We start from the raw sequence: 144,179 nt of genomic DNA on the forward strand, positions 1-144,179 counted from the left end.
TTAGCCACCTCTAATAAATGCTTAGTCGCTTGCTGCAGCCTCACCACTTAACTATACCTCACCCATTAAGCTTTGCTAGTATTGATACCATTGGAAATGAGATTGCTGAGTCCCTGTGGCTCACAGATTACTACAACACCAGTTGGAGGTATAGGTACAGAGTTACTTTGATGTGAGCGCTCTGATTGTGCTATTTGGAGTTTATTCTTGTTTGTCTTCTTCGATCTAGGATGGGTTCCAGGGCGGCACACTGGGATAGCAAGATTGGACGTCGTTCTTTTATCCCCTTTTTTCGTCATAGACGGACCCTGCTCTTCTTCATGATGATTGTATATTGTTTTATTCATGTGACTCTGATGTAGCTTTTCAGTACATGTACTTGTAACCAAGGTTGAAAAAAGCGGTAGGCGTAAGTGAGGCGGTTCGCCTGTGCCTAGTTCCTAGGTGGTTCATAAGCACTCTAGGCATTGCCTAGGCCGTAATATGATTTCCACTATTAGGATGTATTTATGGTTATTATATTTGTATTATCTTAATTCAAAGCATACACATAAGTTAAGTACCAGCTACTGCCATTGGAATATGACTCGTTTGACACATTAGTGCAATATGGCGTGATTGTTCTCTCGGTAGAAAGTTCCTTGCATGTCCCTAGGCCTTCACTTATTCCCTAGGCGAGGCGTTTGGTCATTGCTTAGCGCCTAGGCGTGCGTAAGCGCCTCCTAGGCACTCGTTTTCCAACAGTGCTTGTAACGATATCCATTAATGTGAAACAATGAGTTGCGCTTCTATCCCTGTCGAGGCCCTCGCGACAAAAATGAGGATAGGGTCACATCTTGGGCGTGACAAGTTGGTATCAGAGCAGCACCGACCTAGGAGCCCCCTTGATTAATCGAACTTGGCCGAGTCGAGTCTAGTGAAAAACTGCTTTGAGTCTAGTTATATATATCGGATAGTAGGATTCATTTTTATCCTATTCTATGATCTGGTGAGGAATCTTGATGTAATAATTTTAATTCTACCCCTTTTCTCACTCAAAAAAATTTAGGATCACACGGATATTTTGGAATCTATATGATGTCGATGTGACGGAGTTCCGACTTGGTGCCTCCTGCTATGTTGTTTTCATTCCGGGAATTCTTGAGCACATCGTTATCATTCAGATTTCTTACTATCTCAGGACAGAGGATGTTCAAAATTGCTTCAATTCTAGTAGTGGCGAGATAAGACCGGCATCCCCACTACTGGTGCAGATAGGTCTGGATGTATCGCCATACTTAGTATCGTTGTGATTACGAGGGTCTGAGATAGATGAGGTTCCGAGATTCTAGTTATGCGTTGACGAATGTGATACACTCGACGGGTTAGATGCTAGGAGTTGAGTGATGAATATCACCTTGTATTCATGGACCCGATTGCATGACCAAAAATTTCGGAAGTTCTTAGGTGGGAATTAAAGTAGTTACTTATAGGACAATCATCCAACAAATGCATGATGTGAGGTTGGGGTTCGACATCTAGTGGATTCGTTTGTTCACTATCGTCTTACAGCGGTTCTCATTGTGTCTTAAAGAGTCCTCGTAGCTTGCTACCACTCTGGGATGCTTCGTATGTCGTGTGCACTGCCTTGTACATGATGTCTACTGTAGGATAGAGTCCGTGTGATCCTATCCACGAAAATATCGGACGGAATCTCTATCATGTATTTGTTCCTCCTTGTTTCGTAAGCCTCATCCTTTGTTTTGCCGGAGTATGGAAGTTCGAGTTTCTTCAATGTCAAATGGTGATTTCATATCGTTTCCAAGAGGTGTTCTCATATTTTTATGGGAATGCTAATCCTTTTCCACAATCAAATTGTCTTGTTAATTCTTCTCAACCGTTGTCATCATGTCAATTCTTTTTCATCCGGTTTTCTTCTCTTCAAGTCAATTCTATCCTTTTCAAGATTTGCGAGATCAATCTCTCATTTCATTCCGGAGTTCACCTCATCTGTCCCAACTTGTCTTTGTTTTTCCCCGCCCTCCCATCCCTTTTCTCCAATGATTTAATTATCATCCAAGTGCCTTTCTTTTCATCAATTCTTCCGCTCCCTTTGCTTCCATATTGTTTTGGGCAATTCATTGTGCAGATTCTCAGGAGTTCTGAGTTCATCATTTTTCTTTCGTGTTCTCTTTTTCGGTGGATTCAGTTCAATCTCTTGGTGTTCATCATATCATTTTCATACGTTCAATCATTGATGTGTGGAAATTCTTATCCAAGTCTCTCTTGTTTATTCCTCAATCTCTTTTCTATCCGGAGTGTTGAAGATACCTCAGAGTTTCTTGTTTTCAATCCTTTCAATTATTTCGAGGTTCCCACCTCATCTAGTTTTCATTTGTACCGATGCAATAAATATTCGTAGCAATCCATTCATTTGGTATTTCTTTTAGTGGGCCCAACACCCACATGTTTTTCCAGGATCTTTCCTCACTCTTCCCCTTTTCCGAAAATCTATAATTCTTTTCTACTATGACGTAAGTATGAATTTAATCACTGATATTCCTTCTTCAAGATCAATTTGAATTAATCTTCATGATTGGCTCAACCTTTCCTTATTCATCATCCTGGAGTGTCTTAGTTGTTCATGGTGTTGTTTCGCATCATCCTTATCAGCTTGAAGATCGAAGGAGACTTTCTCTTAAATCTTGACCATTCTTTTGAAGATTTGTCATCTCATCTTGTGGTAATCCTCTTAAATTGATCTCGATCATGAGAAATTATTTCCATATCTATCTGGTGCATTTCAGTGTTGTGTTCATTTCTCGATCTTTCGAAGGCCATCATTTCAGAATATTTCTTCGTTCACAGCTTTCAGCTTTGATCCTCAATTCTTCTCAATTGTTTTCTTTTCATTCGTCTCTCAATTATTCTGTTTCATTGTTGAAGTTTTCTTCTAGGTAGATCATGATCTCTTCATTCTCATGCGTCTCCATGCATTCTTGGTATCCCTTACGTTTGAAATTCTTACCGATGTTTCTTTCAAGACTTCTACAGTTTGTGCTCCATCTCTCTTTCCACAATCTTTTTCAAGTAGAATAAGTGGTATGCTAAATCCATTGCTTGTCATCAATTTAACTTGATGAAGGATGGGAATAACATAATTCTTAGTCTTGTTCATCACGTGATTTCAATTGTTCTTCTGGAGTGGCTCATGATATCAATTATTTTCTCAAGTGCTCATCTTTTCTTTTCCGGAGTTCCAAGTTTTTCTCAAGTATCTCTTTGTGAAGCTTCATTTAAGTCTTTCAAGGCTTCACTCTTATTCTTTTCATCCTTCATTTATTTTATCATTCTTCATTCCGTAGTTTCTCCAGTGGTTCTTCATGGTTATTCATCTAGGTTTCAATTCTATCTTGAAGTTTTCTTCAACATTCTTATTGGAGAGGCTCAAATATGCTGTGTTTTGCATTCCAAGTGCAATTCTCCCTCCTTTATCATTCGAGGTGGTCTTATAGCACTCTTGTTAGTGGATGAGTCTCAAAGAGAATTTGTTTAAAGAATGAGATAGTTAAATCCACCAATTCCTTCAATCATGAGATATTTTCAACCATGGTTTCTTCATTGAGTTATCTTGGATCTGGTTTCACCTAAAGCTTTTCCTATGGATTGTCGCTATTATGATGATTATTGTTGATCCAAACTTTAAATGCTTCATCTTGGTGTAAGAAGTTTTCATATCTTGTTGCTCTCTTTGAATCTCTCGTGTCGTCTCATCAAGATCATGTTCTTTCCTTTCTCATTCCATTAACCGGAGTGTTGTGTCTTCTTTCAGGTTCTTTCCTTGCTTATTCAATTTAGTTAGTTTGTTGTGATTATTCTCAAGGTCTTTCCATCTATCAAATTTTTCCCTCTTTCATACCGAAATGTTGCCGAAATTTTGTTTGAATTCTTGTTTGTTTCTCTTATCATTTTTCATCTCTTTACAATCTTCAAGGATCGTTGGTTTCACTCGTTTGTCAAACAAGCAACTAAGTTTTACCTCTTACTTTCTTATTCCTCTTCCCCTTTCATTCTTAGATCTCAAGGTGTCGGGACCCCGATCCTAAGCCATAGGAATCCAGCCTGTAACACATCGCATCCCTTTGCGGTCACACGCACGGTTAACCCCACGGCTGCAGCCTTACCTTAGCCAGGACCGTTTGTGCCTTTTGACTCACGTATGCAATTGTGTCGGTAGCAGTCCAATGACAAAGAACCCGGATCGACATGTCTAGTCATAAACCAAAGTGGCAATTCCGCACAGGGACAGACATACATGACCCAGCAAAGCAGGTGTCGGTCACCAGCGAATGTAGATGAGTCGTAGCCAGCTACAAGGACTCCATTACAGTGTGTGACATTTCCCCAAAGGGGACAGACACAACAGCTAAGAAGGACACACGCCGGTCAACCAATGTGTCCGGAGCAGTAGCGAGCTACCATGGCTCGTTGGATCACAAAGGGGCATTTCCATCTAAGGAGTGCTACTAAAGTTTACGGCTAGGTAATCGAACCCCATACATATCAAGCATGACACACGTATGCATGGCATACCGATATGTATAGATACATGATGGCATCAAAACATAACCATAAACATACAAGCTTTATTTAAAAGGCTTGAAAGAGACACACACATAATATTAAAAGGTAGGGGTCTCACGACCCATCAAAGCAGTCATTCAGTTAAAAGCCAGCGGAAGTGTTTAAAACTATCTGAGTACAGACAAGAGAAACTAGAAGGCACATGGCCTGACTATACTACAGACCCAACCTAGGGCCAGATCGTAGCTGGGACACCAGCTACTCGTCGTCGTCGATGTCTATGAAGAACCCTCCATCAGGGTCATTACCAACCTCTGCAACATTTATTAAGCAAACATGAGTACGGAGGTACTCAACAAGACTTTAGGATAACTATCTACTCATGCAATGTATCAATAAGGTATTGTGGGGTTTCATGCGGAAAGCCAGCATTTGAGTCGTGGCTAGACAACTTGCATTTTTAAATAATTTTGACAACTTGATTTCTCGCACACGAGTCCACTAACACCACAACAATACTCCATCGTGGAATCATTCCGTCTCCATACGGAAATGCCGTCCACGACACTCATGCTTATCTTGACAATTTTATGAGTAGCCATTGAAGTTATCTATGAACAACATATGTCTCCAAGTAGTCCATATCCGCGGACGCGGCTATTCGAATAGATCATAACCTTGCAGGGGTGTACTTCGTCACACACGCTCTTGCCACTTATCGCCATGTGCACGTCATGCACCTCGGCAACCTTCAAGCGGAAGCCCATCGAGGGAGTCGGCCACGATCGTTAACCACATTAGTACCTAGTCCAGGTCTATCGCCTATCTGAGGGCAACCCGCACGGAAGCCCGGCCGAGTTTCTGCCACGGGCCCAAACGATGTGCGCAGGGTTCCCAAGCCCACCATCCGGGTGCCACTTGGTACACCGTGCCACTGCCTACCGCATCACAGCCCACCTCTCACGTCAGCACCATGCACGGCCTCCAGCATGACTATACACACCAGAAACTACTTACAACTCCTGGACCGAGTACTAAGCGATTAATAAGTCGAGCGAGGTCATGTTTCGGGGCCCAGCATGTGGTAGTATCTAGTCTTGGATTACATACACGGAACTCAGTTCCTAAGGACGGTTCCAATGAAACAACCCGCCATGTACTCCTACACAGGCTTTCACCGGTACCTTTACCAAATCAGGTTCAACACACAACCTTTGCTTACCGAAGACATTCTCACAATTCTGTTCATCTCCCAGATGAAAGATGAAAGACCATACAGAACTCTAAGCATAGCATGCATAGCAGGATAAGGCACATCATGGCTCAAGGAACTACTAGGTATGCTAGGTTGCAAGGTTCAACTATTTACTATGACAAGGATAGGTCATGCAAAGGAAGTGGGTTCAAGTAACGTGGCAAAAGCATTTGAAGCATTTGATCCTAATGCAATAAGTAACTGCAGGAGCAAGAACAAGGGATTTATCGGGATGATCAAAATGGTTGCTTGCCTTGTTGCTCAGAGGAGTGACAATATCCGTCAGACGGATATTCGGTGGAATCCGGGGGAGCGGAGCCTACCGAAAGAAATGACAAAAATCAATAAAAATCATGTGCAACAAGATGATGCATGAGCATGGCATGAGGATGCAAGGTGGTATACTATTATAGCTAACATGTATTAGGTTTGAAGTTGATTTGAATTAAATTCAAATATCACTTCAAACGAGGTATTCTCGGATACCATTTTAATTGATTCGACCTGATGCTCAGATCAACTTGCTTTTATCATGCATGGAATGACATGTTAGGTTGTTGGTTTGTGATTCGGACAGTGTTTGATCATTTCATTTCTAGTGAAATATAATTATTTTCCAAATTTCATCTCCAAAGTATTTATAAGAATTAACTTATTCATTAATCTACATGTTCCGTTTCAGTAACATTTTCAAAAATGACATATTCAGATTCCTTGAGTTTTTCTGATACTTTTTCATATATAAATTATTTTCATTGGACTTACAGATTATTTTCTATGATTTTTAGAAGTTTTAGGCATTTTCTCTAATTATTTAAAATCCAGAAATGCATTTACTGCATCAGTCATACGTCAGCATGACCTCAGCAGGTCAAAGGCGCCAGCCCAGGTCAAACCTGGCGGCTGGGCCCCACATGTAAGTGATGCTGGGTTACTGACTTTGTTTCAGATTTAAAACTTACTAATTAAACGCGTGGGGCCTCATGTGAGTGCCTCATTAGGCTAGTCAGACAGGGAGGTTCGCGCTAATGACGGCCACGTCATCCTGCCGGAGAGCTGCCGACGACGACCACATCCGACGACAGTATGTCGCCGGAATCGGAAACGGCGACGGTTGGACGCGTGGAGACCACGAGGAGGTAGCTCGCGTTGGGCCGCATCAATTCCCGTGGGTTTGAGGCCGAGGGGGTCGCCGGAGACGACATGAGCAGCGACGGAGCGGCGGCCCATGCTCGGCAAGATGGGGTCGAGGCCAGGGATGCGAGGGGGAATAATTGGGGGTGGCTACGGGTTCCTGGGAGCTCACTGAGCACGCTGATGTGCTCAGCAGTGACGCTCGGGGGGGGGGGGGGGGGCGCTAGCCACGGGTGCGCCATGGCCGGCGGCAGGAGCTCGGGCTCCATGGCGGGAGGAGGCTAGAGGAAGGGGGCTCGACGGAAAGAGGGGGGAAAGGAAGAAGAGCTCACGGCGGATCCAGGGAGATAGGCGGCTGGCTCGAGGACGACCTGTGGCCGGCGGATCGATGTCGACTTCCGGCGGCCTTCGGTGGTCTTGGCATGGGGGAGACAGACGTGAGAGAAAGATACGGGGGAAGGAATCAGGAGGAGAGGATTGGGACGGCTCTCCCGAGCTTATCTAAGCCACCAGATCAGCAGGGAGGCCAGGCAGGCAGGAGGCATGGCGCCCCTGGCCATGCACCGTGGCGAGCTTCTCCTCTGCCTTCTGGCAGGAGGAAGAAGATGCCTGAGCCCCTGGTGGGCTGGGCGAGGCGACAGATAGAGGTATGCTCTTCTTTCTCTTATTTTTTTTCTGTTTTGTTTTTTTCTGATTTGCTAACTAATTGATTTGCTATTTATTTCAGCTCCAAAATAGTTTGTAAAAACTATTTTGAACAGACCAGAATATTTGTTGGAATATATCCAACCCTTCCTAAAGTTTTCAACATTTTTGAAAACTTAAAGTTTTTGAACTCAAATTTTAAACATGAAACCAGTAGCTTTTTGCATTTATTTAAAATGCCAAAGTGTGATGACCATGGTTTTCTTCATTGCTTATTTGCTTCCCTGATTTATCAGAAAAGTTGAACTTTTCTTAAGGCCATTTTGGGTTCATTGATTTTAACAAGTTTGAAATTTCCTTTAATTTGAGAAGTGGTTAGGGGTTTTGAGTTTTCCTTCACCACTTACTTTGTTCTTGTTGAAAATTTCCTAGATGCAATGCAAAGAAGATATGAGCACAGTGCTAACTTGATTAACGTGTCAGGGATGTGACAACTCACCCCCACTCAAAAGAATCTCGTCCCGAGATTTAGAAGTCGTCGGGAATAACGCAAGATACTCAAGTCGGAGACGATCCTCTCTTTCCCAAGTTGCCTCTTTTTCAGAATGATTTGACCATTGAACTTTAAGAAACTTGAGGTTTCGACGTCGAGTGGTATGCTCAGCTTGACCAAGAATACGGACGGGGTATTCTCGGTATGAAAGGTTATCTTGGAGATCAAGCGTTTCGTGGTCCACTTCACAGATAGGATCCAAAAAGCAACGCCTGAGTTGCGAGACGTGGAAGACATCATGAACCTTGGAAAGATGCAGAGGAAGTTCAAGTTGGTAGGCAACTTCTCCTTGTTTGGCAAGAATGCGAAAAGGACCAATGTAACGAGGAGCCAACTTGCCCTTGATACCGAATCGATGGGTACCCTTCAAAGGTGTAACCCGAAGGTAAGCCTTCTCGTCAACTTCAAAGGTCACAGCCTTATGATGACGATCATATTGGCTCTTTTGACGAGACTGGGCTGTTTTCAACTTTTCACGAATAATGCGAACCTGCTCTTCTGCATCCTGGATCATATCCGGGCCAAAGAGTTGCCTCTCTCCGGTTTCTGACCAATTAAGAGGTGTTCGACATCTTCGTCCATAGAGAACTTCAAAAGGAGCTTTGCCCAAGCTTGATTGATAACTATTGTTATAAGCGAATTCGGCGAATGGAAGGCACTTCTCCCAATTCATACCGAATGATATAACACAAGCTCGGAGCATATCTTCTAGGATTTGATTCACTCTTTCTACTTGATCACTTGATTGAGGATGGAAAGCAGTGCTAAAAGATAAGTGAGTCCCCATGGCATTCTGAAAACATTCCCAGAAGCGAGAAGTAAAGATACTCCCACAGTCCGAGTTAATCTCCAAGGGAACACCATGAAGAGACACTATTCGAGGGATATATAACTCCGCTAGCTGGCTAGCTATTATACTCTCACGAACGGGGAGAAAATGAGCTACTTTGGAGAGACGGTCAATGACCACAAAGATAGCATTATTTCCTTTCTTGGTCTTGCGAAATCCGGTAATAAAATCCATACTAACTTTATCCCATTTCCATTCAGGAATAGCTAAATGTTGAAGGGTGCCAGCAGGCCTTTGATGTTCTGCCTTAACACAACGACAAACATCGCAGTTAGCAATGAACTCAGCAATTTCTCTCTTCATCCTGGTCCACCAGAACCTCTGGCGTAGGTCCTGATACATCTTAGTAATACCGGGATGAATGGGGAGAGGAGAATGATTGGCCTCCTTAAGGATTAACTGCCTTAGATGTAAGTTCTTAGGAACCACTAGACGTTTCTGGAAGAACACAACACCTTGATCATTCATGGATAATTTGATCCTTAAGGGTAGGCTTCGCCACCAGGGTAGAAAGGAATCCTTGAGGAACAATATGAAGATTCAACTTCCGAAAGTCCTCATAGAGATGTGGTTGACCTTGTTGTAGCATCAAATTGTTACAATAAGATTTACGACTTAGTGCATCACCCATAACATTTGCCTTCCCCGGGGTGTAAGTTATCCCTAAGTCGTAATCCGAGATCAACTCAACCCACCGTCTTTGCCTGAGATTCAAATCCGGCTGGGTGAAGATATATTTCAGACTTTGGTGATCAGTGAATATTTCGCAACGATTACCCAGAAGGTAATGTCGCCAGGTTTTTAGTGCATGGACCACAGCTGCAAGCTCAAGGTCATGTGTGGGATAATTATCCTCATGTGGACACAACTGTCGAGATGCGTATGTGATCACATGACGATCTTGCATGAGAATGCAACCTAATCCTTGTCGCGAGGCGTCGCAATAGATAACAAAGTCCTTAGAAAAATCTGGTGGTAGCAACACAGGTGCGGAAGTCAGGCGTCTTTTCAGTTCCTGAAAACTATGCTCACACTATGGTGTTCACTCGAACTTTTTATCCTTCTTGAGGAGTTCAGTTAGAGGCTTTGCAACCTTGGAGAAATTCTCGACAAAGCGGCGACAATAGCTCGCTAGACCAAGAAAACTCCTAACTTGCTTAACCGATTCAGGTTGAGTCCAATCAAGGACAGCTTGAACTCTCTCGAGATTGACAGCAATACCCTTACCAGAAATTACGTGACCTAGATAGGTCACTTCTGGTAACCAGAATTCACATTTTGAAAACTTGGCATAAAGGCGATGCTCTCGAAGTTTCATGAATACCAGCCTTAGATGCTCGGCATGTTCTTGTTCGTTCTTCGAGTAGATGAGAATATCATCGAGGTATACCACGACGAATTTATCCAAATACTCCATGAAGATTGAATTCATCAGACGAGAGAAGGTGGCTGGGGCATTGGTTAAACCGAAGGACATGACGGTGTACTCGTATTGGCCATAACGAGTAACAAAGGCCGTTTTTGGAATGTCCCCGTTCTTGATCTTGATTTGATGGTATCCCAACCTCAAATCCATTTTGGAGAAGACTGAGGATCCAGCGAGCTGGTTGTACAGATCGTTGATCCTGGGGAGCGGATACTTGTTCTTTATGGTGACTAGATTAACTAGTCGGTAATCTACATCCATCCGATCCGTTCCGTCTTTCTTCTTGACGTATAGGACGGGGTAAGCCCAAGGAGAAGAGCTAGGACGAATGAAACCTTTATTCAAGGCCTCATCTGGTTGCTTCTTAAGTTCGGCTAGCTCCACAGGTGCCATCTTATATGGTCTTCTGGCTATTGGGACAGTTCTCGGAACAAGATCTATCACGAACTCTACATCTCTGTCAGGTGGAATTCCTGGCAGTTCCTCTGGAAAAACATCCGGGGAGTCACGGACTACCGGAATGTCTTCAAGTTCCGGAAGAGGGTTGGCATTTAGGGAATAGAGTTGGCATTCGGCAACTCGTAGAGACATTGACTATCTCACCCGAGGGATGGGTAAGCTGAACATTTCTAGAATGAGTATCAATCTTGGCATAATGAGCTAACATCCAGTCCATACGCAAGATAATATTGATATCTGAAGATTTCAAGGCTATCAATGAGGCTAGAAAAACTAGCCTGTCTACTAGAGTTTCATTATCATAGGTTATCCTAGAGGTTTGCCATTTACTACCAGGAGTTTGGACAACCAATGGAATTGGCATATCACAAAAAGACATGTTATGCAACTGTGCATAACTTTCTGAAATGAAGGAACGAGAAGACCCAGTGTCGAAGAGAACAGACGCTGGGTGATGGTTAACAAGAAGCGTACCCAGTGTGACGTCGGGATCCTCTGCAGCTTCTTCTGCTGAGACATAGTTCACAAGGCCACTTGCAGGAGTTGGCTTCACATAGTAAGCGTTGCCCAACTTGCCTTGCCCGACGGACTTTCCGGGTTGATTGGCACCCACATTTTGAGGACACTCACGGAAATAGTGCCCTGGTTCTCCACACTTGTAGCATATCACTTGGTTGGCACGTGGTGCAGCATTGCTAGCTGGACCACCATAAGGTTTTGCTGGAGGGTTGGTCTGATTCGTCTGAGGCGCCACGTAGGATGGCCTCGGAGTGTATCTTGGCGGTAGAGAACTGTTTGGAACACACAGCCTGCGTTTTGGAAACGCGGAACCAGATGATGAGCCAAGTCACGAGAGTGCTTCCTTGTGGCTTCAAAGTCGGTATGACCAGTCTCGGCACTGATCGCCTTGTTGACCAGGGCTTGAAAGCTTGCACACTCGTGGAGGCGCAAATCACGACGAAGCTCAGGGCTCAGACCCTTATGGAATCTTGCTTGCTTCTTGGCGTCAGTAGACACCTCCTCTGTTCCATAGCGGGCGAGGTTACCGAACTCGCGGCTATAGGCATCCACGGTCAACTTGCCGTGAGTGAAAGCACATGACTCCTCTCTTTTTCTGTCCATCAGGCCCTCTGGAATATGGTGCAGACGGATGGCTGCACTGAAGTCTGCCCATGTGGCTGTTGGTTCAGCAGGACGCATCGCTTCAAAGTTCTCCCACCATAGATTGGCGGGTCCTTCCAGGAAATACGCCGCAAAGGTCACCTTGTCGGCCTCAGAGACATTCGCAGAGCGAATCTTGCGTGAAATGCTGCACAACCAGTCATCAGCGTCGAGGGGATCGACGGAGTGATGAAACTTTGGAGGATTCAGCTTCACAAAGTTGTTGAGGGACACTTCAGCATTCCTAGGCCGACGAGCCGTATTCTGCTCAATACGCTCGAACAGTCGGTTGGTCTCCCTTTTGTTTCTCTCTACCTCAAGCATAACTTCCGCCAGAGAGAGCGGGTGAGGCAGGTCTTCCTGCGACGCTTGACTACCCTCGCCTTGCTCATGAGCAGGGGCACGGTTCAACCTGGTGAACACCATCCTGACAAACAAACTCACAGCTTAGACCAACATCATATCAATACTAGCTATGGATTAAGGATGTACTGAACACACGGAATGCGGAAATTAATATCTGAACTAAATGGTAACAAGCAACTGCTATATATACACCATGGTTCATACACACCCTTACATAGTTCAGTACAACCTTAACCGAAGAGCAAACTACTGAAATTATGAAACTACTCATCGGAGGCTTACAAGCTTCCTATACTTTATTTATCTAGGCTTCCGGAATTCATTTCACATCACAGGCATACTTCACAAGTCACGCAGGACTTTGAACGTACGACTACTACCATACTATCCTTCCTCTCACAGCTCAGGCATCCGCATAGAACATCTCATAGAGATTACCTCCATGGCCTGGAAGCTCAACCTACGGATCAGGAAACACTCTGCCCTAAGATCCCTGGGATGCATAAGGACACGGATGTGGCCTTGGTCCCCTGACTGGTGGTAATAGGGGTCTCGGAAGAGGGGTGACTCCTCCTATAGCTGGCCAGTCAACGTGGGCCGGAAGATGGGTCCTAACAGGGTTCAACATCTCCATATCTCCGTACCCTGTCTGGACTACCGGTGCCAGCTGCGTCAAAGCCGTCCACACACGGGCACGGGTAGCATAAAGCTCCATGCGGAGAGCACGAGCGTCCCTGTCTCTGTTCTCTAACATCTCAACAGTGGACTGCAGTAGTGGATCCTCCATAGAAGAATCAAAATAGACTCCACTGAGGTATCCCTCTTCACCAGGCTGAGAGGCTGGAGCATAGCAGAACTCTGAATTCTGCAGCAGTGCATGTCTCGCCCTCATAATGGCCAGCATTGAATAGGCAGCATCTTGTACTGCCATGTCAACAGTGACTCCCAACCCATAGGACCAATGGATTGGCTTCCCAGCTCCAGGGTAGTCTTGAAATACCCTAACAGTGCAGATATACTGGCTCTGGTTGAAGTCTCGGTACTGTTCCTCCACTGTGTACTTGGGGTACCAGCGGTAACCGCACACCGACATCACCCTGACCAGCATTGCCGTATGACCCGGCACATCAATGCACCTGGTCAGACGTACCACCTGATGAGAAGGACGGCCATGCATCTGAAATAGAGAGTAATGCAAAAGCATTAGAGCTCTGAATGCAAAATTGGGCAGCATAACGGCTGTAAATGCTCAAAAACAAATTTTGAGACAACCCAAAATGGAATAGCGTAACCACTCAACTATCAAGTTCAATTCTCTGATCATCAAACTTACTTCCCTTTTCCTAGGAATGAAAGAAACCCAAATATCTCTTGACCCGTAGTCCTATAATCTACCAATCAGAATCACGAGCCTAGAAGAAGATGAGTAACCTAGTCCTTAATTCCCGCAAAAAAGACGAGGATGACCAGAATAGAATAACCTGAGAAGAGAACAAGAGTCTTACGTTCCCTTCCACAAACAATTCCCTTAGGTATAACTAAAGCAATTCTAGACTCAACTTCGACCAGTTTGGCTTAGTAGTCCTACGGTCAGTCAGGCTCTGATACCAACGCTATCGGGACCCCGATCCTAAGCCATAGGAATCCAGCCTGTAACACATCGCATCCCTTTGCAGTCTCACGCACGGTTAACCCCACGGCTGCAGCCTTACCTTAGACGGGACCGTTTGCGCCTTTTGACTCACGTATGCAATTGTGTCACTAGCAGTCCAATGACAAAGAACCCGGATCGACATGTCTAGTCATAAACCAAAGTGGCAATTCCGCACACGGACAAGCATACATGACCCAGCAAAGCAGGTGTCGGTCACTAGCGAATGTAGACGAGTCGTAGCCAGCTACAAGGACTCCATTACATCGCGTGACATTTCCCCAAAGGGGACAGACACAACAGCTAAGAAGGACACACGCCGGTCAACCAATGTGTCCGGAGCAGTACGAGCTACCATGGCTCGTTGGATCACAAAGGGGCATTTCCTTGTAAGGAGTGCTACTAAAGTTTACGGCTAGGTAATCGAACCCCATACATATCAAGCATGACACATGTACGCATGGCATACCGATATGTATAGATACATGATGGCATCACAACATAACCATAAACAAACAAGCTTTATTTAAAAGGCTCGAAAGAGCCACACACATAATATTACACGGTAGGGGTCTCACGACCCATCAAAGCAGTCATTCAGTTACAAGCCAGTGGAAGTGTTTAAAATTGTCTGAGTACAGACAGGAGAAACTAGAAGGCACATGGCCTGACTATACTACAGATCCAACCTAGGGCCAGATCGTAGCTAGGACACCAGCTACTCGTCGTCGTCGATGTCTATGAAGAACCCTCCATTAGGATCATTAGCAACCTCTGCAACATTTATTAAGCAAACATGAGTACGGAGGTACTCAACAAGACTTTAGGATAACTATCAACTCATGCAATGTATCAATAAGGTATTGTGGGGTTTCATGCGGAAAGCCAGCATTTGAGTCGTGGCTAGACAACTTGCATTTTTAAATAATTTTGACAACTTGATTTCTCGCACACGAGTCCACTAACACCAGAAAAATACTCCATCATGGAATCATTCCGTCCACGACACTCACGCTTATCTTGACAATTTTATGTGTAGCCATTGAAGTTATCTATGAACAACATATGTCTCCAAGTAGTCCATATCCGCGGACGCGGCTATACGAATAGATCATAACCCTGCAGGGGTGTACTTCGTCACACACGCTCTCGCCACTTATCCCCATGTGCACGTCATGCACCTCGGCAACCTTCAAGAGGAAGCCCAGCGAGGGAGTCGGCCATGACCGTTAACCACATTAGTACCTAGTCCAGGTCTATCGCCTATCTGAGGGTAACCCGCACGGAAGTCCGGCCGAGGTTTCCGCCACGGCCCCAAACGATGGGCGCAGGGTTCCCAAGCCCACCATCCAGGTGCCACTTGGTACACCGTGCCACTGCCTACCGCATCACAGCCCACCTCTCAGGTCAGCACTATGCACGGCCTCCAGCATGACTATAAACACCAGAAACTACTTGCAACTCCTGGACCGAGTACTAAGCGATTAATAAGTCGAGCGGGGTCATATTTCCGGGCCCATCATGTGGTAGTATCTAGTCTTGGATTACATACACGGAACTCAGTTCCTAAGGACGGTTCAAATGAAACAACCCGCCATGTACTCCTACACAGCCTTTCACCGGTACCTTTACCAAATCAGGTTCAACACACAACCTTTGCTTACCAAACACATTGTCACAATTCTGTTCATCTCCCAGATGACAGACCATACACAACTCTAAGCATAGCATGCATAGCAGGATAAGGCACATCATGGCTCAAGCAACTACCAGGTATGCTAGGTTGCAAGGTTCAACTATTTACTGTGACAAGGATAGGTCATGCAAAGGAAGTGGGTTCAACTAACGTGGCAAAAGCATTTGAAGCATTTGATCCTAATGCAATAAGTAAGTGTAGGAGCAAGAATAAGGGATTTATCGGGATGATCAAAATGGTTGCTTGCCTTGTTGCTCAGAGGAGTGACAATATCCGTCAGACGGATATTCGGTGGAATCCTGGGGAACGGAGCCTACCAAAAGAAATGACAACAATCGATAAAAATCATGTGCAACAAGATGATGCATGAGCATGGCATGAGGATGCAAGGTGGTATACTATTATAGCTAACATGTATTAGGTTTGAAGTTGATTTGAATCAAATTCAAATATCACTTCAAATGAGGTATTCTCGGATACCATTTTAATTGATTCGACCTGATGCTCAGATCAACTTGCTTTTATCATGCATGGAATGACATGTTCGGCTGCTGGTTTGTGATTTGGACAATGTTTGATCATATCATTTGTAGTGAAATTTAATTATTTTCCAAATTCCATCTCCAAAGTATTTATAAGAATTAACTTATTCATTAATCTACATGTTTGGGTTCAGAAACATTTTCAAACATGTTTGAAAATGACATATTCGGATTCCTTGAATTTTTCTGATACTTTTTCGTATATAAATTATTTTCATTGGACTTACATATTATTTTCTATGATTTTTAGAAGTTTTAGGCATTTTCTGGAATTATTTAAAATCCAGAAATGCATTTACTACATCAGCCATATGTTAGCATGACCTCAGCAGGTCAAAGGCGCCAGCCCAGGTCAAACCTGGCGGCTGGGCCCCACATGTAAGTGACTCTGGGTTACTGACTTTGTTTCAGATTTAAAACTTACTATTTAAATGCATGGGGCCTCATGTCAGTGCCTCATTAGGCTAGTTAGATAGGGAGGTTAGCACTAATGACAACCACGTCATCCTGCCGGAGAGCTGCCGGCGACGACCACATCCGATGGCAGCATCTCGCCGGAATCGACAAACGGCGACGGTTGGACGCGCGGAGACCACTAGGAGGTAGCTCGCATTGGGCCGCATCCATTCCCGTGGGTTTGAGGGCGAGGGGGTCACTGGAGATGACAGTAGCAGCGACGGAGCGGCGGCCCGTGCTCGGCAAGATGGGGTCGAGGCCAGGGATGCGAGGGGGAAGAATTGGGGGGTGGCTACGGGTTCCTGGGAGCTCCCTGAGCATGCTGATGTGCTCAGCAGCGACGCCCGGGGGGGCGCTGGCCACGGGGGCGCCAATGGCCGGCGGCGGGAGCTCGGGCTCCATGGCGGGAGGAGGCAAGAGGAAGGGGAGCTCGACGGAAAGAGGGGGGAAAGGAAGAACAGCTCACGGCAGATCCAGGGAGATAGGCGGCTGGCTCGAGGACGACCTGTGGCCGGCGGATCGACGTCGACTTCCGGCGGCCTTCGGTGGTCTTGTCATGGGGAGACAGACGTGAGAGAAAGATCCGGGGGAAGGAATGAGGAGGAGAGGATTGGGACGGCTCTCCCGAGCTTATCCTAGCCACCAGGTCGGCAGGGAGGCTAGGCAGGCAGGAGGCGTGGCGCCCCTGGCCATGCTCCGTGGCGAGCTTCTCCTCTGCCTTTTGGTAGGAGGAAGAAGACGCCTCAGCCCCTGGTGGGCTGGGCCAGGCGACAGATAGAGGTATGCTCTTCTTTCTCTTATTTTTTTTCTGATATGCTAACTAATTGATTTGCTATTAATTTCAGTTCCAAAATAGTTTGTAAAAACTATTTTGAACACACCAGAATATTTGTTGGAATATATCCAACCCTTCCTAATGTTTTCAACATTTTTGAAAACTTAAAGTTTTTGAACTCAAATTTTAAACATGAAACCAGTAGCCTTTTGCATTTATTTAAAATGCCAAAGTGTTATGAACATGGTTTTCTTCATTGCTTATTTGCTTCCATGATTTATCAGAAAAGTTGAACTTTTCTTAAGGCCATTTTGGGTTCATTGATTTTAACTAGTTTGAAATTTCCTTTAATTTGAGAAGTGGCTAGGCGTTTTGAGTTTTCCTTCACCACTTACTTTGTTCTTGTTGAAAATTTCCTAGATGCAATGCAAAGAAGATATGAGCACAGTGCTAACTTGATTAAGGTGTCAGGGATGTGACAACTGGCGAGATCTCTTGTTAGTGTAGGAGAATTGTAACAGCCCGAGACCGACGCTCTAGAAGATTCCCATTTTATTCCGTTGCTGTCGTGCGATTAGGTTGTCTGTCGCATTCATCATGGCGTCATGCACATCATCTCCATTGCATCGGCACTCAGTTGCACCAATTTTCAAAACCTGCATCTGTTATTAGTTGCCGGTTCACTTCATTATCGACGCAGACCATTTTGAGACTAACCACACATGCATGCGCCCGCCACATCGTTAAAATCTTGTTTTCAAAAGTGTGCATAAAACTTTCTTGGATTGGAATGAAACTTGGTGCGCGTCTTATTATTATGTAGGTAGGCCACCTGCCAAATTTCATCGCAATCAGAGTTCGTTTCATAGCCAAACGGTCGATCGTAGCGGCACCTTCGTCGGTTTATTAGCCGACATTTTTTGGTGTTTTTAAATCTTGTTGCCCGGTCGCAAACCTTCCTCTCTTCCCCACGTAGCCTACTCTACACAGCCCACCTAGCCTGAAATCACGATCGGAGCCGTTCGATCACGATCCTGCAGTCCCAATTTGGACAAAATAGCTAACCCTAGCCCCGTGTCTATATATAGACTACCATTCCTGCCTAATTCGGACCCAAACCCTAACCCTCCTCATTCCCCGTGCCCACAACCCTAGCCAGCCGCCCCTTCCAGCTCCACCCACCTCAGCCCATCTAAGGCCCGCCTCGAGCCCAAGGCTCCCGCTACTCCTCATGTTCTGCCCGAGCAGCTCGCCTCGAGCACTTGCCCCGCAGCTTGTAGCTCGCCGTCCAGCCACCCAAGGTCGCTGGAGCACGCCCTCCCCGCCAGAGCTGCAGCAGGCTGGTGCCCGGCGCCCCTCTCTCTCCCTATCCTTCTCCCCCCTCTCTCCCTCTGCCTAACTCCCCTGCATCATCTCTCTCCCTACAGGAGCCGCCGGCCGATCTGCCTGTAGTGGTGCCGCCTCGAGCTGCCATCGCCGGGAATGGGTGCCGCAGCCCAGGATCCGCTCGTGCCCATCGGGATCTAAGACCCCTCGCCTTGGAGCCGCCGGCCGAGCCGCCGTAGACCCCGCATTGCCGCCTCCCCTTCCTTTTGTTCATGCGCAATAGATGGGGACGAGGAACCGTTTCTCGCCTTGCAGCGCCCTCACGTGGGCCGCACGAGCACCTGCAGCCAGCCTCGCCAGGCCTAGCGACCGGCCCGCTTAGCAACAAGGCCCAGCCAGCCTTCGGCCTGCCCCACCCTTTCACCAGGCCAACCCAAGGTGAGCACTAGCCCCCCTTTTTCTTTCTTTCGCCCGACGAACGGGATACTATGATGCGCCATCATTTCGGCCTGTTAGTATTTTTTTAGGACGTTCGAATTTATCCAATTTCAGAAAAATGCATGTTTTCAAAATGCGCGTAGCTTTTAATCCGTTCGACGGATCGGAACAAGTCATATATGTAATATTTTAGAAATCCCAAGCATATTCAAAACTGATAACTTTGTTGTTTGCCTCGTTTTGCGTGTCGTTTCGTGTTAAAAATGGTTAATTCATAGGTAGTGATGCGTAGCTCCGTTGGAACTGAGCCATATATGTAAATGGACTAGAATGACGAGTAGAATCACGTGAACCACTTTGTCTTGCCGTTTAAGAAACATAAAATGTGGTTATGACAAACCAGGACAAATTTCAAAGTTAACGTGTGGGGTTAGTTCGGAGATGCTATATGTCGTTTTCGGCCTCATTTATTTGTGCTTCACCTCTTGCCATGGTTAACAACATTTAATATTGACGCGTACCTAAACGAGAGCGAACTAAATGTTTCAAGGTGGAGTTTCGTCAATACGCAACTCGTTGCATATTGAGCTTCACTTAATGTGTAGTGTTTGATTGTGTGAATTGCCATGCCATGCCTTGCATATTTGAAACTCACCATGCATCATATTAGGGTGTGCATCATATCGTGCATGTGTTGTGGTGAATATTGTGTGTTGATTCCTTTTTCTAGTTTGCTTCATACTGGTAGAGTTCTGCAAGCGTGTCGGAATGTGAGGATCCGTTCGACTACATCGATTCGTGTGCTTCACGGAGTCGTTCTTCTTCCAAGCAGGATCTTAGGAAAGATGACCATTTCCCTTGATACCATTACTATCAATGTCGTGCTAGTTATCTCGTTTCTTTCGTTATGTCTTGTCGCCTACCACCTATTAAATGTCAGCCTCTCAACATTGCTATGAAACCTTCAACCTTCTACAACCTAGCAAAACACTGATTGGTTATATTACCTCTTGCTTAACCATGTGTTAGCGTTGCTAGTTGCAGGTGCAGTTGCTTCCATGTGTTAACATGGGTTCCTTGTTATATCACCATATACTTGCTATTTAATTCAATGCACCTATATACTTGGTAAAAGGTGGAAGGCTCGGCTTTCTAGCCTGGTGTTTTGTTCCACCTTTGCCGCCTTAGTTTCAACTACGGGTGTTATATTCCATAATTGAGTGCTTATAACACGATCAGGGTTGTCATGGGGACCCCTTGATAATGCATCTTAGTAAAGCTTGTCTGGCAAGGCCCAACTTTGGTTTTACATTTGCCTAATAACTAGTAAATAACATAGGGACCCGCCGGCACCCGCGGATAATTAGTCAACCACCGGGCCTGTGCTTCTCATGGGTGTTGGTCCACCCACCTAGCAATTGGCGGTGCCACCTCGGGGCAACTCGAGTCGTTTGGCTATCGTCCACTATGCATAGACGGTTGTGTCCTTAGAACGAGATACGTCGCTCCTATCTGGTTCGTCGACACACCGGGTGGCCTTGCTGGATTAGTTTTACCTCTGACAAATATCATGTGCATTGGGATTCTGGTGATTCTTTGGGATAACTTAGAGTTGAGGTTTTCCACTAAGGAATCCGAGGAGATCACGAGTTTTGTGATTGAGGTTTTCTATACGGCTTGTGGTAATTTGTGATGGACTAATTGGAGCACCCCTGCAGGGTTAAATCTTTCGGAAAGCCGTGCCCGCGGTTATGTGGCAACATGGAAACTTTGTTTAACATCCTGTTCTAGATAACTTGAAGCTAACTTGATTACACCTTGCCAAATGAGTGAGTAACTGTGATTGTCTCTTTCGTGAGATCCTTCTCCGATCAAGGACACGGTGGGGTTATGTCTGACGTAAGTAGGTGTTCCGGATCATCCATTTGATCATCAGTGGTTCACGTCCTCTATGCGTAGATCATCCCCCTGTTTTATCCCTGTACTCGTAAGTTAGCCACCTCAAATAAATGCTTAGACACTTGCTGCAGCCTCACCACTTAACCATAGCTCAACCATTAAGCTTTGCTAGTCTTGAGACCTTGGGAAATGAGATTGTTGAGTCCGTGTGGCTCACAGGTTACTGCAACACCAGTTGCAGGTACAGGTAATGAGTTACTTTGATGTGAGCGCGCTGATTGTGCTATTTGGAGTTTCTTCTTCTTCTTCGATCTAGGATGGGTTCCAGGCTGGCAGCGTGGGATAGTAAGGACGGACGTCGTTCTTTTATCATTTGTTTTTCGTCCATATACGGACCCTGCTAATTTTCATGATGATTGTATATTGTTGTATTGATGTGACTCCGATGTAGCTTGTGGCGAGTATAAGCCAATTCCATATACTCATCTTTTGAGTACATGTACTTGTAACGATATCCATTCTTGAGAAACAACGAGATGCGCTTCTATCCGTGTGGAGGCCCTCGCGACAAAAATAAGGATAGGGTTGCATCTTGGGCGTGACATCACACCTTTTAAATCTAATGCTAGTACTTCTTGAGACAAGAGTCCCAAGTTCCTCTACATTCCTAAGAGCATTAGTACACCTCCTACCAAAAGAAACAAAGATCTCAAAACGATAAAGGACCCTATCCTCAAGCCTCCTATTGTTCCTATTATCCATGGTTGTGTTATCAAGGAGCTTGATGACAACACCTGAAACTATGCAGTATGCCTAGGTAGGGGCGTAAAACAATGGCGCTTGTTGGGAAGCAACCCAATAGTTATCGTTTTTTTGTCTTTTACTTTCTGTTTGTTTGTGATAACATGATTATTGCCTCTCTAGTGATTGTGTTTTTATGTGTTTGTTAGTGTTTGTGCCAAATAATGCCTTTGGCATGATTTGTATTGAGTAGAACTGATATAGTGCAAAAATAGAAACTTTGACGTCGAATGCAGAATTTCTCAGATTTTACTGGAATGTTTTTTGAGATGAATTTTTTATACTGTGTATCTATAAAAATTCCCAGGGTACTCTTAATTTTTCATAATTTTTGGACTTCATATTTATAGGTCTATTACATATTACTATAGAGTGTTATGTTTCAGTCACATTCGGTTTTTTGCTTGCATAGTTTGCTTGTTTTGATGATGCAATGGATTTTATCACGGGTAATAAGCCATAGAGAAGTTAGTATATAGTAGCTTATGCTAAAATAAAATACGAATCAACTTATAACAGTACGTGAAAGTATTTTATATGTTGCTTATATTAACGGATCTCACGAAGTTTTGTTGAGTTTTAGTGATATACGTTTTCACGTTTTGGTGTTGTCGTGATGGGCAAAGGAATGTGGAGCAGAAAAAGCCTAATCTTGTGGTTACTAAAGTTACCCCAAGGTAATATTCTAGGAAGACTCAAGTGTCTAAGCTTGGGGATACCCCGGAAGGCATCCCCTCTTTTCGTCTCAATCTATCGGTATGTCACTTGGAGCTACATTTTTATTCATCACATGATATGACTTTTGCTTGGAGCGTCATTTGCTTTTGTTTGCTTTTACTTTAAGTTTGCCACAATCATTATTTGTTGGACATACCTATTTGATAGATATAAAAAATCATCGAATACTCTATGTGCTTCACTTATATCTTTTGAGCTTAGTAGTTCATCTAGTACTTCGCTTATATCTTTTTGAGCACGCTGGAGTGTAGATTTTATAGAAATATTATGCTCGTTCTTAAATTATATTTGTTTGAGATTTAATTAAGTAGTCATGGTAATTTTCATGGGTCATAATACTATGCCAAAAATAATAGGTGTTCAATGAGTGATAATTAAAACATCATGTAGCACATATAGAGAAATTACGGGTGGATATTGATGTGGTGATATGAGAAAGGTGTGAGTGTATTATTATAAATTCAAAGATGTGTCTATATTCATATATGTTAAACTTCTTGTTCATACAAAAATGAAATGGGCATGCTGATGATATGTGAGCATTTCTACTCCACGTTGAAATCCTAGTGTTATTTTGAGTCATAGTCGCACGATGGTTAATTCCTACCAAACCTCTCCCTCGGTGCATGCGAGTAGTACTTTAATTTGAGGTAAAACTAAAAAACTTTGAAATAAGTATATGATTTCTTTATGAATAAAGTGACACCATGGACATAGGTAATCTCCCCTCATCATATTTGCTAGCCTCTCTGGTACCGTGCATCACCCATTCTCACCTTGAGGACCGATGCAACTTTCGCCGGTGCATCTAAATCCCGTGACATGACACGCTCCGGTGCACATCAGCCTTCTTATATCTTCCTCAAAACAGCCTCCATACCTACCTATCATCGCATTTCCATAGCCATTCCGAGATATATTTCCATAAAAATTCCATCATCACTTCAGATGAATAGTTCAATCATCATCATAATGCTTTGCATGATCATATAGGGATGGCATAGTATTTGTGGAAAAGCCACCATTCATCATATTTTTTATACATGTCAAGCTATATCTTTGCACATTCTGATACACTGCAAGAAACATTCATATAGAGTAATATCGTCCTATTAGTTTTCATATTGAGTTGTAAGTTAATAAAAGTGTGATGAGCATCATTATTAGAGCATTGTCCTAGTGAGGAAATAAAAATGGGGGAGGCAAAATGAGCCCACAATGAAAAAATGAATGAGAGAAAAGAGAGAAGGGATATTGTGCCTATTCTTTACAACACATGTGCCTCAAAGTGGCACCTTGTTCTTCATGTAGATAGTCTCATGTTATGTCATTCATATGCTAGTGGGAATCAATTTTTTTAGAACCTTGGATTGTATATTACGATGATGAGCTTCCTCAAATGCTCGAGGCCTTCATGAGCAAGAAAGTTGGATGCACAATCCACTTAGCTTGGGTGCATTTTTCATACACTTATAGCTCTAGTGCATCATTTGCATGATAATCCCTACTCCTTACATCGATGTCTATCGTCGGGCATCTCCATAGCCTGTTTGTATGCCTAGTTTATGTGATACTATCTTCTCCACATTTGATCACTTTGAAACCTACCACTATATTCTATTCCACCTATATGCTATATCCAATGGTTCACTCTCATGTATTGCATGAAGAATAGAAATTTGATGCATATTGATAAAGTACGACCCAATTGTGTGACTTGGACACCATGGTGCTTGAAATTTGTATTAATGTGGTGAAAATGGAGCCATGCCTTGCTAATATAATAAGATGAATGGGGTAAAACAATCTTTGAGGATCGTATACTTTGAAAGATCAATATTTTTTAAGCACTAACCTATTTTCCCACTGCCTAGTTCAAGTTTCTGTTTTGTGCATGTTTTTCACTTTTCAGGTTTACCATACCAAAAAAATTCCAATTGACCTGAAATTTTTTGGAGATTTTTTCTGGACCAAAAGAATACCAACAAGCATTCGAGGAAGGCTCGGGGCCACACGAGGTCCCGACAAGCCATCCCGACGCGGGATGGGCGACGTGCCGTGTTGGCTTGTGGGCCCCTTAAGGCCCTCCTGACTCCTTTCTATGGCTTAGAAATTCCCAGATAACGCAAAAACCCTGGAAGCAGTCTTGAAACAATTTTTATGCCTCCACAAGTATCTGTTCTGACGGAGGCCATCTCGATCTCTGCTCCGGCACCCTACCAGAGGGGGGGTCAATCACGGAGGGCCTCTTCATCAACCTTGATGTGTGGGTACTTCACCACAGACCTATAGTTCCATAGATAGTACCTAGCTGGCAATCTCTTTTTTTTTATCTTCAATACATTGATCATCGCATCTTCGCTTTGATCCACATGATGTAGTTCCTTTTGTGTGGTGCGTTTGTTGGAATCCAATGAATTGCACGCTTATGTTCAGACTATTCATGATAAATATTTGTGTTTCTGTGAATACATATATTATTCTTATGCTCATGGTTATGATAGCTTGGTAATTTTCTCCGATCTATTGAAATAGTTTGGCAAACTAGATTGATATTTCTTCGGTGAGGGAGGTGTGTCGTAGTAGGTTCAACCAGGCGAATTTCTATATCCGAGTGTCAGAAGGGGACAAGATGTAGCTTTATGTTTTTGCTTCTAAGGAAGAAATGTTGGGGTTTATTCATATTGCTTGAGTTTACTCTGTCTACATCATGGCATTGTTCTCCACGGATTACTGTGTTTTACCTAATAATCTAGATGCATGATGGATGCAGTCGATGAGTGGAGTAATAGTAATAGGTGCAGGCATAAGTTGGCCTATTTGTTTATGGACGTGATCCCTATATACACATGATTGTTTCTATGAATATCACATAACTGTCCACTTTTCTATCAATTTCCCAATAGTAATTGTTTTACGCATTGTATGCTCTTTTTCATGAGAGATGCCATTAGGAAAACTATGGTCCATAGTTCTATTCATAACATACTTAAAAAACATTCAATACCTTTCTGCCATTTACATTATATTATTTTAGTGTGCTTTTTTGCAACTATCTCAAATTATCGACACACCTCACTCGCTTGCAAATAAAAAGTACAAGGGGATTGACAACACTCTGTCCCGCGTTGGGTGAGAGTTGTTTATTATTTTGTGTGCAGCTGCTGAAGATGATTGTGGTTGATATTCCTATTGGTTCGATAAACCCTGGTTTCATAGCAGTGGGAAATACTTTCCCACATTATGCCGTGATAACCCATTCCTCTTCATGGAAAACCCAACACAGATCACTAGTATTAAAGACAACTTGGGACACATGAGACGAACTCCGGAAGGAAATATGAGGATGGATCTTGCGAATATTGGATAAAATTAAATTATCAAGAAGATAAGAACTCCGAGTTGAATAGAATTTTACATGACAACTGGATTAAGCCAAAGGATTAGAATTCCCACGAAAATATGAGAACACGACTTAGAAAAGATATGAAGTCACCACTTGACATCGAAGCAACTTGGATTACCATACTAAAACAAAAGAAAGGATGAGGCTTACGGGTTAAGCCAAAAACAAAGACATAACCCAACATGCATTTGTTTGAAGGATAATCCTAGATAACTACTTGAATTCCAACCTGGGAACTCCCGAAATATTTCTGGTTCTGAAATCGGGTCCAAGGGATACACTGAGCAATTATTGATAAATCACTCAACTCCTAGCAATAATTCTACACATCAAGTGCATCCCATCCATCAACACATAATAAGAGGTATCAGAAACTCATCTCATTAGACCCTCGTAATCAGAATGATATTAATTATGGCAGTACATGTGGACGCTCTCCTCAGTACTAGGTGATGCGAAACTCCTCTCGCCACACATAGTGTTGAAGCAATTTCGAATATCCACGTTTAGAGATACTAAGGAAACTGAATGATCACAATGTGTCGATAACCCCTTGGATCTCTACCCCTCGGAGACAGGAGGCGCCTAGTACATAATTCCATCACATCGACATCACAGAGATTCCAAAATACATGCGGGATCCTACAAAAATATGAGTGAGAAGAGGGGTAGAAATTCAGTTCCTACATCAGGATTCCTCACGAGAGCATAGAAGAGGAGTAAAAGGAATCATACTCTCCAATATATAACTAGACTTGAAATAGATTTTACTAGACTCTACTCGGCCAAGTTCGATCGATCAAGGGGGATCCTAGGTCAATATTGCTCTCATACCAACTTGTAACGCCCAAAAAGTGATCATTTATTTTGGCACGAGGGCCTCGAAAGGGATAGAAGTGCATCTTGTTGTTTCGCAAGAATGGATATCGTCACAAGTACATGTAAAGAAGAGTTGAGTATATGGAATTATCTTACACTCGCCACAAGCTACGTCATTATCATCTCAATACAATAATACATTCAATCACCATATGGAATATCAGGGTTCGACTACGGATGAAATCAAACGATAATAACGACACCCATCCTTGCTATCCCAGGCTGTAGGCCTGGAACCCATCCTATGATCGATGAAGCACAAGAAGGAGAAGCAAGCACAAAGAACAATCATCACGCTGATGTCAAAGTATTGCTTAACGTGTACCTTCCACTATTTTTATAGCAATCTGTGAGCCACATGGACTCAACAATCTCATTTCAAAAGGTACCAACACTAGCTAATCTTAATGGGTGAGGTATGGTTAAGTGGCGATGCTACATCAAGCACTAAGCATTTATTTGAGTGGCTAACTTACAAGTACAAGAACAAGAAGGGTAATCTACGCATAATGAGACATGAACTAATAATGATAAAGAAGTGATGTTGAGCACCTACATATGAGTCAAACATAACTCCATCGTGTCCTCTCTTGGAGCAGAACTCACGAGTAGACACAATCACGGTTACGCAGATGGTTGGTCTATTTTAATTGAGTTTACTTCAAGTTTGCTATGATCGGGTGTTAAACAAAATTTCCAAGTTCCCACATAACGGTGGACACGGCTCTCAGAAAGATTTCACCTTGCAGGGGTGCTCCAATCCATCCATCACAAACTAGCCACAAGCTAGATGGAAAATCTCAACCACCAAAAACCCGTAGTCTCCTCGGAATCCAGGTGGAAGAACTCAACCTAGAGATAGCCCAAAGTATCCTTTGAGTCCCATGCACAAGAAATTCGAGAAAGGTAAAACAAATCCATCAAGGCCACCTGGCGTGTCGACGAACCCGATAGGAGCCGCATATCTTGTTCTCTGGACAAGACCAGATTGTCCAATCTTCGGGTAGGCCAATCACAGAGTAGCCATTGGCGGCCGCTGATAGTTGATAGGTTGGACCAACACTCATGAGGAGCATTGACCCGGGAATTGATTAATTATCCATGTGGTTTGATAAGTCCCTGTGCAATTTTATTAGTTATTAGGGAAATATAGTAGCAATGTTGGGCCTTGCCAGAAGAGTTGTATCCCAAATAAAATCAAGCGAGTCCCCATAACAACCCCAAGCATGTTAAGAGTGCTTAATATGGAACATAACATTGACACACAAGTACCTAGGGATGCAAAGGTGGAACAAAACACCAAGCCAAAAGTCAAAGCCTTCCACCTTTTACCAAGTATATAGGTGCATTAATTTAAATAGCAATAATATTGTGATATATCAAGGAATCCATGTTGTCACATGGAAAGCAACTTGCACTTTCGACTAGCAATGTTCTAAGAAGGGTTGAGCAAGCGGTAACATAGCCAAACAAAGGTTTGCTGGGATGTGGACGGGGTTAGAGGCTTTTCATAGCAATGTTGGCAGGCTTGACATTCAAGTGGTAGGTCACAAGACATAACGACAGCAGCGAGAAAACTGACATAGCAATGTTAGTAGTGTTATGTAGGGAAATGGTCATCTTGCTATCCCGCTTGGAAGAAGAACGAACCCATGAAGTAGACGAACAAACGTAGTCGAACGAGCCATCACACTCCGAATCGGTTTTGGAACTCTATTGAGACAAAACAGTTCCGAAACAAACAACCAACACACAATAAACACCACAACATATGCATGACATGATATGCAATTAAATATAATGCATGTCCATTTAGTTATGCATGACTTGGTAAGGCCAAACAATCAACTCCTACATATTAAGTGAAGTTCAGTATGCAATGAATTGCATATTGACAGAACTCCACATTTGAATCATTTGGTTCAGTCTAATTTATTTACCTGACAATTTTAAATGTTTATTAAATATGGCATGAAGTGAAGCTCAAATAAACTACCTATCTAGGCATTTTAAATGAGATCAGAAACAACTTATAGTATTTCTGTAGCGACCCCATATGTTAAAATCAAAATTGGTCCACATCTGATCTAATCACATTTTACATTTATTACAAATTGCACGTTGTGATTCTACATGTAATTATAGTCCATTTACGTATATGTATAATCTTAAATAGAGTTATGGTCTAAAAGATATGACCAAGAGAAGATAATATGTTATTAATGCAAAATGTATGTGAATTACAACCACAAACATATTGAAACATGGATGCATCAAGATATTATGAAAGTACATGAGATTATACACAAGTTTCATATATGGCATGTTCAAAACAGGGCCACGGTTCGACAATTATAACCAACATAAGTTATAACTATAATCTGCCCAAAACAGCAAAATGTCTTTTTGCACACACCAAATGAACAAGCTATAGATATCTAAAATGCAAAAACAAGACATGGGGCATTAGTTGACATGATGCACAACAATTCATGACATAAAACAAATTGAATAGAAGCATGGATCACTAGGAAATGAGCTCACAAAATGGCAGCTTGAACATAGTTTCAGACTTAGTGAAAATAACTGTTTTTAACATTGTCGTTTTATTACAAAGGCATATTGACAACAAGAAAACATATGCTACATGAGATATAATGGCATGAAAATTTACAACATGGTAGTAGGCATGATGCATTTCATTTCATTCCATACTAGCAAGGTCTAATTATGCACACAATTATAGCTAGCATCAACACAACATGGGAATCTCAAATAAGCACACTCTCAGACTTGGTAAAAATTAGGGTAGTCATGAACAACAATTTTTATCAGGTTAACATATTTGATAGTAGAACTAACTAGGATGCAAAACTTATACTTGACAACTAATGGAACACACTAACAAAGGTTAAAATGCTTAACAATTCACTCCATTGTGCCAACCACGATGTGGTTGTAGATCAGTAGCAAATGATATGAAAACGTCGGAACAAAATATAGAAGATTCCAGAAATATTTTGACCCAACCAACGACAACATTTTTATGTCATGTTCACATGATGAAAACCATAGCTAAACATGACATTCAAGGCATGGCAAAACTTCTAACATCAACTAGACATGGGATACAACAAATGACTCCATTGGTAGACGTTCAAAAGAGGCATGGTTCGCTTAATTCGAGCTTCGCAAAATGGAAGTTAACGTAAACAGATTAGTGGTTTTAACCTGATCGTACTTTGGGAGCAATAAATTTACATGCTACAGAATATTTACATGGAAACTAGAGGCATGGCATACAAGTAGACATCACATAGAACAAATTCCACGAAGGAACCACTTGCGTAGGAGCTACGGATAGGACACAATCGTCCTCCAATGTTTATGAGTTTAATAGTTTCATATGAATACGACATGAAGCACTTTTATAACAGAGATTAGACCATCTAGATGAACACTAATATCCATGCAAATGCCATCATGATGAAGCACCCATTGAGTAGAACAATTTTCATATATAATGCATCTAGATCCGATGCGTTGTTTAAAGGTTTTAAGCACACAGAATGCCAAAATGATGACGAAAAGTGGAGACTTAGGAAAAAATCGACCTCGTGAGAGAATCGACACGTAGCGGTTTGGGCGTCCATTTGGTTGTTTGGCTCGGGCGGATTCGCTTGATCAGGTTCTCCCTGTCCAGATATGACGGAAGAATAGGCCACGACTATGGCATGGGCCGACACAGGCCAACAAGTGTAGGGCCGGCGGGATCTGGTGCAGCGGCGACCCTGGGATGCTCCGACAAGGAGAGGCGCGGAGATGGTCGTTCGGCTGTGTGGCATAGGGGCTCCGATGACCTGCGAGGCCATGGAGAGAGAGGGGGGATAGTGGCGAGCGAGTGAGATCGGGGATCGATAGGGACAATCCCGGAGCTGTCGCGAGGCAGATCCGGTCGGAGGAAGGCTTGGGGAACTCACGACGCGATGTGGGTCTCTCCTCCGGTGGAGCTACTTGCCGGCGGCGGAAGGCGGCATGGCTCAGGTGCGGCACGGGCGCTCGGGGAGCGGGCGCGGTCGGACTCGGCTCTAGCAAGATGGCGGGTGGAGGCAGGCCTGGAGGGCCTGATCTGGCCAATGTCACTTGTGGGTGACTGGCGGTGACATGGCAGTGTTTGACTAACTGTGTGATGGCTCAGGTGGTGGCATGGATAGTGGTGGCGCGATAAGTTGCGACCGGAGGGGGAGGAGGGGCTGGTCAGCGTGGAAAACGATGGATAAGCTAGGCTAGGCCATTTATGGGAGGGGATGCCTTCCTTATATAGGTAGGGGCTAGGGTTTGGAATTTTGGAGCGTTTTCGGGCGTTCCGATCGCGATCCGATGGCTCCTATCGGAGTGGGCTAGGCTGGGCTAGGTGGGTACGTAGAGGATGTTGGGCCCAGAAGAAAGGAAAGTTTGTGGCCCGTGGCATGTTTTTAGAAACCAAAATCGTCCGCGAATTAAACTGGAAATAGTGCCACTATATGTTTAATGGTTCACATATCAAATGACCTCCAAATACGACATGATTTGGCACGCGGTCTACGTACACTTTATTAAGACCGCACGCCAACTATCAATCAACTCGGAGAATGTTTTATACAAACCTTTTAAAACAATATTATAATAATGTCGCGTGCGTGTGCATGTGTGATTGGTCTCGAAACGGTCGTTGTCGAGAACGGAAAGAACCGACAACTAATAACGAATGCAAGTTTTGACAAATGACGGCAACAGAGTGACGATGCAACGTATCTGATGTGAATGATGCGACGATGAATGCGACAACAAAATAAATCACACGATGATAACAAAATAAAAGGGAATCTTCAGAAGCATCGGTTCCGGGCTATTACACTACCGCTCCAGAGATATTGATTAACCGACTTGTATCCTTCTTCATTGTTGTATCCGTCCCTACGGGGAAATGTAATGCAATGTGATGGAGGTTGTATCTCTTCCTATGACTCATCTGCACAAGTTTGTGACAGAAATGTCTTGTGTTGTAATGGAGTTTGTGTAGCTTTCAACGAATCGTCTACACATGTTGATGACCAACACTTGTATTATGAGTTATGTAAGCTTGTTCAAGTACGGTTCTTCCACTTAGTTATATAACTAGTCATGTCGACCCGGGTTCTTTGACATATGATGGCTAGCGACATATTGATACAGGTGAGCCAAAAGGCACAAAAGGTCCTGGCCAAATTAAGGTGGCAACCGTGGATCTTACCGTGCATGAGACCGCAAAGTGATATGATGTCTTACATGCCAGCTTCGTATGGCTTAGGATCACGGTCCTGACAACTTTGGTAAAAGAGCCTGACTGACTGCAGGTTTACCAAGCCAAACTAGTCGATGTTGAGTCTAGAACTTCTTTAGTTGTAAAAGGGAATTGATCGTCGAGGGGAAAGTAAGATACATTTTACTCCTTTGTGTGTCATTCATATTCTGAGCCACCCTCTACTTTAATCTACTGGGTTTAAGAAACTAGGCTTTCTCTACTATCTATCAGGATGACAATTAACTATGCTGATGAACTGTAGGAAAGCTATTGTCTTCCCGGATCGATGTCTCCATAAGAATTCAGTTATTGTATTTTCAGTTTTCATCCAGGTTGCCTCATATTTCATGCCCATATAGCAATTACATTGTCCACATTATCCAACGTTGCTAAATAATCCAATGCAATTGCAAATCCTTTCATCCTAAGTTAATGCCTTTTGGCACAAATGAATCACACTAATTATTGTGTCGATGTACTCTGTTACCTCGACATATGTGCTTGAAGTGTTAGCAAACCATGTTGTCCCGGAGAACCACCCGATACATCTGATTCTGGCCCTCATTATTGATAGCATCCCATGATGTTATTTAGTTAGTAGGTATCCAAATTTGGGTTCTTGGACCCAAGATTCATTCTACTCATTCCTGTTGATAGTGTTTGCTCGCTCCTAGATGTCTAATATGCAACTTTGTTCTTTTACACTTTATTGGCCCTCCAATTGCAGAGTTTTGTAGGACAATATCAATTTTTCCTCAGTTCGGTGACCTATGGTTTATCAATACATTGGAGTTGTAGGATGAAGATGGTCTCTCTCAAACTAGCCTGCAATCAAACACAATAAATGTCTTGTGTCCCCAACACACCCCATACAATGGAAAATTGTTTAGGTACACTAGTTTGGCTAAGCGATGGTGAATAGATATAGCTTTCTATAATATGGATAGTAGATATAGCTTTCTGTAATCTGAAAAATATAAAAACAGCAACGTAACAAGTAGCAAACAATGAGCAGAATGTTGTATAAATACTTGGCAATAAGGCATAGGGTTCATACTTTCACTAGTGCAATCTCTCAACAAAGCGTGCGACAAAGAATCACTACAAAGTTCATAAGTAGTAGAGAACATACGATCAAATTGTTGTAGGTAGTAGAAGAACCTCAAAGCTATTCTTTTTGAGCAATCTATTGAGCTATTCCTATAAGTGTCACAAATAGACCTAGAGTTCATGCTAGAATAACCCCTATGATACACATCAATCGACCCCAATGTCACCTAGATACTACAATGTCACCTCAAGTATCCATCACTACTGGAATCCAGAAATTTGCCGTCAGCCAGTTCTTTACCGTCTGCTGGCTGACGGCAAAGAACCTCTTTGCCATCAGTTGACACAATACAGACGGCAAAGAACTGACACATGGCAAAAATACTATTTAACATGTGTTGGTCCTTAGCCGTCTGCCAGCAGACGGCAAAGAGCCCCAGGGCAGACGGCAAAGGGGACGCGTGGGTCCCATGCCTGCCGTGTCCGAAATCCGGGGGCCTTTGCTGTCCGCGGGCCTTTGCCGTCTGCCATACAGCCCTTTGCCGTCGGGGGGCGGACGGCAAAGGGGCAGCCCTATAACGGCCGTTACCTCCCCTCGCTCACAGTCTCTCTCTCTCTCTCACCCCGACCACTCTCTCTCTCCAAGGCGGCGACCCCCTCCCCGCGGCAAGCCCACCCCCCCCCGGCGACCCCCTCCTCGTGGGATCCCCTCCCCGAGAGGGCACCTCCCCTGCGGCGCGCCCCCTGCCGCCGCCGCCCCCTGCCGCGCGCCCGCGCCACCTGCCGTCGCCGCCCCCTGCCGTCGCCGCCCCCTGCCGCCGCCGCCCCCTGCTGCGCGCCACCTGCCGTCGCCGCCCCCTGCCGCCGACGCCCCCTGCGGCGAGCCCCCAGCCGCGCGCCCCCTGCCGCCGCCGCCCCCTGTCGCCGCCCCCTGCCGGTGAGTTTTTCCTGTTTTTCTTTTTTAAAAAGTTAATTACTTTAGTTAGTTTATTAGGTTAGTTTTTTTATTATATATAGGGTAATTTAGTTAGTTTATTTGGTTAGATTATTAGGCTAATTAGGTTAGTTAGTTAGGTTAGAAGAAAAAAAGCAGAAGGAAAAAAAGGAGGAGAAGAAGAAGAAGAAGAAGAAGAAGAAGAAGAGGAGGAGGAGGAGGAGAAAAAAGAAGAAGAAGAAGAAGAAGAAGAAGAAGAAGAAGAGGAGAGGAGGAGGAGGAGAAAGAGGAGCAGAAAGAAGAAGAAGAAGAAGAAGAAGAAGAAGAAGAAGAAGAAGAAGAAAAAGAATAGAAGGAGAAAAAGAGGAGGGGGAGTAGGAGGAGAAAAAACAAGAAGAAGAAGAAAAAGAGGAGAGAGGAGGAGAAGAAAGAAGAGGAAAAGGGAACCCCGGCACCCCGAAACTGACCCTGGACCCCCGACCCCTGACGCCCGACGCCACTGACCCCCGACCATCGACCTCCGACGCCACTGACCCCCGACCCCCGACGCCACTGACCCCCGACGCCACTAACCCTCGACCCCCGACGCCACTGCCCCCGACCCAGACCATCGGCCCACGACTCCTGACCCCCGACGCTCGACGCCACCAACCCCCGACCCCCGACGCCACTGACACCCGACGTCAGTGACCCTGGACCCCCGACGCCACTGAACCTGGACCCCCGACGCCACTGACCCCCCACAACCGACGCCACTAACCCCCCGACCCCCGATGCCACCGACCCTCGACGACACTGACTCCCGACGCCACTAAGCCCCGACCCCCGATGCCACCGACCCTCGACGGCACTGACTCCCGACGCCACTAAGCCCCGACCCCCGACACCTCTTCCGCCTTCTTTTGAACGAGAAGGTGCTTTTCGGCTTTCCAGAGGCCCACGAGGTCATAGTTTTGTAAATTATGAGTTAGGTCACATATTTTCCGATCATGTTAATTATAAAACATCGTATTTGTGTTGATAGGGTGAATTTCAATGTGCAGTTGTTCGACGACCTCCACGTGCGTTGGACGAGCTCCGCCCTTGCACTTGTTGGTGAGCACAAATGACTTCTCCTCCTACCCCCTTAATTTGCCTTGTCCCGGTCTTTGTGCCGCTGAAACTTGCTAGCTATAGGTTTCTTCAATCATGAGTATGCGTGACCAGTATGCGTCTCCCGTTCGAAAGGGCGACATCTATAAATATGCATTTCTTTGCATATTTATAACTGCCATCCTTTCGAATTGTCCAACATTATCCATGGACAGCCCGAGTATGTGTAGATTGGGTTTGTTTTCCCGTATGCTGTGCTCCGGATCCGATGCGGAATTTCGTCAGTGCCTCCCCTGTTGTTCTCCGGGTACACATCCTCTCTGCTTATTGCCGAGACGTGTATCAGGAGAACAGCGGGGAGGTGCTGCCGAAATTCTACTTCTTCTCCTTCTTCTTCTTCTCCTCTTCCTTCTCCTTCTCCTCCTCCTCCTCCTCCTCCTCCTCCTTTTTCTTCTTCTTCTCCTCTTCCTTCTCCTTCTCCTCCTCCTCCTCCTTCTTTTACTTCTTCTTCTCTTTCTCTTCTCCTATAGTTAGCTAGGGTTCCACCTAAATGACATAATTAGCTTAGTTAGCTCCTAAATGGTCTATACTTAGCTAATTTCTCTCCGAAATAACCTATATATACACTACTTCATCTAGTATTATTTTTCTAACTTTCTTATTTGTCATTTTGCAGATTACCTTCACTTCACGGGAAGCTTGGTTGATGGAATGCTTGAAGATTATTTCTTGTACCATGGGTTGTATTGAAACTATTGTAGTATATGAATATATGAAACATTGTATGCACGTGGATGAAACTGGTGTAATATATGGTTTGGTACGGATGTAACTTCCATAATATGTATGCACTATGGATAAGAGTTATTTTAATATGGTTATGAGTACGGAAAGAAATTTATTTATGTCAAATATATATATATATCCTGATTATTGTTAAAAATGCTGGATATAACAAAAAATAAATAAAAAAGGGGCTGGTTCCCCTCTTTGCCGTCTGCCCCCACATGGCAAAGGGGGGGAGGCAGACGGCAAAGAGGGAATCTGCCCCCTCTCTCTCCCCTGTTTGCCGTCTGCCCCCACATGGCAAAGGGGGGGAGGCAGACGGCAAAGAGGGAATCTGCCCCCTCGCTCTCCCCTCTTTGCCGTCTGCCCCCACATGGCAAAGGGGGGAGGCAGACGGCAAAGAGGGAATCTGCCCCCTCGCTCTACCCTCTTTGCCGTCTGCCCCCACATGGCAAAGGGGGGGAGGCAGACGGCAAAGAGGAAATCTACCCCCTCGCTCTCCCCTCTTTGCCGTCTGCCCCCACATGGCAAAGGGGGGGAGGCAGACGACAAAGAGAGGAGGCCTGCCGTTAACACTTAACGGGGACTTTGCAATATATGATGTCCCACTTATTTTGCCGTCTGCCCCCTCATGGCAAAGATTCTTTGCCGTCCGCTTTGTGAAAGTAGACGGCAAAGAGCCTCTTCACCGGATTTTTTTTACCGTCTACTTTGCCATGAGGGGGCGGACGGCAAAGCCTTTGCCGTCCGTGGTTGCCCCCTTTGCCATCCACCTTGGCAGACGGCAAATTTCTGAATTTCAGTAGTGCATGGGTCAATTATTCAATATGCATCAAACAATTTCAGAATCATCATATTCAATACAACACAAGGAACTTCAAAGAGTACCCCGAAGATTTCTATCGGAGAAAGTAGGACAACAATGTGTATCAACCCTTATGCATAGATTACCCCATTGTCACCACGGGAATTTGCAAGTTGAGTACCAAAACATATATAAAGCGAATCAATACAACACCCGATTGTCACCATGGGTATCGACATGCAAGACATACATCAACTCATCTCAAATCCAAAATTCAATCCGACATAATAAATTCTCAAAGGGAAAGATTCAATTCATCACACCGAGATAGAAAAGGGGATAAATACCATATGATCGAACTATATTAACAAACCCCATGATACATCAAAATCATGACATCTCAACAACACGAGAGAGGGAGATCAATGACATAGCTACTGGTGCACAGTGTTGGAAAAATGCCCTAGAGACAATAATAAAATGGTTATTATTCCTTGTTCATGATAATCATTTATTATCCATGCTAAAATTGTATTGATTGGGAACTCAAATACATGTGTGGGTACATAGACAACACTGTGTCCCTAGTCAGCATCTAATGGACTACCTCGTTGATCAAAGATGGTCAAGGTTTGCTCGCTATAGACATGAGTTATCATTTGATAACGGGATCACATCAATAGGAGACTGATGTGATGGACAAGACACAACCTATGAACGTAGCATATGATTGTGTTAGTTTATTGCTATTGTTTCTGCATGTATAGTATTTTTTTCCTATGACCATGAGGTCATGCAATTCACTAACACCGGAGGAGTAACTTGTATGTATCAAACATCGCAACATAACTGGGTGACTCTAAAGATGCGGTCGAGGTATCTCCGAGGGTGTGTGTTGAGTTGGCGTGGGTCAGGACTGGGGTTTGTTATTCTATGTAATGGAGAGGTGTCTCAGGGCCCACTCGATAATACAACATCACAATGAGCTTGCAAGCAATGTGACTAAAAAGTTAGTCACGAGATCTTGTATTACGGAACTAGTAAAGAGACTTGCCGATAATGAGATTGAACTAGGTATGGTGATGTTGACGATCCAATCTCAGGCAAGTAACATACCGATGGAGAAAGGGAACTGCATACAGGATTGAATGAATCCTACACATCGTGGTTCGACCAACAAATATTTCCCTAGAATATGTAGGAGCCAATATGGGCATCCAAGTCTCGCTATTGGTTATTAAGAGGAGAGTGTGTCATTCATGTCTGCATAGTTCTCGAACCCGCAAGGTCTGCACACTTAACACTCGGTGACGATTTTGTATTGTTGAGTTATGTATGTTGGTAACTGAAGGATGCTCGGAGTCCCAGATGAGATCCCGCATGTCGCAAGGAACTCCGGAATGGTCCAGAGGTAAATATTGATATATGAGAAGTTGGTATTCAAGGTCCGGAAAAGTTCTGGAACATACCGGTTTTGTGACGAGAGTACCGGAAGTGTTGTGGTGGTCCACCGGGAGGGTCCACCTGCACCGGAGGGCCCCATGGGTAGTGAGAGGGGGCGCACGAGCCCCTGGTGGGCTGTCTGCCCCTTCCACCTAGGCCCAGCGGTAAGATGTGGAGGGCTAATCCCATAAGGGGCCGACCACCCCTTGCCTTTGGTGGCAAGGCACACCAAGGGCCACCGCCCCTCCTTGAGAGGGGAACCCTATAGCCGATCGTCCCCCTCCTCTCCTCCTATATATATATATGAGGGGAGGGTGGGATGCAGCAACATAAGCCACGACGCAGCCTCTCCCTCTGCCTCTAGATAAGTTTTCCTCTAGTTCGTCGCAGTAGCGCTTTGCGAAGCCCTGCCGGAACAGCTCCACCACCACCGCGGCCACGACGTCGTGCTCCAGGGAAACTCATCAACATGTCCAGCCTTTCTTGCTGGATCGAGGAGGCGGAGACATCATCAAGTTGTCCGTGTGCTGAAAGCAGAGGTCTTCTCCGTTCGGGGCTTGATCAGGCGTTCGCGGGAAGGATCGTTATTGGACCGCGAAGACGTTCCACTACATCAACCGTATTCTTTAATGCTTCTCTAAGCAATCTACAAGGGTATGTAGATACAATCTCTCCTCTCGTAGATCTGCATCTCCTATATTGATCTTGGTGAACGTAGGAAAATTTTTGTTTCCCATGCAACATTCCCGAATAGTGGCATCATGAGCTAGATGTATGTGTAGATGATATCACGAGTAGAACACAAAGGAGTTTCTGGGCGTTGATATTCAGATTGCTACCTTCCTTAGACTTTTCTTGAGTCAGCGGTATTGTGGGATGAAGCAGCCTGGACAAACTTTACTCGTCCACGTACGAGAGACCGGTTCCATTGACTGACATGTAATTTTGTTGCATAAGATGGCTGGCAGGTGTCTGTCTATCCCGCCTTAGTTGAATCAGATTCGACAAAGGCGGTCTTGTAGAAGGTTAAATAACAACTTGCATATCACCTTGTGGTTTTGGGTAGGTAACAATCATTCTTGCTAGATACCCATTGCATCCACAGAAAACATGCAACAACAAATTAGTGGACGTATAACTTGTTTTTGCAAGGTATGTTGTGATATGATATGGCCGAAGACATCATGAAATATATTTGATTGTTGACATGATCATGTTGTGTAATAGTTATTATCGACTTGCATGGCGATGCATACGGCAACCGGAAGGAGCCATAGGGTTGCCTTTAATTATTGTATGACCTGCGTGTCAATCATTAAGCGCTACCTAATGCTTTACTTTATTGCTAAATGGTAGCAATAGTAGTAGAAGCACGGTTGGTGCGACAACCCTGACGGAAATATGATGATGGAGATCGTGGTGTCATGTCGGTGATGATGGAGATCATGGTGGTGCTTTAGAGATGGTGATCAAAAGCACAAGTTCATGGCCTTATCATGTCACTTATGATTTCGATGTGATCTTAATCCTTTTATACATCTTATTTTTATTAGGACTACGGTAGTATTATAAGGTGATCCCTCACTAAAATTTCAAGATAAAATTGTGATCTCCCCAAGTGTGCACCTTTGCGAAAGTTCGTCATTTCGAAGCAGCACGTGATGATTGGGTGTGATAGACTCAACGTTCGCATACAACGGGTGCAAGCGATTTTTGCACATGCCGAACACTCGGGTTTAACTTGATGAGCCTAGCATATACAGAGATGGCCTCGGAACGCAAGAGATCGAAATGTCGAACATCAGCCATATAGTAGATATGATCAACATGGATATGTTCACCGTTCAAACCACCTCAGCTCACGTGATGATCGGACTTGGGTTGGTGAATTCGGATCATGTAGCACTCGGATGACCGGATGGATGTCAATTTGAGTGGGAGTTTTAAGTAATATGATTTACTAAACTCACTATCTTGAACAATAGTCCAAGTAATCTTTGAAAAATTATGTTGTAGATTAATGGCTCACGCAGTAGCACCCATGAATTTCAATGCGTTCCTAGAGAAAGCCAAGCTGAAAGAGGATGGAAGTAACTTTGTAGACTGGGACCGTAATCTGAGGATTTTCCTTGCAGTTTCCCAAAAGGCTTATGTCCTTGATGCGTCTCTTGGTGCAGCACTCCCTCCAGACTCGCCTGAAGACGCTGTGCACGTCTGGTAGGCGCGTTCTAATGACTACTCAATAGTTCACTATGCTATCTTGTATGGCTTAGAACCGAGATTTCGAAGACGTTTTGAACGTCATGGAGCATATGAGTTGTTCCACGTGTTGAAGTTTATTTTTGAAAAGAATGCCTAGATCGAGAGGTATGAAACCTCCGAGAAGTTCTATGCTTGCGAAATGAAGGAGAACAGGTCTGTCAGTGACAACATACTCAAAATTTCTGGGTATTCCAACCATCTGGCTGAGTTGGGAATTGCTCTCCCGACAAAGGCGATTGCTGACAGAGTTCTTCAATCACTGCCACGTAGCTACAAAATCTTATTGATGAACTATAACATGCAAGGGATGAACAAATCAGTCGTTGAGCTGGTTGCGATGCTGAAAGTCGCCGAGTTGGTTTTTAGAAGGATCATCAAGTGTTGATGGTCAATAAAACCACTAGTTTCAAGAAAAATGGCAAGGGCAAGAAGGGTAACTCTAAGAAGAGTGGCAAAGTAGTTGCTCATCTCGTTAAGAAACCAAAGGCTGGACCCAAGAGAGAAACTGAGTGCTTTCATTACAAGGGGACTGGCCACTGGAAGCATAACTACCCCATATATGTGGCCGTCAATAAGCCGGCCAACACCTAACAAGGTATATACGATATATATGTTACTGATGTGTACCTTACCAACTCTCATTGTAGTGCCTGGGTATTTGATACCTGTTCGGTTGCTCATATTTGCAACTCCAAACAGGAACTACAGAATAGGTGGAGGCTGGTGAAGGATGAAGTGACGATGCGTGTGGGAAATGGTTCCAAGGTTGATGTGATCGCCATCGGCACGCTCGCTCTTTGATTACCATCTGGATTAGAGATAAACATGAATAATTTTTATTTTGTGTTTGTGTTGAGCATGAACATTATATCTGGATCTTGTTTGATGCGAGACGGTTACTCATTAATCAAAGAATAATGGTTGTCCTATTTATATGAGTAATATCTTTTTTGGTCATGCAACTAGTGTGAGGGGATTATTCTTATTGAATGTCGATAGTAATGACACACATGTTCATAACATTGATGCTAAAAGATGTAGAGTTGACAATGATAGTACCTATTTCTTCTGGCACTGCCGCTTAGGTCATATAGGTGTAAAACGCATGAAGAAACTCCATGTTGATGGAATTTTGGAGTCACTTGATTTTGAATCACTTGACACATGTGAACTATGCCTCATGGGCAAGATGACTAAGACCCCGTTCTCCGAAACTATGGAGTGGGCAAGTGGCTTATTGGAAATCATACATATTGATGTGTGCATTCCGATGAGCATTGAGGCGCGCGGTGTACATCCTTATTTTCTCACCTTCACCGAGGACTTAAGTACTTATGGGTATATTTACTTAATGAAACACAAGTCTGAAATGTTTGAAAATTTCTAGCAATTTCACAGTGAAGTTGAGAATCATCATAACAAGAAGATGAAATTCCTTCGATCTAATCGAGGAGGATAATATCTGAGTTATGAGTGTCGAAATCACTTAAGACAATGTGGAATTGTTTCATAAGCGATGCCACCTAGAACACCAAAGCGTAATGGTGTTTCTGAAAATCGTAATTGCACCTTATTGGATATGGTGTACTCTATGATCTCTCTTGCCAATTTGCCACTATTATTTTGGGGTTATGCGTTGGAGACAGCTACATTCACTTTAAATAGGGCACCACCTAAATCCGTTGAGACGACGCTGCATGAACTGTGGTTTGGCAAGAAACCAAAGTTGTTGTTTCTTAAAGTTTGGGGATGCGATGCTTATGTCAAAAGGCTTGAGCTAGAAAAGCTCGAACCCAAAGAGGAGAAATGCATCTTCATAGGATACACAAAAGAGACTGTTGGCTATATCTTCTATCTCAGATCCGAAGGCAAAGTGTTTGTCCCTAAAAAGGAACATTTCATAGGAAAGAGTTTCTCTCAAAAGAATTGAGTAGGAGGAAGACAGAACTTGATGAGGTTGTTGAACCTTTACCTCAACCAGATAGTGGCGCAATGCAGAAAGATGTTTCGGTGGAGCCTACATCAGTTGAAGAGGAAGCTAATGATGATGATCATGGAGCTTCAGATCAAGTTACTATCAAACGTTGTAGCTAAACAAGGGTTCACACTACTCCTGAGTGGTACGATAACCCTGTCTTAATGGTCATGTTGTTGAAAAACAATGAACCTATGAGCTATGGGTTAGCGACGGTGGCCCCAGATTCCAACAAATGGTTAGAGGCCACGAAATCCGAGTTAGGATGCATGTATGAAAACAAAGTATGGACTTTAGAAGTATTACATGAAGGGAGAAAGGCCATGCAGAATAAATGGATCTTTAAAAAGAAGACGGATGCGGATGGCAATGCCACCGTTTATAACGCTCGACTTGTGACAAAATATTTTCACCAGCTCAAGGACTTGACTATGATTAGACTTTTTCACCCGTAGCGATGGTTAAGTTTGTCAGAATCATGTTAACAATAGCTGCATTTTTTGATTATGTAATTTGGTAGATCGATGTGAAAATAGTGTTCCTTAATGGTTTCCTTAAGGAAGAGTTGTGTATGATGCAACTAGAAGGTTTTTTTAATCCAGATAATGTGGACTAAGTATGCAAGCTCTAGTGATCCATTTATGGATTGGTACAAGCATCTCGGAGTTGGAATCGGCGCTTTGATAAGGTGATCAAAGCGTTTGGATTTATACAAGTTTATGTAGAAGCTTGTATTTACAAGAAAGTGATTGGGAGCTCTATAGCGTTTCAAATATTATATGTGGACGAAATATTGCTGAATGCAAAGAATATAGAATTTTGGGAAGCGTAAAGGAATATTTGAACAAGAGTTTTTCAATGAAGGAACTAGGAGAACCTTCTTTCATATTAGGCATTAAGATATATACAGATAGATCGAGACGCTTAATGCTTAATAGAACTTTCAGAAAGCACATACCTTGAGAAAGTTTTGGAGAAGTTCAAAATGAATCAGTCCAAGAAAGGGTTCTTGCCTGTATTGCAGGGTGTGAAGTTGACTAAGACTAAATGCCCAGTGACTTCAGAAGATAGAGAAAAGATGAGTGTTTTCCCGTATGCTCCTTCCATAGGCTCTATCATGTATGCGATGTAATGCACATCACAAGATGTCCGCCTTTCCAGAAGTATGACCAGAAGGTTTCAGAGTGATCCAAGAATGAAACACTGGACGGCGGTCAAGAATATCCTTAAGTACCTGAAAAGGACTAAGGAAATGTTTCTCGTTTCTGGCGGTGATAAAGAGCTCATAGTAAAGGGTTTTGTTGATGCAAGCTTTGACACTGATCTGGATGACTCTAATTCTCAAACCGGATACATATATATTCTTAATGGGGGAGCGGTAAGCTGGTGCAGTTCCTAGCAAAGCATGGTAGCTGATTCTACATGCAAAGCAGAGTACATAGCTACCTCGGAGGTTGCTACGGAAGGTATCTCTATGAAGGAGATCATGATAGATCTTGCACTTGTGCCCTGTGCACTAGATGCAAAAGGCTCTGTTCTGTGACAACACTGGTGACATTGCTCTAGCCAAGGAACCTAGATTTCACAAGAGTATCAGACACATAAAGCAACACTTCAATTCCATCCACGATTACATCAAGGAGGAGAACATCCATATTTGCAAAGCGCACAGGGATCCAAATGTCGCAGACCGGTTGACTAAGCCTCTTCCACGAGCGAAACATGATTAACACTACAACTGTATGGGTGTTAGATACACTACAATGTAAATCATACAGTGATGTGAGAAAGATTATTGACTCTAGTGCAAGTGCGAGACTGTTGGAAATATGCCCTAGAGGCAATAAGAAAACGGTTATTATTATATTTCCTTGTTCATGATAATCGTTTATTATCTATGCTAGAATTGTATTGATTGGAAACTCAAATAAATGTGTGGGTACATAGACAACACTGTGTCCATAGTGAGCCTCTAATGGACTATCTCATTGATGAGATATGGTCAAGGTCTCCTGGCCATTGACATGAGTTATCATTTGATAACGGGATCACATCATTAGGAGAATGATGTGATGGATAAGACCCAACCTATGAATGTAGCATATGATCATGTCAGTTTATTGCAATTGTTTTTGCATGTCAAGCATCTATTCTTTTGACCATGAGGTCATGCAACTCACTAATACCGGAGGAGTACCTCGTGTGTATCAAACGTCGCAACGTAAATAGGTGACTATAAAGATGCTCTATAGGTATCTCCGAGGTGTCTATTCAGTTGGACAAAAGGAACTGCATACGGGATTGAATGAATCCTTGACATAGTTGTTCAATTAATAAAGATCTTCGTGGAATATGTAGGAGCCAATATGCGCATCCAGGTCCCCCTATTGGTTATTGACCGGAGATTGTATCGGTCATGTCTTCATAGTGATCGAACATGCAGGGTCTGGACACAAAAGACCGGAGATTGTATCGGTCATGTTCTGTGATGATTTGATATTGTTGAGTTTTGTATGTTGGTAACAAAAGAATATTTGGAGTCCCGTATGACATCCCGGACGTCACAAGGAACTCTAGAATGGTCCGTAGATAAATATTGATATATGGGAAGCTGGTATTGGAGGTCCGGAAAAGTTCCAAAACATACCAGTTTTGTGATGGAAGTGCGGGAATTAATCCGGGGGCCACCTGCCCCGGAGGTCCCCAAGGGCTGTCAGAGGGGGCGCACTAGCCCCTGGTGGGTTGGACACTCCACCCACCTAGGCCCATGCGGCAGGATGTGGAGGGCTAAGCCCATAAGGGGCCGGCCACCGCTTGCCTTGGGTGGCAAGGCACACCAAGGGGAGGGGAACTCTAGGGCCGACCAGCCCCCTCATCTCCTCCTATATATATGTGAGGGGAGGGAGGGCTGCAACAACACAAGCCACAGCGCAGCCTCTCCCTCTCGCTCTAGATCAGTTTTCCCTCTAGTTCGTCGCGAAGCCCTGTTGGGACAACTCCACCACCACAGCCGCGACGTTGTCGTGCTACTGCGAAACTCATGTAACTCTACTCCCTTTCTTTTTGGATGAAGGAGGAGGAGACATCATCAATATGTACGTGTACTGAACGTGGAGGTGCCGATCTTTCAGTGCTTGTTCACGAGTTCGCGGGACGAATCGTAATAGGATCGTGAGGAAATTGCACGACATCAACCGCGCTCTTTAACTCTTTCCCTAAAGGATCTACAAGGGTATGTCGATACAATATCTCCTTTTGTAGATGTCATCTCCTAGATTGATCTTGGTGATCATAGGGAAGCTTTCGTTTCGCATGGAACGTTACCCAACACAAACCCTCAGCCTCGTGGGTGAACTACTCCCTCCTCGTCATGCACACCACCGGGATGATGAAGATGGCTTGCGGTGATGACACCGCAGGGTGCTGGAACATAGATCCGGATGAGTTTTCTTCGGTACAAAAGCTTGAGGCGGCAAAAAGGAAATTCTAGGTTTAGTATTGAAGTTTTTTGTTTTTATACGATTTTTCGGCATTGGAATCATGCTAATCGGAGCCATGAGGGTAGCACAAGCAAACATGGCGTGCCTAGCGGGTGGGCGCACACTGTTGTCTTGTGGCCAGCTGCTGGCCCCCATACGGTAGTTCTTGGCTCCGGTATCTCCCGTATTGTCCACAAAAATTCTTCAAAAAGTTTCGGATAATTCTGAGTAACTTTATTTTCTACATAAAAAACAACACCATAGTAATTCTGTTGAAAACAATGCTAGTTTGGGTTAGTTCTAATTAAATCATATGAAGTGCATCAAAACCATATAAAAGTATTACAAACTATTGGTGTACTAAAGATCGCGTCCCTTAGTAACCTGACTTGTGCACATACGACAGCGGCCTCCCATCCGGGAAGCCCTTGCGGAGGACAATACAATGAACACAACACCAAGCCTCAAGATTAAGCCCTCGACTTGCCGGGAAAGATGACCCGGCGGCCATCATCCCGACACGAGTGCTGAACCTCTCTGCCGCACCACCTCATTGGGCTGATTATCAACATCAACAAGGTGTCGAGCGGGCAGGCAGTTAGGTGAGCCCTGTCAGAGGCCTCTGGCAACCCCAGGGACTTGTAATAGAATTAATAAAACACATCCCACGGCGTGGCAAGAGAAAAAGAGGTAGTTGGGCAAACGGCACAGAAGGAGAGGTGATCCTTGATGGAAGACGTCGCTAGCATGCCACCTCATGGCGCATTTAATGCGCCTATCCTAATATGCCTGGGTTAGGTATTTATCACTATAGCTCTTGTCAGTTTTTTTGGCATCTAGAGGATCCACTATTCACCTCATGTAAACAACATTCTACCTACTTTGGTAGCTCCTTGACCTATAAAAGGAGGTCCATGGCTACCATTAGAAAGTTGGACACTTGGTCCATTTGCACATGTAGCTGCATCATATAATCCAGAAACACATGATGAAGGGTTTTACGCTCCTGAGCGGCCCGAATCTCTCAAAAACCCCCGAGCACGTACGAGTTTGATGATGCTCCTTGTGCATGCGCTTACCCACTCCTGAACATGCAAAAGGGGACTTGCCAAAGCATAACTGCTCCCTAAGGTGGTTTTGGTAATTAATAACAACATATATGTCATTGAAATAATAATTCTATCCAATTATATTTCATAGAAGTTCAAAGTTGCACTGGCTAAAGGATTGTGAGGAGAAACCCCTTGATGCAAGGAAAGGAACGGGATTGGCCAAGCTTCAAGCTACAAGACTCTACATTTTATATTTGTGGGAAATCATATTTGAGTCCATAGAAAAGCCAATACAATTAAAAGGGGTGAGGTATTTATGATGAATTGGTTGCTCAAGTGCTTAGAGATAGCCACCAAAAATACTCAGCCATTACCCCACAATATTTTCTGTCCAAAGCCTAAACATCAAAATCGGTGCCACCAAAAGTTTCCACTCGGCCCTACAGATTTTTCGAGAGACAGAACCTATTCCAAACCGTATAATCTCGGTACCACCTACTTCCACTTTGGTTCCATCGAAAATCAGTGACCAACTTTCTGCTCTATCGATTTCAAGATTACGAATTTCTATGTGTGGAATCGTTCTCACAAGATTTGGAAACTGACCTAGGTCACCATGTCGTTACCATCGAGATTCCTATTTTGGTCTCACCATGAATTGGAAAGTTGGCACATTTAGTGCAACTCGGTGCCACGGAGACTCATTTCGGTTTCACCGAGTTGGGGAATTATGTTGTACCAGTTAAATTATAGGAGATACCTATATATAAACATCCACCACCTCTCATTCACAGAGGATGCACTCATAACACACAAATACTTGCCATATCCATTTTTCTGAGAGGGAGCCACCTACTCATCTGTTGTGATAAAGATATTCCAATCCATACATTTGAAACATGATCTCTAGCCTCCCCAAGTTGCTTTCCACCCAATCAATCTCTTCTACCCATGCCAAATCTGTGAGAGAGTAACTGAGTGTTGAGGGGACTATCTTTCGAAAAACAAGAGCAAGGAGTTCATCGTTCTAATTCATCTTTTACATTTTGGAGGGTGGTGCCACCTAGATTGATTAGGTGTAACTTGGCAGCCTCCTACTTCATGTTGTAGAGTTGAACCCAGAAGTTTGTAAGGGCAAGGAGATCACCTACTTCGTGAACATCTACCACGAGTGAGGCTAGTCCTGTGTGGATGTAAGCCATGGTGGAATAGACAAGACCGCTTTTTCATGGACCCCTTGTGGGTGGAGCCCTCCTGGACTCTTGTAGATGTTACCATCCGTGGGTTGAAGTCTCCACTAACGTGGATGCACAATAGTAACACCAATTGGAACCACACTAAAAGTGCGTTATATCGACTAGAGGGGGGTGAATAGGAGATTTTTATAATTTCATCACTCAGGAAAATCCTAGCGAGGAAAGTCCTCAGTCATGAACTGAGTGCAACAGAAATAGTACAGGATCAGGTGTGCAAAAACGTCTACAACAAAGTACTCGATGAGATTTCAGAGATTTGATTTGCATAGTTCGCAAGTAGATAGTAAGCAGGTGAAGATAAACTCAAGTGAAGAATGTGAGGTTGAGAAAATTCAGAGATTGTCTTCAGACAAATTCTTCAAATAGTACTGATGAAAGTCTTCAATATGCAATTGACGAAATGAGAAGGTTGAAGAAATAGAACACGTAGGTTTATCAAGACAGTTGTTGATGACCCGGTTCCAACTGCTCTAGCAGTTGTACGTCTGGTTTGAAGCGGCTTGGTATTGAAAGCAAAGGACAAACAGTCCCGGGACACACAGTCCCTACTGTATTCCCCTTGGGCTAAGGACACACAATCCTCGCCCAACACTCATGGTAAGTCTTTAGAGCAGACTTCCAAACCCTGATAAACTCGGTCACCCATCGATCCACAATTGACTGCTGGACGCTCTAGACCATGACGCCTAACCGTCTGGAGGATACACAGTCCTCAAAGGTAACAAGCGTCGGTTCCACACAGGAACAACTTCTTCAGTGAAGCTCGCTCACTTGGGTTTTTGGTGAGGGTTTGGTGTTTGGGGTATTTCTTCACTTGATGATTTTCTCTTGAAGACTCTGAGGAATTGGGTTGCTCTAAATGACAAGTGTTAGTTTCTCTTGAAGCAGCCATCCAGCAAGTGGTTGTGGGGGTGGATATTTATAGCCTAGGAGCATCCCAACATGATTTGACATAAATTCCCTTCAATAAGATGACCGTTGGGTGGATAAGATCCGTGAGGTGGCGCATGGCGCAGCAACGGTTAGAACTTTCAACTATGAAAGTCCTCATGTCTCTCATATTCCTCACATTGAGGGTTTGGTAGATTTAGGCTTGGGTTGAGTATCATGAGGAAAATCATTCCGTAATTTTACCTCGACCCCCTTTAATAGTACGGTGTTCCTATGAGTCCAGTGTAAAGAAAATGAAACAGAAAGAGTAAATCTTCATGCTTCATAGTCTTCAGAGTGTTTTCTTCGGGAGACACCAGATTCCTCATCTTTAATATCTTCATGAGGAATATCAATTTCTTCGCAATTTGTTCGCAATCAAAGTCTTCAAGGAAAGACCAAAGTCTTCATCCGAAGACATACATTATTAGGGGTCAATATTCATCAGATAACTCAAACTCCTCAGCGACTTATAGAGCCAATGTACACTCACAAACATATCAGTCTCTTAACCTATAACTCTTCAAACCACCAAAATCACTAAGGGGCACTAGATGCACTTACAATCTCCCCCGTTTTGGTGGTTGATGACAATTAGGTTATGTTTTCAACGGGGATAATAATAAGGAATGTAAGTACAGAGTTTGAGGAATTTGGAGTCAAGATACAGAGAAACTCCCCCTAAGGATCTGCATATTTTGAGGAATTTGCTTTGAATAGCAGATGCACGTTGCTGATTTATCTTGTATTGATAAACTTTGAGGAATAAGCATGGGAGGAAAAATGTTCAAAAGAGTCAGAACGCCACCGGGCTTTAGTTACAACTCATTACATCAAAAACTCCAGAAGAACCAAGAGTTTGTAACTTTATAAAGTTTATAAGCCCATATATAGAATCCCTCTTGAATGTAACTCTCAGATTTCTCCCCCATTGCCATCAAGTGATGAAAAAGGGAAAAAACTGAGGACTAACGTCCTTGAAGAATTTCACTTTCGTGTTGATGTAGAGGCGTGAGCATCCTTGGAGGCAGACTTCCTTCTTGGACCATTTGCATTATCTTCTCGTTCTTCGTCTGATTCTGTAGTGCGAAATGAAGAAAATGAGGCCCAAGTGAGGAACTAGAATAGGCTTGAACCAGTCAAATTCTTGAGTGAATTCCATTTCTTCAAGTTCCTCGGGAGTCTACAGGTGATCCAAGGTGGCCCAAGTGCGATCAAATACCTCATGAAGATAATAGTTATTTTTCTTTACTGCATTCTGAGTCTTGTTGAGGGTTTCCACAATGGCGCCAAACTGGCATTTCACCCACTTGTGATTGTGATCGACTTTTTGGTGAAGATTGAGGAGAATCTCTTTGTTAGTCATCACCCTAGATGCAGTTGGGCTTGAAGGTTCTTGAGTGGCAGTGTCATCATACGAGGAATAAGAGTCAGCCTTGCGAAATTGGCCATCTAGGGGCCGACTTCCTTCATCAATCACAGACTTTCCTTTGCCTTTAGCTGGTTCAAAAGATTTGTTGATGACTTCGATAGGTGGCAGATAGGTGAGGTGATTCTGAAAGTCAGCTTGATAGTTGATGCCAGATCTGTTCCTGATGAATCTCATGATCCAAGGTGCATAAATCTACAGCTCATATGGTGACAAAGCGTTGTCAGCCAGAGTCCTAAAGAAGAAATCATGAAGATTCATAGGGATATCATGAATGACGTTGAACATGATATTCTTCATGATGCATACAACATCTTCTTCATTGTCATGCCCTTTGATAGGTGAGAAGGAATATGACAAGATTTTATACACAGTTCTGGGCACATACTTCAAATCCTTAACTAGGAATCAAGTCCTTGGAGGTTGGCCCTGAGCCAAAGGCTTCATGAGGACTTCCATGAGCTTGTTTGGCAGTTCTCTTTCATCATATATTCTGACTGCATCCTCTGAAGGAATTAATATTCGAAGAGCTCGAAGCAATTATGTGGATGGAGCTTTGTAATGAGTGTGCTGAGTCATCTAGTCCAAGACCCACGTGTTGACGTCGTTGGGGTCGCCTGCGATATGCAGTCTGGCATAGAATGGAAGAATTATGTCAGGATTTGAATCATTGATATTTGTACAGAATGGTTGTGGCCCTGCTTTGTGAAGAACATTTAGGACTGGGGCGAAGCAAGGTATTTCCTCCATGTCACTGTGAGGAATGTGAGTGTGATGAAATATCTTCTTTCTTCCAGAGAGCACAGAAGCATAGTACTTGAGTTGAGTTCTGGTTTAGAACTTTCTGTGCCAAATGCGAAGCCTATCATAGGGATTTTCTCCTGTGAAGTAATGACATTCATTAAAGAATGCTCCCTTCTAAAACTTCGGCCTCTTGGAGAAGGGCTGATGGGGCTTTGGTTGAAGATTATGCTGTTGTTCATCTTGAGGAGTTGTGGCCACCACAATTACAGTTTCAGGATTTACGACTACAATTGCAGTTTCAACATTTTGAGTAGGAGCATTTTCTTCAGCTTGAGCAATTTGTTGATCCGAGGGAGCAGTTGCTGTTTTTGGTGCTACAGTTTGTTCATCTGATGAAGTTGATTCTCGGTCTTGTGCTGATTCCTCATGTGAGCTCTTGTCTTCAGAGCCAGTCAGTATCTCAGTGGCTACAGGAGTTTGTGGAATTGGAGTTGTTCTTGGTGAGTTTGGGTGAGCCTCTTCCCAGAACTCATCATGGATAACAGGTGTGCTGCATCCAATTTCTTCATCATCCTCCATTTCTTCAGTAGTCATTGGAGGTGTTGTGACTTGAGGAATATCATGTGCTTGAATTTCCTCATCCATCAGTGTGGATGCACGAGAGCGATTGTCTGCCATTTCTTCATCCTCTTCTAGAATGATGTATTCCCCACATAATGAAACAATCATATATGATGGTGCTACATTTAAGGGAGTACCATGCACTAGGAGAGATGAAGACTGAAGGCATAGTGTTTAGGCATTTTGCCTATGAGGATTCCAAAGTAATTGAAGCTTTTCTCTTCTTAGCTTCCTTTTCATCATCTTTAGTTTTCTTCACGTCTCCTGCAGATGGAGGGTCACTTTCTTCACCTTTGAAGACTTAGGTGAAATAGGATTTTCATCGGGCACTGCTTTATCAGTGTCAGGCCTTGCAGATTCTTCAGCTGGAATATTCTAAAGAATTTCTTCAGCTGCTGGTTCTACATTTTCATCATCCTCAGCCATTTGCACAGTATAGCTTGGCTGAGGTTTTGTTGGCTTCTTTGGAGCATCAACCCTATTGTTGTATTCATCAACTGCATTAGTTGCGGCTTTGACGAATTGCACTTTGGCAGCCTTTTGATCAGCATGAAGACTTGTATCTCTGTCAGTGAGGGTCTTCAGCTCAGCCTGAGTACAAACAAGCTTGTCAGGGGATAGGTTGAGGAGCTTCTCCTTCAAGAATTTCTCCTTTTTGATCTTTGCAAGCCTAGCTTGTTTGGCTTGCTGATCCTTCCATTTTGCTTCATTTATGAATGTAGAAACCATATGGCTTACTCCAGGAGGAAGCTTCAAATCATCAATTGGAGTGTTTGGATCCTCATGCCAAAGATCAATGAAGTTTAACAATTCCTTCGGATCCTGTGCAAGGGGAATGGTGCTACCAGTGGCTTGCGTAACTCTTTCTTGCTTGTTTCTGATGATGGCTTGAAGAGTTTCATCATCATATTTTTCACTTCCTTCTAATGCAGAAGGAATGTTGACGACGTTGCCTGGACTTGGTCTGGTACCTCTATCAACACTCAACTTAGTCTTCAGCAGACTTGGTGAAGATTTTGAAGCTGAGCCAGTGGCAGATGATAGAGAGGACCTTGGGTTTTCATATTGAAATTTACAGAGCTGCTTCTGCGGAGGAGGTGCAGACTTTGCTGCAGTTGAGAATATTGCAGTAGCTGCTACTTTCTGAGGAAGTTGCTCTTTTGATACTGCTATTGAGGCTTTTGGCTTGAGACTTGGTTTCTTCAACAAGCCCTTCTTTTGAGGATTCTTTCTACAGAGGCGTCGGCAGCTGAAGAAGTGGCAGCAGTAGCTGCAACACTAGAGTCCTCATTGAATTTTGTGACAACAGCTTTAGCTTTTTTTCTGTAGCTCAGACAAATATTTGTGTCTTTCATCAGGGTAATCCTCAATTGTGGCTACGCTTGAGGGATGTGCTGCTTGTTGATCTCCCTGTGGCAACCTTTTGCAGGGAGGCTTTAGGGCAAACTTCTTGGCATATTTTTGAGTGACATATATATATTCTTTCCACTCCTTTGCCCATCTGCGTTCTATCTTTTGAAGCCTTATCTTGTCCTTTGCCATGGTCTTTGACCATTAATTTCCTCATCAGGTGTGCAGTACTCATCATAGATCTCCTCAGGGGTCTCAAAGGCAGTGTTCTGTTCCAGCTTCTTGCCACCTTTCTGCTTTCGGTCTACCTCCATTTTCTTCAATCGAGGCTTTTGCTGAGGAATTTGTATTCTTGAGGATTCTGAGGACACACGTAATGTTTCTTCTAGAAATGTTGCAAATGAGTTAAGTTGATGAGAACCTAGTGATTCATCAGCTGACATTTTGTACCTGTGAACATAGTATAGGTGCGAAGAATTTGGAGAGGTCATATGCGTACTCAGATTTGAGGAAATTGAAAAAAATTACTTGAGTTGCTGAATTTGACTAGTGAGTTGAAGAATTTGACTAAGCATTCTGATCTTGGGTTCCAGAGTTGTGCAGATCCGAAAATTTACACAACTAAGGAATCTCATGAAGAATTTAGTGACTTAGTGAAATTCATCAAGTGTTCTAGACATGAGTTTGCACAGCTGAGAGAATTTCCGAGGAAAAACTGATTTCACGAATCTAAAGGGAATAAAGAGATCAACACGGGCATTAAAATAGGATTTTATTTACCATGTGTGAACAACACGATAAATTGAAGTAATAAAAAGAGGAAGTTCTTCGGTCTAGATCTTCAGTGCCCTAACTTGGCGACTGAAGACAACTATGGTGGCGGCGGAGGAAGATATTCCTCAGTCGACGTGAGTCCGGTGACGGTGAGGGCGAGGCAGTGAAGGTTTTCCTCGCCGGCGATGATGATTCTAGCGGAGGCGCTAGGGTTTGAGCTCGAGCGGAGAAGTCGAGAGGAAGAGAGGACTTTTTACTGAGGGGGTAAGGGCTATTTATAGCTCAGGTGAGAAACGGCCTGGGCCGAAACTTTCGGACCGAACTTCCCTTGCCCCTTTGTCTCCGCATGACACGTGTTACCCATGATTGAAGCGGTGTAGATTGTGGTTATCCGAACGTGAGTAGTGGGTGCGATTACTGTGGTAATGTTAAAAATAAATTTTAAATTTTGAGGATTTCGTTGCAAAGTCCTCAGCTGACAAGGACTTAGTGAGGATTTTGAATTGGAGTCAAACAGAACGCATACAAAGAATTGAGAATAGACTGGGTTGAGCTTAACATAGAGGGGAGTCGGGTGCGATCACATTCACTTAAAGGAAATACCAAATTGAAGACTGAGTAATATGTGAATGTTGTTGAGGACATTGAAACTCATTAATATATATATATATATATATATATATTCAAATGAAGATCATAACAAAAAGTTTTGAAGAATTTGAAGATTTTGAAGATGTTGAAAATTTGAGGTTTGTGACAAAATCTCAGATTGAAGAATTTCAACTTTTAAGAATTTCCAACATGAAGAATTTCCAAGTTGGGTGGTGGCGTGACCCACCGTATAAGGATGATGATTTCAGGCGCCGCGTGCAATTGTCGTAGGGCCATGAGAACCAAATTGTTCATTGATTAGTACACACTTAGAGTGATATTCTTCATTGATTGAAGAAATTCGTTACTTTGTGTGTTGCACATGTAAGTCATCAATTTAGCATAAGTGTGAGGAGGTGTGCCTGTTTACAAGACATTTGAAGACTCTAGGATATTTAGCTCACACCGCAACTGGCAAAACCTTCTCTAATCCAAGGGTTTGGGAAGATATGTGCTAGCTGATCATCAGTCTTCACATGGTCTATGATGATATTGCCCTTGAGGACATGGCCTCGAAGAAAATGATGACGAATCTGGATGTGCTTGGTCTTCGAGTGTTGTATCGGGTTATAGGCGATCTTGATTGCACTCTCATTGTCGCAGTACAGGGGCACATTCTTCAACTTGATCACCTAGTCTCTGAGGGTTTTCTTCATCCATAGCAGTTGAGCACATCAAGATCCAGCGGCAATGTATTCAGCTTAGGGAGTGGAGAGTGATATATAGTTCTGCTTCTTTGAGGACTAGCAGACTAATGATCTTCCGAGGAAATGGCATGTCCCTGATGTCAACTTTAGATCCACACGATCACCAGCTTAGAATCAGAATATTCAACGAGGTGAAGATTTGAGCCCTTGGGGTACCATAATCCTAGTGTTGGTGTGTGAGATAGATATTGAACAATATGTTTCACAACCTTATGGTGTGATTCATTCGGTTTTTCTTGAAAATGAGCACACATGCAAACACTAAGCATAATATCTAGCCTAGGTGCACATAGGTACAATAAAGAGCCAATCATAGAACGATATATCTGGTGATCGAAATCTTTACCATTTTCGTTAGTGCAGAGGTGATCGTTGGTAGGCATGGGAATCTTGACACCTTTGCATTCATGTATGCCGAATTTCCTCATAACATCCGTAAGGTATTTCTCCTGAGATATGAAGATGCCATTGCGTTGTTGACGAATTTGCAGACCTAAGAGGAATTTCATCTCCCCCATCATAGACATTTGATATTCTTCACCCATCATGTAGGCAAATTCATCACTGTAACGTTTGTTAGTACAACCAAAAATAATGTCATCGACATATAATTGGCACACAAATAGTTTACTGTCATAGGATTTTGTGAAAAGAGTAGGATCAAGTGAACCGGGTTTGAAGCCTTTGTTCGTGAGGAATTCCTTCAATGTATCATACCACGCCCGAGGGGCATGCTTGAGGCCATAGAGTGCCTTTTTGAGTCTGAAGACTTTGTCAGGATGCTTTGGGTCTTCAAAACTTGGGGGCTGAGCAACATATACTTGTTTCTCAAGCTTACCATTGAGGAATTCATTTTTCACATCCATTTGATATAGATTAATATTGTGATGCTTAGGATAAGAAAGTAATATTCGAATAGCTTCAAGTCTAGCAACAGGTGCAAGAGTTTCATCGAAGTCAATTCCCTCAACCTGTGTGTAGCCTTGGGCTACAAGCCATGCCTTGTTCCTCACAACCTGACCATCCTCATCTTGGTTTTTCGGTAGATCCACTTGGCGTCGATGATATTGTGCTTGCCAGGATCTAGTATTTTGACGAGTTCCCATATGTCATTTAGCTTGAACTGTAGAAGTTCATCTTGCATGCGTGAAATCCACTCAGGTTACATGAAGGCTTAAGAACTTTTGTGGGTTTCGTGGTAGACACAAACGATGAATGCCCACAAAAGTTAACTAAATGTGAAGCTTTTGAGCGAGTGAGAGGACCTGGCGCATTGATGTCATGGAGGATTTTGTCAAGTTCCACTACATATGCAATCCTTGGATTTGCTGGTTGAGGACTTTGCTTGGGCTGAGGAATTTGTTCTATAGCATTTTCCTCAGGTGCACCGGCTTGAATTTCCTGAGTGTTGGGGACGACTTCTTCAACTAGGGATTTTTCCTCGGTAGGAATGATATCTTCAGCAGCTTTGAGCTTGATGGCTTCCTCAAGAGTCAATTTATCTGGCAGAGGAGGCAGTTCCTATCTTTGCGAGCCATTAGTTTCATCGAACCACACCTCTAGAGTTTGAACAACCTTGTTGTGATAGGTGTTGAAGACTCTCTAGGTGTGCGAGTCCTTTCCATAACCAAGCATAAAACTGTCATGTGCTTTAGGTGCAAACTTTGAGATATGGTGAGGATCTCTAATCCAGCATCTTACCCCGAAGACTTTAAATTACTTACATTGGGTTTCTTATCAGTGAGGAATTCATATGAGGTTTTCTTGATGAATTTGTGAAGATATACCGTTTTGATGGTGTGGCAAGCAATGTTGATTGCTTCAAGCCATAAGTGACGAGGAGTTTGATATTCTTCAAGCATTGTCCATGCCATTTCAAACAGAGTCATGTTCTTGTGTTCAACGATGACATCTTGTTGTGGAGTATAGGGAGTAGATAATTCGTGAGTAATACCAAGTTCATCAAGATAATCATCAAGACCAGTATGTTTGAATTATGTCCCATTATCAGTACTGATGTGTTTGATCTTGATGTCGAAGTTCGTCGAGGCCCTAGAGGAAAATCGTTTGAAGACTTCCTGCACTTCAATTTTGTACAGAATAATGTGTACCCAAGTATAGCAAAAGTAGTCATCAACGATAACAAAGCCATATAAAGATGCTGCATTTTTTAGAGTAGCATAATGAGTAGGTCCAAACAGATCCATGTGAAGCAATTCAAATGGACGAGTAGTAGTCATGATAGTCTTCGAGGGGTGTTTGGATCTGGTTATTTTTCCAAACTCATAAGCACCGCAGAGATGGTCCTTGAGAAATTTGACGGAATCGATGCCAATGACATGCTTCTTCTTCATTATGTGTGCAAACTCCTCATGCCTGCATGAGCAAGTCGTCGATGCCATAGCCAGCCTTCAGAGGTTTTTGCTAGTAAGCATGTGGCTGGTTGAGGACCCTGTAAAAATCAACAATAAACAAATCTCGTATCCTAAAGCCTTCGGAGACTTTGGATTTGTCAGATTCCATGATGACTACACATCTATATTTTCCAAGGATGACAATCATATCAAGATCAAAAAGCATTGAGACTGACATGAGGTTACACCCAAGGGATTCAACAAGCATGACTTTGTCCATGTGCCGTTCCTTGGAGATAGCCACTTTACCAAGTCCCCATACCTTGCCTTTACCTTTATCAACATAAGTGATTTGCTTAAGTGGTGATGGAGTCAGTGGCATATTGATAAATAAGTTTTCATCACCATTTATGAGATTGTTGCAACCGCTGTCAAGAACCCACCCTGTATTCTTGGGTTTGTCATCCTGCAGATGAAATTGTACAGCTTACCATCTCATATGATTCAGACTGGAAGAATATGATATCAATTTCATCAGATGAGGATTTCATTATAAACAGTAAATTTGAGGACGTGTGAAATGTTATCATTTCATCATTTTTTAGCTTGTGTCCAATCAAGAAATTTCCTCAGGTCTCAAGCAAATTCTTCAGATGATGACTTTCATATGGAGACCTCACCTTGCGTCCAACCACATGTGAAGTGGTGGGAAAGAGTTCATCATCCTGCGAGCACCATATGATAATGAAGGCATTGAAGCTAATGCACTTCTTTTCACATTAGGGGGTAGAGTACTCAAATGAATAGGCAGATAAATTCTTCGAGAACTTATGAGCATAATGATTTGAGCAATAATGCTCATATTAATGTGCCTTGTAGTTTCCCTGCATATCAAAACATTAGTGCGAGTACAAGCATAATTTTGACAATTTGAGTAATTTGATCCTCATGAAGACTTTGGTCCACCTGAGGAATTTGATCTGGTGTTCTGGTTCTTCACTGTTGGTGTCATGAGGACACTCACCTGAAGATTTTCCAAGCGTCTTTTGGGGACCCAGATTTTCTTCAGGGGTGGTCCATTCCTACAGTTAGTTCCAACATATCGAGCAAATACTTCACGAGATTGATTTTTGAACTATTTATAGTTGGAGTCAAATAACTCATCAAAGCAATAGGACATTTCACGTGCAAAGCCTCTTAGAGCGGATGGATCAACGGGAGGGCATTCAGCAGCAACCCATGATGTTTTGGGGTACTACTCACGTTTCAAGTATGATCCATTGATATTTAATTACCTCTCGGAGGTAATGCCTTCTTTCCTTGGGTTCATGTTCAGAATGTGCTTTTTGAGCACATCACAAAGGGTTTGTTGCCCTTTGAGACTTTTGTATATGCCTCTCACATACAATTCCTTCAACCCTGCATTTTCGTCAGTAGCATTTGTGGTTTCGTCAAGTGAAGAATTTGATACCATTGCAAAGGAATTTGTAGCAATAGAAGCATTTGATGATTCTGGTGAAGAATTAGCAATTTCATGCTCGATGCATTTCAGTCATGGTGGAACAAATTCAACCTGAGCGGTACTGATCTGTTGAGCAAGCAATGAATCATTTTCCATTAGAAGATCATCATCATTTATAGGAAAGTTTCTCATGATCAGCCAAGACTGTGCCATAACGATATTGAAGACTATTAAATCTAGACTGAATACTTTTTACATCTTAATTGAGGACTTGAGTACGATTCATTTCATCATTCAACACATCATCGCTTATGTCTAGTGGTTTCTGAAGGTTTTGAATGGCACTTTGTTGCTTAGTGGCAATGTTGGCAAGTTTATAGTAACTGGGTTTTTGATAATCATCAGGTTCACAGTCACTAGAATTAGAGGATGAAGTATGGTTTGGTAACTTTGAACCTTTTTTCCATGAAGCAATAGGTTGGAGCAAAGTCATCAGCATTTTCATGAGTGTAGATAGTGTTGTCATTTTCTTCAAGGTTGAAGATGGGCTTGCTCACAAATGTGGTGGCCAGTGCAAGACTTGCCACTCTAGACTCTGACTCCTCTTAAGAACCTTGCTCTTCATCACATTCCTCAGATTCTTCTTCAGAATCCATTGCTGTCGGTGCACTAAATAGTGGGGTCTCTAGTGCCCCGGACTAGTGTGTGGACGCCGGCAGCCCCTCTAAAGTGGCAAGGCGCGTCGCTTGAGCGTAGGGTGGAAGCAAGACTCAGAAGCCACCAAAAACAGATTGCAAGCCCTCGGCAGGCACTCGCTCGTTGGGAAGGAAGAACATACCCCGAGAGGTGCTCCCTGCCGGGGAGATAGACAATGCCACGGCGAGAGCCTCCTGCCAAGGAAGAAGGACTGAGCCTCGGCAAGCCATCCTTGCTGGGAAGATTAACAAGGCATCGGCAGGCTATCACCTCCCTGCCGAGAGGAACAAGAAGAGCCCCCGGCAAGGTAACCCTCCAAGAAGAAAGAGAAGGCCTGAAGAGAGGCGCGGGCCTAGGGCGCCTTCGCAACTTGTGAACGCCTCCACCAACGAACACGCCACCGTCGATGCATGGACCACGCGTCCACCAGCATGCTAGCGCAACACCCCGAAGTTGTAACAACCAAACCTCGAAGGATTTAGAGTCTTGCTTTACTGCGCTAGTCCCTGGATCGACTCGCTAGCACAAACAGTATAGATGAATACCAGAATAGGAAGTGCATCATTTATTACAATGTATGATCCAGAATTTATAAAGTATAACAATATGCATATCACTTAGCTATCTTTATTCTATCAAACAGTGGAAAAGTAGTAGAATAATAACGATGAGTCCCATTATAGCCCACTTTCGATGTTGAGTGAACACTCGCGACCCTAAAGGTACCTTACTCCTCGTCTGAATATCCTGCAACATGATACATTGCAGCCATATAGGTCAATACTTTGAATGTATTAGCAAGTTACACTGGAAGAATAATATAGCAGACCTACATGTACATGCATAGTATAACAAAGGAAGGGCTGGTGGTTATTTTGCATAAAGCTGATTTTATCCTCACAACTACCTAATACTCAAGTTTTAATTTGTTTGCTGCAATTAACTAACATATGGTTGAATTGGCAGCTCCAACTCCAACCTATTACCATTATTAAGTTTCGACCAAATTTTATTAAGTGTCCCATCTGTCAAGATCATCCAACAACTGTAATGGCCTAGGTGCTCAATATTGTCCATAACCGGGGACACAATTAATCATTATTAGTTTATACACTCTCCAGATGTTTGCACACTCTACCCACTAGACCCAACCCGAAGATTGAGACGAAGTCTTTCAGAAGCACACTCTACTACTCACTAAGTCTGTCTGATCTTTTTGATCCTGGGCGGCATTCCACTTATATTTAGAGGTTTGAAACCATGATGTTCTTGAAACCACCCAGCAATAGCATATTCGCCGATAGGTGTATTATATCCTTAATTACTACTCAATTTATTTTGTAGTAATCCTCACATAATCTCAATGAATACAGGAACCAATCCCTGTCTACATAGCATAGCAAAACTATATCTAACACAATCTTCATGACGAGGGGATATAGCTCAATAGCATGGCATAATAATAATATTCATATACATGCATAAATTTCATAGGGTGATATAATACTACATGCATAGAAAACAATAGGTAAAGGATGATCAACATGTAACTTCCCTTGATTCTGGTTCAAAAGGTAACACTCCTAACAATAGTTTGCGCCGCACTCCGGACAATCTACAGGTTTCAAACAATCACAACAATCAATCACCACAATCACATAACACCAAATAAAACCAACGACAAGAAAACAACTTTTGAAAACCAAAACAAAATAAGCATGGTAGAAGGTATAAAATCATCTACATGCTGATACAATCATAACGCAAAACAAAGAATTATTTTGGATGAACGGTTTGCAAAATATGGCCCCCGGAAGGTTTAAACTAAATCTGGTCCAACTCATATTTTAAATATTGCTAACCTGGAAACTATTGGTTCTATCATATTCTACTCGTCAATAGGAGATCACAGGAAAAATAATTTCCTAATTCAGAGCTACGAGTAAAAGTTAAACATGTTTCAAAATTCTACCGAGAATCTGACCGAGGTACAAACAAACCAAAAATAGGTTTAATATGGATACTGTAGAAAATATACGTGTTCATCAGATTTAGCCGAATCGGACCGTGTGCACGTGCTCATCACGAACAGCGGGGAAAAACGGAGCGGTCTCGGTGTGGCTTCTCCGGTGGTGCTCCTCCGGTGATCGCAGATCGGGGCGGCGTTGCAGCTCCTGTTCACGTGAACTTGGTGACAGCTCATGTGCGTGCTTTGAGGCGGCGGCACATTCTTCGCGAGGATGAATCAGGGCGAGGTCTCGACGAACTCGAGACCGCTCCTCGCGAATCTTGAGGCGATGTGGGTCTCTTGTTCGCGTGCGAGGCTCGGGCTGAATCGAGTCGTAGCAGCTCCTGGCTTGGCACGAGGTTGTAGCAGCTCCTTCTCGCAATATGAGGTGGAAGACTCGGGCGATACGCGGCAGCGTGGTCCTGGTGCAATACGAGCGATGTGGGGAATGAAGCCAAGCGTGCTGCTCCTGTCCGGCTCGGGACATGGACCCTGGCGAGTGGCTGGGAGATGGGGCGTGGTGCGGTGGGGCCGGCCTACCTCGGCGCGTTGGTGGGCCGGCGCTGGTGCACTACTGCGCTGGGTCGAAGCTGTGAAATAAAAACAATAAAATATATTTTTCTAGCTGAAAAAAGTACCATAAAATATATATCCTAAAATACTAAAAAAACCAGAAAAAAAATATCCAACTAATATATTGTAAAGGAACACTAGTTCCACCTAATGCAAATTTTGAAAATAATTTTTTATGTAATAGGCCACACAACAAGCATTGGAATAACAACTAAAAATAATTACGGAGTTTATAAAGTTTGTAAAACTAAATTAGGTGACTCCAAATAATAGTCTAAATATTATGAGCTTTTATTCGAAATGGAGAAGTCATGTTATCTCCTCTCCAATAAATTGCGTGCAGTTAGATAATGAATAGAATTTTCAGAAGGACAAATAATGCATAGAAAAATATGAGATGTATATGAATGATCTATTAACATCCTAATTTAAGAAAATTGCGATGTTACTGAAGTTGCCACATGTGGGTACGTTTCCACCCCCCACCTGACGAGGTCAAGGAAGTTTGTCGAAGCATTTAATACACCACAGTAACACTGTAACTGTCAGTCGGCGTTGTTCCACTCGTGAACCCACCATTCACCCACTGAGCCACTGTGGTGACCCCTTCGCCTATAAAAGGAGGCCCGAGGCTCAGTAGTAAGGACTTTTGGCTTTTTGACCAATCAAATGGCTGTAAAAGGGACAGATCTACATTAACCTAAAACGAATAACTATACACATGCATGAGTATGGTTTTACGCACCACGCGGCCAAAACCTGGGTAAAAAAGACCTTGCCGGGCCCTTACCGTTGGTTTTGCTCTTGCTGCGACCCCTCTCCCCGCCAAACTAGCAAAAGGGGACCGTTGAGACCCCATAGGTGTCGATCCTTTCACCGGCAATTGCCTTGCTAATGAGTGCCCGAGCTTTTCTGAAACTGGTCTTCTAGTGCGATGAGGACTTTGAAGATGAGGATTTTGAATATTTCTTCTTTTTCTTTGAGTCATCAGAACTTTCATCCTTGTATTTCTTTTTCCTTGATTCTTTCACCCAACGAGGACAATCAGCAATGTAGTGACCAGATTTCTTGCATTTGTGGCAGATTCTTTTCTTGTAGTCTTCAGATGAAGATTCTGATTTCCTCATATGTTTTCTTGAAGATTTGTTGAAATGGGAACGCTTTGTGAACTTCTAAAATTTCCTTACGAGCATTGCAAGTTGATGTCTAAGTTCTTCAGGGTCACCAATGGTGCAATCCGAGTCTTCTTCTTTAGATGAGGAAATAGCCTTAGCCTTTAGCGCACGAGGTCTTGAGTAGCTTGGTCCATATAGATCTCTCTTTTCTTCTCGTTGGAATTCATGAGTATTGAGTCACTCAAGTATATCAACACGATCAAGCATCTTGTAGTCTCTTTGTTCTTGGATCATCAGAACCAGTGTCTCAAATGATGGACCAAGCGATTGTAGCAGTTTCTTCACAACTTCATGGTCAGTGATGTCTCTAGCTCCCAGTGCTTGGAGTTCATTTGAGATGTCAGTGAGGCGATCAAAGGTATCTTGGCAGCTTTCATTGTCAAGCCTCTTGGAGCGATTGAAGAGATTCCGAAGAACTTCGACATGAGAGTCATGCTGTCTTGAGACTCCCTCATTGACCTTGGACTACCCATCCCAGATAAGCTTAGCTGTGCCCAAAGCACTCACTCTGCCACACTGACCTTTGCGCAGATGGCCACAGATGATATTCTTCGCCTACGAGTCAAGTTGTTTGAATTTCTTCACATCAGCGACACAAATAGTAGGAGTGATGGAGGGAATACAATTTTCCACAATATACCAGAGATCATTGTCAATTCCTTGAAGATGGTTCTGCATCTTGGTATTCTAGTAGGGGAAGTCCTTTCCTTTGAAGGTAGGACAACCTGCAGTAATCTTGATCATACCTGCGGTGCAGCGGAAATAGTACAGGATCAGGTGTGCAAAAATGTCTACAACAAAGTACTCGATGAGATTTCAGAGATTCAGTTTGCATAGTTCTCAAGTAGAGAGTAAGCAGATGAAGATTATCTCAAGTGAAGAATTTGAGGTTCAGGAAATGCAGAGAAACTCTTCAGACAAATTATTCAAACAGTACAGATGAAAGTCTTCAACATACAATTGAGGAAATGAGCAGGTTCAAGAAATAGAACCTGTAGCTTGATGAAGACAATTGCTGATGACCTAGTTCCAACTGTTGTGATAGTTGTACGTCTGGTTCGGAGCGCCTTGGTATTGAAACCAAAGGACACACAGCCGGAGACACATAGTCCCGGGACACACAATCCCTATTGTATTCTCCTTGAGCTAAGAACACAAAGTCCTTGCCTAACACTCGTGGTAAGTCTTCATGGCAGATTTCCAAACCCTCACAAACCCGGTCACCCGGCGACCCACAATTGACTGCTACATGCTCTAGACCATGACGCCTAACCGTCTGGAGGATACACAGTCCTAAAAGGTAACAAGCGTCGGTTCCACACATGAACAACTTCTTCACTCATGCTCAATCACTTGGGTTTTTGGTTTTGGTTTGGTGTTTGGGGTATTTCCTCACTTGATGATTTTCTCTCGAAGACTCTGACGAATTGGGTTGCTCTAAATGACAAGTGTCAGTTTCTCTCGGAGCAGCCAACCTGCAAGTGGTTGTGGGGGGCGACTATTTCTAGTGTGGGAGCATCCCGACAAGATTTGACATAATGCCCTTAAATAAGATGAACGTTGCGTGGATAAGATCAGTGAGGTGCCACATGGCGCGTGCAACGGTCGAAACTTTCAAATGTGAAAGTCCCCATGTCTCTCACATTCCTCACTTTGAGGCTTTGGTAGATTTAGGCCTGGGTTGAGCATCCTAAGGAAAATCATTCCGTAGTGTTACCTCGACCCCCTTTAATAGTACTGTGTTCCTATGACTCAAGTGGAAAGAAAATGAAATAGAAAGAGTAAATCTTCACGCTTTAAAGTCTTCGGAGTCTTTTCTTAAGGACACATCGAATTCCTCATCTTTGATATCTTCATGAGGAATATCAATTTCTTCACAATTTCTTCGCAATCAAAGTCTTCAAGGAAAGACCAAATTCTGCACCCGAAGACATTTTTAGGGGTCGATATTCATCGGATAACTCAAACTCCTCATCAACTTATAGAGCCTGTGTACACTCACAAACATATCAGTATCTTAACCTATAAGTCTTCAAACCACCAAAATCACTAAGGGGCACTAGATGCACTTACACACACCAAAAATCGTTGTGTCAACCTTTGCGGTCGATTTTCCTATCTCTATCCTCCACTTACATTTGCATGTCATTACTTTCCACGGAAATACTCTTAGATATACATGTGTATGGTGTGCTTGACTAGCTACAACTGCTAAAACTGGCCCACAACTTAAATTTAAAAAAGTCTAAGATTTTATTTGGTCAAGTAGTCTAATAACCCCCCCCCTCTAGAAATACTTCTGATACTACAAGTGGTATGAGAGCATTGGTATCCACTGCATTGGTTTCACAACCTAGGAGAGTATGGCGTTTTGTGAGAGAAATTACCACCGTATAGATCCATATTCTGATGGTACAAACTTTGCTACTTGGAAGCATAAATTGGAAATGCATATTCTTGGTGATAGCCCCGTTGTTTGGGCTGTTGTTAGTGTTGGTTCGCAAAGTGATTTATTCGGTGATGGAAAGGAAATGGATCACGAAGCGACTGCGGAAGAATTGAAGCTCTTGCAATATATGTTTTGACATTCCATTCAAATTCCTATGCCCCAAAGAATTCAACAAAATCAGCCGTCTTGTGAATGCCAAGAAAATTTCAGATACTTTGATTGATAAGCATGAAGGTAAAGAATCCGTTAGGGAATCTAAGTTGGATGTGCTACAAAGTTAGCTTGAAAATTTCAAGATGAAGGATGGTAAAAGACTCACTGAGATGTACTCTAGGCTAGCTCTCATCACAAATGAGATTGCAATCTTAGGAAGTGAAGATACGACCGACAAATTCATCATTAAGAAGATAATTAGAGCCTTGGATAGAAATTACCACACATGTGCACATTGATCCAAATGATCTCGAAACTACAAGGATTTCAAACCATTGGAAGTCATTGGAAGGATTGTCGCTGATGAAATGTCACTCAAGGACAAAGAAGAGCTGCACAACAAGTCAAGCGGTCGCTACTTACAAAGCTTCAAGTGATGCTCCCGCTACTTCATATGAAAACCTTGTCACCAATGAAGATACAAGCCTCATGGTCAGGAAATTCAACAAGTTCTACAAGAGTAGAGGCAAATAAAGAAGCTCTAGGTCAAGATATCAAGAGAAGTGTTCATCTAGTCGTGACGAAACTGCTACAACTGTGGAAAGCCCGGTCACTACTCGAATGAGTGCTGGGGACCCCACCAACAAAGAGAAGAGTCACCTAGAAGACACAACTCAAGGGAAGAGTCACCTCAAAGAGAGAGAAGGAGTAGAGAAGATCGTTATGAACGAAGACCTTCCCGGCGAAGTAAGGAATCGCATTAGAAGGACAGTACACCAAGAGCCGCTCAAGAAGAATACATCAAGCTCATGTTGGTGAATGGGTATCCGACTACGAGTCCGATAACTAATCCAAGAGAAGCTATCCTCGAACTCCAACTATAATCAAGAAGAATGTGTTGTCGATATTGCACTCGTATCGTTTAAACTCCTTTGCTATATTTCATTCACTAACTGAAGGAATTAGAAGATGCTTCATGGCTAAAGGACCCAAGGTATCACACCCTGAGTACTTTGACTTTAATAGTGATGAGGATGACTTGGTAGGAGAAGATGACTTGCTCTTTGATAAAACAAGTGATAATAATGAAAATGAACTTGATAGTAATCATGCTAGTCAAGATAAGTCATATGATGATGATAAAGAGATTGAACGATTAATTGAATAACTAAACACTCTTTAGTTAGCTCATGAATCTACTCTAGAAGACCATAGAGAGCTTGCAAGAAGTCAAAAGAAGCTATGCTTAGAGAAGCTAAATTTAGAGCAAGAGCATGAGTTTCTGAAGCAATCAATGATGATGTTCGAAAGAAGAGTCCTTATTATCTATCCAAACGATTACTGTTGTCTACTTTTGTTCCACAAGTTAAACCTAAGCACACTAGTAACAAAGGCAAGAAAGTTTCTTCTTCTAGTAACGACAACACTAATGCTGAATCAAATGATGTTGTTCCTAGTATCTCTCTTGATTCCACTAATGATTCTCTTAGCAAGTTTACACTTCGGCAAGCAAACGATTTACTGAAATGAGTTATAGAGAGAGGTGTCTTCAAGAGTCTTGTCAGAAGTAAGCAATTCGAGGAAATTGTATGCAAGCAAGGAGGACACCGAAAGAAGTAAGGTTTTGTCTACTACAATGCAAACATAGTTGAATGGGTAAATCCCTCATATGATCTTAGTACCGCCGATAAGTAAATCTCGGACTCACCGAGTTTCACTATCACCAGACAATTACTTTTGAAATTCAATCATGAAACTTCACACCCACAATCCCCTTTCTGTCGTGTTCTCTTCTCTAGGACAACTTTGTTCATATCCCATGCGCCCTAGCCACAGGAGTCCTCGTCATCGGCAATCTCTCCCGCCACCGTCGTTGTACAAGATCTTCACCGAAAGTAGGGTAAAGATCTCGCCCCTCTTTGTTCTTCCTAATTTGATTCTTGCGCAAATAGGTTATGTCCTTCTACAATCCATGTTTGCAATGCTCCTATCCATAAGATATCTCCATTAGATTATAGAACAAGAGGTTTTTAGGTGAAACCGTCCGCAAACGGAATCTGGGTGTCACCAAGTCACAAAAATCGGTCTGACGGATTTATGGTTTAGGGCTACAGAGAACAATCTCGATGAAACCGAGTTTGTCTTTTCGGTGAAGCCTGCGAAGTTTCTATTAAGGAGTTTGTTTGTCTCGGTTGCTCCAAAATTCTTGACTCCATGGAACCAAAATCCTTTTTGCAAAAAGTTAAATTTAAGAATTTTAGTCCAAATTTTTGAAAACTATTGTTTTTTGTGATGCTCATCCACTCCTGCTCTTCTACTTCTATTCACAGGGTCAGCTTGTTTGCTTGGTTGCTTGTGAGTATGTCAGGTTCAGAGGATATCCAGAATGATTCCAAAGATCCTAGTGTGGAAATGGTATCAGGCACTAGTCCTGAGAGGGCCGCTTCTGACCCAGGTACTACAAGCTCCCATGATTTTCCCAAGGCAGCTAGCAGGTCCAAAAAGAAGCTTACTTCAGATGAGGAGTACGATAGCTTCGTTCCACGGGAAATCATTCCCCAAAATAAAAAGGAGAGTATCCTAGTCAAGAAAACTATGATAAAGGAGTATGCGTGGACTGATTCTGTGAGAGCTCCAGAGACTGCTCAGAAAGGGATGAAACTCACCCTTGAGAACCCCTATTCGAAGCAAGCTAAGAAGCCAGGGCAGAAGAGAGCCAGGAAGAGAGTCATGCATGTTGTTGGAAGGCCAACCTCCATGTATGAAGATCTAGTAGAAGCTGCTAAGGAAAAAGAGGAAGAGGAAACTGCTAATCCACATCCTTCCAAGAAGATTATGTTATGGCAGATGCTATGCCAATTAGGTTTGCACCCAAGACAAAACCTTGTGCTCCCAAGTCTAAGAAGCCATTAGCTCCCAAGAGGAATACTAGGGATATGCCTGCAACAGAGAAGAACAAGGGATCTGCATCCAGAGATACTACTGCAGAGGAGGAAGAAAGATCTTTCTATGCCAAGGAAGCTGAGAGCTCACTTGACATTGCACAATGATGCTCACCAAGTTGATGAGGACATGAAGAAGAGAAGGATGAATATCTGAGACAGTGGAGAACAGCGAATCCCTATGATGTTAGGAGGAGACTAGTTGTTGATCCTAGCTTTCACACCAAGGAGCAACAAGATTCTAGGAGACTGTATTATTGGACAAGAGTCCTGCAGTAAGTGAGATGAGATATGTAGACTGGGACTACATCAAGGAATATGAGGACTTCTTCCCTCATGTGAGAGAAAATTTCAAGGCAATTGATATTCTAGATTTTGTTGGCAAAGGAATGACCGCCTGGAATGATGAGATGATCATGCAATTCTACTCCACTAAACACTTTTAACCAAATGGTAGCATTGTATGGATGACTGAAGGTCACATGTATGGGTCAACTGTAGAGGAGTGGTATACTATCATTGGTACCCCAAAGGCCCAAGAGGGTGACTTGGATGTGTACTCTGAGCCACAAATGAATCACAGAACTATGGCTAATATGTAGATTCCAGTGCCCCATCAATACTTGAAGACACAAAAGCTTGGCTTTGTCTACTTTCTGCAAGCAGGGATAACCACTACAAACACCATTATGAGGTACACCCTGATGCCCAAGTTAGGAAATGAGAAGATGATCAGAGGTTATTCCATCAACATGTTGCACCATGTTGACACTCACCCAAGGATTAGAGTGATGGATCTGATAGTTGGTAAAGTCACGAGGACAACTGCAGATCAAAAGAGATCATGTGGATATGCTCCGTACATTAAGATGATCGTCAATGCCAAGATTGGGAAGCATGCATATCAACTTGATCATCCACACCTTCCACTTCAGCAGAGTAAAAGGACAACTAGGTAGTGATGGACCCCACCGTCCCAGCTCAGCTACAACTCGTTAGCAAGCAAAGACAACATTAGAGGTAGAGGAAGCCAGACCAGCACCAGCACCACAGCTGAGATCCAGAAAGGAGCAGATTTGATTTCTTGTCAGCACTATCTAGTGGATGGAGAAGAATATTTATGAAATTTTGCTGAACTAGAAGAGGCTTGAGAGGATCATGGAGACTAAATTCCATGACGTAGATATCAAAGAAATGGAGTTGGTTACCACTTTAGAGCAGCTAAAGCATGAAGTTGATGCAGTGCATGTAACTAGCTCTAGCTGTGATGAAGATGATTTGTCTTCCTACAACTGCTCAGGTCAGGACTCGGAATAGGTCTGCAACAATGCCAGTTCCGGAAGCTAGACCATCATCATGATCCCAAGCATCACCACCTTCAGCTCCTTCACTCCACCAGGTCCTGCACCTCGAGTGTCAATGCCTCCACCTTAGAGGACATCCATTGAAGCCTTCGCCAACTCTCTCCTCTCGACTCCATTGAGTGCTACTAGGGGAGATCGATCCCAGAGCGACGCTTAGTTCTGGACCTTTGAACTTTTTGGTAACTGGTTGCCAAAGGGGGAGAAGTGTATAGATCATAAGGGCTTCGAGAGAGAGAGAGTTTTTCCTTTTATTCCTCTCTTTCGTTTTTTCAAAACATTTGTTTTTTGGATGTCTTAAACATTGTTCTGTTTGATCACACGCTTTGATTGTTGATACTAATACATTATGTATTTGAGCCATCTACATGATGATCATTCACTCACTTGTTTGGTGTTATGTGCATTACTATTCATTCATATCATTTATGCACATCACCAAGATGTATGCAACATGGAAGAGTGACCCATGATCCTAATTGATTATGCATTTGCATTCAAACATAAATTTTAAATAATGTAAAATTTTTGGGGGAGCTCTTGCTTTTGACATAATTCTCAAAGCAATGATGATAATCATTGTTACATCTTTGGTTGAAGCTTTGATCTATATGTTGTCATCAATTACCAAAAAGAGGAGATTGAAAGCACAATTTCCCCCTAATTAAGGTGGTTTTGGTAATTAATGATAACATATGTGTCATTGAACTAATGATTCCATCCAAGCATATTTCAGAAAATTTCAATGATGCATTGGCTAAAGGGTTGTGAGGAGAAACACCTTGATGCAAGGAAAGGAATAGGATTGGCCAAGCTTCAACATATAAGACTCCACATTTTATGAGAACTCGCATTTGACTCCAAAGGGAAGCCAGTAATATTAAAAGCGGTGAGGTGTCTAAGATGAATTGGTTGCTCGGGTGCTTAGAGATAGCCACCAAAAATACTCACACATTCTTGCGCAATATTTTTTGTCCAAAGCCTAAACATCAAAATCAGTGCCACCAATAATTTCCACTCGACCCTACCAATTCGTCCACAGATAGAATCAAGGAGTTTGTAAGGGCAAGGAGATAGCCTCCTTCTTGAAGACCTACCCAGAGTGAGGCTAGTCCTCTGTGCACATAAGCCATGGTGGAATAGACAAGGCCGCTTCTTTGTGGACCCCTTGTGGATGGAGCCCTCTATGGAATCTCCCAGCCATTACCCTCTGTGGGTTGAAGTCTCCACTAACATGGACGTACGATAGTAGCACCTATTGGAACCATGCCAAAAATAATCGTTTCAACCTTTGGGTTTATCTTCCTATCCCTACTCTCTACTTATACTTGCATGTCATTACTTTCTGCTCCAATACTCTTAAATATTGATGTATAGGGTGCTTGACTTGGTACAACTGCTAAAACTGGCCCACAACTAAAATTGGGAAAAATCTAAGTTTTTATTTGGTCACGTAGTCTAATCACCCCCTCTAGACATACTTGGGATCATACATATTTAGCATGCGAGGTAGGGGGCTCGCCTGCGCGAACCTTCATCAACTTCTGCATACCTTCATCAACATATTTATGGATAGCCATGGCTCCCAAGAAGGCCAAGGGCACTTGCGCGGCCTTCCCGTCTTCGTCTAAGCTTTCATTGCACGCGACTACATGCGATGTGGACGTGGGCGACCATCATGCTCACAATGCTGGTCAGCGCAGCCACAACACCATGCGGAGTTCCGCGAGCCGTGACCCGGACCACGTCATCATGAAGGCGCCAGAGGCGCGTGCAGGGATCGGGGACATCGCTGCGGCTGCAGAAGCTGCAGCAACAGCGACAATGGACCTCCTCTGCGTCACTCACAAGATAACTATGATCAGTGAGGAGAGGGTGATGACCCCATGCGCCGTGCAGGTAAGACCCCAGCATGCCACTCCCATGGCACGCAGGGCCAAGGTCAATGTCAACCGCCGAACGAGGGCGTGCAACATACGGTAGGACGGGAGAGCATTCCTCCTGGCACTATCGGGAGTAGAAGCGCCACTCGTTCCTTTCGTCGTTCGATGCCCAAGACTTTAGAGGAAGTCCTGACGTAGGCCCAACCATTGTTGAACTTTTCACCTCCACCGGAGAAGACGGAAGACTGGAGGGCGACGATTCAAAGCATGTTGAGCTTCGCGAAGCGTGACAAGCCGGAGGTGGTGGATCCCTCATGAACGTGCCATGGGGCTCTAGGAGGGTCCACTTCCCGGCACGATGCTTGTGGGACACCAATAATGCAGTCGCCCCACAGCAGCAGGAACTATCCCGCCGGTCCGACGTATAGGACAAAGTGTCATATGCATTGATGGATCCATGGCAGAAGCGAGACCAACGTGAGGTCTTAATGGACAGGTGCAAGGAGGAACGTGTGGCCAATCAAAGGAACGTGCAGATCCAGCCATCAACGAGCCTATGCCTACGATGCCCAATAGCCTACCTTATGAGGTAGGTTCCTCATACGTCTCCATCGTATCTACTTTTCCAAACTCTTTTGCCCTTGTTTTGGACTCTAATTTGCATATTTTGAATGGAACTAACCCGAACTAACGCTGTTTTCAGCAGAATTGCCATGGTGTTGTTTTTGCGCGGAAATAAAAGTTTTCGGAATGACCTGGAAATTTACGGGGATTTTCTGTGGAATATATAAAAAATAATGGCGCAAGAATCAACCGGAGGGGTGGAGCTGAGAGCCCACAAGCCCACCAGGCGCGGCCCCCCTGGCCGCGCCTGGCAGGCTTGTGGGGCCCACGTTGCTCCACTGCCTCCAATCTCAGCTCTATTTAGTCACTTTCGTCCAAAAAAATCAAGGAGAAGAGTTCATCACGTTTTACGATACGGAGGCGCCGCCACCTTCTGTTCTTCCTCTAGAGGGAAGATCTGGAGTCCGTTCTGGGCTCCGGAGAGGGGAGATCGTCGCCATCGTCATCACCAACCTTCCTTCATCGCCAAATCCATGATGCTCTTCACCGTTCGTGAGTAATCTCATCGTAGGCTTGCTGGACGGTGATAGGTTGGATGAGATCATGTAATCGAGTTAGTTTTGACGGGGATTGATCCCTAGTATCCACTATGTTATGAGATTGATGTTGCTACTACTTTGCCATGCTTAATGCTTGTCACTAGGGCCCGAGTGCCATGATTTCAGATCTGAACCTATTATGTTGTCGCCAATATATGTGTTTTCTTGATCCTATCTTGCAAGTTGTAGTCACCTACTATGTGTTATGACCTGGCAACCCCGGAGTGATAATAGCCGGAACCACTCCCGGAGATGACCATAGTATTAGGAGTTCATGTATTCACCAAGTGTTAATGCGTTGGTTGGGTTCTTTGTTAAAAGGAGAACATTAATATCCCGTAGTTTCCATTAGGACCCCGCTGCTATGGGAGGGATGGACAATAGATGTCATGCAAGTTCTTTTCCCTAAGCACTTATGACTACATACGGAATACATGCCTACATTAGATTGACGAACTAGAGCTAGTTACATATCTCTCCGTGTTATAATTGTTGCATCATGAATACCATCCGGCATAATCATCCATCACCGATCCAATGCCTATGAGTTTTTCCTACTGGTCCTTGCTACGTTACATTGCCGCTATTGCTATCGCTGCTGCTATTGTTACTCTTTCGCTACTACTGTCACTGCTGCTACTGTTACTCTGTCGCTACTGCTGTTACCGTTGTTACTGTTGCTATCACAACACTTTGCTACTGAAACTTTGCTGCAGATACTAAGTCTTTCAGGTGTGGTTGAATTGACAACTCAACTGCTAATACTTGAGAATATTCTTTGGTTTCCCCTTGCGTCGAATCAAGAAATTTGAGTCGAATACTCTACCCTCGAAAACTGTTGCGATCCCCTATACTTCTGGGTTATCAGTTCCCCAGGTTCATCCATGAGTTGCGGCAAGTTTGTTGGCCCTCGGGCCGATCCTTGAAGCCTGAGTTGTCGGATAAATATGACGGCACCACCTGTCCAACAGAGTTCCTTGGCGTCGGTGCACTAAAGACTGGGGACCCTAGTGCCCCAGGCTTGTGCACGGGCACGAAGGGCCCCTGCCGGCAGGGCATGGCAGGACCCAGCTAAAGATGCAACCCCCAAGTTTATCAACGCCTCGGCAAGCCTGCCTTGCCAGGAAGATGACCAAGGCCGCGCCCATTTGGTGGCCGTGATGAACTCACCAAGTACAAGACCCCGACAAGTTCCCTTGCCGGGATGACGACTGAAGCCCCCGACAAGCCCCCTTGACGGGACGAAGACTCAAGGCCCCGGCAAGCTCTGTGCCGGGATGACGGTCCCTTGCCACAGTGCCACCACCCCCAAGTGATGACGGTCCCTTGCCACTGGTGGGCAACCACCCTTGCCACAGTGCCACCGCCCCCAAGTGCCAGCGCATTCCGCACGCGCCAGCATAGCGTCCAGGTGTCGAAACACCTGGATACGAGTCTTCACCAGCACATCACTGACAAGGACAGACGTGCATTAAGTGCATCTTACAGCGGTAGACGGATAAGCACTGCCCTAGGTTCACTGTAACTCCCCGTGAACCTACCACCAAGCTCTATAGGCGACCCCTTTGCCTACAAAGGAGGCCATAGATAATTTCGAAGGAATTAAACTTTTTGGACATCAACCCATAAGACGGTCATCAACGGTCACTGTAACAATCAACAACAAAACGCTTAATACAACCAAACAAGGAGGATGTAGGGTTTTACGCGTAAGCGGGTAAAAAGGCTTGCCGGGTGCTGATTATTAGCTCTGCTCTTCACGTCACCTCTCCCTGCCCTATGATCACAAGGGTTTCACGTTAATTCCGATAGGTGTCGACCTTGCATTGCTGACTTCTTTGGCGCGCCAGGTAGGGGGTGTGGAGTTTTGCGCAAATCTGAGCAAACTCAGCACTAGATTCTTGGAAGTTTGGGCGCTGCGCCGCAGTTCCCCCGAAAACGGGGTACCGTGGCGGACGCTCTATTCTGCTATGTATTCCTAAGGCTTGCGCGAGCTCTAGGCAGGGAGGCGGAGGCTCCAAAGGCGGCACCGTGAGGCCGATGCGTCGCTCAGGGCCAACACGCAGCTGACGAGTGCGTACCTAGGAGCTTCTCAGAGGCCTCGGTGCGTACTCCAGCGGACGCATCTCTGCGGAGTAATGCATGTCGTTGAGGATGCGCCAAACGGTCCCGAAGCTCCGGCGCGCACTCCAGCAAAGTGTTGTGCCCCTGAGAGCGCCGTATCATCGCCCAAGTTGCGCTCGGGGGCTCCGCAAGGACAGCCTAGCAAGAGAAAAGTAAAGGGGTTACACCCTGGCCAACTTTCTCTCCAAGCGACGGTCACAGACTGTCGTCAAGAAGTCTTTGCCGGAGAAAAAGCTGCCGGGAGCGGTAATTTTCTGCTTGCTAGGGACCCTGACGCCCCGGCAAAAGATTCAAGGGCCATGCAACCACGTCATGAGCAGATAAGTTTCTAAGTTTAAGATTCAGATGTGAAGTAGATAGATTCTCTGTTTTCCCTTTAAAAGTTTCCAATCTTTGTGTGCGGAGTCTGCGCATACTGAGACCTTGCCTAAGATCAGTGCACCTTGTCTTTGTTTCGAACTCGTTCAAACGACCTGAACGGCCACAGAGCGGCTACAAACTGTTTCAAACTTGATCAAAAGAGAAAGCGGCTATGTAGCACCTGATTTCGTCTCAAGCTGCGCTTGGCGATTTCTATGGTTGCACTGAACGCGGCAAGGAGCCTTGCTGGTAGTTGCCGGTAAGCTCCCAGAGAATTCAAAGACGAATCATACAAAGAATAAAATCAGGAAAAGGGAAAACAGTCTTTTCATTCACTTGAATGGGTACATTTGACTCCACTTACAAAGCATTGTTATCCTAACCTAAAGACTCCGTCTTTTGACGAGGATCGACCTACGCGGAGGAGTGAAGTTCGAAAAGACAAAAAGCGGGCCTACCCCCCCCCCCCCACTTCGCGCGTCCAAGCCGCGACGTGGGGAAAAGAAACTACCAACGGATCCAGCCACGAAAGCCCGTTCACCTCTTTGGGCCTGGCCCAACAACACTTCGGATGCGTGTGTGGCCCAGGCCCGGGGCTCCTGTCTGTGTACTGAAGACTGGTGTCCCTAGTGCCCCAGACTTGAGCACGAGCGCTAAGAGCCCCTGCCGGCAGGGCACGAAAAGACACAGTCAAAGATGCAACCCCCAAGATTATCAAGGCCTCGGCAAGCTTGCCTTGCCGAGAAGATGACCAAGGCCGCACCCATTTGGTGGGCGTGATGAACTCACCAAGTACAAGACTCCGACAATCTCCCTTGCCGGGATGACGACTGAAGCCCCCAGCAAGCTCCCTTGCCAGGACAAAGACTCAAGGCCCCGACAAGCTCTTTGCCGGGATAACGGGCCTCGCCACTAGTGGGCAACCACCCTAGCCACAGTGCCACCGCCCCCAAGTGCCAGCGCATTCCGCATGCGCCAGCATAGCGTCCAGGTGTCAAAACACCTGGATACGTGTCTTTAGCAGCACATCACTGACAAGGACAAGACGTGCATTAAATGCATCTTACAGCGGTAGACGGATAAGCACTGCCCTAGGTTCACTGTAACTCCTCATGATCCTACCACTGAGCGATGTAGGCAACCCATTTGCCTATAAACGGAGGCCCTTAGCTTATTTCGAAGGAGTTAGACTTTTTGGACATTGACCCATAAGACGGTCATCAACGGTCACTGTAACAATCGACAACAAAACGCTTAATACAACCATACAAGCAGGACGTAGGGTTTTACGCGTAAGAGGCCCGAACCTGGGTAAAAAGGCTTGTCGGGTGGTGATTGTTAGCTCTGGTCTTCACGTCACCTCTCCTCGCCCTACGATCACAAGGGTTTCACATTGATTCCCATAGGTGTCGACCTCGCATAGCCAACACTTGGCATCTACACAATCATCACGCACGCAGCTGGGGGGCAAGATGAGAAAGTGTTTGCCAAATACTCCCCGTTGGTGCTCAAGCCCAATATGAAGAGTTGGCTGATGAACTTGTCGGCGAGATCCATTTCCTCTTCGATAGATATGTACACTCAGTTTGTTGATGCATACCATGGGGGTCACAAACTCCCATGACAGCCTAGCGACCTGCATTTACTTCCCATGGAGATGGAGAATCCCTCGACAAGTATATCTAGATATTCAGCCATGTGCTACACAACATCCCAAACGAACATGCGCAACCGACGGATGTGCAAAGATATGTGCATCAACAAGGCACGGGATGGGATTTCTCCTTGTTGCACAAGCTGAGGAATGAAGAAGACTCCCCATGGAGGATGCTGGCATGGAGGTTCACTCTCACCACAAAGACACACCCTTCTCCAAGGGAAAGGGAGGAAATCTCAATTGAAAGTGCTACGACAAGGAAGTTATAGTTGTAGAAGGATTTGACAAGTCCAGTGTTGGCAATAAGGCTAAGTCCAAGGGGTCCGCAAGTAATTTGTCGCCTTCTATGGAGATGACAAGGCTGGGGCAGGGGAAAAGACCGGCTGGCCAAACTGCATGATTCACCTCACCAAGGACCATGACATCACCGTGTGACGCCAAGTAGATCAACTTGCCTAAAAGAAGAAGCAAGAGTATGAAATTTGCGACAAGGAGAAAGGCCATACTAGTGCGGGTGGTTCTGACAAGATGAACGGTGATGGCCATATCGGTCGCCACGGAAAGGACATGCAGGAAAAGGATAATCCTGCTAGCCGTCGCAACAAGCAGTCCTGGGACAAGGATGGTGATGAGGACGAAGATGAAGAAGGATCAGAAGGCCAGTATTTCCACAGGGAAGTAGAATCCATGTTTGTTGACGGAGGCGCAACTTTGCACTCCTCCCATCGGCAACTCAAGTAATGGGTCCCTGAGGTCAGCGCATCAGAACCAATGGCAGAGGCAAGAAAATCCCTCAAGTGGTTTAAGACTCCCATCATCTCTGACGCTCAGGATCGCCTTGGCAGTATAACTTCCGTCAGGTGTGCGCCATTGTTGCATCACCAACAATTCCAACTTCAGGGTCACAAAGATGTTGGTTGATAGTGGGACCGGCTTGAACTTGATCTTGCCCGACGTGATCAAGTGGATGCAGATCCCCATCATGGATCTCAAGCCGATAGGGTCCTTTGAGGGCGTCAACCCAGCAAGCTCTCAAACCAATGGAAAGATTATTCTGCCAATGAAGTTTGGTAGAGAGCTCAACTTCAGGGCCGAGAGAGTTGTTTTTCAGGTCGCGAAGATGTCGCTCCCGTATAATAGTATCCTGGGTTGATCGCCATTGGAAAAATTTATGGTTGAGTCACATCATGCCTACATCACACTACAGATGACACAGCCGATGAACATCATCACAATTTACGCCGACAATAAAGACAGAGTCCTCTGCATAAACAAGCTCTTCAGGGACGCAGTAGCAGCTTTTGCCAACAAGTGTGCCCTAGAGCACAACATGCCCATTGATGACCTACAAGAGACCTTTGCTGCTAGGAGAAGGAAAATCAAATTGACCACCGTTGATACGAAGCAAATGGTTGCACGAGAGGACGAGAAGGGCGACATTTTGACCATAAGTACCACCTTCAACAACAAAAGGGAAAGCGCGCTCATCGCCTTCCTATTGGCGAATGCCAATGTGTTTGGGTGGAAGCCATATGACATCCCCGGTGTTCCCACGAAGGTGATCGATCACCACATTGTCGTTTATCCCTACTCATAACCTGTCAAGCAGAAAGTCCGTAAGCAAGTTTTGGAGCGGCAAGTGTTCATTGCCGAGGAAATCAAGAAGCAGGAGACTGCTGGTGTGATCAGATCTGTACTCCACCCGCATGGATAGGGACTCAAGTGGTGGTGCGGAAGTCTAGCCAAAAATGGAGACTTTGCATGGACTTCAAGGATGTCAACAAAGCTTGTCCAAAGGACCCTTTTCTCTTGTCTCGCATCGACCAGATAACAGACTCATCTGCTGGCTGCGACATGTTATCATTTGTCGATGCCTACTCTAGCTACCACCAGATCTTCATGGCCAAGGAAAATGAAGAAAAAATCGTATTCATTACCCCATGTGCCACATACTACTTCAAACATATGCCAGTGTTGGTTCAACATTTGCGAGGGCTGTCCAGTTTGGTTTTGGGACACAACTACACAGGAATGTGAAGGTGTACATGGATGACAGAGTCGTCAAAACCAAAGACAAGGCAATGCTGATTCCAGACTTAGAAGAAACCTTTCCAAGCTTGCGCAAGGTAACTTGAAGCTCATCCCTAAGAAGTGCGTGTCTAGAGTCCTATCCGGCAAGCTCCCTGGGTTATTTGTATCACAGCACATGATAGAATCCAACCACGCCAATATTGAAGTAATCGAGCAGATAGAGGCACTAAAATGTGTCAATGGCATTCATAGCTTGGCATGCTGCATCGCCACCGTCAGCAGATTCATTTCCATGTCTACAGAGCGCACCTTACCATTTTTCAAAATATTGAAAAAGGCAGGACCAATAAAATGGAATCCAAAGGTGGAGGCTGCGCTGCAACATTTGAAGAAATACATGTCCTAAGCTCCAATATTCATCGCGCCAAGACGACAAGAGTCGTTGCTGCTATACCCGACAACAACTAATGAAGTGGTCAACACTGCGCTAGTGACATCAAGAAAAGCCGTGGGAGATGAGGTGTCGACCCCCGAGTCAGTGACGGGGAATTGAGACACGACTCTGGCAAGCCAAGGAGCCAACAAGACAACAAATTGCACAGAAAAAGAATATGGTGCAGCGACCAATTTACTTTGTCAAATCCCTCCTACAGGGGCAAGGTCAAGGTATTTTGGGGTACAAAAGATGCTTTTAGGCCTCTTCATGGCCAACCATAAGATGCGACATTACTTCTAAGCACACCATATTACTGTCGTCACTCGGTTTACATTGCAACGCAACTTGAGAAATCCATAAGAAACTGGCAGGATTGTCGAGTGTGTGTTGGAGCTGGCTAGCTTTGACTTGAGCTTTGAAAGAACGGAAACCATACGAAGAAGGGCCTTGGAGGAATTCATCGCTGAATGGACTCCAACGCGATATTATGAAATTCTAGGAAAAGTCCTCCGAGACACTGAAGTGCCTCACGAATGGGTCATGTACTTTAATGGGGATTTCTCGCTACAAGGCACCAATGGAAGAGTGCTGCTCGTTGCGCCCACAAGAGGGCACCTCAAGTATGTGGTCCAGATGCACTTTTCCCAGGAGGTATCAATGAACAACACGATGGAATATGAGGGGCTTCTTGCCGGTCTTGGAATGGTAGTCGACTTGGTATTAGGAAGTTGATAGTCCGAGGAGATTCACAACTGGTTGTGCATCAAATCAACAAAGATTACTAGATCCCTATGATGGAAACATATGTAGATGAAGTGAGGATGTCGGAAGAGCACTTTGATGGTCTACAGATGGATTTCATTCCGCGGGCGGAGAACAGCATTGTCGATGACCTGTCAAAACAAGCTGCTCAAAAGTTGTCTATGGAATGACGTACTATTGTAATCCGACTAACTAAGCTATCCATTACACCACCACATCGGCAGGCTAAGAAAAGAAAAATACATTCAAGCTTCCATCCGTCGCCAGCAGGACGGACATCATCCCTCGACCCGTCCCTGCTGGGCTGATAGCCAATTTGCAGGCGAAGACCACCCTTGAGAAGGGGGAGCACGTTACCCTGTTCTCCTTTAAAATTGGCCATTGTGGGATTCCTTCCCGCCCAAGCAATAAGGGAAGAGGACCCGGGCCGCCGCTATATGTAGATGATAGGTTACTTCTTAGAGGGGGATCCAATTCATTCATTTTCCCACTGGGACCACACATTTGCCACCCAGCCTCTGGAGGCCCTCGAACACTGTACTAGTTCATCCACCAACCCGCACGAGAGGAAATCCACCAAAGCAAGAGTGCGTGTCGGAGCCTCCACGCCAAGAGCATGAGCCATGCCTCGACTCGGCAACTCCATGGTGAGCGCGACCACCAACAGCCGTCTGCCCCCGGCGGTGGACAACATCCGGGCGAACGGGACCACCCCTACACTCGCCAACATCCTCAGTGTATCACAGGCACCACCATACAGCCGCCACGCCAAGCGCTTCTTACACTGCGAGCGGGCGGCACACACAAGGCCCGAGCTCATAGGACGCCGCGTATGTCCGGAGGCCAACATCACCTTCGGCCCCCAATCATCCCAAGGCCATGACAGCCTCCGGGACACTTCCTATGGTATGCACGTCGACCATCCACGGAGTGGCCGTCTCTGAGACTCTCATCAACGGCGGTGCGTTCCTCAATATCCTCTCTGTAGAGGCGTTTGATGCGCTACAGTTGACCCGAGAGCAGCTTGCGCCTTTAAGGCCCTTCTCCGGGGTGGTGGCAGGATTGGTCACCCCTGTGGGACTGATTCGCCTCCCCGTCACCTTCGGCACCCGCTCCAACTTCCGCACCGAGCAGATCGACTTCAATGTCGCCTGCATCCACCTTCCGTACAACGCAATACTCAGCTACCCCACCCTCACACAGTTTATGGCAGCAACGCACCCAGGCTACAACATCGTCAAGATGTCCGGGAGCGGTGGCATGCTCACCTTTGTGGGGGACGTCAAGGATGCATCTCGGTCACTCGAGCTCTCCCACAAGGCCACAAACGTGGCCTGTGCCAACCTCGAAGGCGAGGCCATGAAGAAGAAGCAGTTGTTCTCCCTGGATTGGGTAGAAACAATGGAAGTACCGGTGGACGAGGGAAGCCCGGCTCCCACCTTCACCATCGTGGCAAACCTCCCCCAAGACCGAGAGGAGGCATTGGTGGGTTTCCTCAGGGCGAACAAGGACGCATTCGCCTGGAGCGCCTCCAACCTGGTGTGGGTCCCGAGGACGTCATCGAGCACCACCTCATGGTGTGCCCAAACACGCGCCTGGTGAAACAGAAAGCAAGAAGGCAAGCCTCGTAGAAGCACGCGTTCATCGCTCAGGAGGTGCGCAAACTAAAGGAAGCAGGGGTTATTCGAGAGGTGCGCTAACGGAGTGGGTGGCCAACCCGGTGGTCGTCCCGAAGAAGTGTGGGAAGGAGCGCATGTGCGTCTACTTCACGAGCCTCCCAAGGCTTTACCTTAGGAGCCGTTCCCGCTACCACGCATCGACCAGATCGTGGACTCCATAGCGGAGTGCGACCTCCTGTGCTTCCTAGATGCATTCTCGGGTTACCACCAGATCAAGATAGCGGTGGAGGACGTCGAGAAGACAACCTTCCGCTCTCCATGTGGGGTATACTGCTATGAGTGCATGCCCTTCGGGCTAAGGAAGGCCGGGGCGACCTTCCACGAGTTAATGCATATCGCTCTAGGACCGCAACTCAGGAGGAACGCAGAGGCCTATGTCGATGACATCGTGGTCAAGTCAAGGCAGGCAAAGACCCTGGTGGAGGACCTAGAGGAGACCTTCGCCAGCCTAAGAGAGGTGAACCTGAAGCTCAACCCCGAGAAGTGCGTCTTCTGGGTCCTGCTTGGCAAACTGCTCGGTTTCCTAGTGTCGCACTGGGCGATCGAAGCAAACCCGGTGAGGGTCAACGCCATAAACAAGATGAGCGCGCCCACAACCCTTAAGGAGATGCAAAAGTTGGTGGGGTGTGTTACCTCCTTGGGACGTTTCATCTCCAAGCTCGATGAGCAGGCCCTGCCTTTCTTCAAGATCAGCGAAAGAAAGGGGCTGTCGAATGGACCCTGGATGTCGACGCAACATTCGAGGAGCTCAAGCTGTACCTCACGATCCCATCGGTCATGGTGGCGCCACGCCGATGAGAGACTCTAGTTCTGGACCTTGCTTCTACCCCCACTCCGCTAGTATCGCTTTGGTGGCAGTAAGGGAGGAGCGAACCAGCAAGGGCGCCACTTCGGACAACCCCGGCGGGCTCCGATTCCCTCATAGACACAGGAACCTGAGGCTCAGGCCACAGGGTCGGGCCATGAGATGCCCAGTTCACCTGAGGCCCCGGCCCCTCCTCCAGATAGCGAGACGCCCGAACCTCCTGAGCTTGCCGAGGAGCATGACGCCCTGGGGGGCCACGTCCTCGTCGAGCACCCAGTATAATTCGTCGGCATGGTGTTGCGGGATGCGCGCTCATGCTATCCCATGCAGCAGAAACTCCTTCTGACGCTCCTCGTTGCTTCGGGCAAGCTGAGCTATTACTTTCAGGGGCACCAATCAAGGTCGTCTCCGCCTAGACCTTGGAGAATATCCTGCACAACCCAAGCGCGACGGAATGGTTGCCGCATGGAACATCAAGCTTCTGGCCTTCAACATCGAATTCAGCATGACCAGGGTCATCAAGGGAGCGGCCTTGGCTGACTTCATGGTGGAGTGGATGGACGCACCGGACTAGGGGTTGGAAGGGAGCCAGTCCCTTGCCCCCGGTGTGGAGGCACCCGAGGGATGGACCATGCACTTCTATGGAGCCTTCACACATGCATATAGGACCAGGGTTTGGAGTCGTGCTCACTTCCCAGACGGGAGACAAGCTCTGCTACGCCATGCAGCTCTGCTTCCAGCATGGGGAGAAGCTCTCCAGCAACATAGCAGAGTACGAGTGCCTCATCGCCGGCCTCAAGGCGGCGACGACCTTGGGGATCCGGCACCTCGCCGTGATGGGCGACTCCCAGCTTCTCGTCAACTTGTCCAACAAAGAGTACACGCCCAAGGACAAGCACATGGAAGCGTATTTGCAAGAGGTACATAAGATTGAGAACATTTTTAGGGCCTAGAGCTGCAACACGTCCCGTGTGCCGAAAACAGGGAGGCGGACGACATCGCCAAAAGAGCTTCGCGTCGTGAGGCTCAAGAGCTAGGCGTCTTCGAGGAGAGACTCTTCCAGCCTTCCACAAGGCCGTCACCCGAGGACTCGATACCACGAGGAGAGGAGCTCCCACCAGCACCGCTCTCGGGGGCTCCGGACTGCGGCCAGGCCTCGGGGGCTCGACTGCTCCTGGCCTTGGAGGTGCAGGCCGATGATTGGATGCAGGAAGTCAGGGCGTACCTGCTCCACGACACATTGCCAGGGTTGGCCGTGTGCACCATCCCTGCAGGGTTAGCCGTCAAGTTCATCAAGGGCCTCGTGAGCCGCTTCGGCGTCCCCAACTACATCATCACCGACAATGGTTCGCTGTTTACCAGTCAGCTCTTCAAGGTTTATTGTGCTAACCTATGGATGCCTGTATGCTATGCCTCGGTGGACCACCCGCGGATCAATGGCCAGGCGGAGGACGCCAACGCAGAGGTCCTGCGGGGCCTCAAGGCGAGGGGATTCAAGAAGAAGCTCAAAGGTTGCGGCCGGAGTTGGGTCAGCACCCGTCGGTGCTATGGTCCATCCGCACCACCGCGACTAAGCCCACCAGCAAAACAAAATTCTTCCTCGTGTACGGAGCCGAGGCAGTCCTTCCCTACGAGATCAAGCACCGGTCCCCGCAGCTAATGGCGTTCGATGAGGACCGTCAGGAGGCCGCGTAGGGGACGAACCTCGTGCTTGGAGAGGAGGCGCGCCGCCGGGCCTCACTTCGAGCCACGAGGTACCAGCAGGCCTTACAATGCTATCACTCTTACAACATCCGCTCCAGGACGCTTGAAGTCGGCGACCTCGTCCTGGGGCGGCCAGGGAGGGCTTGCATAAGATCTCACCCATGTGGGTGGGCCCATTCAAGGTCGTCCATGTCTCCAAGCTTGGCGTCGTGCGCCTGGAGACTCAATACGTAGTTCCCATCCAGAACGCCTGGAAGATCCAACATCTCCAGAAATTCTACCCGTAGCGCCCCTGGAACGCCTCTGCACCGCCTCTGCGTCGTCCTTCAATTCTTCCGGAACCTACATCATCCCGTGACACTCAACTAACAAAGAGCCGAAGATGTATACGCCCAGGGCCCCCCAAGGATGCGGAGGGGACCATCCCACCCCGAATGGATGACCTATGCTCTGCGCTGGTTAAAGACAGAGGCAATCAACACAGTCCGCCAATGACTGTGCCCGCAACTGGCAATGAAATCAACTCAGTCCACCAATAACTTGGGCTTAGGGACACTCGCGAGGCCAAAGTGTCCTCGTGACCTCCCAGATACACCCCCACCATGACACTCTCACATAATAACGAGCCGAGGCTTTATACGCACACGCCCCCCCCCCCCCCCGAGGACGCGAAAGGGGTCCATCTGACGCCTAGTGGAAGCCCTATGCTCCGCGCTGGGGGGAGAAGGAGGCGGTGAATAGATTATGCGCCGGGCGTGGCTTTTATTTTCTTTTATCTAGCTTGGATTTGCTGACATTTTCAAAATCATACTCGGGGCTTTCCCAAATGAAGTCTTTGCGAGAACTCGTTTTTTTGACCGTTCCTTGTAGCGCACTCTCCTCCTCTGAGTCGAGCATTCGTGTTCCCCCGCCCCCTCCCCCCACGCCCTTGTACCCCGCGAACGGGGACTCGGGGCACGGTGCCGACACCTCGGCAAGACCTTGGCGCTCGGACCCTCTCGTGGCACTCACGGACGAGTCGGCATACTCATGCCATCAAACACCCGCTCAAGATTCCCATTCACGGCTTGGCGCGTCATCCTGGAGGGGAAACAAAATTTGGTCTTTTCTTACAACAGTTGTTTCTCTTGGGACAACTTGAGCGTCTAAGGGGGCTCCTGAGCATCACGCCTGAGGGGCATCACTGGTCACAAGGCCACTTGGCCACCCTGGTGCCATCCAGGCACATTAGGTCAGCATCGGGGGTGTCAGGGCTTTGCCCCGTGAGGAATGAACTTGGTAACGGGTCGCGGTTCACGATGGCAGGTAAATGTGCGGGACCGGGACCTACCAACGCAGAGCTTCCTGAATGCATAGTAGGGATCTCCAGAAACCAGACACTTCAAAAGTAGAAAGTACAATCCCCGAGGGCCTCTTGAGCATCTAAGGGGGCTCCTAAGCATCGTGCCTCACGAGCCTTACTGGTCGCAAAGCCACTTGGCCACCCTAGTGCCGTCCAGGCATATTCGGTCAGTATCAAGGGTGTCAGGGCCTCGCCGGCCTTGGTAATGGGACGCGCCCCACGACGGCAGGGAAATGTGCGGGACTGGGGCCTGATGACATAGAGCATCGACCCACTTCACCCGCAACGAGGAGAAACCAGTCGGGCAACAAGCCCCTCGAACTCCACAACCACACCTCACAACCGAAGAGGCTCGCTACAAGCACACTGAGCTAGGTATCTAAACTAGTCAAACACAACAATACTAACAAAAACGGTGATCGCCCAAATCCATTACATGCTTGAAGGGGCCTTCCTCGTTTTCATGGATGCAGGGTCAGGAGAACGAGGAGACATATAGCGATGGAGGTCCCAAGGGGGCTGCTGCCGCAGGCGTCCGACGCTCTTGCGCCGAAACTTAGTCCGTGCCCTCCTCCTCCTTCACGGGCCCCACAAGGGCAAATGCGTAGCTCGTCATAGCGTAGGGGCCTCCCACCATGGTACGGGCGTGGCGGTGAGGGCGCTCGTCATAGCTGCTACCGCTAGTGTCGCTCGAGCTCCCTCCGGAGGGGGTGTCGCTGCTGCCGGAGGCGAGGCGTCCATCGCCAGAGGCGGGCTCATCTTCATGATCGCGACAGCCGATCTCCTCCGGGCAGCAACCTAGACGCTTGCCCTTGTTCCCTAACATTTTGACGAAGAGCATCCCCTCCCCTTCAGAATTGAAGTGAAGCTAGCGGCCCCCCTTCAGGCCTCGGGCGCCCGCGGGTGAACGTCTGCAACCCACGGTTTAGATACACGTAGCCGCGGGGGGTGACCTCATCCTCCACCCAGGACGCCCCACCTCAACAGCCGTCGGCCTGCAACCAGAGGCCTGGGAGCCCGCCGGTCGGCAAAACTGTCCCAAAGAAGTTGGGGAGTTGGAACCATGCGACTTCTGGTCTATCCACCCAAATCATGAACTCCATCACTGTGTCAGCCGAATGGATCCGCGGGTGTGGCGGCCGGGGGGGCACCATCGACCTTCCACCCCGGCCACTTCGGAAGCCTGCGCCGACCAACGCCCTGCCAACACTGCCGATGGTGATTCCAGGGAGGGAAGAACCAGGGCCGCGCCCGCCAGAGATCACAGTTGACAACACCGCATACTTCCAAGGGCAGCAGCGACCCCTCTTGGGTGGCAGGGCGGTGAAACCTTCCCCAGGAGCCCTCCCCTTCTCGGCAGTGGAATACCTCCTCACAGGCGTCATGCTGAGGGGGTGGAGGGCTCGAAGCGGAAGATGAAGAATACGGAGGCAATGTGGACCTTATCGCCATCGCCAGGTCTAATATATGGCAGGGGCAGACCGGCGTCCCTCCGCATTTCTAAGCACACCCAGCTCATGAGGAAGCGCGACCGCGTGGCGTGCACGGAGGTCACGTCCCCAAGAAGCAATAATGGCTGGCGCAGCGCCCGGGCGTCTCGTCAATTTGACCTAGTGCGTCTCCGAGCGCCTCAGGAACTGGGAGTGTTGCCACCTGGCTGCGCAGCATACGTGAATCCTGGTCCGCAGACATTTAGGGCCCGCGACGCTTCAGACCGCCATCAAGGCTTTGCCAAGAAGCTGGACGAGGCGCGCCTTGGGCCCGGGGGCTACTATCGGTGTTCTTAGAATGGGGGTACCCAGACTTGCCTGCCTGCGGCCCAGGGTTGGCCCACTTCATTGACCAAAACCAACGGGATCGACACCACTCAAGGCAAGGCCCTCGCAAGGGGCCAAGCCTCGCGAGGAGGAGCAACTTCAAGACCCGGAGGAGGCCTCCTCAGGACCCCTCCGGAGCGGCGGAGATTCCGAGCCAAGACCCAGCCTCATGGGTCCAGGGTGATGCTGGGAAAGGACAAGCGAGCAGCGGATTGCATGACGGTGAAGTTTCCCCTTTTAGGCAAAGGAGGGAAGGACGTACGCGGGTTCCCAAGGCATCTCCCAAAGGTTTCCATTCTGGTGAAACGAGGCCACCACCGCGCGCCAGCAGGACGGACATCATCCCAGGACCCATCCCTGCTGCGCTGACAGCCACTTTGTGGGCGAAGACCACATTTGGGCAGGGGGAGCATGTTCCCGTGTTCCCTTTTAAAATTGGCCATTATGGGATTCCTTCCCGCCCAGGCGACAAGGGAAGAGGATTTGGGCTGCCGCTATAATTAGAGGATAGGCTACTTTGTAGAGGGGGGATCTGATTCATTCATTTTCCCACTAGCACCACACAGAGGCCACCCAGCCTCCAGAGGCCCTCGAACACAATACAAGTTCATCCACCAACCTCCACGAGAGGAATTCCACCAAAGCACGAGTAGGGTATTATGCTTCTCAGTGGCCCGAACCTGGGTAAACTGTCTTGTTCTGTGTCTCCCTCACCATCGAGTGAGTTCTTTGCCATGCCAAGCGAGTGGCGATCCAGGCGAGACAAGGTTGTCAAGTGGCCTACGCACGCGCCCTTGTGTTTGAGTCTTTAGGGTTTTGCGGATTCCGAAATCCGACAACTGCTCCCGCGACGGAAGATATGCCTTTAGTCGTTGTCGCTGAGCCGTAGGCTCCGACATGGGCGCACCAAATAGTCCAGTACCACCAGACAGGTGAACTTCTCGAAGATCACGAAGAAGCTGAAAGAGTAGCCCGACAGTCGAGCATGTTCCAGTTCAAGCACTGAGTACAAGAGGAGACCAAATCGGGTGAAATTGAAGTGTATTACCCAGGAAGAAGGACAACAACTGCTGCCAGAGATACACATAGGGATCTATGGCTCCCACTTAGGATCACGAGCCCTTGTCGGAAAGGCATTCTGCAAGGCTTTTATTAGCCAATAGCCCTTCAATACGCCTTGGCGAGGATGACTATGTGCGAGGCATGCCAATTCCATGCCAAACAAATACATCAGCCAACACAAGCCCTCCAAACCATCCCACTCTCCTGACCATTTTGGTTTTGGGGGATCGACATAGTCGGCTCTCTCCCTCATCCTGCCGGGGGATTTGAATTCTTGTTCATAGAAATCGACAAATTTGCAAAGTGTACCGAAGTAGAGCCAATGAGGACGGTGACGGTGCAAGCAGTAGTCGAGTTCGTCAAAGGGATTGTTTGTCGCTTTGGTGTACCCAACATGATCATCAATGTCAACGGGACGCAATTCAACATCAACATCTTCATGCAGTACTGCCAAGACATCAGCGGCAAGATCTACTTCACGCTCATTGCACACCGTAGGACCAATAAACAAGTATAGAGGGAAAATGTTGAAGTGTTGCGAGGTGTTAAGACAAAGACTTTATACAAGCTGCACAAGTATGGGAGGCACTAGATTGATGAACTGACGACGGTTGTTTGGTCCATCAGAATGACACGGAATCGAGCCACCCGCAAGACACCCTTCTCCCTAGTCTATGGTGCAGAGGCGCTGCTCCCGCGGAACTCACGTACAGGTCACCCTGAGTACAAGCTTTCGACGAAGAATGTCAAGAGCAATTGTGGTGAGATGATTCCATGCTCCTCGAGGAACGCCATCTATAGGATGAACTATGTGTCGCTTGGTACCATCAAGCCCTGCGCTGCTATCACAGCGGCAGGGTTTGCGCCAGGAGAGTCGAGGAATGTGACGTTGTTCTTCGCCGCATCCAGTCCATGAAGGGAACAAACAAGTTGACACCGACGTGCGAAGGCCCTTACCAGGTGGTACATGTAACTAGGCCTAGCGCAGTCAACCTGGATACCAATGATGGCACTCCTGTGAAAAATCAAGGTATGTCGAGCATCTTCAAAATTCTACCCCGTTAAGCGCCTTTTCCGGGCTGCCCGACAACCCTTTTTCTACAAGTGATCTCGACAGGGCTTGTAATCGTCTACATAAAGCTAGGGGAAGAACCTATGAATAGTCAATAAAGCTATGTGTTCTAGTACTCTTTGTCAAAGTAAATATTTATTTTTATGTATCATACATGAGACGTTGAGATCACTTTCTGAATTGCTTAAGGCAATCGCCGAACCGCCAGGGTACCTAGCCTCCTCTAGTCTCTCTTCTTTCATTTTTCTACAAAGGAAGAAGGACCCCTCGCATACATGTCTTCCGGGGGAGACTGACGACATTGACACCTAGGGATGCATTGAATGATGGCCACCTTGCAGCAAGGAATATGCTTGCGACAAGGAATGTGATGGAGAAGCTAAGTCATAGTTTTTTCGTTGTGATCTTTTTCCCCTTTAAAGGATCCCACTATGGAATACGACGGGGATAAATCTAAGTCGAAGTTATTTTATTGTGAGATTTTTCCCCTTGAATGATCCCACTTGTATGAGAAAAATCTGCACGCAAGGAACTCTTGTCGAATCTGTGTGCACTCCTTGTTATTCTGAGTTTCCTGAACAACCCGAGCAGCTACGACAACGATGGAAAGACGATCTGGTCGGTGAACGTGTCGTTGACAAGCTACTAAATGAGCCATTCCTAAAGTGCTCGCAACAAGAATACGTGCGCTGACATGCATTTCCAATAAGCGTAGGGATAGAAAGCATACAAGTGCAAGTCTATACATAAGGGAGAATGGCCACACGGTAGGCATACTAAATGCTTAAAAACGTAGCTATAGATACCCTACAACATTCTTCGCATTTTCCACAGGATTATATAGGTACTGTTTAAACACAAAAGGATATTTGCCACTAGGATGTGACGATCGATCCAGAAATGAGGCCTCACAGATGGAGCACCCAGTCTGGACCAACCCGGCCAAGGCGTGACATTGTATTCCAAATCCTGCCACGATGTTGTCGCGCCTAGTCGGAGTCGACGCCCTCGATCTTCATGTGTAGAGAGTTGCTGCCGTCATCGCTCTCACTGAAGGTGACAAGCTCGCTACTGCTCGAGCTTTCTGCACAGCACTCCAACCGGCTGCCAGAAATCCGAAAGAACTTCATGGAGAGTGTGTCCTCTCCATCAAACTTGAATTCCAGAAGATGCCCTGGACCCAGGCCGTGGGAGAGAGCAAAAGACCTCCACCCTCGCGATAGGAACATGGCGCTTCAAGGAGCGAGGTCGACCGCCACCCAGGTGCGTCCATTGTAGCAACCATCCGCCCGACACCGCGGACATGCGGTCCTCCTACCTTCCATGACCATAGCAAAGGCGTCAGGGAATTGCAGCCAACTGCACGTACACCAGTGCATCACTACCATGAACTCATGTACTACCTCCCATGTATGGGGATCCAATAGGGTCCATGGAAAGGGCGCTCCTCCATGAGCACCTCGACACGGAGCGCCTTGCCCTCCATGGTCCACAACTTCCCTCCTGTCATGGGAGCTAGCGTTGGACCATGTTGCGGTGACTACAATGCACGTCTAGGGAGGCCCTCGAAGCTTCCACAGGTGCTCGGGCTCTCCCATGACCCCTGCCTCTCGCCATTGCAACGGTGGCTCTTTCTAGAAGGGAAGAAGACATAGGAGAAGGGAATGGTGGCTGGAAGTCCAATAGGAGAAGAGGTGAATGAGTAACGCTCCCTATGGGATCCCTTTTATTGGGAGGAGGTAGGGGGCTGGATTTTCACTACTCTGAGAAGTAACTACGTATGGACAAGCGCACCACCACACTCGCCACCCAGCTCCACCAATGCTATGCCCTGCAGGCAACACGTGTCAAAAAAACAATAACAGACGGGAGGGTGAGCATAGGAATTCGGACCAGGATGAGGAGCACCACTTCAAATTCTCACCCTTTGTTTTTTACAAGGTTTTAATACGAAGAGGCCACCTCTCCTCGTTCGACGCGATCACACTTCCCAAAGCGAACCCTGCGGGCGCCGTTTCACTCCACCCCCACGACCCGCATTCAACAAGCATCATGGGAAAACAGTGAAAATCCATCATCACAAACCGTAGTAAAAAATAAGCCAAATATCTAGACACTCCTTTTGAGCCTATCCCAATTGCATCACGAACCCTAGTATGGGCCAGGCCCGGAGGCTACTATTGGTGTACTAAAGATCGGCTCCCTTAGTGCCACACGGCAATCCCTACTATAGGAAAATACAATCAATAAAAAGACAACCCTAAAGACCAAGCCACTCACGATCCGCCTTGCCAGGGAAGAAGACCCGGCGACCATCACGCCCGACGAGACCCCTCCACCTCACTGCCACTCCAGCTCATCGGGTTGATTGTCAACATCACCGATCTGTCGAGCGATTAGGCAGTTAGGTGAGCCCTTCGAGGGGCCTCCTGGAACCCCACGGACTTGCAGAAACTTTATTGACATTTATCCCATGGCGTGGAAAGAGAATAAGAGGTAGTTGGGCGAGCGACACACAAGGATAGGCAATCCTTGCTGGAAGACGTCGCTAGCGTGACACCTCAGGGACATTTAATCCGCCTGTCCTAACCTTTCAAGGCTAGGTATTTATCGTTGTAGCTCCTATTAGTAGTTCTGTTAGCTATAGGATTCAATATTCACCTCATGTAAATATCATTTTAGCCAGTGTGTTAGCCCCATGACCTATAAAAGGTAGTCCATGGCTACCTTTAGAAACTTCGACACTTGGTCCATTTGCACGCATAGCTGCACTCCTCATGCATCCTTGTCCGGTTGTCGTGCTCCTGTACTTGGACACATTTAATCCACAAACACATGACGTAGTGTTTTACGCTCCCGAGCGGGCCGATCCTATATCAAACACCCGGGCACGTACGAGCTTGATGATGCTCTTTGTAAATGCGCTTACCCACTACTGAACATGCAAAAGGGTTCTTGCTTGTCCCACAGGTCGTCATAATCCCCCAACATCAACGTAGATAAATATGGCATGAATACTTCATAAATTATCGACAAGTTGGATCTGTATCAACATCCTCAAGCTTAATTCCTACTCATCCTTCAGTAGGTAAATGATAGAAGAAGTTATTTATGAAGTGTGAATGATAGCATAGTGTATATTTTTTATCAATGGTAGTTTCACTAACTTTTCTAGCATGATAACAAACACTATTTCTCATAAAACTCATCATGATAGAGTAGCAGTCAATTCAAATGTAATGGTTGAAAGAATGCATTCTCTTGAAACTTAACAACCTATGGTCTTAGTCATCAAACAATATCAATGCATCTTATTTTGAGAAAAGTCTATGTAATTCTCCACATATTCAATTATCATATAGTATTCAATGATTGCCAGTACTCAACGTGTTTTTTTAGAACAAACATTATCCATAAAACACAGAGAAAGATAGGGGCTCAATGTTTTGCCTCCCAACATAATTATCATGAAGTTAATTGTCAATAATAATGAAACATGATCAAATATATTTGACTGGATATATGTGTTTTGATCTTTCCCCACCACTTGATGCTTGTAAACTAATAGATTGAGGTTGGAATAAGAAGTTGACTCAACATGAAAAGTACATAACCTGAAAGTAAGTAACATGAAAAGTAGGATATAGATTGAGGATGTCGTACCATCGAAGGAAAGGACATCCCTACTAGAACACCAAGATGCAGATGCATCTTTAGGCTATTGACAATGATCTCTGGTACATTGTGGAACATTGTATTCCCTCCATCACTTCTACTATCTCTGCCGCTGATGTGAGGAAATTCAAGCAACCTGATTTTCAAGCGAAGAATATCATTTGTGGCCATCTGAGCAAAGGTCAGTACGGGAGAGTGAGTGCTTTGGGCACAACTAAGCTTACCTAGGATAGGCTATCCAAAGTCAATGAAGGAATTTCAACTCAGCATGACTCTCGTGTAGATGTTCTTCGCAATCTCTTCAATCGCTTCAAAAGGCTTGACAATGAAAGCTGCCAAGATACCTTTGATCGCCTGACTGACATCTCAAATGAACTACAAGCACTGGGAGCTCGAGACATCACTGACCATGAAGTTGTGAAGAAACTATTAAGATCTTTTGATCCATCATTTGATACTCTAGTTCTGATGTTTCAAGAAAGAGGAGACTATAAGATGATTGATCCTGATGATGTACATGATGTTGGAAATATGCCCTAGAGGCAATAATAAAATGGTTATTATCGTATTTCCTTGTTCATGCTATAATTGTAGTAACAGGAAACAATAATACATGTGTGAATAAATAGATCACAATGTGTCCCTGGCAAGCCTCTAGTTGGCTAGCTCGTTTGTCAATAGATGATCATGGTTTCCTGATCATGGGCATTAGATGTCATTGATAACGGGATCACATCATTGGGATAATGATGTGATGGACAAGATCCAATCCTAAGCATAGCACTAGATCGTATTGTTCGTATGCTAAAGCTTCTCTAATGTTAAGTATCTTTTCCTTCGACCGTGAGATTTTGCAACTCCCGGATACTGTAAGAATGCTTTGGGTGTATCAAACGTCATAACATAACTGGGTGACTATAAAGGTGCACTGCGGGTACCTCCGAAAGTGTCTGTTGGGTTGGTACGAATCGAGATCGGGATTTGTCACTCCGTGTGACGGTGAGGTATCTCTGGGCCCACTCGGTAGAACATCATCATGAGCTCAATGTGACTAAGGAGTTAGTCACACGATGACGTGCTACGGAACGAGTAAAGAGACTTACCAGTAACGAGATTGAACAAGGTATAGGTATACCGACGATCGAATCTCGGACAAGTTCTATACCGACAGACAAAGGGAATCGTATACGGGATTGATTAAATCCTTGACATCGTGGTTCATCCAGACCTCGCTGTTGGTTATTGGCCAGAGAGGTGTCTCGATCATGTCTGCCTGTCTCCCGAACCCATAGGGTCTACACACTTAAGGTTCGATGACGCTAGGGTTATAGGGAATTGTTATACGAGGTTACTGAAAGTTGTTCGGAGTCCCAGATGAGATCCCGGATGTCATGAGGAGCTCTGGAATGGTCTGGAGGTAAAGATTGATATATAGGATGGATGGTTTCGGATACCGGAAGTGTTTCGGGCATCACGGTAACGTACCGGGACCACCGGGACCACTGGAGGTGGCCCCGGGGGTGCACCGAAGGGGGGCAACGACCCCGGGAGGTAAGGTGGGCCAAGTGGGGAAGGGAACCAGCCCCTAGGTGGGCTGGTGCGCCTCCCCACTCAGCCCAATGCGTGGGGAGAGAAAGGGGGGCCAACCCTAAGCCAGGTGGGCCTAAGGCCAACCAGGTGGTGCGCCACCCCCTCCCCACCCTAGTCGCCGCCCCCCTTTCCCATCTGGTGGCCGTCGGCCCCTAGGGAGGGAACCCTAGGGGTGCCGCAGCCCCTCCCCTCGTCCTATAAATAGGGAGGGGTTTTGGCCCTTGGGAGATAGACTTTTGCCTCTCCCTCGGTGCAGCCCTGCCCTACTTCCTCCTCCTCTCTGCTGGTGCTTGGCGAAGCCCTGCCGGGAGACCTCGTCTCTCCATCGACACCACACCATCGTGCTGCTGGAGTTCTTCCCGAACCTCTCCCTCCTCCTAGCTGGATCAATGTGCGGGAGACGTCACCGGGCTGCACGTGTGTTGAACGCGGAGGTGCCGTAGTTCGGCACTAGATCGGAATCACACCGCGATCCGAATCGCTGCGAGTACGACTCCATCAACCACGTTCTAGTAACGCTTCCGCTTAGCAATATTCAAAGGTATGAAGATTCTCTTACCCCTCTCTCGTTTCTGGTCTCTCCATAGGAAGATCTGAATATGCATAGGAAAATTTTGAATTTATGCTACGTTACCCAACAGTGGCATCCGAGCGAGGTTTTCTATGCGTAGATTCTATGCACGAGTAGAACACAAAAGTTGTGGGCGATGATGTGTCAATTTGCTTGCTGCTACTAGTCTTATTCTTTTCCGGCGGTATTGTGGGATGAAGCGGCCCGGACCGACTTTACACGTACGCTTACGTGAGACTGGTTCCACCCACAGACATGCACACCGTGCATAAAGGTGGCTAGCGGGTGTCTGTCTCTCCTACTCTAGTTGGATTGGATTTGATGAAAAGGGTCCTTATGAAGGGTAAATAGCTTTGGCATATCATCGTTGTGGCTGTCACGTAGGTAAGAAGGCGTTCTTGCTAGAAACCCAAATCAGCCACGTAAAACTTGCAACAACAATTAGAGGACGTCTAACTTGTTTTTGCAGGGTTTGACATGTGATGTGATATGGCCAAAGTTGTGATGTTGCATGTATGATGTATGAGATGATCATGTTATTGTAATAGGTTTCACGACTTGCATGTCGATGAGTATGACAACCGGCAGGAGCTATAGGAGTTGTCTTAATTTATTGTATGAGATGCAACGCCATGTGCTTACTAGTTTTACTTCATTGCTAGCGCTTAGCTATAGTAGTAGTGATAGTAGTAGTTGGCGTGATGACTTCACGGAGACACGATGATGGAGATCATGATGATGGAGATCACGGTGTCACGCCGGTGACGATGATGATCATGCGATACCTGAAGATGGAGATCGAAAGAGCAAAGATGATAATGGCCATATGATGTCACTATATGATTGCATTGTGATGTTTTATGATGTTTTACATCTTATTGCTTAGAACGACGGTAGCATAATAAGATTATCCCTCTTAAAATTTTGAGAACGTATTCCCCTAAGTGTGCACCGTTGAGAAGGTTCGTTGTCTCGAAGCACCACGTGATGATCGGGTGTGATAGATTCTAACATTCGCATACAACGGGTGTAAGCCAGATTTACACACGCGAAACACCTAGGTTGACTCGGCGAGCTTAGCATGTACAGACATGACCTCGAATACAAGAGACCGAAAGGTCGAATATGAGTCGTATGGTTGAATACGATCAGCATGAACTTGCTCACCATGGTGACTAGTCCGTCTCACGTGATGATCGGACACGGGTTAGTCAACATGGATCATGTATCACTTAGATGACTAGAGGGATGTCGATTTAAGTGGGAGTTCATACTTAATTTGATTAAATGAACTTAATTGTCATGAACTTAGTCTAAAATTTGTCTTTATAAATATTGTAGATGGCCAACGTCAATCTCAATTTCAACGCATTCCTAGAGAAAAACAAGCTGAAAGATGATGGTAGCAACTATGCAGACTGGGTTCGCAACTTGAAGCTCATCCTTGAAGCAGCTAAAAAGGCTTATGTCCTTGATGCGCCGCTAGGTGACCCTCCCGCTCCCACAGCAGCCCAGGACATTCTGAACGTCTGGCAAACGCGGAGTGATGACTACTCTCTGGTTAGGTGTGGCATGTTATACAGTTTAGAAACGGGGCTCCAAAGGCGTTTTGAGCAATACGGGGCATATGAGATATTCCAGGAGCTGAAACTAGTTTTTCAAGCTCATGCCTGTGTCGAGAGATATGAAGTCTCCGACAAGTTCTTTAGCTGTAAGATGGAGGAGAACAGTTCTGTCAGTGAGCGCATACTCAAAATGTCTGGGTTACACGGTCGTCTGACTTCACTTGAGTCGACCTTCCGGATGATGCTATAATCGACAAAATCCTCCAGTCTCTCCCACCAAGCTACAAAGGTTTTGTGCTTAACTACAACATGCAAGGGATGGAAAAGACCATTCCCGAGTTGTACTCAATGCTCAAGTCTGCAGAAGTAGAAATCAAGAAAGAGCATCAAGTGTTGATGGTCAACAAGACCACTAGTTTCAAGAAAGGCAAGGGTAAGAAGAACTTCAAGAAAGACGGCAAAGCTGTTGCCGCGCCCGGTAAGCCAAATGCCGGGACGAAAAAAAAGAATGGACCCAAGCCTGAGACTGAGTGCTTCTATTGCAAGGGAAAAGGTCACTAGAAGTGGAACTTCCCCAAATACTTAACGGACAAGAAGGCCGGCAACGTTAAAGGTATATGTGATATACATGTTATTGATGGGTACCTTGCCAGCGCTCGTAGTAGCTCCTGGGTATTTGATACCGGTGATGTTGCTCACATTTGCAACTCAAAGCAGGAACTGCGGAATAAGCGGAGACTGGCCAAGGACGAGGTGACGATGCGCGTGGGGAATGGTTCCAAAGTCGATGTGATCGCCGTCGGCACGCTACCTCTACATCTACCATCGGGATTAGTTTTAAACCTTAATAATTGTTATTTAGTACCAGCTTTGAGCATGCATATTGTATCAGGGTCTTGCTTAATGCGAGACGGCTACTCATTTAAGGCAGAGAATAATGGTTGTTCTATGTATATGAGTAATATGTTTTATGGTCATGCTCCGCTGGTGAATGGTTTATTCTTGATGAATCTCGGTCGTGATGTTATGCATATTCATAGTGTGAGTACCAAAAGATGTAAAGTTGATAATGATAGTCCCACATACTTGTGGCACTGCCACTTTGGTCATATCAGCGTTAAGCGCATAAAGAAGCTCCATACTGATGGACTATTAGAGTCTCTTGACTTTGAATCATTTGACACATGCGAACGGTGCCTCATGGGCAAGATGACTAAGACTCCATTCTCAGGAATAATGAAGAGAGCAACCGACTTATTGGAAATAATACATATTGATGTGTGTGGTCCAATGAACGTTGAAGCGCGCGGTGGCTATCGTTATGTTCTCACTCTCACTGATGATTTGAGTAGGTATGGGTATATCTACTCAATGAAGCACAAATCTGAGACGTTTGAAAAGTTCAAGGAAATTCAGAGTGAGGTTGAGAATCAACGTGACAGAAAAATTAAATGTCTGCGATCTGATTGTGGAGGAGAATATTTGAGTCACGAGTTTGGCACACACCTAAGGAAGTGTGGAATCGTTTCACAACTGACGCCGCCTGGCACACCGCAGCGCAATGGAGTGTCTGAACATCGTAATCGCACTTTATTAGATATGGTACGATCTATGATGTCTCTCACTGACCTACCGCTATCATTTTGGGGATACGCATTAGAAACTGCAGCATTCACTTTAAATAGGGCACCGTCTAAATCCGTTGAGACGACACCGTATGAACTGTGGTTTGGCAAGAAACCTAAGTTGTCGTTTCTTAAAGTTTGGGGCTGCGATGCTTATGTGAAGAAACTTAAACCAGAAAAGCTCGAACCCAAAGCGGAGAAATGCGTATTCATAGGATACCCTAAGGAAACTATTGGGTATACCTTCTATCTTAGATCCGAAGGTAAAACCTTTGTTGCCAAGAACGGATCCTTTCTAGAGAAAGAGTTTCTCTCGAAAGAAGTAAGTGGGAGGAAGGTAGAACTTGATGAGGTAATTACACCCCCTCTCGAACAGGATAGTAGCGCAGGGTGGGAAGTTGTTCCTGTGGCGCCTACACCAATTGAAGAGGAAGTTAATGTTGATGATCATGAAGCTTCGGATCAACTTACTACTGAACCGCGAAGGTCCACAAGGGCACGCTCCGCGCCAGAGTGGTACAACAACCCTGTGATGGAAATCATGTTGTTAGACAACGGTGAACCTTCGAACAATGAAGAAGCAATGGCAGGCCCGGATTCCAACAAATGGCTCGAGGCTATGAAATCCGAGATAGATTCCATGTATGAGAACAAAGTATGGACTTTGGTGGACTGGCCCGATGACCGGCGAGCCATAGAAAATAAATGGATCTTGAAGAAGAAGACTGATGCAAACGGTAATGTAACCGTTTACAAAGCTCGACTTGTCGCAAAGGGTTTTCGACAAATTCAAGGAGTTGACTACGAAGAGACTTTCTCTCCCGTAGCGAAGCTGAAATCAGTCTGAATCATGTTAGCAATTGCTGCATTTTATGATTATCAAAATTTGGCAAATGGACGTCAAAACAGCGTTCCTTAAAACCTTAAGGAAGAGTTGTATATGATGCAACCAGAAGGTTTTGTCGACCCTAAGGGTGCTAACAAAGTGTGCAAGCTCCAACGCTCCATCTATGGGCTGGTGCAAGCATCTCGGGGTTGGAACATTCGCTTTATTAAGGTGATTAAAGCGTTTGGGTTCATACAGGTTTATGGAGAAGCCTGTCTGTACAAGAAAGTGAGTGGGAGCTCCGTAGCTGTCCTCATACTGTATGTGGATGACATATTATTGATGGGGAATAATATAGAGATGTTGGAGAGCATAAAGGCCTATCTGAACAAAAGTTTTTCAATGAAGGACCTTGGAGAAGCTGCATACATATTAGGCATCAAGATCTATAGAGATAGATCAAGACGTCTCATAGGTCTTTCGCAAAGTACATACCTTGACAAGATATTGAAGCAGTTCAATATGTAAAACTCAAAGAAAGGGTTCTTGCTAGTTTTGCAAGGTATGAGATTGAGTAAGACTCAGTCGCAGACCACGGCAGCAGATAGAGAGAAGATGAGTTCTGTCCCCCACGCTTTAGCAGTGGGCTCTGTAATGTATGTCATGCTGTGTACCAGACCTGATATAAACCTTGCCATAAGTTTGGTAGCGAGGTACCAAAAGTGATCCCGGTATGGAACACTGGACAGCGGTCAAGAATATCCTTAAGTTCCTGAAAAGGACTAAGGAAATGTTTCTCGTTTATGGAGGTGACGAAGATCTCGTCGTAAAGTGTTACGTCGACGCTAGGTTCGACACAGATCCGGATGACTCTAAGTCACAGACCGGATACATATATGTGTTGAATGGTGGGGCAGTGAGCTGGTGCAGCAGCAAGCAAGAAGTCGTGGCAGCATCTACATGTTAAGCGGAGTACATAGCTGGTTCAGAAGCAGCTCATGAAGGAATTTGGATGAAGGAGCTCATCACCGACCTTGGAGTGGTTCCAAGCGCGTCGGGTCCAATGACACTCTTCTGTGATAACACTAGGGCCATTGCCATAGCCAAGGAGCCCAGGTTTCACGGAAGATGAAGCACATCAAACGCCGCTACAACTCCATCCAGGACCATGTCCAGAGTGGAGTGATAGATATTTGTAAAGTACACACGGATCTGAATATTGCAGACCCGTTGACTAAACCTCTTCCATGAGCAAAACATGATCAACACCATAATGCTATGGGTGTTCGATACATCACAATGTAACTAGATTATTGAGTCTAGTACAAGTGGGAGACTGTTGGAAATATGCCCTAGAGGCAATAATAAAATGGTTATTATCATATTTCCTTGTTCATGATAATCGTCTATTGTTCATGCTATAATTTTATTAACAGGAAACAGTAATACATGTGTGAATAAATAGATCACAATGTGTCCCTGGCAAGCCTCTAGTTGGCTAGCTCGTTAGTCAATAGATGATCATGGTTTCCTGATCATGGGCATTAGATGTCATTGATAACGGGATCACATCATTGGGAGAATGATGTGATGGACAAGACCCAATCCTAAGCATAGCACTAGATCGTATTGTTCGTATGCTAAAGCTTTTCTAATGTCAAGTATCTTTTCCTTCGACAGTGAGATGTGCAACTCCCGGATACCGTAAGAGTGCTCTGGGTGTATCAAACGTCACAACGTAACTGGGTGACTATAAAGGTGCACTACGGGTACCTCCGAAAGTGTCTCTTGGGTTGTTACGAATCGAGATCGGGATTTGTCACTCCGTGTGACGGAGAGGTATCTCTGGGCCCACTCGGTAGAACATCATGATGAGCTCAATGTGACTAAGGAGTTAGTCACACGATGACGTGCTACGGAACGAGTAAAGAGACTTACCGGTAATGAGATTGAACAAGGTATAGTTATACCGACGATCGAATCTCGGACAAGTTGTATACCGACAGACAAAGGGAATCGTATACGGGATTGATTGAATCCTTGACATCGTGGTTCATCCGATGAGATCATCGTGGGGCAAGTGGGAGCCACCATGGGTATCCAGACCCCGCTGATGGTTATTGGCCAGAGAGGTGTCTCGGTCATGTCTGTCTGTCTCCCGAACCCATAGGGTCTACACACTTAAGGTTCGATGACGCTAGGGTTATAGGGAATTGTTATATGAGGTTACCGAAAGTTGTTCGGAGTCCCGGATGAGATTTCGAATGTCACGAGGAGCTCCGGAATGGTCCGGAGGTAAAGATTGATATATAGTACGGATGGTTTCGGATACCGGAAGTGTTTCGGGCATCACTGGTAACATACCGGGACCACCGGAGGTGGCCCCGGGGGTCCACCAAAGGGGGGCAACGACCCCGGGAGGTAAGGTGGGCCAAGTGGGGAAGGGAACCAGCCCCTAGGTGGGCTGGCGCGCCTCCCCACTCAGCCCAATGCGTGGGGAGAGAAAAGGGGGGAGGGCAAACCCTAAGCCAGGTGGGCCTAAGGCCCACCAGGTGGTGCGCCACCCCCTCCCCACCCTAGCCGCCGCCCCCTTTCCCATCTGGTGGCCGCCGGCCGCTAGGGAGGGAACCCTAGGGGTGGCGCAGCCCCTCCCCCTCCTCCTAGAAATAGACAGGGGTTTTGGCCCTTGGGAGACAGACTTTTGCCTCTCCCTCGGCGCAGCCCTGCCCTACTTCCTCCTCCTCTCTGCTGGTGCTTGGCGAAGCCCTCCCAGGAGACCTCGTCTCTCCATCGACACCACGCCGTCGTGCTGCTGGAGTTCTTCCCCAACCTCTCCGTCCTCCTTGCTGGATGTAGGTGCGGAAGACGTCACCGGGCTGCACGTGTGTTGAACGCGGAGGTGCCGTAGTTCGGCAGTAGATTGGAATCACACCACGATCCGAATCGCTGCGAGTACGACTCCATCAACCGCGTTCTAGTAACGCTTCCGCTTAGCGATTTTCAAAGGTATCAAGATGCTCTTACCCCTCTCTCGTTGCTGGTCTCTCCATAGGAAGATCTGAATATGGTAGGAAAATTTTGAATTTATGCTACGTTACCCAACACATGAAAGACTCAATACTCATGAATTCCAACAGGAAGAAAAGAGAGATCTGTATGGACCAAGCTACTCAAGACCTCGTGCGGTGAAGGCTAAAGCAATTTCCTCATCTGAAGAAGAAGATTCAGATTGCAGCATTGGTTATCCTGAAGAACTTGGACATGAGCTTGCAATGCTCGTGAGGAAATTCCAGAAATTTACAAGGTGTGGACAGTTTGGTCAATCTTCAGGAAGAGATATGAGGAAATCAGAATCTTGATTTGAGGAATACAAGAAAAGAACCGGTCACAAATGTAAGAAATCTGGTCATTACACAGCTGACTGTCCTTGCTGGCTGAAAGAATCTAAGAAGAAGAAATACAATGATAAAAGTACTGATGACTCGAAGAAAAAGAAGAAATCTTCAAAATCGTCATCCTCAAAGTCCTCATCGCACAAGAAGAGTAGTTTGAGAAAGGCTCGGGCACTCACTGGCAAGGAAATGGATTCTAAACAAGAATCTAAGGAATGTGATGAAGAGGAAGGATCTGAAGAAGATTCAGAGTCTGGTGTGGCAAGTCTTGCACTAGCTACCACATTCGTCAACAAGTTAATCTTAAACCTTGAAAAGAATGACAATGCTATCTACACTGATGAATATGCTGATGACTTCGCTCCAACCTATTGCGTCATGGCAAATGGTCAAAAGGTACCGAATGACACTTCCTCCTGTGACTCAAGTGATTGGGAACCTGATGATTATAAAAGCCCAGTTACTATAAACTTGCCAACATTGCAACTAAACAACAAAGTGCCATTGAAAAGTTCCAAAATCTGCTAGACAGAAGCGATGATCTCTTGAATGATGAAATGAATCGTACTCAAGTCCTCACTGAAGATGTGATAAGTCTTCAGTCTAGATTTGAAAGTCTTGAATGTCGTTATGGCACACTCTTGGCTGATCATGAAAAACTTTCCTATGAATTTATTCAAAGGAAACTTGATCTTGAGAAGTTGAAGATGTCTCATGATGATCTTTGAATGGAAAACGATTGATTGCTTGCTCAACAGATCAGTGTCACTCAGGTGGAATTTACTCCACCATGTCTCAAATGCATTGAACGTAAAACAACTAATTCTTCACCAGAATCATCAAATGGTTGTATCGCTACATATTCTTCAACTACTCCCATGGTATCAAATTCTTCACTTGAGGAAACCACAAATGCTACTAACGAAACTGCAGGGCTGAAGGAATTGTATGTGACAGGCATATACAATAGTCTCAAAGGGCATCAAACCCTTTGTGATATGCTCAAAAAGCAGATTTTGAACAGGAACCCGAGGAAAGAAGGAATTGCCTTCAAGAGGAAATTGAATGTTGATGGATCATACTGGAAACCTGAGCAGTATCCCAAAAGCTCATGGGTTGCTCCTAAAGGTCCTCCCCTCGATCCATCCTCTCTAACAAGTTTTGCATGTGAATTATCCTATTCCTAAGATGAGTCATTTGACTCCAACTATAAACTGTTCAAAAATCAATCCGGTGAAGTATTTGCTCCATATGTTGGAACTAACTGCAGGAATGGAACACTCCTGAGGAAAATCTAGGTCCCTAAAAGTTGCTTGGAAAATCGTCAGGTGAATGTCCTCATGACACAACCTGTGAAGAACCTGAACGCGAGATCAAATTCCTCGGGTGGACCAAAGTCTTCAAGAGGATCAAAATCCTCAAATGGTCAATACTATACTCGTACTAATGCTTCTGATATGCAGGGAAACTGCAAGGGATATGAATATGAGAATTATTCCTCAAATCATTATGTTCATAAATCCTCAAAGAACTTCTTTTCCTATTCATTTGTGTACTCTAGCCCCCCTGCTGTGAAACAAAGTGGATTAGCTTCAATGCCCCTTTCTCATACGGTGCTCGCAGGATAATGAACTCTTTGCCACCCCTTCAGATGTGGGTGGTGAAGAAATTGAACTAACCACTTCTGTAGGCCAGGTCTCCAGATGAAAATCATCATCTGAAGAATTTGCTGGAGACTTGAGGAAAATGCTTGATTGGACGCAAGCTAAAACTGATGAAATGATAACATTTCACACGTCCTCAAATTTACTATTTATGATGAAATTCCTATCTGATGAAATTGAAAACATATTCTTCAAGTCTGAAGCATATGGCATGATAAGCTGTAGTAATTCATGTGCAGGATGAAAATCCCAAGAACACTGAGTGGGTTCTTGACAGTGGCTGCACAAAGCACATGACTGGTGATAAAAGCTTGGTGATGAATATGCCACTGACTCCATCACCACTGAAGCAAATCAATTATGCTGACAAAGGTAAAAGCAAGGTATTAGAACTTCGCAAAGTGTCTATTTCCAAGGACAGACACATGGACAAAGTCATGCTTGTCCAATCCCTTGGGTTTAACATCATGTCAGTCTCAATGCTTTGTGACTTGATATGGTTGTTATCTTTGGAAAATACAGATGTGTAGTCATCATGGAATTTGACAGATCCAAAGTCTTCGATGGCTTTAGGAGAGGAGATTTGTACATTGTTGATTTTCCCACAGGTCCTCAACCAGCCACATGCTTACTAGCAAAAACCTCAGAAGGCTGGCTATGGCATCGAATCAGTAAAATTCCTCAAGGACCACCTCTGCGGTGCTTGTGACTCTGAAAAAATGACCAGATCCAAAGACCCCTCGAAGACTATCATGACTACCACTCGTCCGTTTGAATTGCTTCACATGGATCTGTTTGCACCTACTCATTATGCTACTCTAACAAATGCAACATCTTCATATGGCTTTGTCATCGTTGATGACTATTCTCTATATACATGGGCACATATCATTCTGTATAAAACTGAAGTGCAGGAAGTCTTCAAGCGATTTTCCTCAAGGGACTTGACAAACTTCGGCGTCAAGATCAAACACATCAGAAGTGACAATGGGACGGAATTCAAAAACACTGGTCTTGATAATTATCTTGATGATCTTGGTATTACTCACAAATTATCTCCTCCTTATACTCCTCAACAGAATGGCATCGTTGAACGCAAGAACAGGACTCTGTTTGAAATGGCTTGGACCATGCTTGAAGAATATCAGAATCCTCATCGTTTCTGGCCTGAAGCAATAAACACTGCTTCCCACACAATCAACAGGGTATATCTTCACAAATTCCTCAACAAAATCTCATATGAACTCCTCACTAACAAGAAACCCAACGTAAGTTATCTCAAAGTCTTCGGTGCAAAATGCTGGATTAGAGATCCTCACCATAGCTCAAAATTTGCACCTAAAGTACATGAGGGTTTTATGCTTGGTTATGGAAGGGACTCGCACTGCTACAGAGTCTTCAACACCTATCACAACAAGGTTGTTGACACTGTAGATGTACAGTTCGATGAAACTAATGGCTTGCAAAGAGAGGAATTGCCTCCTGTGCAAGACAAATTATATCGTGAGGAAGCTATCAAGTTCAAAGCTATTTAAGACATCGTTCCTACTGAGGAAATTGACGAAGAAATCGTCCACAACACTAATGAAATTCAAGAAGGTGCACCTGAGGAAATTGCTCCAGATCAAATTCCATAGCCCAAACAAAATCTTCAACCAGCCCATCCAAGAATTGCAAATGAAGTGGAACTTGACAAAATCCTCGATGACATCAATGCGCCAGGTCCTCTCACTCTCTCAAAAGCTTCACATTTAGTTAACTTTTGTGGGCATTCATCTTTTGTGTCTATTACAAAACCCTCAAAAGTTGTTGAAGCCTTCATGGAACCTGAGTGGATTCAAGCCATGCAAGATGAACTTCTTCAATTCAAGCTAAATGACTTGTGGAAACTCGTCCAGATCCTTGCAAGCACAATATCATTGGCACGAAGTTGATTTTCCGAAACAAGCAAGATGGGGATGGTCAAGTCGTGAAGAATAAGGCATGGCTTGTAGCCTAAGGCTACACACATGTTGAAGGAATTGATTTCGATGAAACTGTTGCACCTGTTACTAGAGTTCAGGTTATTCAAATTCAAGTTTCTTATGCTAATCATCATAACATTACTCTATATCAGATGGATGTGAAAAGTGCATTCCTCATTGGTAAGATTGAGGAAGAAGTATATGTTGCTCAACCCCCAGGTTTTGAGGATCCGAACCATCCAGACAATGTCTTCAGACTCGAAAAGGCACTCTATGGCCTCAAGCAAGCCCCTTGAGCGTGGTATGATACATTGAAGGAATTCCTCATGAAGAAAGGCTTCAAACCTGGTTCACTCGATCCAACTCTTTTCACAAAATCTTATGACAATGAACTATTTGTGTGCTAAATATATGTCCACGACATTATCTTTGGTTGTAGTGACCAACGTTACAGGGATGAATTTGCTTACATGATGAGTGAAGAATATTAGATGTCTATGATGGCTGAGCTGACATTCTTCTTAGGTCTTCAAATTCGTCAACAACGCAATGGAATCTTCATATCTCTAGAGAAATACCTCAAGGATGTTCTGTGGAAATTCGACATGCATGAATGCAAGGGCGTCAAGATTCCTATGCATACCAACGGCCACCTTTGCACAGACGAAAATGGTAAAGATTTCGATCAGCACGTATATCGCTCTATGATTGGCTCTTTATTATATCTATGTGCATATAGGCCAGATATAATGCTTACTGTTTACACTACTGGAAAATAGTTATTTGCCATCTGCTGCTTCTTTGCCGTCTGGTGGCTGATGCAAAAGACCCTCTTTGCCATCAGCTACCAGAAACCAGACAGCAAAGAGCAGGCTGATGCCAAAGGTACTATTTGCCATCAGCCAGCTCTTTGCCGTCTGCCAGCTCACGACAAAGAGCATTCAGGCAGACGGCAAAGAGCATGGGCGGCCCACCCCACAGCCCCTCTCCCCCCTAACGGCCTCTCTCTTTGCCGTCCGCTTTTCTCCTCTGTGCCATCGGGAGGCGGACGGCAAAGAGGTTGCCCCCTAACGGCCGTTAGCCCCACCCCAGGCGCATCTCTCTCCCCCTAACGGCCACCCCAACACCATCTCTCTCACCCCCGACACCACCACTCCCGCCGCGCCCTCCTCGGGCCTCCCTGCGCTGCCGCTCCTCCTCCTCCGGCCTCCCTGCGCCCCCTCCTCCACCGCCGCACCCTCATCCTCCCCGGCCGCCCTGCGCTGCCTGCGCCCCCTCCTCCACCATCATCTCCTCCACCGCCGCACACTCCTCCCCGCCCCCCCCCCCCTCAGGTGAGTCCTTTTTTCTTCTTTTTTTGCTAATTTATAGATTTAGTTTTGTTTTGTTAATTAGTGGTAGCTAGATTATTGTTAGTAGTTTTAGTGGTAGATTTAGTTAGGTTAGTAGTTTTAGTTAGGTTAGTTAGTTAGCTTGGTTAGTTGGGTGGAGGAGGAGAAGAGGACAAGAGGAGGAGGAGGAGGACGAGAAGAGGAGAAGAAGAAGAGGAGTAGGAGCAGGAGGAGGAGGAGGAGGAGAAGAAGAAGAAGAAGAAGAAGAAGAAGAAGAAGAGGAGAAGAAAAAAATAAGAAGGCGAAGAAGAAGAAGAGGAAAATAAGAAATAATAAGAAGGAGAAGAAGTAAAGAAGAAGAGAAGAAGAGAATAAGAAAAAAAATAAGAAGGATAAGAAGAGAAAAAAGAAGAAGAAGTTGATTTTTTATTGTTTGGTATTTAGTGGTAGCTAGATTCTTTTTTATTTACTTAGTAGTAGATTCTGTTTTTTTGCTGTTTAGTGCTATCTAGGTTTAGCGATAGGTTTAGTTAGCTTGGTTAGTTAGGTTAGTTAGTTAGTTAGCTTAATAGAAAGGATAGGAAGAAGAAGAAGAGGAGCAGGGGGAGAAGAGGAGAAGAAGAAGAAGAAGAAGAAGAAGAGGAGGAGGAGGAGAAGACAAAAATAAGAAGGAGAAGAAGAAAAGAAGAAGAAAATAAAAAGAGAAGAAGAAGAGAAGAAGAGAAGAAGAATACCTTCTCCTCCTCCTCCTTCTCCTGCTTCTTGATTTCTTCTTCTTCTTCTCCTCCTCCTCTTTCTTCTCCTCTCTATTATTCTCCTAACCTTATTTTCCCCAGCAATGAGATAATTAGCCCATTTAGCTACAAATGGCATAAAAACCTTGGTTAGCTCATGAATATTATATTCTTAACTTGTTTTCCTGTAAAATGACATAATTAGAATATTTGTGTTGATCTGGTGGATAGTTGTCTCGTCGCTCTGAGGTCTGCTGTGCGAAGACCTGCCCGTGCGTTGTGCGAGCTCCGCCCCTGCATTCATGGGTCAGTACAAATTTCATCTCCTCCCCGCCCCTTCATTTACCGTGGCTAGGTTTCCGGATGAAACTTTCTAGATTTAGGTAATTAAATTAATTTATCAGTATGCGTGACCAGTATGCGTCTCCCATTCGAAAGGGCGACATCTATAAATATGCATGTCTTTGGATATTTATAACCGCCATCCTTTCGAATTGTCCAACATTATCCATGGACAGCCCGAGTATGTGTAGATTGGGTTCGTTTTCCCATATGCTGTGCGCTGGATCCGGTGCGGAATTTCGTCAGTGCCTCCCTGTTGTTCTCCGGATGCACATCCTCTATGTTTATTGCGGAGACGTGTATCAGGAGAACAACGGGGAGGTGTTGCCGAAATTTTGCGTTGGATCCGGAGCAGAGCATGGGAAAACGAACCCAATCTACACATACTCGGGTGGGATTAGGACCTATCTTTTCCTATTAGCGTGTAGGTTGCCTGGACATAATAAAAATGGCGAACTTGATTAACCGATGAATATAAATGCTAAATTATATATAAATATATTTCTTCTGTCTTTAGTAGCTACGTAAGATGAGTGATCGTGCGTGGATGTATACCGGTCACCCTAGTCAGAAAGAGATGACGAAAGAATGGTTTGTAAAAACAAAGGAATTTGTGAAAGCCGCATTCGCAAATGGCCAGGAAAGAAACTATTGCCCCTATCCTCGATGCGACAACTATAAAAAGACGATAGAGGCTGTAATGATTAAACACCTGCAGAGGAGGGGTTTTAAGCCTAATTATACGGTGTGGACATTTCATGGTGAGTCTATACAACACACAAGAGCTGAGGTGGTCCGTCGTCGCACAGACGAGCATGGTACCGGGATCGAAGACATGGTGCAAGACTTTGATGATGCTCGGGATTCGGAAGATGAGATGGAGGAATCTGCGAAGGCCTTTTATGAAATGTTGGAGTCTTCAAAACGTCCTCTCCATGAGCACACTGAACTCTATGAGCTGGATGCAATTGCACAAGTAATGGCTTTGAAGGCTCAGTTCAACTTGGGAAGAGAATGCTACGACGCGATGATGACACTATTTGGACGCTTCCTACCCAAAGGCCATGTCATGCCTGCAAACCTGTACCAGTCGGACAAAATACTTCGTGTACTTAAGATGCCCTATGAGAAGATATATGCATGTGAGAAAGGATGTGTCTTATTTAGGAAGGAGTATGCACCACCTGCGTTCAGAGGCCAACAGATCCTGGATCAGTTAAACGCCCTTGAGCCTGATCCAGAGCGTCCAGGGTATTTCAAGGGGTATAATTCAAAACACGCCTGGACTCACAAGCCATGCTTCTGGGATCTGCCTTACTTTAAAGACCTCCTTCTTCCACACAATATCGACATGATGCACACTGAAAAGAATATCGGAGAGGCTAATTTTGGTACATTGGTCGACATAGATGGGAAGACAAAGGAAAACAGAAGTGGTCGAAGCCAAAGGCCTGGTTCAATCTTGGAAGGCCAGCTATGAGGGAAATTATCTTGTGGGTCAAAATGCACTTGATGTTCCCCGATGGGTATGCAGTGAATCTAAAGAGGGGAGCGAGTCTTGAAAAATTAAAAATCTTTGGTCTCAAGAGTCATGATTGGCACATATGGCTAGAGCGGGTAATGCCGGTGATGTTATGTGGCTTTATTTCTGAGGATGAATGGCTAGTACTGGCGGAGCTGAGCTATTTCTTCCGTGTTCTTTGTGCGAAAGAATTGTCGCCTGGCGTGGTAGAAGACATGGAGGAGTTTGCACCGGAATTGTTGTGCAAGTTAGAGAAGATCTTTCCATCGGGCTTCTTTAATCCAATGGAGCATTTGATTTTACATCTACCAACCCAGGCAAGATTGGGTGGGCCCGTGCAAGATCGTTGGTGCTATTCAACTGATCGGATGCAGAAGACCCTTCGAGCTAAACGTAAAAATAAGCGTAGAATTGAAGCATCGATGTCTGAGGCATTCATTACTGAGAAGGTGGCAAACTTTGTGACATCACACTACGAAGCCAAAAATCATCATTTGCATAATCCGAAGCCTCGGGACAATGATGCAGACCGTAAAAAAGGTGGGTCCAACCTCAGCCTATTCAAAGGGAAACTCGCACCAACCAGTGCTTCGAAACCTATAACATTGGATGTCGAAGAATGGCGGAATATTTTGTTGTATATCTTCAACAACCTAACAGAAGTGCGGCCGTACATCGAGTGAGTTCTCGGCACATTTTCCCGTATCTTCTAATTCATTTGAACTGCTCTTAATGCCGGATATTTCAAACAGTCATTACGTCGCCAAATTCTCGGATGGAGCGGTGATCGAAAATGATTCCGTCGAAGAGTATGAGCTTCTGTCAAAGACAGGAGGCGGCTATCCCGGTTTAATCTCTTCGTTCAAACAAACGGTAATTATCAATAATGGACCATTTCATTCTTGGTCTAACTTGCGGCTAATGCAACAATCGTTTCGTATTAAACTTCTAGGCTAATTCAGAGTCTATGGATGCCTAATTGAGACAAGTTCCTAATGGTTTTGACTATAAGGTCCGTTCATTTGAGAAATACAACATCAACGGGTATCTCTTTCATACCTTTGGCAAGGAGCTATCTATACCCGACCGAAAATATACAAATTGTGGTATCTCTGCTATCGGCGAAGGTGTTATCGAGTATTATGGAAGTGTTGAAGCAATTTATGAACTTCAATTCTATGGTGAAAACCCACAGAACGTCGTAGTCTTCAAATGTTATTGGTTCCAGCCGAAGAAGACTAGAAGGACTCATGAACATATAGGACTAGTCGAAATCAATCCAAACACCCATTTAGATGTTCCCGATGTCTATATTACGGCTCAACAAGCGACCCAAGTTTTCTATCTACCGTGGGCATGCCAAACGGATAAGAATCTGGAAGGTTGGTATGTTGTTTATGAAGTGCCGCCACATGTCAGACCACCTCTCCCAAATGAACATGATTATGAACCTCACATTAACCCAGATGGAGAATTCTTCCAAGAAACACGTCTTTCCAAGAAACGTTTCAAGAACCACCGTGCTTCACCCAAGAACATGGAAGTAGACAGCGACAATTAATCCGACTCCAGCCATGAGCCAGAACCAGAAGACCTGGAACTCGTAGAGGTTACTGATGCGGATGACCTGTCAATGCTTCAACGATTAAAGGAAGGCCTTTCACAACTTCACACCGTTGAACCCGACGAGCATGTCATTCATGAAGACATGCGTGATAGTGATGATGATGATGCATTTATTGATGATGATTATTAGTTTGTAAGATTCACAACTTAAATTATATATATTTTAATCTTTATTATTCATGTACATATTATTATTCATGTTAGTTATTCAATTTTTTTATGTTGTGCTAATTTCTTTTAATCTTTATCATGGCAGGTCACCAGGTGTGGAAAGATGGTGGGCGCTGGTCCAGATCGCTCGACGGGGTCTTCCCAGGTGCCCCGCACAAGGGGTGGTACTTCCCTTCCACCCCTATCTCTCCGTAGAGCCTTGGCAGATAGTTTGTCGACACCACCCGTGGGTTCTTCTTTGTCGGCAGCATTGCCCACTGGGAGAGGTGCTGGTCGGGTAGGGAAGAAGGGGATGGGTACAGGGAGAGGTGGTGGCTGTGGATGATCCAGGAGGACTGTTGAGCGGTCCTCGCCACCACCACCAGCTCATTCACCCGAGCATAGGACTACTATGGTCGACCCGTTTGCGGTGGAGGCTACGGGGACTCCGTTCCAGGAGCCTGTTGTTGACGGGCATTCGTCCCATGAGACTCCGGTCCAGGAGCAGCCTCGTGTCGAGGTGCATTCGGCCCACGAGACTACGGTTCGGGAGGCTTCACCCGACGTGGAGAGGCCCGGATGGGATACGTGGCCGGATCATACCGAGTTGCCGGATTGGACCGAGGGTCCGGGTGGCTTACGGGGCGGGGATGGCGGGGATGAGCTTACGGATAGTGAGAGCGATGTGCAGGTGGACGGGGCCAGCGTGTACAAGCGTGGTACTACACGTCTCCCGGTTGCGTCGGCTACCCGCGAGCAGAGGCCGGTGATTAAACCTGAAGGAGATAGGTAAGTACATTTACTCGTTTTTTAGCTTTTGCCTTCAAGTTTGTTCAAATATCTAATGCGTTGACCTTATCATACTGCAGGGGATGGGTACACCCTCTTGTAGTCCGCAGGCCGAACTCCGTCCTTGGTTTTCTTTGCCGGACAAATTTCCCGGGGTTTGTCACGTTGCCTGGTGAGTGTCAGGTTCCTACACTAGGATTTTCCTGGGAGCACTACCAGGCTGCACAGGACCGCCTCAGGAGATTATAGATGGTGTCTTGTGCCACACGAGGGCCGATATGGTGATCAAGAGATTTTGGGTAAATTATCCTTTTACAGAATCTAAAATTAACAATATAGCTAATTATTGTACTAATCGGTGTTTTCACGTTTGATTGCAGACCTTCTATAGATGTGAGGATGGATATGAGGAGGAGGCGGCCAGGGTTCTCGAGGCCAAGTGTAGGCGGTTACTACAGAACTTGCGCCATGAGGCTCGACCGCAGGCTCTTCGAGATTACTACGCCACGTGTGGTATTAAGAAGCAGAAGAAGGATTGCCGCGGAAAGTTTCTGAAGAAGGAGCAATACATGAAGCTAATTACCTATTCTTAAGTCCTTCTACGTAGTTTTCTTGATTTCATTCATAGGCGTAGCGCTGAAAATTCTTTATAATAAATTACAGGTGCCCCGAGATGGTGTGCGGATAAGATGGATTGTTGGGAGGCGTTGGTTGATGAGTGGTGCACAGGCAGCTGGTGAGCCATCCACGAGAATGCGAAGGATTGGCGTTGCCAAATGGTTGGTGTGCCACACCATTAAGCCAGTGCCAACTTACTTCAGTTCGGACGAAACTGGGTATACGATTTGCTTCATGATTCATGCAATTCATTCTTGATGCTAATATTTTGTTCCTCTCTTTTAGGCGCATCACAATAAGATGGAGATGCCACACTTGTACGACCTTTATGGCATGACCCATACTGCCTCGTACAAGAAGGCGAAGGCATTCTCTGAGTCTGACCTGGATGATCCCAATAACTTCACCAACATATCATCCCACCAGAAACTCGTGGCATACAGGGACGCGGGAAGGCTACGAAAGGGGATGACTTTAACCCCAGCCAGGAACCTTTGGATCCAAAGCTGGTGATGATATATGGTGGCGGGAGGCCCCATGGCTCGATAGCCATTGGAGAAGGGATAATACGTTGTCCACTCACTCTCCCGGAGATCAAGGCGCGCCAGTCGAGCAGCTGTCCTGAGATAATGCGTCGTCCACGGCCAGTCGAACTTGCCATCGAGGTTAGTTGTACGGACTGAGAACACTTCCATCCATTTCATTATGTGTGTCACCATAGATCATTACTGTGGTAACGAGGAATGGTGTTTCAGGCTGCTCTTCAGAAAGAGAGATTGGCAAACCAGGCTGCTCTTGAGAAAGAGAGATTGGCAAGCTAGGCTGCTCTTGAGAGGCTGCTCTTGAGAAAGAGAGATTGGCAAGTCAAGCTGCTCTTGATGAGAGGGACCAGACCAAAGCACAATTGATTGAGGAGAGGTCCCGGAATGAGGCGGGTCAATGGGCCCTGTACGAGCTTTTTGTGGTACGGTTTTGTCACATTAGCCAAATCATGTGTGTAATATCTATTTCATTACTAACTAATACGACCCACTCTTCAGGGTCTGTGCGAGAAGAGTGGTCAAGTCCCTCCGCTGATGCCCGTCTTCTCTTCGATTGGCACGGTGAGTTTCATTATAAACTAGTATTAATAATTGAGTCTCATCATGCTAACTTAGACATTGCAAAATATCTATTCTACAGAATAACTCCCGAGAGGCATCGCACGACCCTTCTCCAGGTGTTTCTCCTCCTTTATGACCACTACGGTAAGTTTCTCTTCTCTTCTTTCATAAACTCCTTGCCTTAATTTCCCCAACAATGACATAGTTAGCCCTTTTAGCTCCAAAAACACATAATTATCCCATTTAGCTCCAAAATGCCATAAGAAAAATGAAAAGAAAGAAGAAGAATAAGAAGAAGAAGAAGAGAAGAAGGAGAAGGAGGAGGAGGAGGAGGAGAAGAAGGCCAAGGACCTTCTAGTCCTTCTCCTCCTTCTTGATTTCTTCTTCTTCTCCTCCTCCTCCACTTTCTTCTCCTCTTTCATATTATCCTTTCTTTAATTTCCCCAACAGTGACATAATTAGCCCATTTAGCTCCAAAATGCCATAATAACCTCAAAATGGCATAAGAACCTTGGTTAGCTCATGAATATTATATACTTAGCTTGTTTTCCTCTAAAATGGGATAATTAGCCCATTTAGCTCCAAAAAGAGGAGAAGAGGATAAGAAATAGGAAAAATTAAAAGAAAGAAGAAGAAGAAGAAGAGAAGAAGGAGGAGGAGAAGGCCAAGGACCTTCTAGTCCTTCTCCTCCTCCTCCTTCTCCTCCTTCTCCTCCTTCTTCTTGATTTCTTCTTCTTCTCCTCCTCCTCCTCCTACCGTTTCTTCTCCTCTTTCATATTATCCTTGCTTTAATTTCCCCAACAATGACATAATTAGCCCATTTATCTCCAAAATGCCATAATAACCTCAAAATGGCATAAGAACCTTGGTTAGCTCATGAATATTATATTCGTAGCTTGTTTTCCTCTAAAATGGTATAATTAACCCATTTAGCTCCAAAAGACATAATTAGGTAATTTAGCTCCAACAAGAGGAGAAGAGGAGAAGAAATAGGAAAAATGAAAAGAAAGAAGAAGAATGTAAGTGCATCTAGTGCCCCTTAGTGATTTTGGTGGTTTGAAGACTTATAGGTTAAGTATCTAATGTGTTTTTGAGTGTACACAGGATCTATAAGTCATTGAGGAGTTTGAGATATTTGAAGAATATCGACCCCTAAAAATATATGTCTTTAGTTGAAGAAATTGGTCTGAAGGTGAAGAAATGAAACGTGAGGAATCTGCGATGAAATTGATAATCCTCATGAATATTCTGATATTGAGAAGTCCGGTGGTTCCTAAAGAAAATCATTCTGAAGAATTTGAAGCATGAAGATTTATACATTCTATTTTACTTTCTTCGCATTTGAGTAATAGGAACACCGTACAGTTAAAGGGGGTCGAAGTTACACTATGAAATGAATTTCCTCACGATGTTCAACCCAAGCCTAATCCTATCAAAAGCCTCAGGTGAGGAATATGAGTGACATGAGGACTCTCACAGTTGAGGGTTCCGACCGTGTCGACAACCACACCAAGTCATTGGTCTTATCCACTCCAACGGTCATATTATTTAAGGGCATTTGTGTCAAATCATGTCGGGACGCTCCTAGCCTATAAATAGCCACCCCCCACAACCACTAGCTGGTTGGCTGCTCCGTTAGAAAATGACACTTGTCATAAGAGCAACCCAAATTCCTTAGAGCTTTCGAGAGTAATTCATCAGTGAGTAAATACACCACCCACCGAAACCACAAACCAAACCTAGTGATTGAGCATCACTGAAAAAGTTGTTCCTGTGTGGGACTGAAGCCTTTTAACTTTGAGGACTATGCATCCTCCAGACGGTTAGGCGTCATGGTCTAGAGCAATGCAGCAGTCAATTGTGGATCGCCGGGTGACCAAGTTTGTGAGAGTTTGGAAGTCTGCCCTGAAGACTTACCACGAGTGTTGGGTGAGGATTGTGTGTCCTTAGCGCAAGGAAAATACGGTAGGGACTGTGTGTCCCGGGACTGGGTGTCCTTTAGTTTCAATACCAAGCCGCTCCAAACCAGATGTACAACTGTCACAGCAGTTGGAACTGGGTCATCAACACCAGTCTTCACTGAGAAACGGGTTCTAATTCCTCAACTCTTTACTTTTCTTGTATCGTGTGTTGATGACTTTCACTGTGACCGTTTGAAGAATTTGCTGAAGACTTTCTCTGAATTTCCTCAACCCCAAATTCTTCACGATTCTTAATCATCATCTGTATTCTGCGTGCCTGCTTACTGTGCAATCTGTTTTCACATTCTTCACTTCGAAATACTGCTGTTGTGAACGTTTGCACGTCTTATCCTTTACTGTTTCCGCTGTAAGTTAGTCATCAGTGAGGAATTTCCTCAAAAGGAATTTCCTCAGTGATGAAATTCTAAAAATCTCCTATTCACCCCCCTCTAGTCGATATAACGCACTTTCAGTTTGTATCAGAGCAAGGTACTCCCTTGTTCTGTGTGATTTTGGTTTAACCACCTGGAGTTTTAGTTATGTCGACTGCAGGCATGTTTAAGGTGACTACATCATGTCCTACCTACGAAGGAAAGAACTTTCCCTTCTGGAAGAACAAAATGCAAATGCATTTACAAGCTATTGATAATGATCTCTTGTATATTGTGGAAAATGGTGTCCCCATTATCTCTGCCAGTGTCACTGCGGCTGATGTGAAGAAATTCAAGCAACTCGATTCTCAAGCGAAGAACATCATCTGTGGCCATCTGAGCCCAGGCCAGTTTTGAAGAGTAAGTGCTTTGGGCCTGCAACACTGATCTGGGAGAGACTGTGCAAGGTAAATGAAGGAGTATCAACCCAGCGTGACTCTCGTGTTGATATTCTTTGCAATCTCTTCAATCGCTTCAAGAGACATGACAATGAAAGCTGCCAAGACACCTTTGATCGCCTCACTGACATATCAAATGAACTGCAAGCACTGGGAGCTCGAGACATCACTGATCACGAAGTTGTGAAGAAACTGCTGAGATCTTTGGATTCTTCATTTGATACTTTAGTTCTGATGATTCAAGAAAGACCGGGTTACAAGATGCTTGATCCAGCTTATGTACTAGAAAGGCTAAATACTCATGAATTCCAGCTAGAAGAAAAGAGAGATCTATATGGACCAAGCTATTCCAGACCACGTGCACTGAAGGCTAGAGGAATTTCCTCATCTGAAGACGAAGACACAGATGACAACATTTGTGACCCTGAAAACTTTGGACAGGAGCTTGCAATGCTCCTGAGGAAATTCCAGAGATTTACACGACGTGGCCAATTCGGTAAATCTTCAAGAAGAGACATGAGGAAATCAGAATCTTCATCTGAGGACTACAAGAAACGAACCTGTCACAAGTGCAAGAAATCAGGCCATTACATTGCTGATTGTCCCTGTTGGGGAAAGGAATCAAAGAAGAAGAAATACAAGGATGACAGTTCTGATGACTCGAAGAAGAAGAAGAAATCTTCAAAATCCACATCTTCAAAGCCCTCATCGCACAAGAAGACTAGTTTCAGAAAGACTTGGGCACTTATTGGCAAGGAAATGGACTCCGAGGCAGAATCAGAGGAATGTGATGAAGAAGAGGGCTCTGATGAAGACTCAGAATCCGGACAGGCTAGTCTTGCACTAGCAACCACTTTCGTTAGCAAGTCAATCTTCAATCTTGAAGAAAATGATTGCACCATCCATACTGATGACTATGCTGATGACTTCGCTCCAACCTATTGCCTCACGACAAAAGGATCAAAGGTATCAAATAATGCCTCCTCCTCTGATTCAAGTGACTGTGAACCTAATGATTATAAGAAACCCAGTTACAGTAAACTTGCTATCATTGCCACTAAACAACAAACTGCTGTGGAAAAGCTTCAGAAACTGTTAGACAAAAGTGATGATCTGTTGAATGATGAAATGAACCTTACTCAAATCCTCACTGATGACATGAAAAGTCTTCAGTCTAGATTTGATAATCTTCAGGATCATTATGATACACTCCTCACTGATCATGAGAAGCTTTCGTATGCATTTCTTCAAACGAAGCTTGATCTTGAGAAGCTGAGGATGTCTCATGATGATCTTCGTATGGAAAATGATTCATTACTAGCTCAACAGATCAGCGCTGGTCAAGTTGAATTTATTCCTCCATGTCTTACATGCATTGAATGCGAAACTACTAATTCCTCACCAGAATCATCAAATGCTACCATTGCTACAAATTCTTCAACTACACCTGTTGTGTCTATTTCCTCACTTGAGGAAAACACAAATGTTACTGATGAAAATGCAGGGTTGAAGGAATTGAACGTGACAGGCATGTACAAAAGCCTCAAAGGACATCAAACCCTTTGTGATGTGCTCAAAAAGCAGATCTTGAATAGGAACCCGAGGAAAGAAGGAATTGCCTTTGAGAGGAAATTAAAGGCTAATGGATCTTATTGGAAACCTGAGCAGTATCCCAAAACCTCATGGGCTGCTGCTACTGGGCCTCCTTTTGATCCATCTAATCTAACTGGCTTTTCATGTGAACTATCCTATTCCTCGGATGAGTCACTTGATTCCAACTATAAACTGTTCAAAAATCAATTTGGTGAAGTATTTGCTCGATATGTTGGAACTAACTGCAGGAATGGCCCTCTTCTGAGGAATATCTGGGTTCCCAAAAGCTGTCTTGAAAATCTTCAGGTGAATGTCCTCATGACACCACCACTAAAGAATCCGAACCCAGATCAAATTCCTCAGGAGGACCAAAGTCTTCAAGAGGATCAAAATCCTCAACTACTCAAAACTATGCTCGTACCCGTGCTTATGCGTCTAACATGCAGGGAAACTACAAGGAATATGAATATGAGCGTTACTCCTCAAACCAGTTCTCTGCATATTCATATCAGTACTTTAATCCTCCTACTGATAAGAGAAGTGCATTAGCTTCAATGCCACCTTTCTCATATGGTGCTCGCAGGATGATGAACGCTTTGCCACCCCTTCAGATGTGGGTGGTGAAGAAATCAAACTAATCACTTCTGCAGATCAGGTCTCCAGATGAAAATCATCATCTGAAGAATTTGCTGGAGACCTGAAGAAATACTTGATAGGATGCAAGCTAATTATTGATGAAATAGAGATATTTCACTCGTCCTTACATTTATGTTATGATGAAATTACTAATCTGATGAAATTAGTATCATATTCTTCAAATCTGAAACATATGAGATGGTAAGCAGTACTAAATCATGTGCAGGATGACAAACCCAAGAATACTGAGTGGGTTCTTGATAGTGGCTGCACACATCACATGACTGGTGATAAAAGCTTACTGATGAATATGCCACTAACTCCATCACCTCTGAAGCAAATCACATATGCTGACAAAGGTAAAAGCAAGGTATTGGGACTTGGCAAAGTGGCTATTTCCAAGGATAGGCATATGGACGAAGTGATGCTTGTTGAATCCCTTGGTTTTAACCTTATGTCAGTCTCAATGCTTTGTGATCTTGATATGATTGTTATCTTTGGTAGATATAGATGTGTAGTCCTCATGGAATCTGACAGATCCAAAGTCTTCCAAGGTGTAAGAAAAGGGGATTTGTACATTGTTGATTTCTCTACAGGTCCTCAACCAGCCACTTGCTTACTAGCAAAAATCTCAGAAGGATGGCTGTGGCACCGAAGACTAGGTCATGCAGGCATGATGAATTTGCACACGCTCGCGAAAAAGAAGCATGTCGTCGGCATCGAATCAGTCAAATTCCTCAAGGATCATCTCTGCGGTGCTTGTGAATCTGGAAAAATGACCCGATCCAAGCATCCCTCCAAAACCATCATGACCACTACACGTCCATTCGAATTGCTTCATATGGATTTATTTGGACCTACTCACTATGCCACACTAACCAATGCAGCATCTCTATATGGCTTCGTCATAGTTGATGATTATTCCATATACACTTGGGTGCATATCATAGTGTATAAAACTAAAGTGCAGGAAATCTTCAAACGATTTTCTTCAAGGGCCTCGACGAACTTTGGCATCAAGATCAAACATATCAGGAGTGATAATGGAACCGAGTTCAAAAACACTACTCTTGACGATTATCTTGATGAACTTGGTATTACTCACGAATTGTCTGCTCCTTATACTCCTCAGCATAATGGTGTCGTCGAAAGGAAGAACATGACTCTGGTTGAAATGGCGAGAACTATGCTTGAAGAATAGCAGACTCCTCGTCGCTTTTGGCCTGAAGCAATCAACACTGCATGCCATATCATCAACAAGGTATATGTTCACAAATTCCTCAAGAAAACCTCATATGAACTCCTCACTGACAAGAAACCCAATGTAAGTTATTTCAAAGTCTTCGGTGCAAAATGCTGGATTAGAGATCCTCACCCTAGCTCAAAATATGCACTTAAGGCACATGAAGGTTTTATGCTCGGTTATGGAAAGGACTCGCGCACTTACACAGTCTTCAACAACTATCACAACAAAGTTGTTGAGACTGTAGATGTGCGGTTCGATGAAACTAATGGCTCGCAAAGAGAGCAATTGCCTTCTGATCCAGATAAGTTGTCTCCTGAGGAAGCAATAAAGCTCAAGCCTACTGAAGACATTGTCCCATCTGAGGAAATTTATGAAGAAACGATCCCCATCGCTGATAAAAAGCAAGAAGATGCTCCTCAGGAAATTGCATCAGCACCACTTCCTCAGCCCAGACAAAATCCTCAACCAGCTCATCCGAGGATTGCGAACGAAGTAGAACTGGACAAAGTCCTGAATGACATCAACGCGCTAGGTCCTCTCACTCGCTCAAAAGCTTCACACTTAGTTAACTTTTGTGGGCACTTTTCCTTTGTATCCATCACAGAACCCTCAAAAGTTGCTGAGGCTTTTCTGGACCGGAGTGGATCCAAGCTATGCAAGACGAACTTCTTCAAATCAAGCTGAATGACGTATGGGAGCTCGTCAAACGACCAGATCCTCGCAAGCACAACATCGTCGGCACCAAGTGGATTTTCCGAAACAAGAAAGATGAGGACGGTCAAGTGGTGAGGAACAAGGCACGACTTGTAGCCCAAGGGTACACCCAGGTTGAAGGAATAGATTTCGATGAAAATTTTGCACCTGTTGCTAGACTTGAAGCTATTCGAATACTACTTGCTTATGCTAATCATCATAACATCATCTTATATCAAATGGATGTGAAAAGTGCATTCCTCAATGGTATGCTTGAGGAAGAAGTATATGTTGCTCAGCCCCCAGGTTTTGAGGATCCAAAGAATCCACACAAAGTCTTCAGACTCAAAAAGGCTCTGTGTGGACTCAACCAAGCCCCTCGGGCATGGTATGATACATTGAAGGAATTCCTCATGAAGAAAGGCTTCAAACCTGGTTCACTCGATCCAACTCTTTTCACAAAATCCTATGATAATGAGTTGTTTGTATGTCAAATATATGTCGATGATATCATATTTGGCTGTACTGACAAAAGATACAGTGATGAATTTTCCTACATGATGAGTGAAGAATATCAAATGTCCATGATGGGGGAGCTGAGATGCTTCTTAGGTCTTCAAATTCGTCAACAAAGCAATGGAATCTTCATATCACAGGAGAAATACCTCAAGGATGTTCTGAGGAAATTCGACATGCACGAATGCAAAGGTGCCAAGACTCCAATGCCTACCGTTCTATGATTGGATCCTTATTGTATCTATGTCCATCTATGCCAGATATAATGCTTAGTGTTTGCATGTGTGCGCGTTTTCAAGCAAAACCGAAGGAATCACACCATAAGGTTGTGAAACATATTCTTCGATACTTAGCTCACACACCAACTCTAGGATTATGGTACCCCAAGGGCTCCAATCTTCATCTGGTAGGGTATACTGATTCAGACTATGCTAGTGACCGTGTGGATCGCAAGTCAACTTTTGGCACATGCCATTTCCTCGGAAGATCACTAGTTTGCTGGTCCTCAAAGAAGCAAAATTGTGTATCACTTTCCACTACTGAAGTTGAGTACATTGCTGCTGGTTCTTGCTGTGCTCAATTGCTATGGATGAAGCAAACCCTCAAGGACTACGGCATCAACATGAAGAATGTACCTCTCTACTGTGATAATGACAGTGCTATCAAGATTGCATACAACCCAGTACAGCACTTGAAGACCAAGCACATCCAGATTCGTCATCATTTTCTTCGGGACCATGTCCTCAAGGGCAATATCCTCATCGACCATGTGAAGACTCATGATCAACTAGCAGATATATTCACTAAGCCCTTGGATGAGAAAAGGTTTTGCAAGTTGCGGTGTGAGCTGAATATCTTAGAATCTTTAAATGTTTTGTAAAAATATGCACACATCCTAACACTTATGCAAAGTTAATGACTTAGATGTGCAACACATGATGAATCGATTTTCTTCAACTGATGAAGAATGTCACTTTGAATGTGAAGAAATTAACGAAGAAATTGATTCTCAGGGCCCTACGACAATTGTACATGGCGTCTATAATCAGCATTCTTATATGGTGGGTAACGCCACCGCCCTATGTGAAATTCCTCAAGTTGTTTTTCTTCAAATGATCAATTTCCTCACAATGCGTTTTTCTTCAAAACAACTGTTCTTCATTGTGATGATTTGTTACAAAATCTTCAAAAACACTTGATGACTTTCATTTGACTAGATAGACTGTCATTTCTAGTCCTCAACAGCATTCACTTATTGCTATTTCTTCAAGCTGATGTTTCTGCTAAGTGAATGTGATCGGACCCTACTTTCCCTCTATGCTATACTTATCGAGTCTATTCAATTCTACATATGTGTTCTATTTGAAACTTTGTTCAAAATCCTCACTGCGTCCTTGTCAGCTGATGATTTTGTAACGAAAATCCTCAAATCTTCAAAAATTGTTTCTTTAAAGACACAGTAACTGACCCCCCACTTCCCAGGATCGGATAACCACGATCTCCACTATCTCCACCGCATCATACGAGAGCTACACGTGTCCTGCGGAGACGTAGAGGCAGGGGCTATTTGGTCCGACATTTTCGCGGCAAACAGTAACTTTTGGGCTATAAATATGTCCTTATCCCCCTCAGCATCCTCTTCTTTTCCTCATCGCTCTCCTGCCACAGCACACTCCAACGAACCCTAGCGCCACCGCTGGTAGTCTCGTCGCCGGTGAGGAAGAGCTTCACTGCCTCGACTTCTTCGTCGCGAGAACCACGCCGGAGTCGGATCACCTTCGTCCGCCGCCGCCGTAGACGTCCTCTGTCGCCAAGTTAGGGTGCATTGGACACTCGAACGAAGAGCCTCTCCACACACAACTTTCTGTGTTCTTCGTGCGCACCTTCCAGGGTAAATATATCCCATTTTTACAGCAAGTTAAATCTAAAATTTTACATCCTCTATGTGAAATCTGTTTCTCCTCAAGATACGATGCGCACTTGATTCCTCAAACACTACATATCACCACAATCGTTGATGAACTATGCTAAGCATCTAAGATTATCACGAGATTCCTCAATTGTGCGAATTTTCGGATCTGTACAACTCTGGAACCCAAGAACAGTATGCTTAGGCAAATTCCTCAACCACTGGTTATATTCCTCAAACTGTCAAACTTTTTCATTTTCCTCAAATCTGAGAATGCATATGACCTCTCCAAATTCCTCGCAACCATACTCTGTTCACAGGTACACACATGTCAGCTGATGAATCTCTCGGTTCTCATCACATTAACTCATTTGCAGCGTTTCTGGAAGAAACTCTTCAAGGCTCATCAGAATCCTCAAGAGTTCAAAATCATCAGCAAAATCCTCAACTGAAGAAAATGGAGGAAGACAGAAAACAGAAGGGAGGAAAGAAGCTTGAGCAAAACACAGCTGTTGATATCCCTGAGGACATTTACTTGGACTATTGCACGCCTGATGAACATGAGACAATGGCCAAGAGAAAGATACGGGTGCAGAAGATTGAACGCCGATGTGCGAAGGAATGGAAGGAGTACAGGTTTGTGACTCCCAAATATGCGAAGAAATTCTCTTTGAAGCCTCCTGGCAGAAGGGCCCCACTTGAGGATCATCAAGTAGCACATCCATCAAGCCTCAAGACCATTGATGAAAAGGAAAAGCATCTGGCCAAGCTCAAGAGGCAGGCAGAAGCTGAAGTGAGTAAATTTAGCGAATCCTCAGATGCTGCCTCCGGCGCTGCTAATTCCTCAGCTGCAGAAACCTGAGGCTCAGAAATTCCTCAAATGCAGTCTGCGCCTCAAAGCCAAAGGCTCCAAAGCCTCAAGAGAAGTCTGCTCAGGTTTCTGTCACAAAACCCTCAACACAAAAAAACCTCATTACCAAAACCTTCAACACAAAAACCATCAGCGCCAAAGCCCTCAGCACCAATCTCCTCAGTATCAAAATCCTCAGCTCCAACCCCAAAGCCTCAAGAGAAACCAGTACCGAAGCATGTCGTGAAGCCTACGACCGCCAGCTCCAGCTCCTCACTCCCAGCTGTAACTAGCTCGGAGGCAAAGTCTTCAACACCTCCTTTGAAGACTTTGGTAACTGTTGAACATGCACCTCTACATCAGAGGGAAGTGATGAATATGATGATGAAACCCTGCAAGCCCTCATCAGAAACAAGCAAGAAAGAGTAGCTCAAGCATCAGGCAGTGCTATTCCTCTGGCCATGGACCCCAAGGTCCTCCTTGACTACATCAATATCTGGTGTGAGGACCCAAACACTCTTATTGATGATTTGAAGCTTCCTCCTGGCATCAGCCAGATGGTGGCCACCTTCATAAACGAAGCCAAGTGGAAAGAACAGCAGGCCAGGCAGGCAAAGGTTGCAAAGATCAAAAAGGATAAATTCCTCAGGCAGAATCTTCTCAAACTGACTCCTGATGCACTGGTGACTAGACAGGCAGAGCTACAGAAATTGACTGACAAGTACACCAAGCTGTCAGATCGCAAAAGCCTTAAGAGCAATTTCATCAAGCTGGCCACTAGAGCTGTTGATGACTACAACAAGAGAACTACACCCCCAGCACCAACCCCTCAGCCCTTGGTTGACGAGCCAGCAGATGAATCTCCTCAGGAGGAGGAAACTCCTCAAGCTGAGGAAGTACACCAAGAGCGCCGTGTTGATGAACCGGCCATTGAAGAAGTCATCATGGAAACTTCAACTGATGAACTTGCTGCCACTGATGAGACTGATCCTGATCCAGCTGCTTCATCAAAGCAGGCTGATGACTCTGTTCCAGCTGGTTCCTCAATACCAGCTGAAGAAACTAAAGAGAGAACGCCTTCACCAAAAGCTTCAAAGGTGAAGAAGATAATTCCGTCTGCATCAGACGTGAAGAAAACAAGGGCTGCTGAAAAGGAAGCCAAGAAGAGAAAAGCCTCCTCAGCAGTAGATGAAACAGAGGCAAAGCGGCTCAAAGAAATTGAAGAAACTGCTCCTCTGGACCCGGTGCCTCTCAATGCGCCCCTTCCTATGAGATGGTCGTCACTGATGACCCAGCTACGAAGGCAGATGAGGAAATGAAGGATGTTGCTCCTTAGGAACACACTGATGAGTAAATTCAGATTGACGACAGTCCTCAACCTCATATTCCTTAGACAGAAACTGCTCAAGCATCAGCTGCACCAGCTGATGAAACTGCTTCTGCCACAGAACCAGCTGAGGAAAAACAAGCTGAAAATCCTCAAGCTGACGAAATCCAACACTCTGAGCAAAATCCTCAAGATGAGAAATAGGCTGATCCAACTCCTCCAACTGAGAGAGAAGCAGAAATTCCTCAGCCTGAAGCTAAGTCAGAGAAAGCACCATCTCCTCAGCGTGAAGTCCCAGCTGATGAAATTCCTGACCCTGAGGAAAATGCTGAAGAAAATGTACCCGGCCAAGACAATGCAATCATTGTGCTAAACCTAGAGACTGCTATCGTTGTCTCTTCCCCTCTTCCTCAGCAAAATCTTCAGCCAGTTCAGTGTCAGCCATTCTCCAAGCATCCAAAGTTTCAGAAAGAAAATTTCTTTCAGGAACGCATGTAATTCATCGGAGAGAACCCTTACGACTAGCCTCAAATGAGGCATCTGAAGTTTTGGACAAGGACCCAGATGAACTACTATGCCCCTGTGCTCTGTGGACGCAACAAGATTTTCCAGCATAGGCATATTCCTCATGTTGAGCTTGAAGCAATACCTTGCCTAGAGCCAGTCCTCAGTGTACTCCACGATGCAGGTTTGCTCCCAATGTGTTCAGACATATCAGACTGGAACAGCGAGCTTATTCTTCAGTTCTATGCCACTCTTCACATATCTGGCAACCCTGAAGACATTAACACATGGGTGTTTGATTGGATGACCCAAAACACTCACTACAAGGCTCCTGCTTCTGAACTCCTCAGAGAACTGCCCGTACCAATTCCCTCAGATGCGGCAGTGAAGCTTTATGGTGAGCGTGAGCTGCCAAATGGAATGATGGAAGTCCTCATGAAGCCTTTGGCTGCAGGCAAATCTTCAAGAACAACCTTCCTCGTCCACGAGCTCAAGTACACACCCCGATCTGTTTACAGAATCCTCTGCAGTATACTAGCACCGATCAAAGGCCATGACGATGAAGAAGATGTTGTAGGCCTCATGAAGAATATCCTCTTCAACATCATTCACGGTATTCCTATCAATATCCATGATTTCTTCTTGAGGACTTTGGCCGACAATGCCATGTGTCCCTTTGATCACAAGATATATGCCCCGTGGATCATGAAATTCATCAGGACAAGGACAGGCATCAACTTTCACGCTGATTGTCAAAACCATGTTGGTTATATGCCTCCTATTCGGGTAAACAAGAAGACTTTCAAGCCCATTGAAGGAAAAGGAAAATCTGTGATTGAAGAAGGCAGCAGGCCCCTTGATGGCCAGTTCAGAGAGCGAGAAGCATATTCTTCATGGGACGATACTGAGACTCGTCCAGCAAGCCCAGTTCCTCCTCGCGTGCTGAATACCAGAGAGCTCCTCTTCAGTCTTCACCAGAAGGTGGATCGCAACCACAAATGGGTCAAACGCCAGTTTGTTGCCATTGTGAAAACCCTCACTGAAACACATAACTCTGTGAAGATTAACCATCACTATCTGCATGAGGTTTTCGATCGCACCTGGGCTACACTTGCACATCTGAAGACTCAGACTGAGCTTGAAGAAATGGACTTTGAGCGAGACTTTGACTGGTCGTGGCCTCCCAAGAAGAAGTTCAGGCCCATTCCACTGCCAGACCTTGAAGACACCTCCTTTTCTTCATTCCGCACTTCTGAATCTGATGAAGAACAGCTCGACACTACAACCGGCCCCAGGAAGAAGACTACTCCCAAGAAGCATCACGACTCTTCCTCGACCGCCAAGAAATGAAGTCTTCACGGGCGTTAGTCCTCAGTTTGTCCCTTTTTATCACTTGATGACAAAGGGGGAGAAACTCGAGAGTTAGTCTTCAAGCGGGATATTTTTGGGGCTTATAAACTATATTTAAGTTACAAACTCTTGGCTCTTGTGAAGCTTTTATGTAATGAGTTGTAACTTAAGCCCGATGGTACTCTAACGCTTTTGAATGTTTTTCTTCGCATGCTTATTCCTCAAGTTTTAACGCACGCTTGCTGGAATTCGTCAGATACCATTTGCCATCATGCATTTTCATTTTCTTCATATGATATGTTATATGTATGCATGATTTACAAGACTCAGGGGGAGATCACTATGATATAAATCATCAATGTGCATTTGCTGTGAAAAGAAAAATCCTCAAGATATGCACATCTTCAGGGGGAGTCTCTCTGAATCTTGTTTTCAAATTCCTCAAATGAGTATTTACACTTCATATTTTTAATCCCTGTTGAAGACTTAACCTAATTGTCATCAACCACCAAAAAGGGGGAGATTGTAAGTGCATCTCGTGCCCTTAGTGATTTTGGTGGTTTCAAGACTTATAGGTTAAGTATCTAATGTGTTTTTGAGTGTACACAGGATCTATAAGTCATTGAGGAGTTTGAGTTATACGATGAATATCGACACCTAAAAATGTATGTCTTCGGCTGAAGACTTTGGTCTTACCTTGAAGACTTTGACTGCGAAGAAATTGCGATGAAATTGATATACCTCATGAAGATATTGAAGATGAGGAATTCGGTGGTTCCTGAAGAAAAAATTGTCTCAAGACTTTGAAGCGTGAAGATTTATTCTTTGTGTTTCATTTTCTTTACCACATGCTACGACGGAAACCTCGACCATGGAAAACCCATGATCTCCTTGGATTCGTGGTGGAGGACTTCAACCTCGAGATAACCCAAAGTATCCTCGAAATCCCTCGCAGAAGATGTTTGGGAAAGGTAAAACAAATCAAGCAAGGCCACCCGCCATGTCGACGATCCCGATAGGGGCTGCATATCTTGTTCTATGGACACGACTGATAAGCACGGCGTAAAGTGGCCTGATAGACATCTCCTGAGTTGGCCCGCACACGGCTCTAGTTTGGACCAAAACTCGTGAGGAGCACTGGCCCGGAGGTTGATTAACTATCCACGGGTTAATTACTCCCTATGCGGTTCATTACTTATTAGGAAAATATAGTACCAATGTTGGGCCTTGCCACAAGAGTTTTATCCCAAAATGAAAGTCAAGGGGGTGTACAGAATAACCCCAAATGTGTTAGGAGTGCTCAATTATGGAACATAACACCGGTAGCCGAAACTAAGACTTCAAAGGTGGAACAAAACACCAGGCTAGAATGCCAAGCCTTCCACCTTTTACCAAATATACAGGTGCACTAAATTATTTAGAAATAATAAGATGATATAACAAGGAACCCATGTTTTCACATGGAAGCAACTACACCTGCAACTAGCAATGCTATAGAAAGGTTGAGCAAGCGGTAACATAGCCAATTTGCTGGGTTATGGAAAGGTTAGTGGTTTTTCATGGAAACGTTGAGGGGCTTATTAAACAGGTGGTAGGCAACGAGATATAGAAAAAGAAACGAGTCAACTAACATGGCAATGATACTAATGGTATCTAGGGAAATGGTCATCTGGCCTATGATCCTGCTTGGAACAAGAACGAATCCATGGAGCAGACAAACCAACATAGTCCAACGGATCCTCACACTCCGGAGCGGTTTGGAACTCTATCAAGAAGAAGCAAATCGGAAACAAGCAATCAACACACGATCGACACCACAACATATGCATGACATTATGCAAAACACATATGATGCATGTCCGGTCTAATTATGCAAGACACGGCATGGCAATTCACAACAATCAAACACTACACACTAAGTGAAGCTCAATACGCAACTCGTTGGATATTGACGAAACTACACATTCGAATTATATAGTTCACTCCTGTTTAGGTACACGATAATGTAAAATGTTGTTATACATGGCAAGAGGTGAAGCATAAATAAACTACACTATCTAGGTAGTTTTAAATGAGGTCGGAAACAACATATAGCATTTCCGAAACGATGACCACATATGTTAATTTCGAAATTGGTCCAGATCTAATCTAAAAATATTAATGTCTTCTAAAACAAATAAAGTGGACCATGTGCTTGTACACATCATTCTAGTCGATTTACATATACAGTTCATTTAAAACGGAGCTACGGTTCAAAAGATATCAACAACACAAGATAATATGCCATGAATGCAAAATGTATGCAAATGACACTCACAAACGTTGAATCATGGATGCAATAAGATATTCTGAAACTACACAAGATTCTACTCAAGTTTCATATATGTCATGTTCAAAACGGAGCAACGGTTCAACAATTACAAGCAAGATAAGATATAGCTATAATGTGGCCGAAACAGCAACATGGCATTTTCTACACCCAAAACAACAAGCTATTGGAGACTAAAATGCTCAGACAAGACATGTGGTAGTAATGAACAAGATGCACAATAACACTCTACTAATGGCAACTTGCATGGAAGCATGAAATAAGCTCACAAAATGGCAAGTTAAACACAGTTTCAGACTTGGTGAAATTATCAGTTTTAACAGTGCACTTTTTAACATGATGGCATATTGGCAGCAAGAAAATCACATGCTACATGTCGTATAATGGCATGAAAATTTACAGCATGGTAGTAGGTGTGAAGCACTTCATTTCATTCCACCCTAGAAAGGTCTAAATATGCACACATTCCTAGCTAGCATCAACACAAGATGGCATGCTGAAATATCAGATTCTCAGACTTAGAAAATATTTAAACCTAACAATCAACAACATCAACATAGCATTTTCACATGAAGAAAACTACAAATAATAATCCAATACATGGCATGGCAAACCTACTAACAACAACTAGTCATACCCTGCTGAAATTATTCTATTTAGCACAATCAAAAGAGGCATGGTTTGCTTAATGCGGATTCCGCAAAATGGAACTTATCCTTAACAGTTTTCAGTTTTAACACGATAGCAACTTGACAGCAATAATTAGATATGCTAATGAACTTCTACCTAGCAATCATAGGCATGGAATCAAAGTAGACATCACACAGGGAAATTCACACGAAGATACCTCATACAAAAGACCTACGGTTTACTCGCAATCATCTATACAACTTTGAATAAAATAACATGTTATAGCACTATGATGGGATGCACGTTTGAAACACATATAAAAGAACCTAGATTAATACTATCATACATGAAAATGCAACCATGATGTAGACCACATTGAGTAGATCAACATTCATATTTTAAACTTTTCAATATGATGCATAGTTGTCGAGATACAAGCATCACAAAATGCAATATGATGAAATTTCGTAGGCAGAAAAAATTACTGGAGAAAAAATCTCACGGGAGGGGGGGGGGCTGCTCACAATGTCCAAATCGGGGTTGATCGTTGGCTACCGGCGGTACAGCCGGCGGCATGGGCGAGGGCTGCCTGGGACGGGGCCGGGCCGAGTTGATCCGGGGGTGGCGGTCCTGATCTGGCCGGAGGAGAGGCCGGCGGCGAGGGGAGACGCTGATGATGGTTGGGGTCGAGGCGAGTGTGGTCGGTCACGCTAGAGGGGCGCGGTGGCAAGCGAGAGCCCAGGCGGAGGCAGTACGGGGCGACGCAAAGAGGCCGGGCGCGGCGGTGGAGCTCCTAGCTCCGACAAGATCCCGGGGCGGCGGGAGGCAAGCGGGCGGCCACCTCACTCCCCTATGGGCTTTAGTGGGCCCTCCTTAGACCCAAGCGGGCCGCAGCTGGCTAGGGCGCTAGAGGGGCGATGTGGCGACTCGCCACTGGCCTAGGGTGGGCGCTGGCGGCTTTAGGTGGCGGCACATGTAGGCGGCTGGCGAGGGGCGGAGCGCCAAGTCGCTCGGGAGCAGCGGCCGGGCGCAGAATTTGAGGAGGAGGGGCAAGGGTTTCTCTATTAGGAGAAGGGAGCTTCTTTTGTAAGCAGGGATTATGTTAGAGAGGGTTTTTAGGTCGTTTCCGAGTCCTCTGATCGTGATCGGATGACTCCGCCCATAGGGAATGTTTAGCTGGGCTGGAGTGTGCGATGTAGAGTTGGTTGGGCTGAGATGAGGGTGAATTTTGCGGCCCATGCCATGAGTTTTAAAACCAAAAAATGTCCGATAACTAACCGATGGAGGTGCCTCTATGGTCAACTCCACAGGTACAAAAGGAATCTCATGTGACAGGCCGAGACCGACGTTCCAGAAGATTCCCCTTTTATTCCATTCTCGTCGTGTGGCTTATTTTATTTGTCGCATCATTATCGCATCATCTGCATTGCATCGGCATCTCCGTTGCCGCCAATTTTCAAACTTGCATCCGTCATTAGTTGCGAGTTCTCTTCATGTTCTTCGTTGACCGTGTTGAGCCCGACCACGCTCGCACGCGCCCGCGGCATCATCAAAACAATGTTTTTTAAAAGTGTGTATAAAACTTCCTCTGATTGGGTCGAAACTTTGGGAGCAGTCTTAATATAGTGTAGGTAGGCCGCGTGCCAAATTTCGTCGCAATCAGAGTTTGTTTGATGCTCGAACCGTTATAGGTATAATGGCTCTATAGCGGGTTAAATCGCCGGATGTTTTCGGAATTTTAAATCTATATCGCCGGGTTGCCTGTTTTCCCTCTCATCTCCGCCAAGCCCCTCTGCACAGTGCACCGACCCTTCGCGCAACCTAGTTCAAAAACCTCCCGGAACCCGAACCCGGCGGTCGTAACCGTTGGATCCGGATCAACCCCGATTTACCGCAAACTGTAATCGACTTGTCAATTGGATCCCCTTAGTCTAACTTTTCTGGACCATCTGATTAAGATCGGAGGGATTAGATGACCCCTAACCTAGCTATATATAGCGTCCAACCCTAGAACCTATGACCCCTAACCCATCAACCAATCCTCCCCAACGCCGCCGCCATCCTCTCCCTCGGGATCTCCTCCCAACCAACCCCCTCCTCCTCCTTGTGCCTTTGCATCCAACCAGAGCCTCGCCCGCAGCAGCAACTTCCCTGCAGGCATCGCGCGCAGCAGCAAGCAGCAGCCAGCCTCACTGGTCGCCGCCTCCCCTTTTCCTCCAACCACCGGAGCCTCATGCCCACTCGACCCAAGTAGTTGCGTGCAGCTTGCGATGTGGTGCGGGAGCACCCGAGCTCCTCTGCCCGCTTCCGCTCAGTGGCCTCGCCGGACCGGCCGTCGCCGGCGACCACTTCTAGGTCGGCCATCTCGTCCTCTCCGTCCCCCTCCCTTTGTTCCTCTTCTTCCTTCCCTCCTTCTATCTCTGTTGCATTCCTCTCCCCCTATTGTGAAGCAACAGCATCTTCGGAGGAGCCGCACCAGCAGCATCCGTCCGTAGCAGCAGCCCCATCTACGTCCCACCTTGCTGCTAGTGTCGGATGGGCACTGGCACCCCCTTCCGCTAGCCGCGCCTATCGGTGACCCCGAACTCGTCCAAGCAGCATCGCCCGCATGCGGCGCTAGCAGGGGATCGAACCTGAGCTTCCCGAGAACCTCTGCTCGCGAGGCAGTCCCAAACTCAGTTGCCTCCCTGTAGCCACGCCCTGCGCATCGACCACCTCCCAGGTCGGCCCGTCGGAACCTCTCCTTCCCCTACCCTCTTTGCTTTTTTCTTCTCCTATCTCTGCTAAGCTCTCTCTCCCTCGTATGTTTCTTGTGCAGCAGCAGCAGGAACGCTATGGATGGCACCCGCGCAAGACCTAGCCCTCCGCCCGGGTTTGGGGACCGATCGCTGGATTCGACAGCTTCCGTGCCTGGCCTCCCCCACACCCCGTTCGTTCCGGCCGCCATTCCCCGCATCAGTAGTGAGGAACCCATGTACCTCACTGCACCTGCGAGTCCAGTCATGGCTCTTTTGCTTTGTTTCGGTTCAGATCTTCAGATACACGTGAGAGCACTAGTTGATGCACACCCAACCCTATTCGCTAACCAAAAGTGCAGTAGTGAAGTGGCAGGAGCTACTCAAATGCATCTGCAGGTCCTGGGTACGGATTCAGCTAGCCCCAATTTTGGTTGATTTCTGTTGTGCCTTATATGTGTCTGGTTCAGATACCGAGGGCATACTTTCACCTTTACTCAAACCTTTTTATGTTCAAACACTAGTTGTAGCATAGCTGGTGTAATCACAACGCTAGCACCGTGAGGTCCAGGTATCAAATCCCCACAGCCTCTCTTTTATTTTTTTCTCCCTGTGTATTTAGGTTTCTTTTGCAGTCATGTTGCGTCCATGGCATATTATCTTGTGTTGCACGTATCTTTTAACCGTAGCGCCCTCCGATCTTCTTAGGTGTTAACCAACTAAAATGTCGTGTAGAATCACATGCCTCACCCCTTGCCATGTTTAACGACATATAATATTGTCGTGTACTTTAACAAGAGTTAACTTAAAAATTAAATGTGGAGTTCATCAATATGCAACTCGTTGCATATTGAACTTCACTTAATGTGTAGTGTTTGATTGTTGGGAAATGCCATGACATGCCTTGTCTTGCATATGTTCACTGATCATGCATCATATGCGGATTGCATCTTGTCGTGCATATGCCGTGGTGAATATATGTGTTGATGCTTGTTTCCGGTTTGCTTCGTCTCGATATTGTTCCGCAAGCGTGTTGGAAAGTGAGTACCCGTTCGACTACATTGGTTCGTCTGCTTCACGGAGTCGTTCTTCTTCCAAGCGGGATCTCATGCAGGATGACCATTTCCCCACATACCATTACTATCATTGCCATGCTAGTTTTACCGTCGTTATGTCACGCTGCCTAGTACTTGTTAAATATGAGCCTCTCAACATTGCCATGAAAACCTTCAACCTGTTCACAACCTAGCAAACCACTGATTGGCTATGTTACTGCTTGCTTAACCATGTGTTAGCGTTGCTAGTTTCAGGTGCAGTTGTTTCCATGTGATAACATGGGTTCCTTTTTATATCACCATATTAAATGCTATTTAATTTAATGCACCTATATAATTGGTAAGAGGTGGAAGGCTCGACCTTTCTAGCCTTGTGTTTTGTTCAACCTTTGCCCCCTTAGTTTTGGCTACCAGTGTTATGTTCCATAATTGAGCACTCCTAACACGATCGGGGTTGTTATGGGGACCCCCTTGATAATTCGTTTTAGATTAAAGCTGATCTGGCAAGGCCCAACATTGGTACTATTTGCCCAACATAATAATTATGTTAATACTGAAATGCATAAGGCGTCATGAACCCGAGGAGTAATTTTACATAATACAGGGGGGCCAATGCTGATGGTGTTGGTCCCAAACGGTCTACCTGCGGGGCCACCGCGAGGAAACTCGAGGTTTGGCACTCGTAGCTAGTTCGATCCGATCGTGTCCTGAGAACGAGATACGCGGCTCCTATTAGGTTCGTCGACAAGTCGGGTGGTCTTGCTGGGTTAGTTTTACCTTTGATGAATGTCTTGTGCATCGGGATTCCGGTGATGCTTTGGGTAATCTCACAGTTCAGGTTTTCCACTAAGGAGTCCGACGAGATCGCGAGTTTCGTGATCGAGGATTTCTAAGCGGCTTGTGGTAATTTGTGATGGATTAGTTGGAGCACCCCTGGAGGGTTAAATCTTTTCGGAAAGCCGTGCCTGAAGTTATGTGGCAATGTGGAAACTTTGTTTAACACTGGTTCTAGATAACTTGAAGTTAACTTAATTATAAATATGCCAACTGAGTGCGTAACCGTGACTGTCTCTTTCGCGAGCTCCTTCTCCGATCGAGGACACGGTTGGGTTATGTCTGACGTAAGAAGGTGTTCAGGATCATTCGTTTGATCATCAGTAGTTCACGTCCGTTATGCGTAGATTTTCCTCCTCTTTATTCTTGTACTCGTAAGTTAGCCACCAAATATATGCTTAGTCGCTTGCTGTAGCCTCACCACTTAACCATACCTCACCTATTAAGCGTTGCTAGTCTTGATACCTTTGGAAATGAGATTGCTGAGTACCTTGTGGCTCACAGATTACTACAACACCAGTTGCAGGTACATGTAAAGGTTACTTGGCGCGAGCGTGTTGATTGTTCATTTGGAGTTGCTTCTTCTTCTTCTTGTTCATCGATCTAGGATGGGTTCCAGGCCGGCAGCCTGGGATAGCAAGGATGGACGTCGTACTTCTTTTCTCGTTTATTATCGTCCGTAGTCGGACCCTGTTCTTCTTCATGATGATTATGTATTCTACTGATGTGACTCTGATGTAGCTTGTGCCGAGTGTAAGCCAATTCCATATATCTCATGTTTTCAGTACATGTACTTGTAACGATATCCATTCTTGCGAAACTACGAGAAGCGCTTCTATCCCTGACGAGGCCCTCGTGCCAAATTAAGAATAGGGTCGCATCTTGGGCGTCATAAGTTCGTATCAGAGCAGTACTGACCTAGGAGCCCCCTTGATTGATCGAACTTGGCCGAGTCCAGTCTAGTGAAAAATTGCTTTCAGTCTAGTTATATATCGGAGAGTAGGATTATTTTTTCTCCTCTTCTATGCTCTAGCGAGAAATATTGACGTAATGATTTAATTCTACTCCTCTTCTCACTAAATTTTTTTAGGATCACGCGGATATTTTGGAATCTATATGATGTCGATGTGACGGAGTTCTGTCTTGGTGCCTCATGCCTGACTTGATTTCTTCCGGGGAGTTGAGCTCCACGGGATTCTTGAGCACATCGCTATCATTCCGATTTCTTAGTATCTCAAAATGAAGGATGCTCAAAATTGCTTCAATACTAGTAGTGGAGAGAGGAGTCCGGCTACCCCAGTACTGGTGCAAAGAGTTCCGGATGTATCGCCATACGTAGTATCGTTTTGGTTACGAGTGTGTGAGATAGAAGAAGTTCCGAGATTCTGGTTATGTGTTGACGGATGTGATACACTGGACGGGTTAGTATAGCAGTTGAGTGATATATTACTCCTTGTATCCGTGGACCAGATTGCATGACCAGAAACTTCGGGTGTTCTTAGGTGGGAATTCAAGTAGTTACTTATAGGAAAATCTTCCAACAAATGCATGATGTTTGGTTGGGGTTCGACATCTAGTGGATTCGTTTGTTCACGGTCGACTTACAGCGGTTGTTCTTGTGTCTTAAAGAGTCCTTGTAGCTTGCTACGACTCGGGGATGCTCCGTATGTCATGTGCACTGCCTTGCACATGATGGGTACTGTAAGGTTCGAGCCCGTGCGATCCTGTCCACGAAAATATCGAACGGAAATCTCTCTCATGAATTTGTTTTGGCTTGTTTCGTAAGTCTCATCCTTTGTTTTGTTGGAATATGGTAATTCGAGTTGCTTCGATGTCAAGTGGTGAATTCATATCCTTTCAAGAGGTGTTCTCATGTTTTATTGGAATGCAAATTCTTTTGTTCAATCAAGTTGTCTTATCAATTCTTTTCAATCGAAGTCATCATGTCAATTCTTTTCCAACCGGTGTGTTTCTCTTCGAGTGAATTCAATCCTCTCCAATTTTGCAAGATCGTTCTCTCATTTATTCCGGAGTTCATCTCATCTGTCCCGAGTTGTCTTTGTTTTCCTGCCCTCCCACCCTTTTCCTGAGTTATTCAATTGTCATCCAAGAGATTTTCTTTTCATTGTTGCTTCCGTTATCTCTTCTTCCTTTTGTAGGTGGTGATTCATTGTGAAGATTCTCAGGAGCTTCGTGTTCATATTTAGTCAATCTTGTTATCTTTTCCGGTGAATTCAATTTAGTTATCCGTGTCATCATATATTTTCATCTTTGAAATTCTTTCATGTGTTGGAAATTCTTCTGCTTATCTCGTTTATTCATTCCCCTCTTTCCTATTCGGAGTGTTGAAGCTATCTCAGAAGTTTCTTGTTTTCAATTCTTTAATTATTTCGAGGTGCTCAACCTCATTTAGTTTTCATTTGTACCGGTGCAATATCTCCCTTTCTGAGCAATATTTTCAATGGTGGTTTCTTTGAGTGGTCACATAACCCACAGGTTTTTCCCAGGATCTTATCTGGCTATTGTAATCTATCCGGAGTCCTCTAATTCTTTTCAACCATGACGTAAGAATGATTTCCATCAGTCATATTCCTTCTTCATGATCAATTTAATTGTTTCTCGTCTTTGGCTCAACCTTTCATTCTTCATTTTTTCGGAGTGTCGCAGTTATTTTTGTTGGTGTTCTGCTCTTCATTTTCAGCTTGGAAGACCGAAGGAGTGTTTCTCTCAAATCTTGGTCCATTCTCTTGGAGATTCATCATTTCAGCTTTGTGCCATCATCTTAATTGTTGTCAATCATCAGTATTCCTTCCATGTCTAACCGGTGCATTGTGGGTTGTGTTTATTTTTCGATCCTCCGAAGGCCATCATTTTAGAAGATTCTTCATCCTCAATTCTTCTTATTTGTTTTCTCTTCGTTCGTCTCTCATTTATTCCGGTGTCTTATTTAAGTTTTTCTCTCAGGTGGCTCATGATCTCTTCATTCATTCATGGTTGCCCCATTCAATCCAATTCTTTCGGTGTCTCCTTCAAGACTTCTTTAAGTTTGTGCTCATGTCTCTCCTCAATCATTTATAGAAGAATAAGTGCTATGCTAAATCCGTTGCTTTTCATCAATTAAACTTGATGAAGGATAAGCATAACATAATTCTTATTCTTGTTCATAGTAATCTGAATTCTTCTTCCAGAGTGGCTCATGATATCAATTCTTTTCTCAAGTGGTTATCTTTATTTTCGGAAGTTCCAAGTTCTATCAAGTATCTCTTTGAGAAGCTTCATCTAAATCATTGCAAGGCCTTTAATCTTATTCTTTCATCATTTCATTCCGGTGTTCCCCAAGAGGTTCGTCATGGTGGTGCATCAAGGTTTCAATTCTTCTCAAGGTGTTCTTCAAGATTCTTTCTGGAGAACCTCAAATATTCTTTCTCTTGCTTTTCCAGTGCAATTGTTCCTCCTTTATCTTTTGAGGTGGTGTTTCAACATTATTGTTAATGGAGGAGTCTCGAAGGAAATTTGTTTCCATAATGAGATAATTAAACGCACCAACTCTATGATCACGAGAGGTTTTCAACTCATGATTTCTACATTGATGCTATCTTGGTTCAGTTTTCACCTAAAGCTTTTCCTATGGAATGTTGCTATATTGGTGATTTTCATAGATCCAAGTTATCAATGTTTCCTCTTGGTGTAAGAAGTTTTGATATCTTTTCTCTCAAACTATCCTTATTTCTTTCAGTGGTTGGTGGTCACCTCATAAATGTTGAGATCATTTTCACAAGTCCACTACAAACTTGTTCTTTCGTTGTTGGTTTTCCAACAACTACGTTCATTTCTTCTTGGAAGGATGTTCTTCAATCCAATTGTGATAATAGTTTTCATTTTCTTCTCCATTCTATTCTTCTCATGATGTTGTTCCTATTCTCTTGTTCTGGAGTTGTTGAGATATTTCTCTCTTTTATCCATCAACTAGTTGTGTCAAGATCGTGTTCTTTCCTTTCTCATTCATTTAACCGGAGTGGTATGTTATCTTTTCATGTTCTTTCCTTGCATCTCAATTTAGTTGTTTATTGTGAATGTTGTCTAGTTCTCCTATCTTATCGAATTTTTTGTCCCCTTGTCCTACCGAAGTGCTGACGAAATTTTCTGTGAATTCTTGCTTATTCCACATATCATTCCTCGTCTCTTTGCAATCTTCAAGGATCGTTGGTTTCACTCGTTTGTCTAAGAAGAGACTAAGTTTTACCTCTTGCTCTTCTCATTCTCTTCCCCTTTCATTCTTGGATCTAGGGTCGAGATCCTCTTTTAGTGTAGGAGAGTTGTGACAGCCCGAGACCGGCGTTCCACAAGATTGCCCTTCTATTCTGTTCTCGTCGTGTGGCTTATTTTATTTGTCGCATCATCATCGCATCATTCGCATCATCTGCATTGCATCGGCATCTCCATTTCCTCCAGTTTACAAACTCGCATCCGTTATTAGTTGCAGGTTCTCTCCGTGTTCGTTGTTGACCGTGTTGAGCCCAACCACACTCGCACGCGCCTGCGGCATCGTCAAAACCTTGTTTTTTAAAAATGTGTATAATACTTCCTCTGATTGGGTCAAAACTTGGGGAGTGGTCTTAATATAGTGTAGGTAGGCCGGGGGCCCAATTTCGTCGCAATCGGAGTTTGTTTGATGCTCGAAGAGTTATAGGTATAATGGCACTATAGCCGGTTAAATCGTTGGATGTTTTTGGTATTTTATATCTCTGTCGCCGGGTTGCCTGTTTTCCCACTCATCTCCGCCTAGCCCCTATGCACAGTGCACCGACCCTTCACGCAACCTAGTTCAAAACCTCCCAGAACCCGAACCCGGTGGTCGTAATCGTTGGATCCAGATCAACCCCGTTTTACCGCAAACTATCATCGATTTGTCAATTGGCTCCCCCTAGCCTAACTTTTCTGGACCATCAGATTAAGACCGGAGGGATCAGATGACCCCTAACCTAGCTATATATAGCATCCAACCCTAGAACCTAGGACCCCGGTCCCATCAATCAATCCTGATGTGGCACGCGCCGCCGCCACCCTCTCCCTCGGGATCTCCTCGCGACCAACCCCCTCCTCCTCGTTGTGTGTTTGCATCCAACCAAAGCCTCGCCCGCAGCAGCAGCTTCCCCGCAGGCGTCAAGCACAGCAGCAAGCAGTAGCCAGCCTCCGAGGTCGCCGCCTCCACTTTGCCTCCAGCCGCCGGAGCCCCATGCCCGCTCGACCCTAGTAGCTGCGTGCAGCTTGCAATGTGGCGCGGGAGCACCGGAGCTCCTCTGCCCGCTTCCGCTCAGTGGCCTCACCGGACCGGCCGTCGCCGGTGGCCACCTCCAGGTCGGCCATGTCGTCCTCTCCGTCCCCCTCCCCGTGTTCCTCTGCTTCCTTCCCTCCTGATCTCTCTGTCTCATTCCTCTCCCCCTGTTGTGAAGCAGCAGCATCTTCGGAGGAGCACCGCCAGCATCATTCGTCCGCATGCGGCGCTAGCAGGGGATCGACCCCGAGCTTCCCGAGATCCTCTGCTCGCGAGGCAGGCCCGACCTCAGGTGCCTTTCTGCAACTACGCCCTCCGCATCAGCCACCTCCCAGGTCGGCCCATCGGAGGCTCTCGTTCCCCTACCCTCTCTGTTTTTCTCTTCTCCCATCTCTGCTAAGCTCTCTCTCTCTCCCTCGTTGGTTTCTTGTGCAGCAACAACAGGAACACTATGGATGGCTCCCGCGCAAGACCTAGCCCTCCGCCTGGGTCTGGGGACCGATCGCTGGATCCGACAGCTCCCGTGCCTGGCCTCCCCCACACCCCGTTCGATCCAGCCGCCGTTCCCCGCATCACCGGTGAGGAACCCAGGTACCTCACTGCACCTGCGAGTCTAGTCATGGCTCTTTTGCTTTGTCTCGGTTCAGATCTTCAGATACACGTGATAGTACTAGTTGATGCACAGCCATCCCTATTTGCTAACCAAAAGTGCAGTAGTGTAGTGGCAGGAGCTCCTCAAATACATCTGCAGGTCCTGGGTACGGATCCAGCTAGCCCCAATTTTGGTTGATTTCCATTTTGCCTTATATGTGTCTCGTTTAGATACCGAGGGCATACTTTCACCTTTAGTCAAACCTGTTTATGTTCAAACACTAGTTGTAGCATAGCTGGTGTACTCACAACGCTAGCACTGTGATGTCCAGGAATCAAATCCCCACGGCCTCTCTTTTATTTTTTCTCCCTGTGTATTTAGGTTTCTTTTGCAGTCACGTTGCACCCATGGCATATTATCTTGTGTTGCATGTATCTTTTAACCGTAGCGTCGTTCGATCTTCTTAGGTGTTAACCAACTAGAATGTCGTGTAGAATCACATGCCTCACCCCTTGCCATGTTTAATGACATTTAATATTGTCGTGTACTTAAACGAGAGTGAACTTATAAATTAAATGTGGAGTTCGTCAATATGCAACTCGTTGCATATTGAACTTCACTTAATGTGTAGTGTTTAATTGTTGGGAAATGCCATGCCATGCCTTGTCTTGCATATATTCACAGATCATGCATCATATGGGGATTGCATCTTGTCGTCCATATGCCGTGGTGAATATCTATGTTGATGCTTGTTTCTGGTTTGCTTCGTCTTGATAGAGTTCCACAAGCGTGTCGTAATGTCAAGACCCATTCGACTACATCGGTTCGTCTGCTTCACGGAGTCGTTCTTCTTCCAAGCGGGATCTCAAGCAGGATGACCATTTCCCCCGATACCATTACTATAATTGCCATGCTAGTTTTACCGTCGTTATGTCACGCTGCCTACTACCTGTTAAATATGAGCCTCTCAACATTGCCACGAAAATCTTCAACCTGTTCACAACCTAGCAAACCACTGTTTGGCTAGGTTGCTGCTTCCTTAACCATGTATTAGCGTTGCTAGTTGCAGGTGCAGTTGTTTCCATGTGATAACATGGGTTCCTTGTTATATCACCGTATTAAATCTTATTTAATTAAATGCACCTACATACTTGGTAAAAGGTGGAAGGCTCGGCCTTTCTAGCCTGTTCTTTTTATTCCACCTTTGCCCCCTTAGTTTCGGCTACCGGTGTTATGTTCCATAATTGAGCGCTCCTAACACGATCGGGGTTGTTATGGGGACCCCCTTGATAATTCGTTTTAGATTAAAGCCGGTCTGGCAAGGCCCAACATTGGTACTATTTGCCCAACATAATAATTCTGTTAATACTGAAATGCATAGGGCGTCATGAACCCGAGGAGTAATTTAACATAATACAAGGGGGGTAGTGCTGATGGTGTTGGTCCCAAATGGTCTGCCTGCAGGGCCACAACGAG

The sequence above is a fragment of the Hordeum vulgare genome, chromosome 4H (assembly GCF_904849725.1).
Source record: "Hordeum vulgare subsp. vulgare chromosome 4H, MorexV3_pseudomolecules_assembly, whole genome shotgun sequence".
NCBI lineage: Eukaryota > Viridiplantae > Streptophyta > Magnoliopsida > Poales > Poaceae > Hordeum > Hordeum vulgare.